The 142,172-nt window shown below is 51.2% G+C and overlaps 1 protein-coding gene across 8 annotated transcripts; it reads left to right on the plus strand.

Moving 5' to 3' along the window:
* Positions 1 to 8,677: 8,677 nt before the first annotated feature.
* Positions 8,678 to 100,403, plus strand: PAX2 (paired box 2). Of its 8 annotated transcripts, none has more exons than XM_032609016.1 (12): positions 18,064 to 18,510; positions 19,610 to 19,720; positions 23,236 to 23,404; positions 24,148 to 24,345; positions 51,811 to 51,896; positions 53,398 to 53,517; positions 59,275 to 59,343; positions 78,282 to 78,457; positions 80,670 to 80,796; positions 95,059 to 95,160; positions 97,434 to 97,520; positions 98,000 to 100,403. In XM_032609016.1, the coding sequence occupies exons 1-12, from the start codon at positions 18,312 to 18,314 to the stop codon at positions 98,074 to 98,076; spliced, it is 1,521 nt and encodes a 506-aa protein (XP_032464907.1). In that variant the 5' UTR covers positions 18,064 to 18,311; the 3' UTR covers positions 98,077 to 100,403. The 8 variants fall into 8 exon arrangements, with proteins under 8 accessions (XP_032464913.1, XP_032464907.1, XP_032464905.1 ...); XM_032609014.1 differs by having other exon boundaries at positions 18,065 to 18,510; positions 98,019 to 100,403; XM_032609022.1 differs by lacking the exons at positions 18,064 to 18,510; positions 59,275 to 59,343 and adding an exon at positions 8,678 to 9,010.
* Positions 100,404 to 142,172: the final 41,769 nt, after the last annotated feature.

Genomic DNA, 142,172 nt, shown 5'->3' on the forward strand with positions numbered 1-142,172 from the left:
CTCTGCAGGAGACAATGGTCCTGTGCATGCAGAGACATCTGGGCCTGGGGTGGGGCATCTATGTATCAGTGGTTACTATACCCCATACTTAATACACCCAATAATTCCATAAGGCAAAATTCTTATCCTTGTTTTATACCTGTGAACACTTAGCACAGGGAGTTCAAGGGATGTGCCCAAGATCACAAAACTGGTATGTTTTGGAACTGAGAAAGAGGGGGTGGGTCTACCTCAGGACCACCTGGCTCCATTTTTCACTCTTGGGTGCTGCCTTCTTTGTCTTGGGGTTAGTGAGAAATTTTCCTCTTCTGTAGTGTGCATGAGGCTGCCTGTAGGGTGCGTGAGACGAGGAGAAATAAGTTGCCTCCAGACATGATACATGGGGTTTCCACTTCTGTAATGGCTAATGGGGAAGAGTTTAGCCAGGGGAGGGGAGGAGTCAGAGTGAGACTGAAGTTACCCAGAGATCTTAAACAGACCTTAATTTATCATCACACACACACACCACACACACACACACACACACACACACACACACCCTCCAATCTGTCCTGAATCCTGACCATCCTGCCTCCATCTCTCACATCTACCCTCTGTTCTCTATCTCTCCTAGACTTTTTCTTCCGGACCTCTTCTCTTCTCTTGCTGAGACTGTTCTCCCAGTTTCTGCAGCTCTCTCTCTACCTCCAGCTCACTGTCTACACTTGCAGAGTGGTCTTTCCCCTCCAAATCAGATCTTTTCTCTTCCTTGCTTAAAATCCTCCAATGAGGGCTTCCCTGGTGGCGCAGTGGTTGAGAGTCCGCCTGCCGATGCAGGGGACACGGGTTCGTGCCCCGGTCCGGGAAGATCCCACATGCCGCGGAGCGGCTGGGGCCCGTGAGCCATGGCCGCTGAGCCTGCGCGTCCGGAGCCTGTGCTCCGCAACGGGAGAGGCCACAACAGTGAGAGGCCCGCGTACCGCAAAAAAAAAAAAAAAAAAAAAAAATCCTCCAATGACATCCCATGGCCTAAAGGAGAAATCAAAACTCCTTAGCAAAAGTGCTCCTTGATCTAGGCCCTGCCTACCTCCCAACATTATTCCCCTTGCCTCAACTCTCACATCCATATTGGCCTCACAGAATCCTTTGCAGTTTCCCAACTAGGTGGGTTGCTGCCCCCTCCCCATGTCTTTGCTCCTGATCTCCTTCTGCCTGGGAATGTTTCGCGCAGGTATCCCTGCATCTAGTGTACACTTCATCATCTTTCAAGACCTCATCCTCTTTATGAAGCATTCTCTGACACTCCCTGGGTCTCAATCACCCTTCCAGTCCATATCTTGACACTTTCTGGAGTTTCTTGGCAAAGCTTTCTTTGCCACCAGATAATATCCTCCTTAAAAGTGGGGCCAGTGTCAGATATACCTCTATAACTGTAATAGGGAAGAACAAATCTGACTCCATATTAGATCTGTTTCTTTTACTTCAACCTTTGTATTCTACTGCTTTTGCTTTGAGTTAAAGAATGTTGCCTATAGCCTGAAATATACAGGATAGCCCATTCTCAAGCTCTGCTCTTTAAGAGTATAACACTTTTCCATTTATACTGAGATTTTTAAAGTTGCAGAACAGAGAATAACGCCTTTCTTGTTGGAAGCTTACAGGGAAATGACCTACATGGAGAGCTGCAAGAACAAAGGATTCCAACACCAAGAAATTTGCAACAACCAGCCACGCCCCTCCCTCACCTGGCCTTTAAAAATGCTTTGCTGAAACACTTTGGGGAGTTCGGGGTTTGGGGGGCGGTATGAGTCACCCTTTCCCCTTGCATGCCCTGCAATTAAACCTTTCTCTGCTCCAAACTCCGACGTTTCAGTATTGTTTGGCCTCGCTGTATGTTGGGCCCATGAACTTTGGTTAGGTAACATAACCCCAGTGTCCGTCACAGAGCAGGCCCAGGCGTACTGAATGACTGACCAGTGCCCTCCCACCTGAGCCAGCTTGGTCACTGCCTCCCTGCCTTCCGCAGCCCAAAGGATTCTGGTCTAGGTATCAGTTTCTCCTGTCTCTGTGCAAAAGTAGGAATTGCCTGAGTTGCCCCTTTTCTTCCTGTAGGTATTTTACCTCCCCATTCCTCTAGTCCAGCTCTGTGGCTGACCAGGCCAGACAAACAAGGCAGGAGGAAGAGCAAAGTGGGTTGCACCACATTGACCCAGAAGTCCCAAAGGTTGGACATTTTCCAGGCGCCTGTCATCCCAGGTTCTGCGTGGGGGCAGGAAAGCCTTCCTCTCCTCAACCTTGGTCCCACGGGCACAGAGGCCTTTTGGGGTCTCAGTCTCCAGCCCAGCATCCTGGGTGCGCCAGAGCACGGGGGCTTGAAATGAGTGAGACCTGGGAGGGAGCGCTCCCACCTTTGTCCACGCAGAGACCTCGTCAGACCCAAGGGGTGATGCTCCTATAACACCCTTGCTCTGCTTTTCCCTCCAGTCCGCATCTCCACTTTTCATTTCTCTCTGCTTCTCTTCTGCACGGCTCCTGTCCCCTCCCCCTCTTCTTTATCTTTTCCCCTTTCCTTCCTCCTCCCCACCCCTCTGGCCTGCGCAGTCCAGTGCCAAGCCTGGCCCCTAGAGCGAGCCGAACCTGCGCCTCTCCTCTCAGTCGCCGCGGGGAGGCGGTTCAGGAAATGCGCCCTCCGCTGGCGTCGGGTCGCGGTTCTCGCTGAGTTACTTTTTCCCTCGCAGCTGTGCCCCAGAGCGCCCGCCTGGGGCGCTAGGAATCTGTAAACGAAAGGATGTTCTCCGAGCCCCTGCTGAAGGGGGGGCGGGGGTGGTGGTGGTGGTGGTGCTTCTAGCTACCGGAAAGCTGAGGGCTCTGCGCTAATCAGCCAAAGCCTGTCCTCCCGGGTTCTTGCCTCCCTTCGCGCTGGGGCAGGAAGTTCCAGCGGCCCAGTGCGCGCCCAAGAAAGAGCCGTGCGCCTTTATTTACCCATCCCCTCCCCGCCATGGAATCCAGGATGACATCCCACACCAAAAGTCCATTGCTTCCAGGGGCAGATACTCCTGCGCGCTTCGCGCCCTTGGAACTTCAACTTGGAGTCTGGTTCTGCGCCGACACGGCCTAGAGCGCGGAGCGCGCAAACTGCGCTCCTCGCCCGGGCCTCCCGGGTCTTCCGCCCTTGAGCGTGAGCCCCGGCCGCCGCGGGGCGCGCTTCCACTGCTGAGCCTCGCGGGGAGTTTTTGTAGATCAACAAAAGAGTTTGCTCTTTTGAGTTTTCTTTTATTTTCTTTATTGTTTTGTCCCCTCCCTTCTTAGTCTCCCTCCTTGCTCTTCTTTCTTCCCTAACCGTCCCTTTTCCCTTTCTTTTCGTTCGCTTTTCTTTCTCACTGTCTCTGACCCGCTTGTCTCCGTCCTTTTTCTGTATCTCCTGCTTCTATTCTGGCCCCCTCTCTGCCTCTGAGTCCCTGTCTTTCTTTGGGTCTCCCTTCCCGGACCCTTCGCTGCCCCCTGCGCTAGGGTTGCGCCATCTTCCTGCATCATTTTTCCTGACTCGGCCGCCTCTTTCTCACTTTTTTCTTTCTCCCGGCGGCCCCAAGTCTTGGCGGACTCGGGTCCGGCTCCCCCGCCGCCGCCGCAGTGATTTATTCGCCTCACCCGGCGGAATCAGGTGCTGAACTGCGCCCCGGAACGAGGGAACAGATTTCTCCCAGGAAGGGTTTTGTGAACTAAACGATGCTAATTACGGGGTGGGGGACGCGCCGCCCGAGGAGGGGAGGCGCTCAGGGCTCAGCGCGCCGGGCGAGGGTAGAGGCCGGGGCCCGGCCGCAGCCCTCCCAGGCCGCCTCCCCTGCGCCTCTTGTCCCAGCATTCGCCTTTCCTGGGAACTTTCCCGTCTGAGTTAACTATTAACCGCCGGCGAGAGGCAATTTTCTTCGGAATTTCAGCGATTTCCTTTTCGCGGTGGAGCAGATTAACATGCAAATGGTGAGATGCTCCGCTTGAGTCTGCCGCGCGGGTGAGGATGCCTCTGCCCCTCCAAGCAGTGTCCCTTCGCGACGGCGGAAAACTACAGCGGAGCCACCCCACTCCCCCGCCCGTGCCTGGGCACAAGCCGTGACCGAGCCACTGCCCGGCCGGTGCCCGGGGTGAAGGTGGAAAAAAGCCGAGCGGCTCGTGCTTGGGGGCGGGGTTGAGGGGGGAAGCTTAACCGGGCACGGCCACCCGAGGATCCCGCGACCACACAGCCTGGTCCCTACTCGGAGCCCAGCACGCGGGGACGCCCTTGTAGGGGTTGGCAAACTCGGGGGAAAGCCCTTTCCCGACTGCAGAACTTCCAGACTGTCCTCAGTTCCTCCCCCTTTGCCACTGCCGAGAACCCCCAACACACACACACCCTGCTCTGGCTTGTGATCGCTGAAAACTTTGTCAAACTTGAGCCGCTGGGCACAGACTCCTCGCCTTTCCTCCTTTTCCTCTTGCCCGTCCGGCTCTTCTTGAAGCAGGACAGGAGGGATTTCTGGGCCTCCGGACTTGGGCGAGGACCGTTTGGGAAAGTCCAGGCCTCGCCTGGATGGGACGTTAGCCCCTGACCGCCCGCCAGGCCGCCGGACACCCAACGCGCTCCACGGCAGAAGGGCTGGTGATTGCCGCGGCCAAGGCTTCGCGAGGCTTGGCAGGGCCCTGGCGGATATAGCCCCGCCGCTGCCCGGGCCGGGCCTTCCGGGGCGCCGGGCCCAGCCCCTCACTACTGCAGGCCGCGCTGGGTTTGGAGACCCCAGTTCAGGGCTGCCTGCCGCTCGCTGAGCCGTCCTCTGCACTCTCAGCCTTCTAGCTTACTTCCCTCCAGCCCTCGCCCCGGGTTTAGCTCTCTCCCCCGCCCGCCTCGCCCGCTCCATCTCTGGCCAGGCTGCCTCTGTCTCTCCCTATCTCTGTGTCTCTGTCTCTCCCTATCTCTGTGTCTCTGTCTCTCTTGTTTGTTTCATCGCGGGGGACACTGATTGCGCCTTATGAAGTTCTAACTGGTTTTGTGTCAGGAAGATCTTTCTCGCTGCTACCCAGCCTGGCGTGACGGATTAAACATCAACTAGTTAAATAAAAATTAATATCAACTGCCTCCTAAACTTCTAATGTCATGTTGTTTATAACTAATGACTGATTAGGGGATAAAACACATCACGGAGACATTCAGCTCTCCTGCCTGGGCTCCGCAGCTGCCCTGTGCCACTCCCCAGCACGGCCCGCCAGCTGCCAGGCCAGGAGGAGGGCGGGGCCTGGAGGGGCTACCTTGTGCTCTTTCTCTCTTTCTTTCTCTTTCCCTTCCTCTGTACATTTCTTTTTTCTCAGTCCCTCTTCTTTTTCCCTTCTTTCTTTCTTCTTCCTTCTTTCTTTCTCCCTTGCATTCTTCTCTGTCCTCTGCTTCTCTGCAAAGAACAGCCCATCAGACTGACTCCGCGTTGTGTGTGTGTGTGTGTGTCTGTCTGTCTGTCTCTCTCTCTCTCTCTGATAGTCTGGCCCCCCACCCCCCCTTTCTCTATGGGAGTCCCTACCTCTCTCTTCCCACTTCTCCACCCTCATTTGCATTCATTCCTCCCGTAGCACAAAGTGTAATGACTAAAATCATCCTTGTGACTGGGCTTCTGACCTGCTACAAAGCAGGAGGCTGCAACCTCTCCCTCAGCACTTTGTGAAAGACTGACACCCCCTCTCCAGTTATTTAGGGGAAAGGGGAGGGAGCTAGAATAAGTGAGGCTGCGTTTTCTGTTTCTCTATTCAATTTGGAAGGGGATGGAGAAAATAAAAGTGATTTTTAAAACTTTCACTTCTCCTCAAGTCCCAGAATCAATTAATACAGGTTTGAGTGCTAAATTTAATTTTCAAGGAAAGAAAAACTACTCTGGTGTCCTTCCTCCAGGGGCTTCAGAACCCTCTTCACACACGTCCACCTTGCCAGCCAGCCCCAGCCTGACCTGAGTGGCCTCCTGCAGGGCCCCTTTCCTAAAGATACTTAAACCAAATCACAATTGTCATCATGACCACAATAAGGCAGGAGAGCGAGTAATCACAGACCTGGCCCCGGTGATTTTTTTTTTTTCCCCCTAGGAAGCCACAACGTTTTAACTTGGTTTGCCCTGGACCACAGGGTCTGACAAGACAATAACAACAGAAAACCTTTTAAAACCAATTTAGCACACGTGAAAATGTAATTCTAATGAAGAATCAATAGGCTGGCGGATCATTTTTCCTGGGACTCCTTGGAGAAAGCTGAGAGAGACTTTCAATCAATGGGGCAGGCAATGAGCAGAAGGGCCCTGAGAGGCAGTGTGGGACAAGGGTGAGGGCTGGGAGACAAAGAGGAGCACAGACTAAGGGAGGAGGCCTGGAGGGAGGCTGAGGTGCAGGGCCTGCCCTTTGACTGGCATCACTTTGCAGGTTTCCAGAGTCCCCAAGGCTCCAAAAGTATCAGAGCCAAGAGCTAAGAAAGCTCCTTCCTCCTCTTGGTCCCACTGGTATTCGACAGGCTGCTTAGCACAATGGCCTCAGCTGCCTTCTCCCCTGGGCCTAGGCCCCAGCCCTGGCACTGCCCCAACCCTGGACCCTGTGTTCAGGTAACCTGTGACAAGCTGGCTCAGGAGCAGCAGGGACACTGAGCTGAGTCTGTGAGTGTCCCCAGTTCAAACCACCTGGTTCCCCAGTGGGTGCCTCCCTGCTATGTGTGTGTGTGGAATGCTGGGTCTCAACTCCTGTTTCTGAAAAACACAGGAAAAAGAGCAATGAATATGTCTGTGGTAGCACTTCACATTTTTATCAATCACTTCCACCCAAGTCTCTCAAGAGAAACCTGTGGGAAGGGCAAGGATTAAAACCACTATTTTAAAGCAGTGGTAACAAAGGCACAAAGAGCCCTGCAGTGGAGGTGTGACTCAGCAGGTCACGCCCCATGTGTGTGGTTCTGAGTAGGTGACAGAGAGGCTAACTATGTGTGTGAACGCCTCACGTGGTGTGTATAAAGGAATAACCACATGAGAATGTGGTGTGTGTGTGTGTGTGTGTGTGTGTGACTAGAGTTTTCATTTATGCACATTGCTCTCCCATCCTTGTCCTTGGGAATGGTGTTCTGTGTATTACAAAAAGCAAAAAACTTTTTTTTACTCTTACATTGGAAAATCATTGTTTGATTTTTAAAAAGAAGTAAGAAAGCAAAGAAACACGAGCAAAGTCTGAGGCTTTAAATCACATATTGTGATCACATAAGACAGTAATTTGGCAATGATTTCCCTGAAAGAGTAGAGATTCATGCTCCTGTGGGAAGATTTTTAAAATTTAAGTTGGGGAAGGGAATTTCCTGGCAGTCCAGTGGTTAGGACTCCAAGCTTTCACTGCCGAGGGCCCTGGTTCAAACCCCTGGTCGGGGAACTAAGATCCTGCAAGATGCACGTGGCCAAAAAGAAATAATTTAAGTTGGGGAACCATGATAAGCGTTTTGCCTCTGGGAGCCTGTGCCTCTCCAGTCCTGAGTTGCACAATTTATCTGAAGGAACTTCAGCTGAAGTGTCTGAGACTCCCAGTGAAGAGCTTCCATTCCTAACCTAAGCTGGCTCAGTAGGCCCTGTGGACCTGGGCATTGACCCTTGCTGTGGTGCCTTGCTGCCTGAGGCCTGGAGGTGTATGGGCAGGAGATGGGGCCAGCCACAGACCCCTGTCTGCACACTGGGGCTTACCCAGTACTTGCCTTGATGGCCTCTCAGTGTTACTCAGCATGCGGGATCAGGGCTGCATGAGAGTAGGAGGCCCAAAACAAGTGAGTGGGAGTGTAAAGTGGGGCAGCTGAGAAAGGGGTACGTGGGGGGGGTAGAAGGGGGAGCAGTTGTGCTTGAGAGGTGTGTGAGTGTGTAAGAAGGAGGAGTACAAGAAGGTGGGTATGAGCAAAGTGGTGTATAAGAGGTTTGAGGGAGAACTTGTGACAAAGGTGTGAGAGGTGTAAATTCCAGATCAGGAGAGCACGATGTGGGACAAAGCTCAAGTGAGCCTTTGATCATGGATGAAAGCGTGAGTGTGTTTGGAGGAGGTGTCAATCTAAGGGTCCAAGAGACTTGGAGTGAGAGGACCAGAATATTGTGAAATGGTGTGGTTCAAATGAGTGGCCTCTCAGCACGGCCAGAGCTGGGGAGGGGTCTGGTAATTCTCCCTTTCCTCAGGGCCTGTGTCTTCTCCTTAAGGCAAGGAAGCCAGGACTTTTTCCTTTTGTTCTGAATTTTTAAAAAAGGAAGGAAGGAAGGAAAGGGAGGGAGGGAGGGAGGAAGGGAGGGAGGGAGGGAGGGAAAGAAGAGAAAAGAAAAGGAAAGAATTTGGAGCAGGAGAGGCTTGTGAGGGATTTAGTGAGCAGTTCCACAATGTATTGGCGATAGGGAATGACTATGTTGCCCAAGAAAGTTGGGGTGCGTCTGTAGGAATCTTGAAACATGGGCTGAGATCCGGGCGTGTGTGTCAGGCTGTGGAGCAAGTGCTGGTGGAGAAAGTAGCAGGGGGCGAGCGCTGAGAGTCGTGGGGAAGGGGAAAACGCACAAAGTTGGGGAGAGCATGAGAGTGAAGACGCCCCTGCTTGTGAAGCTGTCGACTGACGGGAGCGAGTGACAGCGAGGAAGAGGGGGTGGGGTGAGAGGGTGCGCCGGCGTCTAGGCTGGGGATTCGGTCTCTGGGTGCCTGCGGCAGCGCGGCGGCTGCTTGCCTGCGGCGGGCTCGGGGCCGGGGTGCGTGTGCGCGCGTGTGCGCGGGGAGGAGAGCCCGGGGCTCCTGTACGCGTGGCTGTGCCTCAGCGCTGCCGGCTGGGTGAGCGCGGGCGCGAGCGGAACGCACAGCCGAGGCGGCGGGCAGCCGGGTTATCTGAGCCGCTCGGTCTTGGGTGACTGCGCCCAGATCTCGAGGCGGCGGCGGCAAAGGCGAGACGCGCTGTCGGGCCGCGGAGGAGCCGAGAAGCGAAACCCAGGCCCAGACGGCAGCGGCGGGGAGTAAAGCATGGAACAGCTCTCGGGCCGGGCAGGTAAGAGGGAGGAGGACCCGTTGTCGCCACAGGCAAGGGGGGTGCGGGTGACGGAGAGGCATGGGAGCGACCAAGTCGAGGGACCCCACTCCTCTTTCTTTCTGTGCTTGCCTGGCGGCGGGGCTGGGGACTGGGGCTCTATGGCCTCTTCCCACCTCTGAGGCCTCCGGACCTTCCGTCCCAGTGTCCTCTGAATCAACTAAAAACTTTCCACCCAGAAAACGTGAGTTTTACAACTCCTCTTGGTCACTTTGCAGAACCTGGGCTTTGCTCTCTGTTGTGTGTTTAGGACTTTATCTTTCCACTTTCCTTCAGTGTAAAAATATTTTGCCTGACTGCTTCCAGGCTGGGAGTACTGGGAAGGCCTTAGTTTCTAGTGGGGTTGGAGTATGGATGCGTGTGCATGTGTGCTAGTGGGTGGGGACAGGCTGTGTGCACAAGTCTGTGTGCATATGTGTGAGGGCCTTGTGTATTTGAGTATGAACCAAAGTGTAAGCACTGGTGTAGATAATGCAAGTGGAGAGAAGGCTGCTCCCCAAATAAACGACTCAAGGGAGGCCTGGGGCAAGAGGAGGGATGGCAGGCCCCAGGGGACCCGAGTGGGGAGGAGAATCTGAAGCTGCTAAGGGAGTGGAGGGCTCCTCTCTCTCTTTTTTTTCCCTCCACCCCTCCCTCAGGCCTGCCAACTCCACTCCATCTGCCCACTAGGTGTCCTGGTGTAGCACAGGGGTGGGAAGCCAGGGACCCAAGTTTAGTTTTGGATTGCTGGGGAGGGAGAGGGTCGGATCAAGTTTCCAAGAGTTTTTCAAATAATACCACAGAGGTCAAGGACTAACTCCAGGCCCCTTTTGCCTCACTCCTCTCCTTCTCCAAATAGCCTTCCTCCTCTCCCTCCCCCCATCCCCTACCAGCTCAGGCTCTAGTTCTTTCAACTGATAATCCAGTTTCCACCCTCAGCACTGCCCTTCCCGTAGCTTCTTGGCCTAGTCCCTCGGCTGCCTCCATTCCCCCTTGGGGGCCTTGTCCTCACTGGGGAATCTGGGCCTCCAGGAGTGTCAACTGTCACCTCCTGGGCTTTTAGGGATCTGGGCCACCCCTCCACATCAGAGGTTTAAGTAGGGAGATCAATAGCAAACAGTTGTAATGATCTAATTAATTATGGCAAAATTAAAAGCGAGTACAAAATCAATCTCTGATGGTGTTGAAGATGGAATTCAATTGAGAGCCCATCTGTGCACCCCCTCGACCGTATAAATATGCAGCCCAAGGACAGACCTAATGGCTGGGCCTTCCTGGGAACCTCTTTCCCCCTTTCTTCCTCTCCTGCACAGGGCTTCTCTCTCCTCACTCTGCCTGAATCTATTTATTTTGACTCCTGCCGCCTCCTGACCCCACCCCTCCTTCCTTCCCCGTCCTGTCTGCTCAGCCTCCCGACACTCCCACTTTGCCATTTTCCCTCTTGGAAGGCGGCTCTCACTGCTTCGCAGGCCTGAGGTGTGTGAACCTTTTTCCCAGTCTCTGCAAATCTCCCGGAAGATGTAGCCAGGCCCTCTCCCCAGCGCCTCGGGAAAGAGAAGGAAGAGCGGTGGGGGCATCCTTGAGCACCTGTCCAGGCTCTCATCCCAAGTTGCCTGGCGCTCGGGATACTCCACAAGGGACAAGGGCGCTTACCCAGGGGCGCCTGCGCCTACCTGCGTCTGCCCGGGGAGCTGCTCTCCTGGCGCGCTTGGCCGGGCGGCCGGGAAGAGCAGCTGCGCACCGCAATCCGTTTCCTTTCCCTCCTTTCCCCGCTTTTGCGGGGATCAAACGCCCGCCAGCCCAGCTGGAGCTTGGGGAAGTGTGGGGAGGAACTGTGGAACTGGGCAGGGCTGGGTCTGAGAGAAGGAAACCTCCGTTCCCTTCCAAGCCGCCTTCTATCTTTTTTTCACGGCCCCCCCTCCGGCCCCTCGGCCCTCACCTCTTTCTTATACACTTCTGGCCGGGACACAGCTCCCCCGGGGACCCTGCGTGCCCCAGAGGGCCCCCGCGGCCCTTTTATACCCATCCAGCTGGTTCAAAATGACAATGACACGCACGCGCGAACGAGCGTGCGTGCCTTGCGGACGTCCTGGTGCAACCTCCGTAGCCGGGTTTGCGAAGGATGCGGGTTTTATTTAGTCTCGCTGAGCCCGTTCGGGAACAGCGAAGACCAGGAAAAAGCGAGGGAAAGGGAAAGAGAAGAGAATCCGCTACCAGGTCAGTTGTGGTCTTTGGCCATCGACGCCTCTACTCCCAGCACCATAAAAATAAGCCCTTTATTTGATGACCTTCCTTTTACTCCGCTGGCCTGTCCCAGCTGGCTCTCTGCTTCCCTGTCGCTGGTCCCCGGCCTCTCCCTCCTGGGGTCCTGGGCCCACACTGGGTTCCCAGGGATTTTTATGCCCTCGGAGACCCCTCCCTATTCCCTTGTCTTGCTGCCGGGTCCTCAGGGCCTGGGGGAGACACAGCCCTACGCCTCCCCGCCCTCTTTTGCCAGGCCTCTTCACCCCGTTATTAATTGCTGTGTTGACCTGCAGGATTGATTGGCGGCCCCGCTGGAAGAGGCTGGGGAGGCCTTGGCCTCGGTGCAGCCTCGGCTGAGGGCGGAGAGAGGAGGGGGAGGTGTGGATATGGGTCCTGAACTCCTACCTCAGCCCCGCCTGGGACACAGCCTAGACACTCACTCCACCCCGCTCACACACACCTTTACACACCCTCACAACACTCACACACTCACATGATCCCTTCACCAAGAGGCGTTCAGCCCCCAAGGAGACACATCAGAAATTCTCCTTAATCGATTTAGAAATTGAAAGAGGCTTCCTCCCTCCATCATTCATTCTCTTCACTATATTCGTTATCCGCGGGTCTAGACCTCACGACCGGCCTGCTCAGAGAGAGCAGAGCTCAGAGAAAGCAGAGAAAATCTCAGCCTTTTCTCTGTCTGAGATTTACTTTGCATCTCCCCCCACCCACCCCCAGGAACAGTTGCAGAAAGTTAAGAAATAATCCTGGATGCGGGCAACCCTTAAAGTCTCAAACCAAAGCATTTTTTCCAGAAAGAGCCCGTGCCCTGACTCCTGAGAGATTCGGTTAAGCCCTTTTGTTTCAAGTTCGGGGGATGGACGGCTCTGGACCGCGGAAAGTGGAGGGCGGAGGCTTGCAGCAGCGTGGGGCAGGGGTCTAACCCCAAAGCGAAAGCCCTCCCTCCCCCTCTTCCCTAAACCTTGTCGCGCGCGCGCGCACATACACAGACACACACGGCCCCAGAGCCACAGCAACACCCCTCTGCCCAGATCTCAGGCCACAGGCCCTCCGGCCAGCAACCCAAGCGATAGTGAGCCCCCGGGACGTCCCGGCTCCAGGCCGAGGTGGGCGGAGGCGGCAGGAGTAGACGAACCTCGGCCGCTCCCCAGAGAGACCCCTCTTCCTTGGTTCTCTCCCTGTCTCATCAGCCTCTCTCGACACCCCCTCGTGATCTCCTCTCCCCTCCCCCCCGTGATCCCCTCTCCCCTCCACCCCCGTGATCCCCTCTCTCCTCCCCCCCCGTGATCTCCCTCTCCCCTCCCCGCTCCGTGATCCCCTCTCCCCTCCGCTCCGGTCCTTTGTCTCCGACCAATTCGCGGCGCCGAACAGCCTGGCCCCCGCCTGGGCGGCCCTGCCCCTCGCTTCCCTGTTTGGCTGGCGGGGCTCCCCCTGCCTTCCTTACCCGCTCCCGGCTCTGGCGCGTTCTCCGCCTGCTCCTCACGTCCGCACAGCAGCTGGGAGAGGAGGCAGGGAGGGCGGCCGCGCCGCGGACGGATCCGAGAGAGTAGATTTGGTGCTTGCTCGCAACTCCGGGAAAACTCAGCCCGCCCCCTACAACTATTCCTCAGCGACGCAGAGCCGCGCGCCCTCTCCCGCGTTTGGCCCTTTCCTTTCCTTGTACATTGGCGGTGGCTATTTCGCTTCCCCTGGTCTGCCCAGCATCTGAAGTTGCGCTCCCCCCTGCCCTGCACTCCGTTCCGTTTCAGGCTGCCCCATGCTACCGTCTGCCCCCTTCCTCCGCAGCCCCCTTCTTCGAAGTGGCGGTGGAGGGTAGCGCTGGGGACGTTGGAGGCCCGCCGGCACTGTCTCCCTTCACCAGCCAGGTCAAGCTCAGGGCTCAGGGCCCGGCTGAGAAGAGGGTTAATCATTACTCCCACGGACCCTCAGCCTCACTGGGACTCTCTCACCCTTGGGGAGGAAGGGAGGGGGCAGTTAGCCAGGTGGGGACCTTGGCTTGGCCTAAACCAGCCTCTTCGGTCCTTCCAGAGACAAGTGCCTTCTCCGGTCCCACAGCGCCTTTCGCATCCCTTTCTTTTCCTCCTCTCTCCCCTCTTCCACAGCTCCCCTTGGTCAGGCCTCTCCCCACTGTCTCATCTGCGCTCTGGCTTTGGCAGGTTGACTGCAGGTCCTGGGAGGACCAACTTTCTTTGTTTGGAACCGAACTGGACGGGATTTCCTTCCCCAAGTCTCCACCAGCGGGCCAGCTCCTCCCAACGGTTTTGGCCTACTGGCCCAAAGGCGACTGCGCCTGAGGCCACAATTAACCCGGGTGTCGCAGGGGGCGGGGTAATTTTAACTGATTCTCTAGCAGTTGTGGTGGTGCAGTGGGACAAGGGGTGCAAGAAGTGGGAGTGGAAGAGTGGCAGGAAAGAGACAGAGAGCAGAGTGATGAACATGGACAGGGTGTGGTATCGACAATGGAAAGAAAAGAAGTCTGAAAGGGAGGAACACAGAAAGGAAAGCAGTGAGGAATCCTCTAGTTACCTTTATAGGGTAGAAGTTGGATGGAAAAAACTACCCCCTGCCCTGCCTAAGTGCCCAAATCCCTCCCTTCCCTCTTTGTGGATGGTTAGGGGTTCAGAAAGTTAGGCACTTATTCCTTTACTATAGAAATGTTTGGTTTTTAAATGCTTTCCTATTGGCTAGCTCCACGGAGAGGCAAGACAGGTGTAATTATCACTATTTTACAGGTAAGAAAATTGAAGCTCAAAGAGGCAAAGGGACTGTGCATGTGGAAGCTATTACTCCTTCCCTGGGCTTTGGAGTGAGTGGCCCCTTTAGCTGCGCAGAGGTCCATAAGTGTGCGTGGGGGAGGCTGTGTCCAGGAGTACCAGAGCCTCACCGGGCCTCTTGCGCCCCCCTCACCTCCTAGCCTTTTCTCTGTTGGACAGAGCTCTCCACTCCTACTCTATAGATTGCTGGCCCAGTTTCTCCTGGCTTGAACCATTTTTTTCTGCTCCCCAGTCGGGTGGCCCACCGGTGGCAGCCACCTGGCAGGCCCGTGCGGCTAAGAGGCCGCTTTGGTGGCCAAGTGGCTTGCATTGTCCTTTCCCCTCAAAGGAGCTGTGAAGGGCCGGCAGGTCGCTAGGACCGCATGTGAGGAGAAGCCGGGTTAAAGGAGGAGGGGCCGGGGAAGATGAAGGCGCAGCACGTGCGCCCAGCCTCCTCAGGACCAACAGACAGAGCGGGCGGGGCCAGCCGGGAGTTAGGCCCCCGGGCTTCACGCAGGGAGCCCAAATATGGGGAACAAAAGCGGGAAAAGAAGAGTGAGAGCGGGAGGGAGCGAGGGAGGGAGCGAGGAAGCAGAAATTAGGGGGTCTTAGATGAAAAAAAGAAAGTAGCTTTAGGGGGAATGTGCCGTGGAGTGTGAAATTGCAGCCCATGGTGCTCCATATTGTACCAGAAGCTCTTCCAAAAAAAAAAAAAAAAAACCATCCTCCAACGTGACCAGAGGGCTAGGAAGGGGGAGGGGCGGGGAGAGAATGGGGAGGAGGAGGGGAAAGGGCCGGCCGGGCTGGAGCCGGTCAGGGCGAGCTGGAGCGGGGCCAGCGTGCGTGCGCCGGCTGCTTGGGACCTGGTCGCCGAGAGAATGCGCCCCGGGGTGCACTCCGGGACCCTGGGGCGAGTGGGCTGCAGCTGTCCCGGACTTGGATTGTCAGACAAACTTTTTTTTCTTTTTCTTTTTTTCTGGTGGTGGTGACTTCCAAAACTGGGAATAATTCTGAAAAAAAAGCTTGGCTGTAGAGCTGCTGCTCTGCTCTACCCCTCTGCTCCTCCTTCCTCCGTTTCTGCTTTTCTTCCCTTTGGACTTGTTTTTCCCCCCTTGGTTCTAAACAGCTTTCCCCGCCCTGAACTTTAATGCGTTTAATTTGGTCCGCGCTGTGGGGAGCATTTCCTAGGGAGATACATTTAATTTCGGAATTTCTAATCCCCTCCCTCAGAGCCCCGGCCCTGGCTCCCCTTGCCGCTCCCCGGGAGGTGGAAGGAGTGGAAGGAGGAAGGTTGGCCCAGGCCACCAGGGAGGGGCTTGGCTGGGATGTTCTCCGGGCCCCCACCAGGCGCCCCCCCTCCCCCACCCCCTCGCGGCCCAGCCGCCTTCCTCAACTGCTCCAGGTCAGGCGCCTGGGGTCCCAGGTCAGGGCCCTGCCTGCAGAGAGTAGGCAGCCAAGCCTCAGCTTTTCCTCGCCAGGGTAGAAAGCACTGGGCCAGGGAATGGGAAAACGGAAAAGGAGCAGAAGGGTCGGGCAGGGAGAGGCTGCAATCGGGGGCACCGGAAAGGGTTTACCGAGCACTTCATGCACAGCCTGCACAGAAATGCATTTGGGAGCTCAGGGTGCTAGTCGCTCTTGGCTTGCTTGGGGTGACTTTGCGTGTGTATACTGTGGAGGAGGAGAGAGAAGCTCAATGGCGACCAAGGCCTCCCGGACACCTACACCCGACAAAGCACACGGGAGACAACTGGAGAGCCTGGCAGCCGGAGATCGTTAGAGAGGAAGGAGGCAAGGGCGGGGGTGCCCGGCGCCAGGCAAGCCTGGCAGGGAAGGGAGCGGAGAAGGTGAAGGAGCGGAGATCCACAAGGAAGATTTATTGGGCAGATCAGATGCACAGAGGCAGCTAATGAAGCAAATCCCGAGATGGGTATCAGAGCAACTCCCCAAAAGTTTATTTGCCTTTAAATTTCCGCAGCGAGGCGGGCGCCTTGTTTGAAGTGTAAATGCCCCTAGGTTGGGGGGTGGAAGGGCTGCTTTGAAAACACCAGAGAGAAAAGGTTCATTTAGAGGCAGACGGGAAAAGCAACCAACCCTGACAGGTCGGAGCCCGGGTTGTGTTTGGGGTTGGGTTGTTTTCTTTCTTTCTCTTTCTTTTCCTCTTTCCTCTTCTTTCTTCTTTCCTTTTTTCCTTTCTGGCTTTTTTCTCCTCTACTAAGACTATAGGAGAAAAAAGGGAAGAACAGGAAAGGGAGCATCAGAGGGAGAGGCCAGCACCTCTGGAGAGAAATCTGTAGGCCAGCCCTTCAGGCTGGAACCCTGGGAGAAGGCTGAGTCTTGGCTAAAAGGGTTTCTAATCATCGGGGAGTATTGCTCTTTGATTTTCTAGACACTTGAACAGGCTGGAGCCAAGGAGGAAGCTGCCAGGGGCTGGCTTTGTGGGAGGGTGGATGTCCAGCTAATGCAGTGCTGAGGAAAGTGTCCCAGGAGCAGGGGGAGTGGGGTTCTGGAATCTCAGGGGCTACCTGGGAATTGGACTATCATAGAAGTGTCTTTACTCCTCATGGGGTACGTGTGTCGTATAGGTGTGTGAGTGCAACTTCCAGCACACTTTGTGCACTAAGTCCTCTTCTTTACAAGACATGAAAATCCCTCTTTCTTAGTATGTAAAAAATGCCTGTTGTCTGCACCCACACTTCTTCGTAGTATGTGTAACCTAGGGACATGTCTAGCTGATTCTAGAAAAATCTGAGTCTGTGTGTGGAGAGGGGTCCTGCCCACAGTCCAGTTTTTCCAAGAGTTCAGACTCCCTAAGACAACGTCCTAGACCAACATAGGGAGACCTGGAGCAAAGGGCTCCTTCGGTTCTGAGCTCCTCTCAGTAAGGACCCTTCCTCGATGTGGCCCCCTCATCCCAATACTGGGTTAATTACCTCCCTGAAAGAAGCCCAAGGCTGTACCAGCTAATAACACCTGAGAGCCCTTTGCTCCCAGGCCCGGGAGCCTTTTCCTTTAGGCTGCCCGGAACTGTTTTCCTTTTTCGCTCCCCACACCAAGTTAGTGCGTGTTCGTGGGGTTGTGAGGCCAAAGCAAACCCGGGAGCGCCATCTGCAGGTCTCGAGAGGAAGAGACTGACCTTTGGGGCTGGACCCTGCGCCTTCCACCTCCAGCCCGAGGGAACCAGCTTGGCTGCCCAAAGGAAGTGGGGGTGAGGGCTGGGAGGGAGGGGGCAGGGGGGGATTTTTCCTCCCAGAAGTTACTTCGCAGGTGGATTAAGCGGATTGGGCTCCGGAGGATCCAGGAAGGAGAGCAAATGACAGGATCCCAGTGGATCCGGCCTCCTAAAGAGTGGGAAGCTCGGAACCCTGTCGGGCTGAACCTGGCCCGAACCCCACCCGAGGATGAAGGGCGCTCTGAAAACCCAGGTGCAAGAGGCCCTGTAGGCGTTTCCTCCTGCCTGAGTTGAGCGGGTTCGGCCCCCAACCTAGCTGCCGCCTGGGCGCTGGCCAGAGGGACAGCGGCGCGAGTTCGCGGCGCTTCTGCGGGCGCCAGGGTCGGCAGGCAGAGGCTAGAGTCTCCTCGAGTACCGGCAGCAAGAGCGCAGCGCCGGCTTCCCTCAGCCGCCCTTTCGCAGACCCAGAAAGGGGAGGAGGCGGGAGCGAAGGAGGGAGAGTTAAAACATCAGCTGAAGTGCCAAGATGATTTATGAGACGAGGGAAAATATTTCATAAAGATCTCCCGGATATTCTGTACTTAACCAGTTAGGAGACAAAGGGCTTCTCCTGCCTGGTGCGTGCGAGCGGACCTGAGCGAGCGAGGGAGCGAGTGCGGAGGAGGGCTGCGGAGGCTGGACCAGCTGCTCCTGCAGGAGCGGGTCCGGGCAGAGCGCGCTGCGCCTCCTGCGCTTGCTCTGGATCCGCCGAGCTGGCAGCGGGCGGCGCTCAGCCTTGTTCGCAGCCTCTTCTCCCCAGCCGGGGAGAGCGAGCCGAGCCTCGGTCTCCCGCGTCCTCAGCCGTCAGCGGCCAGTCGTTCTGCACTGTCTCCCCAAGCCCCCTCCCCGGCCACCCGAGGATCCAGGAGCCAAGTCCCCGGGCTCTCGCACCGTCCGTTGGGTCCCACTGAGGCAGGTGGGTCCCCGCCGGAGGTCTCGATTCTAAACCGAGCGTTCTGGGCTGTCCAGACCCCGTTAGGCAAGGGGACGAGGGAAGCCCTGCGCGCAGCCGTGCGTGGGACGAGAGAGGAAAAACCGCCGGACACTTTGCCCCGGAATGAGAACTGGGGGTAATGTGGGTGGGGAGTTACCTCAGGAGGGACAGACGAAAGGGAAGGACCAGAGAGAGGAAGGAAGAACCAGGGGGAACGTAAGGGAACTGAGAGCTGAGAGTAGGGGAGATAGGAGTAGGGTTGCGGACCGAGCTCGGGGCCCCGTGGCTCATGCGGGCACTGGCCAGTGGATGGCAGGGCTGGGTGAGTTGGGACTTCGAGCCGGCTTCCGAGCGTGGCGCGTTCTGCGACCCTCTGTCGTTGCCTGAATATTCATTAGACTGGCCGCTCTTTATCCTTATCTAACGTTTATCTTATCGGCGAGTTTCGTTTCTCAATGTAGTTTTAATCCCAGGCTCCCCTGCCCCCTCCCCCTGGCCCGCTCCCCTCCCCTGCCCTCCCCCTCCCTCCCCCTTTCCCCTCCCCCTCCCTCCCCCTCCCCCTTCACCCGCTCCTCCCTCCCTCCCGTTTCCCCCTCCCCTGCCCTCCCCTCGCCGGCACCGGAGTGACAGGCGCGGGGCCCTCCTCGCCGAAGCTCGGGGCTCCGGCGCTGGCGAATCACAGAGTGGTGGAATCTATTGCCTTTGTCTGACAAGTCATCCATCTCCCAGCGCGGGGAGAGGGAGGGGGTCTGGAGGGGGCTTTGCAGCTTTTAGAGAGACACACACCGGGAGCCGAGGCTCCAGTCTCCGGCCGAGTCTTCTCGCAAACGCAACCCACCTGGGGCCAGTCCAGTGCTGCCGGCGTCCCTCGGCTCCCTCCCTTTTTCCCTCCCTCCCGGCCCTTCGGCCGCGGCGGAGCGCGTCAGCCTTTTCCGGGGGCGGGGGCCCGGCTCGAGCTCTCCCCTCCCGAAGGCGCCCGCTCGGACATCCCGAGGATTGCTACTTCTTCGCCAACTTCGCCAACTCACCGGCACTTGGAGCGGCCCGGCTCCCCGCCCGGCGCCCTCGGGCCGCCCCTGCTACTCGGCTACTCCGACTGCCGCCACTGGATGAAAGGGTTCCAGGGGAGCTGAGCGAGCCGTCTCCCCCGCCCAGCCTCAGCCCTGGCCGCAGCTGCCGCGCGCGCCATGCGCCCCCAGGTCCCCCCGGCCCGGCCTGCCAACCCGGGGCCGTTCTGCTGACCGCCCAGCCCCGCGCCCCGACGGTGGGAAGTTCCGGGCGCTGCAGTTGCAAGCTCCGGCAGGCCCGGGAGGAGTCCCCGCGGGGAGCGCAGCGCGGCGCCCCCCCGCCCCCGAGCGCTCCGTCGCAGCCGGGAGCCCGCTCACCCCCCCCCCCCACCGTCCCTCCCTTTTTTCCTCAAGTCCTGAAGTTGAGTTTGAGAGGCGACACGGCGGCGGCGGCCGCGCTGCTCCCGCTCCTCTGTCTCCCCATGGATATGCACTGCAAAGCAGACCCCTTCTCAGCGATGCACCGTGAGTACCGGCGCCCGGCTCCTGCCCCAGCTCGGGGCTCCCCGTCCCTCCCTGTCCCGTCCTGGCGCGGCCCTGGCTCCCCACGCGCTCAGGTCCCATCTTGGAGGCCACCCTGGCTTCTCCTGGTCACCCCTTTCGTTCTTCCTCATTTCCCGGTGTTTCTAAAGCCCCCAGTTTCTCTCCCTTCTGCCCTGTCGCTCATACTTCTTCTCCCTGCCTTCATACCTCCCTAGTGCCCATCACCCTCCTTCCTTCCACCTGCTTTTTCTTAGGTAGTGGATCCACAGCCCCTGACCCTGGCTCCAACCACTCTACTCCCTGGCCACCCTCTTGACTGGAGCTGGGGGACTAATGGACAGGCAGTTTTCAGGGTTTTGTGTTGTGTTGTGTTTTCTTTATCTTCTCTCTTTCTCTCTCTCTGCCTCCCCCTCCTCCCTCCCCTCATCTCTACCTTTCTGGAACTTAGAGTGTGGTGGTCCAGGAGGAGACTCCCAGCAAGGGCAGCCTCAGTGTCAGGACAATCAGGCTGAAGAGTGTGGGGGTGGGGTGCCCCCTTCTGACCCTCAGCTCCCAGCACCTCCTGGCCCTGCCAGCCCAGCCAAGGCTTCTTGTGGGCTGGTTTGAAATACTTCCTTCCTCTTCTTTTTTTTTCCTACCTTCCATCCTACTCCTTCCCCTCTTGTCCTGGAGTTGGGAGTCTGAGATTGGCAGGACGTGGTGGTCATCTTTCTCTGCCTCTCCCTGGGAGATGCTCTAAAAACAAAGAGGGATTCCAAGAAATCGAAGTCTGTGAAAGATCACGTAGAAGAGCCTTCCAGGCGATCCCTGGGTAGAGCAAAGCTCAGCTTCTAGTTCTGGAGGCTCCTTGCTGGGCTCCCACTCCCTGGTAAGGATGGGCCAGCCAGTAACCTGGCCAGGGGATAGGAAAAGAGGGAGAAAAGGAGGGGGGAGAACAAAAGGAAGGCAAATGCCAAAGCTGGGGAGAAAGGAGAGAGAAATCAAAACAAGGGGGAGGAAAGAAGAGCCAGAAAACAGAAAAAAAATGTTACAGGAAAAAGGAGAAGGGGAGAAAAAAATTTAAAACTAGGAAAAGAGAATTATTTTAATGAAATTTGAATTTATCTAATTCTTGTCATATGTCTTTAGCTTGGAAAACAATTCAGAGGTATTTTTTGTTTGTTTTTGTTTTGCCGCCTTCTTTTTTTTAAAGATAAATAGATTCTAAATAGAAAACGTCCCCTCCTCTGTAGGTTAATAATCAAGGATGATTTGTAACTTTTCACAGGGAAACTTTTTAGACCTGGCTTGGATCTGTGCTTGGGACAAGAGAGCCTAGGAGGGAGAGCTGTATTTTTCTCTAAGCATATATTTATTGCATATATATATATATATATATGTATATATGGGTGCTTTAAAAAATACTCCTGTGACAAAATATATTTCCCTAAATAATTTCCAAGCACAGGAAATCCGAGCCAGGGGCCTCCGGCTGCCGCGGGTTTCTGGGAGCCGAGCCTGAAATCCTGACTCCTTTTCGGAGGGAGTGGAACGGGGTACCACGCCGTCTTCGCCCAGCCCGCCGGCCCCCTGGCCCCGCTGCCTCCCCTCTCTTGCCGATTCCGCGGGGGATCTGCCGAGTCCTGGCCGCCCACTGGGTGCCACTTTGAAACCGAAAGGGTAGCAAGGCGAGCCGAAGGTGGTCGGAGGAAGGGAGAGACCGCGGCGCGGGCGGGCTGGCCAGCCAGCAGCGGCAGCCCGAGTCGGCGCCGGCGGCAGTGGTGCATTCCAGGCCCGACTCAGCGCAGGTTCTCGGCCCCAGCCCTGGACTCCCGCCGTGCCCCCTTCCCTTACCCACCCCTTAGATTGGGGTCGAGGGGCCGGGCCCGGAGCCCGAGGAGGCTGAATTATTCATCTTTAATCTGCCCGCAGCTGCCGCCTTTTCATACCGGTAACGCGAGTTCTCCCGGGGCCTAAATTATTGATGGTCGGGTTTGGAGGGAGGGGAGGGGTGAGAAGCGGGGCTAGAGGTAGGGAGCCTAGCATGGATGAGGGGTAGAATAAGAGGCTTCGGCCTCCCCCAACCTCTAGATCAGAGGCCTCTCCCCAGGGGTTTCGCTGGCCCCCATTCTTGGTCCCCCAGAAGGGAACCGGAGAGAAGCGAGTCGGGTGCAGATGTCCCCGCTTTCTCCGAAAGTCGCCTGAGGCTAGCAGGACAGGAACTGCAGGTTGCTGGCCCGGTCAGGTCGGACTCTGCCGCTAGAACTCTCTGCGGTTAGATTGCTCAGTAACTGCGGCTGCAGGTTGATGGCTTTGGGTGCAGGATTTCTAGACTGCTGTCAGCCAGGGAGAATGGGGCGCCAGGCAGCGTCCTCAGGCCTGGCATCCGGCGACCACCTCGGCTCCGAGGTTGGGAGCCTGCACTGGAGTCTGGTTGGAGACCCAGCACCCTCCTCTTGCCCAGGAGAGCAAACGCCGTTGCTGCCCGGTTTCCCGAGTGGCTGCGGAGGTCTAAAAGGTCAGATGGACACGAGCTGGCTCGCGCTGGCTGCACACGGTGCCCCGTGCGCCTTCAGCCCGCCTGGGCTACCTGTACCGTGCGTCCTGAGCGAGGCCATGGGCCCCAAGCCTAGCGCCGCGCGGCAGGCGGACGAACCCAAACAGTCTGCGTTCTGTGGCTGCTACCCCGGCACTTTGCCGCTTTCCACTGCCTCCCCGTCTCCGAGCGCAGCAGATTCTGGGCCCCTGCCTCTTCAGCCTTCCCTCCTCCACTTGGCTTTCTTTGAACTTTAAACACTACAGAGGCGAAGGGGAAATATGGCTCCCCAAATATCTAAAGATAGAAAACATAAAGGAAAGAAAAGCTCCCCATCAGAAAACAAAACAAAACAAAAACACAGGGAAAGAGGCAGGAAAACTCTAACTCCAATTAAAAATAAATACAAGGAAAGAGGTAGGGAGCAAAAGGGGGGATGTCAGGGACTTAGGCCCTCTCTGTGCTTGGAGTTCTTATGTACAGAGTCAACCGGACCCAAACACCCCAGAATCATCCGCCTCCGAGCAGGCTCCTACAACTCCCTCTTGCCTGCGGCTCAGGCGGGATTCCGCACCGCTCCGGTTCCGTCCTCCGCCCGGCCCTTCCTGTCCTCTCTTCCCTACATTCTTTCCTGCTGGTGTTAATTCCCACTGTGCTGTTTTTCTCCCCCTCTTCCCTTTTTTTCCCTCTCTCCCTGCTTCCCCATTCCTTCCCTCACTTTCTCCCCGGTGTAGCACCGGTCTTAGAGCCGTTCTTTCCCAGCCCTCCGCCCAGCATCTGCGCTTCCGCGTTTCTGCAGCTCCGCAGATTCCAGTCCCTAATCCTCTGCATTGTGGTCGGCGGCCTTCGTTCTCCCGCGAGTCCGGGAACATGCCCTTCCGCCCTGCCTTCTCCCTTTGCACGTCCTGGGTCGCGGACCCTGACTAATGGCCGGTCCCTGCTGTGTGTGGGGTGTTGTTTTTTTTTTCTTGTCTCTCCCCAGCAGGGCACGGGGGTGTGAACCAGCTTGGGGGGGTGTTTGTGAATGGCAGGCCCCTGCCCGACGTGGTGAGGCAACGCATCGTGGAGCTGGCCCACCAGGGTGTGCGGCCCTGCGACATCTCCCGGCAGCTGCGGGTCAGCCACGGCTGTGTCAGCAAAATCCTGGGCAGGTGAGGGCCTCGGAGCTGCCCCTGGTAGATGCCCTGTCTCCTTCCCTGTTTGGATAGCCCTGGGTCTCCAGCCGAGGGCTTGGCTAAGTCGAGGTCGCCAGTGGGAGAGGGAGGTTCCTGACTGGGGCTATCTGGAGAGCTGCTCCTTTTGGAGAGGGCACTCAGGTGGTGACTGTGGCCCCAGAAGCGAGGGTGGAGCAGGGCCATCCAGCACCTGCCCCGCTCCAGGGTCCTCACTGGGAGATAGCCTGATTCCAGTCTTCAGAAACGGAAGGACAGCTCTTCCCTTTGGAAGGGAGGGTTGGAGGAATAGGGTGGAAGGTAAAAATGGGTCCCTGAGAAGAGAAAAATCAGCTTGGGGAGGTAGAAGGTTGGTCCTGCTTCCCATAGGGTCCCTGTGCTCTGTGGGAAAGGTCTGGAGGCCTCCAAGTACTGTTCCCCCCGCTCTTCCCAAATGAGGGGCCGGGCTTCCACTCCCAGGGGCATTGATTCCAGCTGCTGTGCGTGCAGCCTTTGGTATGGCCACCTCCAGGGAGGGAGCGCCCCTGGTGTCCCTCCCCTCATCCTCCACTGCGTCCCTGCCCTAGCCAAGTGGACTCTGGAAGCTGGTTCAGACACTCTGGGCCTTTTCCCTCCGTGCCACTGCCTCAGGCAGGAGAGTGGCTCAGCGGCTCCGGCGCCTGCAGCGCCCTGTCCCCGCCACCACCCGCTTCTCGCTGACCCCGCCGGCCTTCCCGGCGCAGGTACTACGAGACCGGCAGCATCAAGCCCGGAGTGATCGGCGGCTCCAAGCCCAAAGTGGCAACACCCAAAGTTGTGGACAAGATTGCTGAATACAAGCGACAGAACCCGACTATGTTCGCCTGGGAGATCCGGGACCGGCTCCTGGCGGAGGGCATCTGTGACAATGACACAGTGCCCAGCGTCTCTTCCATCAACAGGTGAGCAAGCCACGCCGGGCTGCAGGGTGGGGCTCCAGCTCCCAGCTCCGGCCCACCAGGGCTTCCCCCAGCACCGGTCTCTGTTCTTTCTTCGGCCTCTGCCTGCCCTTGCTCCTGCTCCCAGCTCCCAGGTCCTTTGGGCAGGGAGAGGGGACCTGGGAGGCAGAGAGATAGACAGACAGACAAGGCTGTCTCCAGCTCAGGGCTGGGTATTCCCTGCCAGGCTTCTCCCGCTGGCGTCCTGGAAATGAATCCAAGTGTTTGTGGTAATTAAGACTCCAAGATTACGCGCCTCGGTATCTAGAGACAATCACAGCCCACAGCCGAAGCCTTTAAAATGACCAGTGTCTATTCATCGCCTCCAAACAGACTTCCCTTTCTAAAGGCATGCTCCCTTCCGCAGGGGCAGCCGCCTGTCCTGGCTCCCCCGCCATCCCTGCTGACTCCCACAAAGCTGGCCTCCCGGGAGCCCAGGACTTGCTAGCCAGCTCCTCACAAATTTCCGGCCTGTTACCACCAGTATCGAGGCCTGCGGAGCAAACGCCAACCACCAGCCAGCCATTGGCAGGGAGTAGAGGAGCTAGACCTGGAGTGGGATGCCAGGTCAGCAGGGAGAGCTCTGGACCCTGAGACTGAACCTTAGGAGATGCCTCCAACCGCCTAGAGTACCTACGTCCAGGCCTAAGCCTGCACTGATGACAGGCTCAGGCACAGGGGGACAACTCAGGCTGGATTCAGCTCGACATATAGTAGCACAAGATAGTCAGTCTCCCAATCTCTGAGCCACTCCAGTGTGCTCTCTGGGACCCATGCACACTCCATGTATGTACCCCCCGCCCCCGACCAGTGTACACATGTGGCAGGTACAGCACATAACAAGAGCACTTGGACATGGGAACCCAAGATGGCTTTCCCATCACAGAACTGTACAACCTGATGTCAGCAGAGACCCTGTGCAAATTCCGGACAGCCTTGGCCAGCTTTTCTACCCCCCCCCCCCCCCCCCCGCGCATTGTAGGGCAACACTCCAAACGAGAAGAAGGCTGAGGGTTTCATACCCTTGTTTTTCTTTACACTCTTCATAGGCTCATTATCAGGACAACTAATAATTCAGCTGGTGCCTTTTTCTGAAACTGGCATCACGTATCAAGGGTTTTTTTTTTAATATTTTGCAAATGAAATGGAATTATCCCAAATCATGCTGAAAACAGCAGGTAAAATTAGCTGGTAGAATGTACCTTGGCTAAAGAAGATTCCCTCTGCCACACTCGTGCTGTAACGTACTGCGAGGCGACCCCAGAAATTATCCCAGTGTGTGCCATCTGTATTAAAATGGTTATTCAGTTATGAACAGGGTAACATAATACTGATCAGCTAATTATACACCCTCCGAAAATTCTCCAGCTCCCTGGGCCTGGTGGTTTGACATTCAGATACCTTCCAAAGGAGCTGGAGAAATTCTCCTGGTGGTTTGGGAGAGGAATGAGTCTTTTGCATTTCAAAGTGAGAGGAGGAAGCTGGGGAAGCTTTGGGGCTGGGGCAGGAGTGGCGGTGAGGGATGGGAAGGGGCCAAAGCATTGTCTCCTCTCAGCCTCTAGGCTGGCTACTGGTCTTGGGAGTGAGTTGGAAGCGAGTCTTGGGAGGAGAGCAGCCCTGCTGAGGAGCAATGTTGCTGGGACTGGGTGCTGGTGTTCTGGAGAGCATTTGGTAGAAATCTTGTTGCTGTGATAGGATTTGCAAGCCGGTGGAGGAACCCAAGATATGTTCGGTCAAAGGCAATGTGCTTCTCTTGATGTGTGGAGGATTGGAGCAATCAAGGCAGGTGTGGCGGCAGCACCCCTTGCCTAGCACTCTGTCTAGCACCACTTCTCCCCCCCTCTCCCCAACATATACCCCTCACTGGCCGAGATGTTTTGGGAAGCTGGCTTATACAAAAGTTGGGGAATACTCTCATCCTGAAAAGCCACGGAGAGCAGGGGACATGTGACCCCAGGATCAAGCTCCAGAGGCCTTGAGGTGTGCTCACCAGAACTGAGAGAAAGTAGAAGAGTGAGCTGCTAGTGGGATGAGAGTGGGAGAAAGAACGGCTTCAGCTTGACAGCTCTGACAGCAGCAGAATTTGCTCAGCACGGAGCCCTATCACCTGAGGGGCACGGAGGCTACCTTTGGGTGTGGGAAAATAGCCATCTGTGGACAGGTGTTGCTGGAGATGGCAAGGGAGTGGGAGGGGAACGGGGAAGCCACCGGCAGCATGGGCAGCCAGCCCTGGGTCTGCAGCTAGGCTTCCTGGCTTGCTTTGTCAACAAGGCACAGTCAGAGTATTCTTGATTTTGCTTTGGGACAGAATCCTACCGTGACTCATACTTTGAAAAGAATTCTGGGGGCTTCCCAGTGTGCTGCCGAGTCAGGACTGGAGGGATGCATCTGGGCCCGTGCCCTTAGTGTCATCCCTCGAGGTGCTTTGCTCTGAAAGGGAGGGTTTATCTGAGATGCGTTGCTTCAACCCTAAAACCTGCTAAAAGCAGGATTTCTGCTGGCGCTGCTGATGCCAGGAACTTTGTGAAATCTCACTTGCTGTAAGGAAGAGCCTACAGATTTTCCTCTGTGTAGAAAGTGTGACGCATTGGGGACCGGGTGGTTCTTGAGTTTAGCGCTTTACTGTTGGTGAGGTGCCCACTTGTGCTGGGTACTTTATAACCCTCATGGTAAGAATGTGCCCGTGCCGGCCGTTGGCAAGAAAGGAAATCCACACACGCTTATCCACCTGAGCCAAATCATGAGGGTTTTCATCTTCTCCTCCCCAAACAGATGCTGTTGCCACACTTGAAATATACTGTTATGGTTATAAACTAAATTGCTTTTCATGCTTTAAAAGTGGTTTGGGCTTTTTCTGATCCTGTCGCGATAAAGGCTTGGACATCCAGCCCGCATTCTCCATTGGCAAATCCTCACAGAAATATCTCTCCGAGCCAATGGAGTAGGTCAGAGAGGCCTCCCAGCCCCACCCTCACCCCAGAGACCACCGTCAAAAATCCGGAGGGTTGACCAGATTGCTTAGCATGTGGAATTTATTTGAGTGACTCTCAATATTGGGTTACTGATCGCTGAGCGTGGAGTTGCCAGCTCTTCAGCTTGTACACCACTGCCGTAGGGGGCGGGTGTTTATAAACAGGTGACTTGAGATTGAAACCTGGTGTGGGAAATGGCCCGGAGGGGGGAGGAGATGGAGGGAGATCCAAGCTGCTGAAAGGGAAACAGCCACCTAGTTACGTTGCTGAGCAATTGGCTGGGCAGGAAGGATTTTCCTGATTATATGCCAGAGTCTTCAGGTTTGTCTGTTGCTCTGGGCAGGGAATATAGCTCCTTTGAAGGCACAGGCGCAAACTCCAGATACAGTCTAGGGTTACTGAAGATCCCCTGAGGGCACTGTCTTGGACTGAGCTGGCAAGGAGGCCCTGGCTCTCTTAACTTTTTCAGCCTGCCCTATACTCTTTGGGATCAAGGCACTCTCAGCTCCTAGATCCTTGGAGTGGACCCTCCCAGAGTCAATTTTCCCCCGATCACCTGCTACCCACACTCTCCCTTAGCCTGTTGGGCTCTAAGTGAGCATATTTACTCTCCTAGCAGTGGCAGCACTGGCTTCAAGAAGGCGCCAGCCCCAGGGCTGTTGAACAGCTCCGTCTCGTGTCATCTGCAGGTCTTCATTGGAAATCTGGCACTGGGGTGACAGTGGCCTAGCTGTTCATTCAAAGGCCTTTCCAAGTAAGCTGGGAGCCACTCATCCCAGCCAAGGGAATGCTGAAGACATGTTCACGGTGGGGGTCTGTGTCCCTTTCTCAGACACAGGTTCTAGAACATTGCACATTTGACTCTTGGACCTGGCTTGGCACAAAGCTGGCCCAGAGAGGCAGCACTGCCTGCCCATCTCTGTACCCTTGCAGTTGTTTGGTGGTCAGGGCTGTTGGTCTAGTGGCAAAGAGCCAAGGCAAGTCGGTAGGTTAAGAAGAAGACTTCTCCCCACAGAGGAAAGGGAAAAGTAAGGATAGAGAACTTGCTTTCTGTGGCCCTGGGCCTACTGGATCAGGCTGCCTATAGTGGACAGACGTGCCAGTTTCTGTCTGAAAAGCCTTGCTCACCTGTCCTTCCCCAGAGAGCATCTCCTGCTGCAGAGGCTGCCCATCGTTAGAATAACGTGTGAAATAGTCATGACTGCTGGCCTTCTTATTTCTTAAAACGAGCTGGAGTCGTCCCCCTGAAAAGCCATTTTTGCTCCCTTAGTTATTTTAGACTTCTTGGCCAGCAATTGTATCGGTCTGTTTCCCTGCGGCCAGGCTCCGAGTGGGCGGGCAGGCCACAAAATGGCTTTCAGGTGAGAGCAATGGCTGGTTGCCCTGAGTTCTTACCTCCACTGGCAACTCTAGGAAAGAGGAAGGCAGGAGGGGTTGTCCCTAACGAAAGCTCCAGGTGGGTTTTGGAGGGTGATGCAAAGAGGAAACAAGAGGGGAAAACCCTAAATAAATAAATAAAGTGTGACCAACTATTCTGAGAACTCAATAAAACAATCACATCAAATATGAAGAGGCATAAATCTTGTATCTGCACAGGTAACCTACTCAATTGCTTTTATTATCGCTCAGGCTGCCTCCATTTATTACCGTCCACAGTCTGGGCAAAGGAGGTTGCGTGGAGGGTGGTCTCCAGTGCAATCCTACACCCTGAGAGGCAACAATCAGCCCATACAGCCAGGGATTTCGATGGGAGCTCGGGAAGGGCCCATTTGTCTGCATGAAAACCAATCAATAACTCTGTAACCAGAGCCCTTGTCACAGGGAAATGGACAACACAACAGTTCAATACAGGGGCCACGGGGGGAATTAACCAAGTGGAGATGGGGCCAGGCAGGAGCAGCCCCTAGAGAAGGGAAACGGGGTGCCTGGAGAAGAGAATATTGGGGAGGGGGGGAGATGGGGCAATGGCTTTGTGTGCATATTGGCACAAGGTGGGAATTATTGTGCAAAGTAGATCCAGGGGACCAGAGGCACCGTTGGAAGTTGGAGTGGTAGGGAGCAGCTGGGAAGTGGACTTGTTCCAGTACCCATGGGATAGTGTGGTTGTATGTGTGATGGTGTGTGTTGTGGACAAGAATATTATGCTTCCATAGAAAGAATCGCGATAGTAGTAACTGGTGCGGAAGATGAATCAAACCCCCCTACACCAGAGCCTGCACGCTGAAAAGGGGGCTCCCTCTGAGCCCACAAAGGAGCGCCTTAAACCAGGGGCTCCATTGTCTGCCCCCAGCTCCCTAGACCTTCAGCTCCAGCTACTCTGCAACTTTGCCTCTTGAAGTTCAGGTCTGTCCTCGGCCCTTCCTCCTTGCTGCCTGGAGTTGGAATTCTTATATTAAGAGGAAACTGTACGCTGGAAAGAATTCCTTTCTCACGTCCTGTTCCTTAAAAGAATTCAGTAAAGGGTGTGAACATGGCCTGCCACTTCTCTGAATCCCTGCTGTTTCATCTCAGCACCCCCACCCCCAGGTCAGATTCTCGGAGGGCAAGTTTCTTGCATTCAGAGTTCAGATTCATGCAGGGGAAGCTATGCCCAATGCTGCTCACCCAGCCACGTGGGTGAGCCTAGAGAAGAGAGAAGGGGCCCTGATAAATCTGAGGAGTGGGCAACGGTGTCTCACAACCAATGCCCTAATAACAAGTAAAATATTAAACGGGTGGAAAGTTACATCGCTGTGGGTTTATCGGTCTACCACTAAACTACTGGGTTGAAATGTTTTTCTCCTGTTGAGCAAGTTATTTGTTTTGGTACTCTAAAGGTGCAGCTTGAATCTATTCATGATGGTTTGTGGGCACAGAGATTGATATCTTTAGGGTGTGTGGATTTGTGTGTGTTTGTGCCTACCTGCGTCTGCTCTTAGGTAAATGGGCTCTGGGGCCAAGAGGAGGAAAAAGAGGAAGACCTGCAGTCACAGACAGAGGCTGGACACCTTGTCCTTGGGACCATCAGGTCAATCAGTGAGGCAGTCATTGGGCCCTTGGGCAGCAATAATAGGGCTGGGTTGGAGAGTTCTCGTTTCATAATTTGGGGAAATTGGGGCCAGATTTTTCTTTGCACTGTAACAGTCCAGTCTAGTTAGGCCCCAATTAGAGGCTTTGCTGCAGCGATGCTGCCTTGTTGATAGAGAGCTGTGTGGTCCACTGTCCATCTTCATTTCAACACTTGAGTCCCAGCCCCGTTGGCAGAACTAGTTAGGGACCAACTGCATAAGCAGCCAGGAAGATGGCCTTCCTGGTGTACCCCCTTCCTGCAGAGTTCCGGTGCAGTGGCCCACCAAGGGACCTGCGGGTCCCCCAGCAGGAGGCATGTCAGCAGCACTGGGACACGGTCATTGTCAGAGCTCTCCCAACGGCCAGGCCCCAGGCTTAGCCTCCAAATCCTTCCCCAGTAATCCAGGTGCCAGGGAAATAAGGAAGAAGCTGGGTGCAAGGAACACATAACTGGGAACCAGAGAAGGCTTGGACACCAGACCAAGTAGAGCATGATGGCAGAGGCAGAGGCCTGCGGTCTCCTGGGGAGGGCTGGGCATAGGGGAGCTGTTGAGGGTGTAGGAAACCAGAACAGGATGACCTGGGACTGGAAAAGAAGAAGCAAGGCCCTGTGTAGACCTGGGAACTCTCAGGTAGGAGGGGAAGTCATGTAGGAGGGAGACGGGAGAGGCCATGGAGCCAGGCTCGTCTTGTAGTTCATCCTCACCAACCACAAAAATAACTGGACTCTTCCTTTCAGTTTTTGAGAGATAATACAATAAGAAGATATCTTGTGTTTTTCATGCGAGAGAGAGAGAGGCAGAGTCGTTGGCATTCTAGAGAGGTTCGGGTTTGTTGTAGGCTGTAGGGGGAGGAAAGTAGTGCCCCAAAGTCCAGACTGGTGAGAATGTGTTAGTGGAGCTGCCATGTGGCTGCAGGGGGTCATGAGCACAGAGGCCTCCAGGACCCCAGCAGGGAAGGTTAGCAGGAGAACCTACGATGCTGAGACAGAGGTGGTGAGAACTGAACAAACAGGAGCTGGAGTGCACAGGCCCAGCCTAGAGGCACTGAGATTTCGTTTTTTAAAACTCTGTGCTGGGGCTTCCCTGGTGGCGCAGTGGTTGAGAGTCTGCCTGCTGATGCAGGGGACACAGGTTCGTGCCCCAGTCCGGGAAGATCCCACATGCCGCGGAGCCCGTGAGCTCCCACATGGGCCCGTGAGCCATGGCCGCTGAGCCTGCGCATCCGGGGCCTGTGCTCCGCGGCGGGAGAGACCACAGCAGTGAGAGGCCCGCGTACCGCAAAACAAAACAAAAAAACTCTGTGCTGGTTAAATAAAACACATCTCCAGGCCTGATTCAGTTCGTGGGCCAGCGGTCTGCAGCCCCTGGTCTGTGTAACTGCCCATAACTTATCTCTCTGCTTCAGACCAGAGCAGTAATCTCAGTGCAGGTACAGGGGATGTGACATTTCCGGAGCCCCTGAGTCCAGAAGCCCCCGAGGAAGGGAAGTGGGGGTGAGGTGTAACTCCCCACAGCTAGAGGAGGGGAGGGGGAGATGCACATGGAAAGGGAAGGACAAAAGTAAGGATGAGGAGGAAGCATGAGGAAGGAGGTGATGAGGGCGAGAGGTGAAAAGCAGAGCCCTGGGAGCTGGGACGGGCTTGCCTGGGAACGGAGCATGTGAAAAGGTTGCAGGGAACCAGAGCTCTGGGCGGCTGGTACAGCAGGCTGGTGGGGCTGCCTCTCAGAAGGTTATTAAGGAGAAAAGGGGAGGCCAGCCAGGGAGGAGAAAGGTAGCAGAGCAAAGGAAGTGGCACGGGAGGTCAAGTCGCAAGACCTGGAGCCCACGGTCACCCGTACCAGGCAGAGCACCGCAAAGCAGGCCGGCAGTGGATGTGGCGCTGCTGCAGTGCAGTCGCTCAAGCCTGGTGCCTGGCAGAAGGGAGAGTGGGAGAGAGGCCAAGAGGAAGGGAGGGAGGGCCCCGCTTCCTGGGTTTTCCAGGTTAGAGCCCCCTCCACCCAGGAGCCTCTGGCCACTTTGCTCTGGACTCCCTCCTCTGCCTGCCTTCAGCCTGCCATGCACTCCTCTGCAGTGAGCTCCCTCTGCAGCCATCCAGAAACAGAGGAAGCCGGAGGACGTGCCGGGTGGCTCCTGGCAGCTCCTGGCAGGAGGAGGAGAAAGGGCTGTGAGACAGGGCAGCAGGCTGCAAGAGGAATTGTACCCACGTTGTAGGCACAGTCGGGTCAGGAAGTAGAAGGACTCAGAGGACTTGGAGAGGGCAGGAGGGCGAGAAGGGAGAGCAGCAGGGGCCCTGGAGCTTGAACAAATGGGCGTGAGCACTGGGGCTGCTGCCCCTGGTCTACATGCTCCCTTGTGGCCCCAGGGTATTTGCTGGGCTGGTGAAGGAAGCCAAAGGCAACCAGGAGCCTCGTGGACAGCATCTGGCCTGACAGGCCACATAGATGGTCAGGGAGGAGGCCCTCACTCTGCCCTTTATCCTGTGACCTTTGGTTCTAATTCTAGAGGACAAGATGGTGCCCGCTCCTTATGTGTGGTACCGAGAGGGCTTGGTGCCTCTGTGTTGGGAGCCTCCGTGTGGCTGTGTTTTGGGGAGAGTGTGTGGGTTCATGGTATCTGGCTGAGCCTGGCACTCAGGCCCGAGGAAGCTGTCTAAATGGCCCTGGCATTACAGGGAGCTCTTAAAAGTCATCTGTCTTGTCCAGTGAACAACGGCAAACTGGTAGTTGGCCAGAGGGCTGAAGGCATCTTTTGGTCCCAGGATGAAAGCATCTGCCATCACTGGGATGGCCCGCCTGTTTGAGGTGCTAGCAAATGTTATCTGGAAAGCCTGGGGTTGAATGGATGGTCAGCGTCCCAGTGGGTGGATGAGTGGGGGTCCCGTCAGGTGCACAGAGGGTCCCAACTCGTTTAGTCTGGTGCAGGCACATGTGCACTTGCTCTGCTAGAGGTGAGGGTGTAGAGCTGTGTGCAGTGCCGGGGTGGTGCATGTGTGTGACATGCTGCTAGGAAAACTGGCAGCAGCTGTTTGGCTTGTGTCTGCTGAGGTCCTCATAGGGAGTGTGCACTTAGGTAGGGACAAATGTCAAGCTATTTTCTCCTCTTATCATCTGCAGAGTGCATACCTCCCCTCCCTCTCCACATCCCTTATCCTTTCTTTTCTCTCTCTCCTCCTCCTCATTACCCAGGTTAGCTGGTTTGGGTTAGGAGGCCAATTAAGGAAGAGTGAAGAGAATTTAAGATAAGGAAGGCCATCCTTCCTCTAGGGACCAAAAGAGGTATTGTGTTCCCCCCACTCCGCTCTGCTTCCCTGAGGAGCTGACACCAGGACAGGCGGCCTTCCCACGGGCTGGGACTGGGAGAGCCAGAGAAACGGAGGTGTCTCCAGACTTGAGACTTGGGCTCCTTTCCCTGGTCACCACGGGCCTGGGAAGGAAAGTCTAAGAGAGCCCAGGATGAGGGAGAAAAAAGGGTAGAAAAGAGATGGCCAAAGACAGAAGGCGAGAAGCAAGAGCCAGCTGTGGTTGACACCGACCAGCCCCAGATAAAGCCTGGTTTTGGCCACAGAAGTGGACTGGCTGTGTGTGTTGGGAAGGTGGGGGGAGGGGTGTCTTTTTTTTTTTTTTTCTTTAGGGAAGAGGCTCTGAAGTCTTTTAGCCAGTCTGCTGGGCTGACCACTCAGCTCTTTGCAGAGGGTATAGCCCTCCTAGAAATCGTGTTCGCCCTCACTCTCACACCCTCTGACCTCCCATCCCAGCACACATTTGTCTCTTCAAAGCCAAGTTAAAGGGAAGTGAGGGTGGGGGAAGAGGCCCCAGGAAGACAGCTTGGAGGGCAGTGCAGACTCCTCAGGAGATGACCTCCCAGGTTGGGTACAAAAAAAGTTGAGAGAAATTCATTTCATGGCCAGTGGCTGCTTTAAAAAGGCGATTCCAGCATACGAATGTGATAAATGTTAACTGAGCATTAATCGCATTAAAGAGGGCCCTATAAACTTTTCATTTCTAATTAAATTCATCCAGTGATGCTGCCCAAGCGAGTACTCTGGGCCTTTGTTTATGTGGAAAATTAAAATGCAAATACAATGGGATTTATTTCCTGGAGTGGAGTGACGGGCTGGCCCCCTGGCTACTGGTCTCCAGGCCTGTCAGGCCAGGTAACTTCTTCTTTGGAGGTTCTGTCCCTCTTGGGACACATTCTGGTGTGAAAGGAGAGGCCAGAGTTCAAGGTCAAACAGAGTTAGAAATAGAGGGGAAGGTGTGGAAAGAATTGAAAAAAGTAGAAAAAGACAATAGATGGCCCAGAAATAGAGAGAGAGGCATTGTCCTGGCTTCCTACCCTCCTCCTCCAACTCCCACCTCTAGGAGAAGGGACCCCAGACCTTGCTTGTGAGTAATGCCATCACAAGCCTCCCCTGCAGTTCAGGGAAGAAGGGTGGATGTGGGAGGGAGAATTTGGAGAAGCAGCCCTGCCAGGCATATGTGGGCTTGCTCCTCAAAGAACCGAGTGGTCATCAGCACAGAGGACCCAGGGCCTGGATTTATCTCCAGCAGTTTGAGGGTCGGCTGCTGTCCGCATAATGGCTTCACTGGGCTTTTCCTGCCAGTGCCAAGCAGCATTGACACAGGGCAGTGGAGCATAGATGCTCAAACTGAGGACGCTGTGCATGCACGCCCGCACGCACGCAGCCTTCTCGAACGTAGAGAGAGCCAATCGCTCATGAGAATAAACAAATGTCCCTTGCAGGGAGTCCTTTAGTGCCGTGATCCCTCTGATAAAAGTGGTAACTCTAAATGCTATTGAATGGAACGATCTAAAGTTCCTATTTACCAAAATGTAAATTCAGCTGAGTGGAGAGAAAACCTGAGCAAGAAAAATCATTTGGGTTTATCAGTGGAGGAACTGAAAGATCGCTGTGCTGCACTATGGCTAGGGAGGTTGTAAATAGCATTAAAAAGTAGAGAGGGAAAGAAAATGGAGGTAGGAGAGATGATAAAAGGCAGAGCACTAAATCACAAACGGGGGTACATGGACAAAGGCGCAAACCAGATTTATGCCAAGCTTTGCAAAATCTACGGCTTGGACTGACAACGCGTAGACATACTACGCACACAGGCATGAGGCATCCGGAGAGTGGATAAGGCCATGTGGGTATGAAGGTGGATTGACCACAATGTAAGCTGTCTGTGCCTGGTGCTGGGACTGATCCGTCAACTCCTCCACACTGCGATCTGATGGGGTAGGGTTCTGTAGACAGTCAAGGATACAGCCTTATGCGGTTTTTAAAGGTCTTTGAGCACATGAGTCTCTTGTGAGCTGGATCCACGTTCTAATGAATCTCCAAGGCAGCAACCCATTCCCAGAACGGAGTCTGCTTGACTAGTTTTGTCGAATAGCTGCTACCCCTGTCCTCTTTAGTCTGTTTTATTCTGGGTTATTCTTTTCCTCTTTAGTGTTCACTTAGGTCTCTTGGAAATGCATGAGCACTTGCTGACAAACAGGTTAATGACTGTGGCAACTCCCAAACATCTGGATGAAAACCCAAACCTTCAGCCAATCATCTCTAGAGATTATCAATATGATGCCAAATATCTGGGGATTTAGAGATGTCCACATTATTGATTGAATTCCTTACTTTTTATCCAGGCACGAAACCAACTCCTGTTTTCATTTCATTGGTGTTTCATTTCATTGGGAGACACCCGTTTTCAGAGGGAAATATTCTAGGAAACAAAATGTTGTGGTTAGAAAGCATCTTTGATGTATTTGGGTCTCATTTCTGGTTTAAAGGGAGGCTGGGCTTGGCCTGAAAGTCAAGTGGAGAGCTGGTGGTTGGGAGCACTTAGTATCTGAGCAAGCATGGCTGATAGACTCTTTCCCCGGAAATTTGGTTGGGAGGGCAAATCACTTTGTCCAAAGAAAGCTTAAGCTATCCGATAGCCTGGCTTCATAAGGGAACCCACTTTGCTATCTTAAGGAAGTATCAGTGTTCTTAATAGATATGGTCTGTCCTTCATTTATTCTTTCATTCATCCATTCAGAAAACCTTTGCTGAGCACCTACTATGTGCCAGACATAAACCTGTGTGGCATAGAAAACATAAGAAAGTGGGCTCTGGGAAGTGATTGCCAGAGTTTGAATCTAGCTTCCCCACTCACTGGCTATGTGGTTGTGGGTAAATCTCAAATCTTCTCTGGACCTCAGTTTCCTTATTCTGATCTAACATGGGGATAAACATGTAGCTAGAGCTCTGTCATAGGTTCTCATGAAGGTTGAATGAGTTATTCCACATAAACCTGGCAGATATCAAGTGCTCAATAAATGTTTTTTTTTTCTTTTTTTTTTCTTTTTTTTAACATCTTTATTGGGGTATAATTGCTTTACAATGGTGTGTTAGTTTCTGCTTTATACCAAAGTGAATCAGTTATATCAATAAATGTTAGTTATTATTATGGCAGTAGTAATAATCAAGTTATGTGTCTGCCAGTGTAGGTGAGTTCTGGCTTGTGCGTGCATAAACACTGAAATCTTTTAAATAAGAAAGTTCAAGGAGCCAAAAAGATACTCTGTGAACAGAACTGTGTATCATGAATACCAGTGAGAATTATGGTCCACTGTGAGCCCAGCTGGATTTAGGAAGGGGGCCTGCTCTTTGTACTTCCAGAAAAAAAAAAAAAGGAACCTTTATGACTCAGTTACATGACCATTGAACAGAATTAGATAATTGCCCCCTTTGTCCACTTTTTTTGAGAGCCCAGCCTGTGTGTGTGTGTGTGTGTGTGTGTGTGTGTGTGCGTGTGCGTGTGTGCGTGTGTGCATGTATACTTCTTATGACCGCACACTCCTTCTCTGGGATAAGGCTATGATTGCTTGAGGAGCTGAAGGTTGGCATTTTCTGGGTTTCATGGCATCTTCATGCATTGTGGTGCTTTGCATTTTGTAGTTTTTTTAAAAGATAAAATGAAATGGTATTGGGAAAAAAATCCTTATTTGATGGGTTTGAAGTGTTCCTCTGATGCTTAAATGTCATAGAGGGGAGAGGACAGGGAGGTAAACAGAAAGAGGAGGGGAAAAGAGGAGAGAAAATGGAGATAGGGTAAAGGATGAAGAAAGAGGAGAGGAGGAAGTGAGCAAATATTTGACAGATTCAAACCAGATCTGTCTACTGTGGCCCCGCATATCTGGATATTCCAGGCATATTCCATATTTCAGTCTGCAAGCATGGGAGATTGATCGTCATTGCAGTTATTCCATTCCTGAAGGATAAAAGATTTTTTTAAAAATTCAGGAGAAAAATTCACTTCTTCAGTGTAATGGCTCAAAGTAACTGGGCTCTGTGAATTCTCCTATTTAATCTGTGCCCATGAGCAAAGATGAAAATGGACGTTTCCTAAACTGACAGTACATTCTGGTTTACCATCTTTATGGGAAAGCTTGTGGAATAAGGCTGAGGCCCCAAGTTCTCCCTGCCCCTTGGGCCTAGTTATGTAACCAAGTCCAGCCCAATGGACTTCTGTAAGGTCCACACCAAATGCCTTAACATTCACTCCTATTCCTTTCTTATCTCTTCTTTAGTTCTCAATTTAATGCCTATATTCTGTTACTCCTCATTGACACCTATTAGCTGGTAAAGGTCCTGATTTTTAAAATTAGAAAGTAAGTGTTTTTAATGAGTTAAATTTGAATGCTGACAGCTCAATCATCCTTAAATTTTTTTTTTTTTTTTTTTTTTTTGCGGTACGCAGGCCTCTCACTGTTGTGGCCTCTCCCGTTGTGGAGCACAGGCTCCGGACGCGCAGGCCCAGCGGCCATGGCTCACGGGCCCAGGCGCTCCGCGACATGTGGGATCTTCCCGGACTGGGGCACGAACCCGTGTCTACCGCATCGGCAGGCAGACTCTCAACCACTGCGCCACCAGGGAAGCCCAATATATATTTTTTATAATTGCAAATGTATAAGGGCCGCCATCTTTCTTTCTGCCTCTTCATTACCACAGTGCTGGGTATAGCCCTCTGTATGGAGATGGGTAGTGGTGGATTCTTATCAACCCCCAACCCCCCCTCACTGTCCACATGGACAGAAGCCCAAGGAGAAAACTACCCCCTGCCTTCATGCTACCTGACTGCAATTTTTGCACTTCTCTGCTTAAATCACACACATACACACACACAACTTGATTTATCTTACATTTGATTCACATTAACACATGTGGTTATACACACACATAGGCCAATCTTATGGCCACTTTACTTGGTAAGTCCTTACGTTCATAACAATAATAGCTGACAAGTGCTTACTGCAGTAGGAACTGTTATAATTATGTTAAGTATATTAATTGATTTAAGCCTCATAAGCAACCCCATAGGGCTTTATAGGATTGTTTATAGATAGGGTAACTGGAGTACAGAGAAGTTGAATAACTCACTCAGGTCACAGGCTAAGTAGCACAACTAAGATTTGAACTCCTGCAGTACTGGCTCTAAAACCCATGTGCTTTTCCACTGCTCCATACTTCATATCAACTTTGGATCAAAGGAAGTGCAGGAATGTGTGATCTCTTGAGCAACTTTCTATATTTTGAAGTCTCATGCCAGGGAGTACATGTATTTATACGTGTACTTACAAGCTCAGAACAGAGACACTGCACCTAGTAGAAAGTCATGCCTAGTACGAGCTTCTGTACTCTTCCTGGTGTGTGTTTGTGGCCCTGTGAGTACAAGCCACAGCTGAGCCACATCATCTGGGGATGCTGGGAAGGAAGAAGATGCTGATGGCCAGAGCCACAGGGTAGAGTGAACTGGGGATTCTCAGAACTAGAGTTCATGTTATTCCCATTGGGATTGGGGAGCTTAGTCCCATCCATCCTCCCGTAGTCCCCACCAGGGAGCTAGACTTTTGACAGGCATTGGGTTTGGCCCTGGGTCTTAACTCTCCAAATTAGGCAGATATAGGGAGGGTGGCACCAGAACCTGTGTCACTGTGGTAAGGTCAGATCTGTTCCGTAGAGCAGGGGCGGCTTGCTTCCAAGAACAACAGAACTGTGCGAATGGTCATCAAGAAGAGATTTGTCCTCCATCTCTAGAATCCTCCTTCTGGAAAGAAGCAGTGCAAACGACCAAGCCAGAGCAAGTTTAAAAAGCTAAAGGATGGGTCTTCTCACACACAGCCACATCAAGAAAGCAATTACCGAATCATACACCACCACCCAGATCCAACATCATTACTCAACCCACATCACCAAGGAGACACCCATTAACCTAATCTCTGAGACATACATTACGAAAAAGAAAGATGCTGATATGATCAACGAACACAATAATTCAAAGCAGAAACACAGACATTGCCACCAAACAATACTCAAATTCCTCCAACTCAGTGTTACACAAAGTGCAGTCACCTTGATACAATACCACAAAACATCAGGTAACAGACCTTAAGCCAGCTGCCGGAATGTGTCAGCAATACATGGTACCACACAACACAATTCAAGTGCTCCGTCCCACAGGCACACCCATGCCCAAAGGCTGAAATCATGTGGCCACCTGAGCGATAGTAAACACTGGTCAGGCATCCACAGAGATGGAGCCAGCAGTGCAACACCCAGCCCTCCTGCATACCCAGCAGAAAAGGATCACTGCCACAGCCTCCCCAAACCCGGCGCTCTCCTGGTCCCCAGCACAGTGCAGCCTGCCAGAAAGCAGCAGCGCCATCCCATCTCTCCAGCAGGCGGATGTGTCCAGACCATCACCTCCAATAAAGCCTCTGGGCTCTCGTTGCTAGTAAGAGAGTAAACTGTCCCCTGAGCCTGCTTCCTGAGACAGGACAAATCAGCCCTTTCCTGCTGGGGATTTAGTAAGACTTCACCATTACTGAAAATGACAGCGCTCCAGGGATGGAGGGCAAGCGGCGGGGGCGGTGGGGGGGGTGACCTGGGAGGGGGCTCACCAAGATGGGTGCAGGAATTCCCCTTCCTCCACCAAGCACTGCCTTCTGTGGCCATTCCAGAGCTGAAGCCCTCTTGCTGGGTGTTCACTGAGTATCGATTCAGTCTGCAAGCAATTTTAATATTTCTTCAGGGACTTTCCAGCAACAGCACAAGTCATTAATTCACCCTCCCAAATTGCTTATTCAATAGCAGGAACATGGCTCCTGAATAAAGTCCCAGAATTTATGTGACTCGCACGAGTCAGGAGGTCAAACAACTGTTATGGAGCGAAGTTAAAAATCCAAATAAAATATTGACACTTTTTGGGGGAGGGGGAGTAAAGGTATTTAAAATAGGTTTTTGTTGCAATGCCCCCAGGATAAAGAATGGAAGGAGACTAAAGACAAGTTGGAGTTTATAAAATCAATGGAATTTATCGCACATCTACTTGGCATTTAATAATTCTCTCATTTCCACAGTCCCCCACCCCCACCCCATCCTGGCCATAGACAGAGAGATACACAGGTATACAAATGCACATTTATGTACATCAGTATTGGTGCACGGACCAATATAGAAATGCAGGGGCTTCCCTGGTGGCGTAGTGGTTGCGAGTCCGCCTGCCGATGCAGGGGACACGGGTTCGTGCCCCGGTCCGGGAAGATCCCACATGCCACGGAGCGGCTGGGCCCGTGAGCCATGGCCGCTGCCCCTGCGCGTCTGGAGCCTGTGCTCCGCAACGGGAGAGGCCACAGCAGTGAGAGGCCCGCGTACTGCAAAAAAAAAAAAAAAAAAAAAAAAATATATATATATATAGAAATGCAGTTGTGATGTGAGCATCTGAAACACCTCGGGAAGGGAACAGTGATGAGTGAGGAATCATGTATGACTGTGGCTTACAGATTTGAAAGGCATAACTGGGCAGAAATTCACGAGGGGACTTTTGACAAATATATCCAGTATTATAAATCTTGAATTAATGCATTAGAGCAGACATGAATATAAAGATACACTAGTCATAGAAATAGTTTCTAGAAACTGAGAAACACGTCTGTATTCAGTATTGCCACACTATCGTGTACACGATTTGGAAAGTAGATAGATAGATAGATATAGAGAATTTAGAAAATCTATCCCCCAAACCTACCAATGTATATAAAATACAGTGAAACCATAGTCACTCAACCTAAAATTGAGGTTAACACAGACATGATGCTTACCAAATACAGCTATGGCACGTGCACAGGAGAGGGCAGGCATGTTTAGAATCACAGCTACATGCAATCTCTGTTCATTGTCTACATATACATTTGCACAGTTGTCCAGATCATGGATGTGAAAAGACTGAAAGAAAAAAATTGTTTATGCCCAAATAGGTAATAAACACAAAGAAATATTAATATAGAAATTTCCAGAAGAGGTAACATGGTTCAGCCTACAGACATTGGAGCCACAGACCCAAAGTCTGGCTCCAGTGCTATTAAGCACATGACCTTGGACAAGTTGCTTAGCCTCTCTGTTGTCTCCTTAGTAAAATAGAGAACACCCCTATCTGATAGAGTTGTAGTTAGGATTTGGATGAGAAAATGCATTTGTTATAACACCTGTCATAGAATGAATATGAAATAAATGATAGTTATTACTTTTACTATTTTTACATGCAACTCTTCTATTCAGACGCAGTTTCTCATAGATTCTACCATCTGTTCTTGTTACGACTGACTTATTCTACCCAGTGGTTAGCAACATGGGTTCTGGAGTCAGGCTCCTAGGTTTAAATCCTAGTTCTGATACTTAACAGCTGTGTGACCTTAGGCAAGTTACTCAACTTCTCTGAACCTCAGCTTCCACAGGGATAATAGTTTTCATAAGAAGTTGTGAAAAATAAATAATCCATGTAAAGTACTTTGCAGAGTGCCTTGGCACATAGTGAACATATATTAGTTCACTGTGTCCCTTAAGATTGTTATTATTATTAATAGTAATAACATTGACTTGCTATTCAACAAATACTTTTTAAGTACCTATATTATGCCAGGCCCTGTTGCTAGGTGCAGGAAATACAATGGTGAGAAAAATAACCATGACATGTGGACTTGCAGAGCTCAGAGTCCAGGGGAGGACTCACTGTGAATTGAGTAAGCAAGAAAACAGGTTTCAGCTCTGTGCTGGACCGTAAGTGGAAGAGGGGAACAGAGAGAAATAGATTGGAAAACCAGGGCGGAGGCAGATTGGGAAAGATTCTGAAGGCCAGGCTGAGGAATTTTGAATTTATCCTGTAGGTAATAGGAAGCAATTGTAGGCTTTAGCCACATCGCATTCTTTCAGGAACAGACACAGAGAGACGGATGGATTGTTTTTGAATACTGGAGCAAGAAGGTGGGAGGTGGGAAGGGCCAGAGGCAGGGAGGCCAGGCAGCCGCTAGCAGGCCCCAGCCTGGCTGCTGCTGAGGACCCCTTCCCTCCAGGCTCCCTTCTGCTTGCAGAGGGAGATGTACCTGTGGAGGGAAGGGGAGAATGGACAGGGAGGACTTGTCCCAGCAATGAGTCTATAGCAGTACCACTTTCCCCATCATATTAGGCAGTCTTGTAGCCTCTGAACCATGGGGTGGACAGCTGGTAGACCCCAGCTCTAGCCCAGAAGCCCTGACAGATGAGGGCAGGGCTGGTGGCGAGAGGAGCTAGTCCAGTCACGCTCTGGGCTTGGCATGCACCACAGACTGGTTTCCAAATGGTTAGTTAAACACATTGCCCCTTAATTTTTAAACCTATGCATATCTTGAATTTAAATCAATCCATATGCTTACCATTCATCATATAAACCATCGCTATTGCCCCCTTGGGCCAGCCCCATGGCCCATCTAGCCTGGTAAATTGTATCTGGCCTGGGCTCCCAGGGACACGTGGTAGAAGGATTATCATCCTCAGTGCCAGTCTTAGAAGGCTAAACTGATGCAGAAAGTATTCCTGGTATCTAAGGAACCCACTGGAAATCTGTCAGCCTGGAAGGTACCAAAAACTATCTTGAAATTATTTTTATTTGTGGCTTACAGTTTAGTTTCCACAGAGGAACTGAGAGCCTCTTGAATTTTGGTAACTGTGTCAGATAGAGTTAGGGTTAGCAGATGGGGGTTGTGGGTTGATAGAATATGAGGAAGGAACCTTCTGTAACTCACTAAGACATTCTCCCAACCCTCTCAAGGATGGTTTTCTTACCCCCTGGCTTAAGCTAGTTTTCTCAAATATTAGAGAGTTTAAGAGTAATCTGTAGTTTGCTTAACTACAGATTCCTGGGCCCCACTAAAATTTCTAACGCAGAAGGTCTGAAGGGGGCTCCAGGGCTTTGCATGTTAGCATGCACCCCAGGGGATTCTAATGCAAGTGGCTCAAGGACAGTAGTTTTTTTTTTTTAACATCTTTATTGGGGTATAATTGCTTTACAATGGTGTGTTAGTTTCTGCTTTATAACAACGTGAATCAGTTATACATATGTTCCCATATCTCTTCCCTCTTGCGTCTCCCTCCCTCCCACCCTCCCTATCCCACCCCAAGGACAGTAGTTTGAGGACACCTTTCTGTAAACTTTTAGGTAGGACTGTCATCTCTTAGAGCTCAGTTATGACCTCTGAGAAGCAACAAAAGAGACAGAAACTCTTGACATGTTTGGGGGGAACCCTGGTAACCTCGGAACCTGTGTATTCCAGTTATATCCTGCTACCGCCAGAATGGAAGGTCCTGCCCATAGCCTCCCCTCATCGGCAGCCATTCTCACGCACAGAACCCTGCCTGCCATATGGTCAGTTGTCCAAACTGAAACCCATGAGTGGGCGTGGGCAAGCAACTCTAAACTCTGCACAAAACGTAGAGCCGGGGCCTAGGAAAACAGTGCATGTGAATCACTTCCGGGCTGCCAGGGGGAAAGGCTGGGTGGCTGCTGCTTCCTTTCAGTTCCTGTGGGGAGGAGGTGGTAAATTACTGTTCTTTAGTCCTTGGGATGTACAGAGGGGGGATTTCAGTTCCTTAGAGTTCTCAGGAGTAGGGAGAGGTAGGAACCATTTTGGGAAGAAGGAAAATTTTCCTGAATAATCTATGAGACCTCACTTGAGGTTCTGCCGTGAGTCTCCAGCTGTTTTTGTAGCTCTGATTTGCCTCAGGGCAGAGCCAGGGACACCGTGCCTGACTAGGCAGCTCTCAAAGGCCTGAGTTAAAGCAATTACCTGCATTCTTGTGTAAAATATCCTTTGCTGAGGCAAATATCATTTTGTCCTCTTGAATGATCCAGCCTATAATACTCAGGCAGCCGGAAGTCACTGGCAGAGGCACCTCCCACCATCCTCTTGTTTAATGGGCAGTGGGGCCAGCTAGTCTGAAACATTCTCCACCTTGGAGTTCCTTTGATTTACTCAAATCAAGAAAGACTTTCCTGGACTTCCCCGGTGGCTCACTGGTTAAGAATCCGCCTGCCAATGCAGGGGACGCGGGTTTGAGCCCTGGCGGGGGAAGATCCCACATGCCTCGGAGCAACTAAGCCTGTGCACCACGACTACTGAAGGCCGTGTCCCTAGAACCCGTGCCAACACAATGCGAAGCCCAAGCACCGCAATGAAGAGTAGCCCCCCGCTCGCCTCAACTAGAGAAAGCCCTTGTGCAGCAATGAAGACCCAATGCAGCCAAAAGTAAATAAATAAAAAAAAAAACTTTCCCCATACCAGAGATTAAGTATTTTCTGCAAAGACTCTAGAAGTAGGCAATTTAAACTGATTCATACACGTATACAACACATGTATGTTAATACTTGACTTCTTGCCCCAAAGACTCTTTGAGCAAACCGGTGATATGACTGGGCCTGAGGCCAGCCTGCTAGGAAGTAATTCCAAAGTGGAGAAGGCAGTCTGTTCTAGGCAGCTGGACAGGATTTCATGGGGACATGCTTGGAGATCCCACGTGGATATCGCGCTGTCAGCAGCTGGTTCCAGCAGGTGGTATACTCCCATTTTATAGAAGGGAATGCTGAAGCTCAGGGAGCCCCTTATCCTTTGTTTCTCAGAACACAATAGAGCAAGAGAATAGAACCGTAGAATACTGGAGTTTGGATTCTGGGCTTTTGGGTATCTCTCTCCTGGAGGCAGTGTGGTTTCCTGGTTAAGGGTATGGGCCCTAGGATTAGTCTGCCTGAATGCAAACCCCAGATTGTCTGTTTCTCAAATGGGTGACTTTAGGCAATTTATCACATGTTTTATCTGCAAAATGTGTCGTTGGGAGGATTAAATGAACTATTTGTTTGAAGCGCTTAGGACATTGCCTAGCTCATAGTAAGTCCTCAGTAGACAATAGTTTTTTATTACTGGAGCCTCCGCTAAGGAAGCACTGTTTCTAGAAATCCTGACCAGCCTAGGCCTGGAAATGCTGCCACCTGACTCCCTCCAAGGTGAGCTGTCTGAGGTCACCTCAATGCTCGTAGGACCTCTTCTTGTCTCCACCTCAGGGGGAGTTTTTGCACACCATTTATTATCATATAATATAGTGCAATATAATATACATAACATAACATAACATAATATGATGGGTAGGTTAACCTGGAAACCCTGAGGCGGACAGTGGATGGATGGATAGATGAATAGATACATTTGTACTAAGTATACATACATTATATCATTCTATTGATTTGTAAAAAGTTCCCGGTCTGCCTGGCTGTAATGAGATTTTTGAACTTTGCGTGGCGATCAATGAGAGGAATATTATTGGCCTGGAGAATTGATATACCTGCTCTCAGTGGCTTGTTCTGCTCCCAGGCTGCCCCGGCCCCCCAGGTGTACGATTCCAGCAGACACTTAACCTTTTTTACAGTGTCATCAGGCTAAAAGGAATCTAATAGTGACACAGGACTTGTGCTCAGCACTCTGCCACTATTGCTTTCCTGTCACAAATAATTTATAGCCTTCTATTTCCATCCCCGAGCCTGCACCCCAGCCCTGCCTCCCACTTTCCCCCAGCTCCCAGGAATCAATAAGCTCACACAGCCACAGTGGGACTTCAGGGTGCAAAGAGACAGACAGACAAAGGGAAGGGAGACACAGAGAGGGGCAGAGACAGACAAGAAGGGGAGAGAGAGAATGAAACACAGAGGAAGGATGAGAGGAGGAGGAAGGAGAGGAGCGGGGGAGGAAGGGGGGGAAAACCAGAAGAGGAGTGAAGACTCACCCCAGCGCTTTCTTAGAATTGAGAGTGCCTCAGTTTCTTCATGAGTTTAACAAATTGTTAATAGGAGACTCAATACATGCTTTCATGCTGACTCACAGAGCTGACGAGACTGTTTTGATCTCCAGCATGGTGGGGAGCAGAGACCTCTGGGGAATTTAACCAAAGAGGGAGTGACTTCACCTGCCTTGTCATCCTTTACTCTAAAGCTCTGCCACAGCCCCCTGGCATCTCTTAGGTCCTGAGGGAGCTGCTGCTCATACTGTCTATGGATCCTTCCCAGTGCCCCCAGGCAGAGGTCCCCAGTCTGTCTTCCCGAGAGTCTCTGATGCATCTCTTTTGGGGTCAGGTTATGACACCTGCTGCTGCTGTTTCCTGTCTTTTCAGTGCTCTTCCCAGGGTCCCTGAAGCAGCTGCATTGACCAGGCTGGGGCATATGGCCTGAGAGGCCTCCTTATCTGCACCTGGCTCAGCCCCTCCATAGAATGCAGCCAGTCCTGGGGATCACCCATAGGAATAATAATACTAGGAGTTATTATTATAGCTAGCACTTATTGAGCCAAGCATCGTACTAATCATTTTACATGAATTATCCTATTTAATTCTCACAACAGTCCTACAAAACAAATGGTCATGAAGAGCCTAGGGGCAAGACGGGAATAAAGACTGCAGACCTACTAGAGGATGGACTCAAGGATGGGGGAGGGGGAAGGGTAAGCTGGGACGAAGTGAGAGAGTGGCATGGACATATATGCACTACCAGATGTAAAATAGATAGCTAGCGGGAAGCAGCAGCATAGCACAGGGAGATCAGCTCTGTGCTTTGTGACCACCTAGAGGGGTGGGATAGGGAGGGTGGGAGGGAGGGAGATGCAAAAGGGAAGAGATATGGGGATATATGTATATGTATAACTGATTCACTTTGTTATAAAGCAGAAACTAACACCATTTTAAAGCAATTATACTCCAATAAAGATGTTAAAAAAAAAAAGTATCAGAGCTGGGACTCAGACTCAGGCAGACTGAGCCCAGAGCCCATCCCCATCTTGCCTTTGCTCTTCTCATACTCCTGTGAGTGTGAGGTTCTAAGTGCCTGCAAGGCAAAGCCTAGGAGGTTCTCTGGAAAGGTGGAGGTGGGGGGAGAAAGAGTGTCCCTGTCAAGGAAAGCATGCTGGAAGGAGAAGTGGGGAGCAGGCACCCTCGCAGGGCAGTCTTTCTGTGGAAATGGGAAATGGCACCTCCAACCCCTGGTAAATGGGCCCAGGGCTCCTGACTGTAGCCCCGCAAGGATGCATGTGCGGGAACTTGACTCTCCAGGCCAAACCTGTGAGGTGCCGTGGTGGCCACAGATGTGTCTGGCTGTCTTTTGCGGCCAAGAATGAAAAAGAATTAGAGAAAGGGGAGGAGGAACAGGGGGCAATAGGACCAGGCAGTCACACAAAGCAACCTCTTTATCCTTTTAACCCTTAGTGATATTCCTATTAGTCAGTGGGTTTGTGTATGGGACGCAGGAGGGCAATGGGTGACCATAACGTTTCCACAATCCCGGTTCTTAAACTCCCTGAGATCACCGTTGGGGACTGGGGAGCGTCCACCTCCTGGGGGGCATGGACGGACACCAAGAGCATTAGTAACTCACAGCAGGCACCCTGCCCAGCTCCTCTCCCATGCACCACCAAGCCGCTGTCAGGAAGTAGTGATTTTCCATCACTTGCTACCTCAGCTAAAACTGCACCAGCACCCCAGGGGTCAGAGGCTGTGGGTAACAAAGACAGCAGCTCCACAAGGCCGTCCAGTCGTCTGTCTCACCCAGCCTCAGTCTTGGGGTTCCCTCAGTCCAGAGCCCAGAGTCCACCAGCCCTCAAGTCAGAGCCACCCACAGCCCACTGAGATCCCAGAAGCCTTTGGCTGCAATGAATTAGGAGCAGCTGCTCTGAGCTGCTCAGCCTCCTTCTAGACTTTTCGTGTAGACCAGTCTACACTGCCCTTAGCGACTGTCATGTCTTTCTCATGGTGATCATGCTCCAGACCCAGAAGCTTTGGGCCACCTCACCACGTGCCATCTCTCGCTGCCTCGTCCCCGTGGCCGCCATTCCGTTCTCCCCTTGTTCTGTCTTGTCTGGCAATCACCCACTTTCTCTCAGGCAACTCCAGCCTCTCCCTCTTCACCAGTTCTTTCTCCTCAGCCTACAGACTTATCCAGGTCCTTCCTCCCCTGAACAGCCTTCCCTCCACTTAGCTGCCACTTCCATCCTCAGCTTCCACACTTTTCTCTCCTTTCTACACACTTCTGAAGCAATAGTCTACATTCACTGCCTCCCTCTCCTGCTGTCCGCTCACTAACCTCTTTTTATCTGGCTCCTGCCTCAGTTGCTTTGTTGAGGCCACTCTCCCAAGGTCACTAGTGGTCACCAAAATTCCCAAATCTGTGCCTCTTCTTATTCCCAATTCCCTTCAATCTTTATGTCACCATGGTTGCTATGGATTACGTTCTCCTTCTGGAAATGTGCTTCTCTGTTGACTTAGCTAAAACTCCCTGATCCTGGTTCTGCCATTTCCTGTGTGACCAACTCTGACCCTTGTGTAAGGTCAGGTTCTTTTCCTCAGCCTCTGATAGTAGATGTTCTCCAGGGTCTGCTCTTTAGGCCTCTCATCCCAACCAACACTTCCTTCCTTGATAATCTCCTAAATCCATATCTACTCTGCCGGCTGGTGCACGGCCATCCACCTGGACACTCACCTACCTCCTCAAATGCTCACGTCAAGGACCAACCAGTCACCTCCCTGCATCCCTCTTCCTGACAGTGGGACAAACCACCAGCCTTCCAGTTACACAGAACTGGGGTTTTAGAGCCATGGTTGACTCCATTTAGTTGCCAAATCCACCTTACAAATTCTTCCTTCTCTTTTTTTTTTTTTTTTTCTTTTGGCCACGACGCGAGGCTTGTTGGACGTGAGTTCCCCGAGCAGGGATCGATCGAAACTGGGCCCTTGGCAGTGAAAGCATGGAGTCCTACCCACTGGACTGTTAGGGAATTCCCTTTTTTTTTTTTCTTCCTTCTCTTTTCTGAGGCCAGCTACCTATGGCCTTGTGCCTGTCAATTGCTTTACCTGCATCGGTTTGCACATGTCTCCTTTAGTTTAAAAATCACTCATGGCTTGAGATTCTGTAAACCTAGTTCCTATATACTGGGGGAAGTCTGACAAAGTAACAAAAAGCACACATTTTAAATACTGAATTCCAACTCTGCCCTAGCTGGCAATGTGATCTTGAGTAAGCTTTTTTTTTTTTTTTTTTTTTAGTTGTGGCCAATGGAGGCTACTCCTTGTTGTGGTGCCCGGGCCTCTCATTGCGGTGGCTTCTTTTGTTGTGGAGCACAGGCTCTAGGTGCACAGGTTTCAGTAGTTGTGGCACATGGGCCTAGTTGCTCCGCGGCATGTGGGATCTTCCCGGACCAGGGCTTGAACCCGTGTCCCCTGCATTGGCAGGCAGACTCTCAACCACTGCGCCACCAGGGAAACCCTTGAGTAAGCTCTTTAACCTCTGTCAGCTTTGGTTTTCAGTCTGCAAAACAAGGATAATAGTAATGCTTTGGAGGTTGTTGTGAGAATTCACAGTAGTATATATATTTACAGTAATATAAATTGCATATAACGTTGGCATATAATAGATGCTTGATAAGTGGAAAATTGCTAGTATCATCATTACTTCCAAGTTTTCAGCCTTATTTCCTCTTACTCCCTTACATCCCTCCACCGTTCCTGGCCTAGGCATTAGCCCCTAACCCAGCGTGACCACTCGGCTCCTGTGCTCTGCTTCTACCCTCCTCCAGCATCCGCTTCTAATGCCCTCTTCTCCACTTCTTTGTTCATCTTAGAATCATACTGGGTTTTTTTTTACTGGGGAAAGAGACCTTAGAGATTCTGTAGTCTAACCTCTTTACTTTATAGCTGAAGAAACTGAGGCCCAGAAAAGGAGAACGATGAGGCCAAGGCTATGTGGCCACTTAGTGGAAGACTCGGGGCCTCAGCCATGAAGCCCAGTGACTTTTCCACTATCCTCTGTACCTCTGGCTCCTATACATGTGTGTGTATATATATTCAGCCTTACTCTGCTTTGAGGATCTACATCAAGTTCCACCTCCTCAGTGACTTCTTTCCCATTTCCCCCACCTGCAAGGGGGGTGACTTCTCCCCCACATCCTCCTGGCACTTACTGCCTGGCCCCCTCTGGGTTACTTAGCTTTCTCGGGGTGTGTCCCCTCCCTGCCCAACTTCATTCCCGGCCCTGGGAGGCAGTGAGTGTTCCAGTCCACGCACGGCTTGTGACTCACCTGGCTGGTTGTCTCACACTCCTCTCTGCAGGGAGAGCAGCGCCTCCAGAAAAGTGGCTTCCAAGGGCACCTGACTGACCAGTGGGTGGAGGAGAGTGTTCCTTGGTCCTGGCCCTGGGCTTGGTCTTTTGTGTCGCTGAGCCCTGCGTCCTTGGATCACTAACAATCCCCAGCCCTGGGACGTTTGATCTGGATTCCCCCCACTCCACCCCAACGGAGTACGTAGGGAAGGTACTAGGCTTTTCACCTAGTCTGGTAAAGAAGGTGTGATCCAAGTAAGGCCTCTGAGAAGGAGGCCAGCGGGCCAGCGAGCTCGGCAGGGACAGGGCTTTGACAGGTTTGAGAGCCCTACGCGGGCTCAAGGAGCTGCTCAGGGCCTGACACCTGGCAGAGGGACCAGTACTGTGCTGGAGTCCTGGAGATGAAAGGATTACCTGCGACCCGGCCCTTTCCCTGGCTACTTCTCTTTAGCTCAGGAAATGGGGAAATCTCACCCCTTCTCTCAGCTCTGGAGGACTGTGATACGGTCCCAATAGGAAAGCCAGCTCCAGAATGATCTCCAGACTCCTCTTGGGAGGAGATGTGTGTGGTTGAGGAGGGAAGGATGGACAGCAAGTCACCAGGGCAGCCCCCACTCCCAGAAACGGGAAGGATGCCGTGCTCCACTCGCTCTGCTGCCCGATCCTTGCTACCAAACATCAAGGTGCAATTCACGAATCACACAGCAGGACAGAATGCAGACTGTCTCTGCCCAGGGCTGTACGAGGCTGGATCACAGAGCCAACGGGAGGGCAAGCTCCTGCCTTGCAGCAGTCAGAGAGGGCAGGGGTGCAGGGAGCAGATGGGTGAGGAGGGAGCTGAACTCAGGGGAGCGCCTCTGCAGTACTGGGCTGCAGGTGACCAGGGCAGGAGAGGGCACGTGATGTGTGATGCTGTTGTCATGCTGTCGCAGGATCATCCGGACCAAAGTTCAGCAGCCTTTCCACCCAACGCCGGATGGAGCCGGGACCGGAGTGACTGCCCCTGGCCACACCATCGGTAAGAGGGCTCAGGGAAGGGGGGAAGCTGATCCCCCTGAGACCTGGGAAAAGCAGCTCTGCCCGTGGAAAATGCCCACCTGTCTGAGGTCCAAGGGCCGTGCTCTCCCTGGGCTCCTAGAGGCTCGGGATCTTCCTGGGAGACTAGCTCACGAGGACTGCTCTCTGCCTCCTGTGAGCATCTCCTCAGAGCTGCCTTGCCTTTTCAGTCTGTGTGTCTATCTCCCTCCCTCTATTCCCTCTAACTTTCCTTCTCTTTCCCATGCTCCTTCTTCTCCATCTTTTGTTCCCTGTCCCTCTGTCATATCTACTTGCTTACTCCATTTTTTGTTTTTTTAATTTTTAAGATTCTCCTCTTCTCTTCTCCCCTCCTCTGCCTTCTCCTCTCCTCTTCCTTCCTCTCCTGTCTGTCCATATGGCCCTGGACCTGTTCCTCTGTCTCTCTCCCTCCCTCCTTACGACTTCTCTCCTCTGTTTGTCTCTCTCATCCGCTCAGTGACTGTCTGCCCCTCTCCAACCTCCTCGTTTATTGACCCTCGCTCACAGCCTCACAGAGACATGACCCAGGTCCACCAGAACACCTGCTAACAGCCCCCATCCCCCACACACACTATCTTCCCTTTGGCCCAAGGGCGCTTGGTGCTGCTGAAGCCATAGATAAGGTCCGGGGCTTTAGGGGCTGGGATGTGGTTAAACTTCTCCTGCTGCCCCTCTTGGCAGCTGTCCCCTCTCTCTTGACCAGCAGGAAGTAGAAAGCACTGGTCCCAGCCCCCCTGGAGTTGGCAGGAGTGCTGTTTACTAGGCCTGCGTTACAGCATGTGCTGGGAGGGAGGGTTGGGCCAGGCTGTACCTGAGCTGATCACCGCAGAGTGAATGTGTTCACTACTCTGTGCTCTGAAGGAGAAATGAGGAGCTTCTCAAGTGATTTCAAGACCAGGAGCAACTGGGGGAGAGGAGCTCCACACTCCCGGGGAATATCAGGACCATTCTTGTGTCTCTAAGAGACTCAGATAGACCTTAGAAAGCCACACTCTAAATCAGGACTGGGAAAGACTCCGCCCAGGAGACTAGAAACAATGGCCTGGGGTTTGTTTAGAAGGATTTGTCCGGCCTGGGATCAGATAGGATGAGCTGTGCACGGAGGCATCCTAGGAGCTGTGCTCTCTGCACGACCGCTGAGTCGCTTTCTAGGTTGAGTCAGCTTTTGCTGTTGGCTGAACCCACATACTCAGGGAGTGGGTTCAATCTATAGTGAGTGAAATCTCTAGGTCTGCAGAGAAGGCCTGGGGTTGACTGGTCCCCACTCAATCCAGGGTGGACAGCAGTGAATAGCCTAAATTGTATGTAGCAATGTGTTCCCGCTTAAACCTCAGAGGAAGGAGGGGACTATGGGCTCCCCATCCCTCCTCATTTCCTCTGCTTCTCTCTGCCCCCAGCCTTGGGGCTTTGGCCTGCGATCACAACTGCTATCCTGATGGCATTTCCTCCTTACTCTCGTCCAGTTCCCAGTACGGCCTCCCCTCCTGTTTCCAGCACCTCCAATGATCCAGTGGGATCCTACTCCATCAATGGGATCCTGGGGATCCCTCGCTCCAATGGCGAGAAGAGGAAACGTGATGAAGGTAGGGAGGAGGGAAGAGGCTTGGCTTCCCCTGTGCATGCTTTTGTCCTTGGACTCAGAGCTCCGGTTTCGGCCTAGCCTCGCAGCTGCTCTGCTGTGAGATCAGTTTTAGTAGCAAAGCCTGGGTCCCCCACTACCCTGCTGGCTCCTGGAGAGAGGGAGGCAGGCTGCTGCTGGGGCCATCAGTTTCACCATCTGCTCAGCAGCCCCGACTGCCTCACCTTCCGCTGGGATTCATCCCGAACATCCCGGTGGGATGCCAGGAGGGAAGGCACGAGCCATGGACTATGGGAAGGTTTTGGAGGTTGGGGGACAGCTGGTCTCTGACCTGGGGATGAAAGGCCAACCTGACTTGTCCTCCTCTGATCTCAGCCCATCAGGAGGTGGGGGAGTGTTGTCATGCGCAGCTGACCCTTGTGTCCTTTCTCTGTAACACGTGGACCCTGTGCCCATTCAGACCACTTGGGGAGCTGGGCATGGGCCCTCTCTGCTCTTCTCTATGGGAGGAGACATCCCCCAGGCTCCTCTCTGGCCCTTCCCCTCATTCCCTGTAATTCCTCGGGTGCAGCTAGCTGTTAGGCAGGGAGTTAAAGGGTGAGGAGATGAAGAGGAGGAGCAGGGAAAGGAATTCAGAGGAGAGAGTGGTGGAGATGAACTTGGAAGAAGGTGTTCTTCAAATATTATGACATTAAGGGTCCCTTGGTGACCATCTGGTTCTCTTTTTTTTTTTTGCGGTACGCGGGCCTCTCACTGTTGTGGCCTCTCCCGTTGCGGAGCACAGGCTCCGGACGCGCAGGCTCAGCGGCCATGGCTCACGGGCCCAGCCGCTCCGCGGCATGTGGGATCTTTCCGGACCGGGGCGCGAACCCATGTCCCCTGCATCGGCAGGCGGACTCTCAACCACTGCGCCACCAGGGAAGCCCCATCTGGTTCTCTTTTGATGCCTGAGGCCAGGGCGCGGGGCTGGCAGGCCCAGACAAAGGGAGACACCAGTGTCTGGAGCCTGCTTCCTGCCCTGATCTTATGGTCCCTGCTGGGGAGACAGTAACTTCCTGGTCTAGGAAGGGCATATGATTTTAAGGGTATCTCCCATGAAATAGACAGAACCCTCTGAATATGAACATAGGGGGGTGACCAAATATCCCATTAGTCCAGACAGTCCCAATTTATGCCTTTGTCTCTGCGTCTTGGCCAGTCAGCGTCTCCTTTTTCTCTCAAAAATGTCCTGTTTGGACAGTAAATCATGTGGTCATCCCAAGCGCAGACAAGCCCTTGATTGGGGCAGCTCTAGAGGGTAAGGAACAGAGAAAAGAGACAAAGCTGAAATTCCCAAGACCCAGGCTGAGGGAAAAGAGAGTGCGAGAGCCCCAGCCTCCAGCAGAAAGGACAGCATGTAGGAGAGGCCTGGGCCTGGCAAGACAGGGATGACCTGGGGCTGGCCTCCTTCCAGAAGCCCTAATGGCCTCGTTTCACAGGAAAACAGCTTGTCTGGCTCTATTTCTCCTTCTTCCAAAACATCCAAACCCATTTGGCTGCCACGGCCTTTGCCACTCACTAAATTTCATTGTGGTTGTTTTGGCGGCAGCCACTGATGGGCAGGGGGGGTGGCTGCGTGAAAGGGCCTAAGTCTCAGTTCTCTCTGGGGGTTTCCCACACTCAGGGCTTTGCCAAGCTCCCTGGCACTCTGAGTGATCTGGAAGATTCTGCCTCAGAACCTGAGGATTTCTCCTTTAACCACCAGCACCTGTGAGATGACCAGGACCTCCCCTCTTTGTCCTCTCCCCTGTTGGTCTGCGGTTGGGGCCAAGCATGTCTTCTGCTTCCTGGGCTCCTATGGGCCGTGAAAGAAGCTGGGGTTAGAGAGTCACTGGCCTGAGGCTGCGGCCACTGCAGGTGGGGCCCGGCTGGCCCAGAACAGAGTGCTCTCCTCTCTGAGCAATTGATCACATTCATTGTTTCAAGTCAATTCAATTCAGTCACCCTTTCCTGGGCATCGGTCGCAAGAAAGGCTTGGTGCTGTAGGATCCCAGAGCAGAACAAGATATGATTCTTGTCCTTAAGGAGCTTACAGTCTAGTGGGGCATGTAAAACACGTGAGTCCAGAGAGCAGAAAGGCCCATCAGAGATCTAGATATCTGTGTTGTGATGGAGGTCTGGGCTGCAGGCCATGGGAACTCAAAGTGGGGAGACAGTGAACCTCCAGGAAAGGCTGCTCTTCGAGGAGGGGCCTGAGGGATGGACAAGGGGCACGGTTCAAAGACAACGGTAGTTGAAATTCTATCAGACAGACTGAGCCTTGTGACCAGAAGACACTGTGCTGAAAACACAGGGGTGCTTTGGCTGGGATGAAAGGGCCTGAGGGGAAGTCGTGGCAGTAAGGCTGAGCAGAGGGGTTAGGGTCACAGGAGAGCAGGCCAAGACGGGACCCTATAAGGAGTTTGGACTTTTTCCTGCAGACATGAGGAGCCACTGCAAGTGTCTGGGCAGGAAGGGACAAGAGCAGGGCTGGGCTGGGGAAGACCCTCCTCCAGGAGGGTGGTGGTGATGGCAGTGGGGAGACATCTCAGGAAGCAGTTGAATTCTGGGTGAGGGATAATGGCAGCCTCTAAGTTTACTCTGGCTGCTTAAATACTTACCCACAGGCCTAGCCAGTTGGCAAGAAGGATCAGAGACCCTGCTTCTTTTTTGGGGGAGAGGGTTCTTTTGCCTTGACACACCCCTTCTGACCAACCCCAGGCCAGAGGGAGCTGTCCTTCCCCTAGTGGAGGCCAGAGGCTATTAGGGAGGCCAGTATTCCCTGACCACCCCCCTACCCCAAACGCACACCACCACACACACACTTGATCCATCAGACCCAGGTGGAAAGCGGGGGGAAAGGAGAGGCTAGAGCAAAGGCAGACCTTTCACAGCCTATTCCCCCCTTCCCCCATTCTGGGTGCCTCCAAGCAGCCAGGCCCAGTTTGCATTAGGGAGCAGCTCAGATGATTAAGAATAGGGGAGATAATTATGTGTCAAGATGATGTAGCCCAACTCTGCAGTCAGGCCAAGGTAGCACTGCAGCTGGCAGGCCGGCCGCAGGAGGCAGCCTCGGGCATGGGCTGCACAGACACCCAGGTGTATCCTTCAGCCACTGGGCCAGCACCACAGGCAAAAGAGAGAGCTGACTCGGACGATGAGGGATGCTGGGCTGGGAATGGGGATACATGTCAAGGGACTAGACCTTGAGGGAGTGGAGGGGCAGGTCTGTTTCCAGGTGGACCCTGTACCCCTGCCAGGCTGGCTCGATTTTGGCTCCACCCACTGGGGCATCTCCCTAGAAGTGTCATAGCCCAGGGGTGAGCTGTGAGCCTCTCTGTCCTCAAGGAAGCCACTCCCGCTCCTGCCTGTGGGTACGGTTCGGCCTATTCTTCAGCACTAACAATGTAACGGTGGTGGGCATTAGCGAGGACAGTCACTGCAGCGTGCTCTGGCATTATTGGAGACAATCTCAGCAGTAGTTATTGGTGTTCGCAGTGATAATACCCAGAGCATTATTGGCATTGGTACTCAGAATATGGACAGCGTTATTAGTATCTGCAGCAATCAGATCTGTGGGGACATTAGTGAAGGGCCGATCCGCTGTGACTCTGGGGAAAAAGGAAACTGACAGTGACCGTGAGCCTGCTTGAGACGACCTCTCATGCTTTGGCCTTTGGAAGAATGGAAAAATCCCCAGACTTGCCTTTAAGAAATATGCTAGTCAAGAAGATTTGACCTCCCCTCCCCACAGAGTCCAGGAGGTCCCAGAATGAGACAGGTAGACAGACCAGGGATAGATGAGGAAGTTATGTCACAAAGCACCCGGCAGACAGGCTGTCCATCCATCTGAGAAGGTAGATCCCCGTTCAGTACCCTGCTAAAATCTTTCCCTCTTCTTGGCTACAATTATGGGTGGGTATATTAGGGTCCTTTGAAGGAACACCGCTTTCCTGAATGTTGCATGCCCTGGCGTATGTGGCTGCAGGATAGGGACCCTTGTATTCTTTTTAGGCTGAAAGACCTAAGTCCTTTACCTTCACCCAGTTGCTTTTGGCTGTGGCCTAAAGCATTGCCGTCCATCAGTGTTGTTGAAGGCCAGAGCAATTACATAACTTGTCCAGAAATCTGAATGAAGTCATATGTGTGAATCTTTTGATCTGTGTGAGGGGAGGTGTGTTGGTATCATCCTTTGATGTGTGGGATTGCAGGGGGCCGCGATTCTGCCTTCCATTAATTAGGTGCACAATGAATTGTGCAGTCGAGTGGTGCCAGGCCGGTGCAGTTGTACGTTTGCAGGCAGGGCAGACTGCACGGCTGCAAACAGCCGAGACCTGTCACTGCCTTTAATAGCTCCCTTCTGCTTTGGATGAAGCCGTAACTTCAAGAAGTGGTTTATTTCCTTAGTTAGTTTCTCCCCAAAAGTCCCCCAGTGTGTTGCTCAGGTTTGACTTGGAGCAAATGAGGGGATTAGGCTGTGGGAAGGAGCAGCACCTGCTCTGTCTAGGAGCCTGGGCTTCAGGCAAGAGAAGGCTGCAAAGACCCCCACGCAGAAGAAGGATTCGGGGTGGAGGCCAGCAGGCAGTCCCGGGAGCGCAGCAGGGATGGGCAGTGTGGCTCAGTGGGGAAGGGGTCAGGAGGGAGGGCGGCGCAGCTGGGTTTGAGTCCTAGTGCCTTGGGCAAGTCACTTAACCTTCATCAGCTCAGTCTTCTCCTCTGTGAAACGGAGACAGTGACGGTACTTACTTCACAGGGATGTGGGGAGCACTACACGAGATCATGGAGATGGAGTTGAGCCGACTCCATCTTGGAAGATGGCTCGCTGTGTGCCTGGGGAGGAAGGCATAATTGGCAGGTTTATGTTTCAAGGGGAAATGAAGTTGTGTCAGAAAGAAACTTTTTTGGGTACAGCCTCTCTCATCTTGGTACAGCTCCTTTTAAGTAGGGCAGCCTAGGGAAGCTGTTGCTGGGATAAACCGACCTAGATGGGACCAGGGCGGTGGGGGAAAGATATGAGCCTCCCCTGTGTGACTGGGAGGACCTCTGTCCATCTTTGCTTGCTCATCTGCTCTGCGTTTATCCACTTGGTCCGGATGTCATCTCTTATTAGCCTCCACAGGCATTTTAGATGTGGGTAAATAAATATGGGACCCCTTCTTCTCTAACATGGAGGCATCCCTCCCTCTATCCATTGCTGTGTATTTCTGCTCCCACATACAAATTTATTTACTTACCTTGGGAAATGTATGTTTGTTTTGTGGCCACGTGTGCTTTTTTATATGAGTTATGCAAATGTGGGTATTGTGTGTTCTCTACTTTTCTGAAATCGTTGGGTGAAAGGGGATGCAGAACTGCATTGGGAAGGCATGCAGTTTTCTGGGTAGTGTATGCACTCAAAGAGATGTTCCAAGGTGAGCAGGTGCATGTCCATGTCCCTGTCAGCAGCTCCAGGGAGCTGGGAGAGCTCTAAGCCAGGCCTGGGTGTGCTAAGGCTGCATGGTCTTGAGGCACAGGTTCGCGTATGGAATTTTGCCCAAAGGGCCCTGTAGGCATCACCCTGCATTCTGTTGGCAAAAGGATGGGCTGTTCTGATCCTGCCTCCATGGGTGGACTGGCCCCCAAGGCAAGGGAGACTGAGACTGGGAACCTGGTCTCCCAACCTCAGGGTTTTTCCCCCCCGCACCCGGTCTTCAACCTGCCTGTCTTTCGCGATCTCTCAGTGTCTGTCTCTTATTTGCTCTAGTCGAGGTATACACTGATCCTGCCCACATTAGAGGAGGTGGAGGTTTGCATCTGGTCTGGACTTTAAGAGGTATGGGGGCCAGAGGGAACATGGTGCGGGGACCAGGGGAAAGAGCCGGGGGTAGCCATTAGAGAGTCTTCAGAGAGTGGGTTCCTAAGGGCCAGAGTGCAGAATAGGAGGAGGTGGCCCAGGATTCCACTGGGAAACCAAGAGGCTAACAACAGAGTCTCAGGGCCTGGCTCACTTCCGCCTTGGGCTACTGCTGGGTTTGGGGGCTGAGGCCCTGTGGCCTGGAGGGTCAGGCCCTCAGTGGATGGGGGACACTTTTTCCAGCCCTTGGAAAAACAAAGAGCAGATCGGGTTGTAAAACAAAAGCAAAGGAGACCTGGAAACACCTGACAGCCCTAATTCATCACGGCCCAAGTTTTTTCCTGTGTTCCCATTATATTTGTTTGTAAAAGTGGAAATCAATTTTGAAGGTAATTTTCTGGAAAGAATGGAAGGGAGGTGGGAGGGCCGGATAAGGCAGAGATGGTAAAAGGAAAAATTTAGGCCAGGCACAGCCCAGGGGCAGCTCTTGGCAAGGTGAAAGAAAATTGCATATTCAATCTCCATCCATGAATCTCCCTCACTGCTGCCCGCCTCCTGCTTGAAAACAATGAAGGCTTTTTCCCAACGCTGGGCAGGGCCTCGGTATCAGCCTCACTTTAACTTCAGGGTCATTAATTCCCTGATTATTGAAGGAGAAGAGAGGGTTGCAGCATCAATTCCAAAGGCACCCCCCCCATGTGATCAGGCCCTGGTTGGGGTGGGGTGGGGGGCAGCCAGGGTGAGGTGAGGTGTTGCTTCAGAAGAGCAGAGGGGTGGGAGGGAGGAAGTGGGGAGCCAACTGGACTGGGGGGAAGGAAGCCAGGAGGAGGGGAGAAGAAGGCAGTCATTACTGCATACCTCTGTTGTGTTGTTGTTGCAAATTAAAAGTAGCATGTTCCACTCCGCAGCTATCTTTGGAGAGGGAGGGGCACCGAGGGAGGTGGGGGATCTTATCATTGCTTCTTCAGCAGACCAGCCGTGGTGTCACCGTGTGAGGTGACATTTGAATTTACAGTTCCGCTGAGAAAAGCCATTAATTCACAAATTAACATTTCTCCCTCTCCCTCTCTCTTTAACACTCTCTCCCTCTCTCACATGGATGTGCAAGCAATTGAAAAGACAAAGGAAATAGCCTTAAGGAAGAGACTTTACTGCTAGTCTGTCTGTGCTGAGATTGCTCCCCCTGCTTCCAGATAGATAAACCAATTACCTGAGCAGCTCTGCTCCTGGCCGCCCGAGATCACCTCCTTTTGTAGGCTGCCTCCATGGCTGGATTACACTCGGTGTATCTCATTAATGTAAACCAGGCATGCCCTGGTCACCGGGCTCTCTTCCCTGCTCTCTTTCTGGAGGGGCAGCGGGAGGAGTGCTGGTGTCAGAAAAGGCAGGCAAGGAGGACCCTGGGAAAGAGGAGAGGCCGCTGCTGGCCAGCTGCCAGGCGCTGGGACTCTGGGTGCTCAAGGCCCGGACCTTTGGTCCTGGAGGAGGCTGCTGGGGGGAATCTGCAGGTGAGCGCTCCTTGGCAGGTTTGCATGGGTGGACATTTAGAGGCAGAGGCAGCAGCCGGAGCCTGACTCTCTGGGGCCCACAGCGCCTGTTCTCTGTGGCCTTTTGGTCCAGAGGCTGGGGGCTGGCAGAAGCAGAGAGGGATCTGAGCGCTCCCTGCATGGGAAATGCTTAGGGAAGTTTTGCTGAGTCCACATCATTTTAGTGGGATAGGATGCAGCCTGAAGGAGCTGGGAGGGGTGCAGAGGAGGGCCCAGAGGCAAGGTGAGGTTGCACTATGTTAGGTAAACAAAAGGAGGTTGTACTGATTCCTTAACCTAAACCCAGCACTTGGGAGCAGTTATGTCTGTTTGCCACTCAGTCCCTACACACACACTCCCAGCCATCCAACTCCTTTCTTAGAGAAGACCCATCCAGGAGCGTGGACCCGGGGTGCTGTGCTCTCAGACCTCTGGAGTGAGCTTGCATCGTGGGCAGAATGTCGCAGAGCCATTTTTGCTTTTACTCTCCTCCAGGCCCCGGCCAGGCACTGCATGAGGACAGTATATTGGCAGAGGGAAGCCAAGTGGAGTTTGAGTTTCTGTAAGGAAAGTACCTCTGCGGTTATTGCTAGAATTATATTATTTTACAAACATTACATACTACCAAGCACAGGTCACAGACTCTGAACCTAAGGAGGCAGGTTCTATGAAAGTCCAGAAACAAAATCTGCATGGAGGTAGTCATCTGTCTAGACAAGCAACAAAGCTCAACCTATGTTCATTTTCCAACAAATATTCAAACCCTGGCTACTGTCCACTCCAGCCCAAGAGCAAACTAAGTTTTAAAGGTCAGTATTTGCTAAGACACACAAACCCCCAAAATCCACTGCTGAACACACATTCATTGTTATGAGTATATCTTCCTAGTAACATGGGAAATTAGACCGTTCATACCTGAGGGGGGAATTTTTCTATCTTAGTTGGATCGCATATTTTAGCCTAACTCTCAGGGTAATGTTGGCTCCGAGCCTGTTGAACACCAACCATGTCATTATATAGAGTTAGGTTTAAAGGTTTTATTGAGACCTTTGCCTTGCGCCCTGTGCACACTCGGACTTACTTTCTTCTGTAGAGAGATGGCAGGGTTTAGCCATGGCTGTGTGTAGCTGACATAGGTGTGTGAATTTGTACCTAAATCCCTGCGTTTATATCAGAGACTGCAGCCACGTCATTAACCACGTTAGTTTCCCAGCCAGTTCATGCTGTTGTGGGTAAAGAGTTATATTTGGTTGTCTGAGGAAGGATGTTGAGATTTAGCGCAGAAGAGTATATTTTTTTCGTAAAGTGCCAAAAAGTCAGAATGGATGGGTTGACCCCGCTCCCCAGGAGAGGAGGTGCAGACTTGCGGTGGAGGGGCTGTGTGTGACCCTCCACCACTGGAAATTGGGGTGGGAATAGCAATAACTTTCTCAGCAGAGGCCTCGGGTCCTCCCCACTCCCGCATCTGTGCGCTCCTCTGCACGTGTATGCACACCCACTGTGTCAGAACACATCTTCAACCCCTTGTCTTCCGCTTGGCAACTACCTTCCAGCCCTGCAGGTAGGTGTCATCCTCCTTCCCCCACAGGCAAGGGCAACAAGAGAGAAATCCGGGCAGGGGCCTGGAGGACCCCTCAGAAAAAGGGTCGGGGAGAAGGTAAGCTGGAGAGACCCAGGAGTGCCACCTGCCAGAGGAATGGGTCCCAGCAGCCTCCCGACCATTGCTGGCTGCACAAGAGGGGCCCCAGAGCCCAGGGAAGGGCCCCTCCCTTGCTTGCCTTCCTCAGGGCCCCGGTGGCCGGCAGGGGGGACCCTCCCCATTCTCCCCCGTGGGGGTGGAAGGGCCAGGAGGGTTGGGGGAGGGCTGGGAGACGGATCACGAGCCTCAGAGCCGAGTAGTTGCAGCACAGCCAGTAATTCAAACCATCCTGACCCTTCGGTGAACTCAAACCTGCTGACCTTGACAGCACCAGACAAGGGAGGCCTCACAGACCTCAACCTGCATGGAGGCCTCGCCTTCTCTCCCTCCCTTCCTTGGAGCCCGTATCCCAGCCTCCAGGTGGCTCCTCATTTGGCCATCCGAGCGAAATGTCAGCATCCCTCCCTCCCTGAGGTGCCCGCCGGCCTGCCTCAAAGCACCCTTTGTGCTCATCTCCGCTGGAGACAAGCGTGTGGACATCTCACGGGGGTCTTTCCAGGGCTGGGCTGAGGCTTCCTCCTTCAGACAGAGCTTTTACACCTTGCCCACCCGTCCTCCTCCTGCCCAGGCTTCATCTTTTTCAAGAGCTATAGTGTGTGTCTCTGTGTGTGTGTGTGTGTGTGTGTGTGTGTGTGTGTGTGTGTGTGTGTGTGTGTATGTGTGGTGTCCGGGTGCACACAAGGGCAGGGATAAAATGTGATCGAGACAGAGCAGACACGGGGAGGGAAGAAAAGCAGGAGGAAAGCAGCCCCAGGAACCTGCATTAAAGTAAATGCAGTTTATGAAGTTTATGCTCTCCTCCTGGGGAGAGCTGGAGTCCATCCAACAGCCTCTTGGAGCCTGCCAGACAGCTCCCGAAACAGAAAGTGCAGGCAGGAGTGCGAGCAAGCCGGTGGCAGAGGGAGAGATGCACGGACACACACACACACACACACACACACACACACACACACACACACACACACAATCTCTCTGTCTCTCTCTCTCTGTCACTGGCTCACACAGATCTCCCGAGGCCCCAACAGACTGCAAAGCCTGGGGTGGAGGGATGCACGGACACACACACACACACACACACACACACACACACACACACACACACACAGAGTCTCTCTGTCTCTGTCTCTCTCTCTCTGTCACTGGCTCACACAGATCTCCCGAGGCCCCAGCAGACTCTGCAAAGCCTGGGGTGGAGGGATGCAGATGAGTGTTTGGTAGAAGGGACCCTGGGAGCCTCCCTTCCCTCTTACCTCCCCACCCGCATCTCCATCTCCTTTGCAGTGTGGACCACTGGGGCAACCAGCTTGTGGAAGCTGCTCTGGGAAAAGGGCAGTGCAGGTGGTCTTGAGGTCTAGGAAGGAAAAGGGACCAGAATGTGGTCTCCCAAGAACCTGCCTTTTTCCTGATGCTGGGGATCCATTTTTGTCTGGCACCTTGGTCTAGACCAATCAGGTACCCCACAGCTACTGAAGACAGTCCTTCAGAAGAAATTTAAGGAGTCTCTTAAGGAAAAACAATCAGAGACAGTATTTTTTCTGGGAATTCAGAGGAACTAAATAGTTGACCAGGTTAGGATATGGGAGCTCTCAGATGGACTTACAAGCAAGGCGGAGTAACTGCCTTTCTAGACTCTTCCGCATGTGCCCCAGCACTTGGGTTCATGTGTGTGTTCACTAATAATATGTAAGTGGGCCAGAATCCTTGACTTCAGACAAAAGGAGAGTGTGAAGAAAGATGACTGGAAAGGGAAATATATAGCAAAGCCTTCTCTCTGCCCAGGCCAAGGTGGCAACATCCATCTCCTGCCCCGGTGCTTCCATGAAATGCCTGAGCTGGGGACGGGCAGTGGGGAGAAGCCTACCTCCCACCTTTTCCTGAGAACTCCGTGTCCCTATTCAGGTTCTTCCAGGAGCTGGGACCGAGCAGGAAAACAGAGGTAGAGTCATCTGAAGGCAGAGAGTCAAGCAGGAGAGGGTACAAGGGAAGGGGAAGGATGGCTGGAAATTGATTGTGGAGGATGCTCTGGGAAGCCAGGAGACACAAGGCATGGAGGGAGGCAGAAACTGCCCAGGGATGGCTTTTGCCTTTTCTCTCCTCTTTTCTCTCTTCCTCCCTCCTTCCTTCCCTCCCTCCCCCTCCTCATCCCTCCCCTCTTCCCTCCACACATCTTTATTGGTTCCAGTAATAGCGTTGATTTGCATGTCAGGCAAAGCTTTGCTACACACACAAAAAGAAAACCCCAGCCGTGGCGGTGTGGCAGTGTCAGCTCTCGCTGTTGTTCGACAGTGTAAAATTAAATTAATAAAGCCCCCAACACAGGAAAACATAACAGGAAATTAATGGCCTTTACTGTCGCTCTGATGCAGTCATTTGCAACCCTGCTTTCCGCACCAAAGACTTCATAAATGCAAGCAGTTTCTCTAAACAAGCATACTTAGAGCGGCCTGGTATGTAATTTTTCGCCTTGCTTGTGTCCTTTGAGCTAACAAAGGCCCCTTCCCTCCTGGCTCCAGAGAGGTTTCTAACTCGTTCTGGCCCCAGCTGGAGCCCGGCCCCAGGCAGAAGGCCGCAGCCCCTCCTGAGAGCCCAGACAGGGCTGAAGGAGGACTCAGGTCCCCCTCAGACAGACCCTCAGCCAGCCCTCCTTCCCCACCAGCGGCCAGTGCGCCCAGAGCCCCAGCCTCTGCCTGCAGGCCAGCAGGAAGGCTCAGCGTGTGCTCTCAGCCAGGAAGGTTGATCACCCTGGGGAATTCACCCAAACCCACCCAATGCTCACCCCTCCCCTTCCTCTGTGCAGCGGTCCTCTCTCCCCACTACCTGTTTGCTCCCCTTCCGCCATCTGTCCCTTCGCCGTCCTTCTACTTCTTCACGTAGGGGTCACAGCCACCACGCTGTCAGCAGTAGGTGCCCATGACCCACTTTTCTACAGGTAACTGGGGGCTAACTTATTCAAAACGGGTATAGTGACAGTGTGGATATAATTCTCTGGGGTTCTAGGTCTGCCCCATTTCTCCCTCTTCTGCCTCTGGTTGGTTAGAAAATATGAGGGCCCTAAATGATCATTCAGCCCATCTCTCTGTCCTTGGGCTGATTTCCCATAAACCATTTCAGAGAGCTGAGAGTCTGGTTTTGCTTCAGTGTGTAAACAGGTGGGATATTGAGAAAACTTACACTGACCTCTCTGGGGATCTTTGTGGGCCCAAGTTCCCACTGTGTTAGGATGTGTAAGAGGAGCAAATAACCAGGTTGTGGATCTCATGGAACTTACAGTCTATGAAGAGGTAAGGCTGTCCCAAACCAGACAATAAGCTGTTAATTGAAGGCTGAACCATGTGGCTGAGTGTTCAGTAGGAATCCAGGCAAGTGGCTAGAAGAGCAGGCAGGAGATGGGACTTGAAGCTGGAATTGGCTGAGATTTGGAGAGGCTGTCTCCAGGGCTATCTCACCTATGGAGGGAGGCCAGTGGCTGGGCTAAGACTGGTGACAAGAGAGTCAGATTCTTAAAGGTCATCTGGTTTTATCTGCCACTCACATGGAACTCTCCCGTCTAGCAGTTCTGTTTGACAGGTCACAGCCCCTGGACATAGCCCCTGGACATAGGACATAGATGGACAGTTGTCATTGTTAGCAGTACTGCCTTTATACTGAGTCAGTGTGGTGTTGAGGGAAGAGGATGGGACTTGGAATCCCGATGTCTGGATTGGGCTCCATCTCCTCTCCTTGCTTGCCTTGGGACCTTTGGCTGATTACATAATCTCTCCGAATCTGTTTCCTCATCTTTAAAATAAGATAACAACATTTGCCACATAGAGTGGTGGTAAAGATCTCCACGCAACAGCCCCTCTTTTCTCCCTCCCTCCCTCCCTTCCATTCATTCCACCTGATTTACTGAGCACCTAACACCGGGCTGAGCCCTGAGTGGATTTCAGTTTCTCACATGGTGTGGTCCCTATGCTTGTGGAAGGCCCTTCACCATCCTGGTTACCCATCTCTGAATTCATTCTTGACAGCTAAAGTCCTTCTTAAATGAACACTAAACTCTAGAGACAGTCTAGCCAAAGCCAAGTACAGTAGAACGCTTGCCATTCTCCACCTGGAGATTCTACATCCATAATGTAGCTTAAGATTACATTCGATTTTTTAGCAGCCGTGTCAGACTCAAACTCATATTGAGTTCGTGGTCAACTAAAACCTTGAGATCTTTTTCACATCAATTGCTATCAAGCCAGGTCTACCCCATTCTACACTTGTGTAATTGATTTTTTTTAAACTTAAACATAGGGCATTCCATTTATCCCTATTGAATTTCATCTTGTTGGTTTGGGCTCTTAATTCCACCCAATTAAGATCATAAGGATGTCTTCTATGTCATCATCCAAGTAGTTTTTTTTTCTTGTTTGTCCGACATCTCCTACTCATTTTTTTAATTTATTTTTATTTATTTTACTTTATTTTTTATTTTTAATATCTGGCTGCATTGGGTCTTAGTTGCAGCACGCAGGATCTTCTTAGTTGCATGGGGGATCTTTCATTTCCAAGCGCGGATCTCCGTTGCGGTGTGTGGGCTTCTCTCTAGTTGTGGCACACAGACTCCAGGGCACGTGGGCTCTGTAGTTGAGGCACACGGGCTCAGTAGTTGGGACCCGCGGGCTTAGTTGCCCTGCGGCATGAGGGATCTTAGTTCCCCGACTAGGGATCAAACCCATGTCCCCTGCATTGGAAGGTGGATTCTTTACCACCAGACCACCAGGGAAGTCCCCCAAGTGGTTTTTTTAAAGAGTTATTTTCCTTTAAAATAAAGGAAAGCCACATGGCCCACCAGTGGAGACATCCCTCCTGGGTGCTTTAGGGACCATTGAGCCCAACAGCCATCAGCCATTTCACTGTCCTTCCATCTTGTCCATAAAGTTAGGAAGACTCTCTGTGAAATTCTCTGTTACCATTCACTATACCCACAGTGTTTCCTTAATCAATCAATTTTAAAAATCCAATATAAGTTGATGAGAAAATTAAATGTCTGCTATGGATAAAGCATAGCAGGGCTGATCTACAAAGGTAAATAGGAAGGACACAGTCCCTGACCTCAAGAAGCTTCTAATCTAGTAGGGAGATAGATGTGCACACCATTACACAAGCAGAATGTGATAGATCTATGATCAAGGTATAAAGTGCTATGATAAATGTAAAGAAGTGGGGGGCAGTTGCTTCCCATCAGGGCAATTGAGGAAGTCTTTGTAGGGATGGCATTTGATCTAAGCACTGATAACTAGTTAATGTGCTACCACTTATTCTTGGGGAGTGCATGCAGACTCCACAGTATTACCATTTTCTTTTCTAATGCCCACAAATTAAGGGCATGATAATTTCTTCTAAAAGATTTCCAGACCCTAATATTAAATGTATTAGACTGTTGTTTGCATAAGCTTACCTTTCTCCCCTTTTCACGATGGCATTGGTTTTGTCACTGTGTTGCCCTTTCATTGTGACCACTCAAAGATTATCAACAAAAACTTTAGGATGCTATCTACCTCCCCCCAGCCACCACCCTGCCTCACCTGAGTTCTGATATATGAATTATCTGGGCCTGGGAGAGGTAACTCAATTGAAATGGTTAAGAGGTACCTGCCTGGCCTCCTCCTGACCTGGGCAACTCCTCCTGGTCCCATTTTGAAGATCCTTTTCTTTGATGGAGAAGACCACGTCAAACCAGGGGTTGAGAAGTTCTGCCTTCTCTCTCAGCATTGCATCCTTTCCTGAGCACTGAGCTTAAGCTAGCCTTCCTTTTTGTTCTTTCTCCAGACATAGCTACCAAGGCCCTTTTTTGTTGTTTCAGCTTGTTCTGAGCTTTTGTCTTCCTGACAGGCTCCTGCTACTCTCATATCCATCCCTGGTTATGGTCCCCTCCTTCCATCTGTTGTGTGTGTCCTTTATAAGAGGAAAAAAAATAACTTTTGTCTGATAATAAGTGTAATGTATGCTCATTGTAAAAATATTTGGAGGATACAGTAAATTAAAAAAAAAATCACCCATAATCTCATCACCAAGAGAATTTTGGTGATGAGATTTAGAATTTTGGCATATTCTTTACAGTCTTTTTTTTCCCTGTGTATACATAATTAAATATATATATAATTTTTATCAAAATTGGAATTATACTGTATATACAGCTTGTGTCTCGCTTTTTTCACTTAACATTATATAGGACCATTTTCACATATCATTAATATTCTTTGAAAACATGATTTTTTAATGGCTGCATAATGTTCCACTGTTTCCTGTACATGTCCTTTTAAAATCCAGGCTCATCATATTTTAAAGCTTATTCATGTGCAACAACAATGATTTCCCTTAAAGACCCTCTCTTTCCACCCTTCCCCCACTCCCACTCCCACTCCCTTTACTTTGTCAGGTTGATTATTTGAGCTTGTAGCAGCAGAATTTCATTTTTAGAGCATCCTGTCCTCATGGAATTATATTCCCTTCTAGAATCTCTTGCCGTGGGATCACACAACCATTCTTTCCCTCAACACATAGCAGTTTGCTTTTCTCAAGTCAGATTCTGTGCAATGCCCCCTCCTTTTGCTTCTGTCACCTCTAGACATGGGTGCTTTCTCCCCAGATCCCCAACAGTTCCCTTTTATCAGTTTTTTCTTTCTTGGTCAGAATTAAGCAGCCTGGGGTAGCGGAAAAGGGCATGAGTCTGAGAAACCTCTGTATCCTAATGATGACTAGCTGTGTGACATGGGGAAATTACTCAACCTTTCTGAGCATCTTTTTTCTTTTTAAATCTCTAAGAGGGGACGGATTAAATTATCTCCATGATACTTTCTAGCTATAAAATGTGATAACACTGAATCCAGAGTGGCAATGTCCTACACTGCTTCTTTTTCCTTCTAAAAGGTAAACTGCAAGGCAAGTAAAGAATGGATCAATCTTTGCTTTTGGAATTCTATGCAACATATCAGCCAACATTTTTTGCCACCTACTATGTGTCAGGCCCTGGGCTAAGTTTACATACATGAAAAAGATGGGTCCCTGCCTTTAAAATAGTCACAGTTTAGTGAAGAAAACAAACATTAAAAAATAACGACGTAGGAATTCCCTGGCGGTCCAGTGGTTAGGACCCTGTGCTCTCACAAGCCGCGCCATGTGGCCAAAAAAATAATGATAGTAATAACTACAATACATACTGATTCTAGACTTGGCTTTGCCACTTATTGGCTGGAATAAGTACTTCGGGGCGAGTTACATAGCCTGTGTAGCCCTTGGTTTCTCCAGATTATGAGCTTAACTGCCCGAGGCATATTGTCTGGGTTTGCTTCTGAATGCTGCATCACGTGTTAGCTCTGTAACCTCAGGAAAGTTCCTGAACCTCTTCACTTCCATTTCTTCGCCTACAAAATAAATGGGGATAATAATAGGAGCTTCCTGCTTAAGTTCTGGTGAAAATTAAACGAGTCAATATATGTAAAATCCTTAGATGAGTGCCCAATATATAGTAAGCACTTAACATGAGCTACTGTTACTGTAAGGATTGAATCAGTGGATTATGTTAGGCATAGTGTCTGGTACCATTATAGGAGCTGGATCGATTTTAGTTATTATTATTATTTCTACAGCAGCGGTTTGGATAGATGTCTACTGGAACACAGAGAAAAGAGAAGTGAACACTGCTGAGGTAGGAGCTGGCAACCCTCTGGTGTTCATCTGAGGAAACTCAGTCCAGAAAAGCTCGAGGGACTAGGCCAAGGTCACATAGCACGTGAGGGACAAAACTAGGATTTCAACCCAGGAGATGATACTCCTAGTTCAGTGTCACATTAGGGCCACTAGTGTAGTTAGTGTCCCCAGAGGCACATGGGTGTAGATGGGCCCAGTAAGACTGAGGTCAGGCAGGCAGGTAGCCATGCCCCTGCCTTCCACCCTATCGTGAACTCATGGAGTGTTTAGAAGCAGGGCTTGGTCAGGTTTAGCAGGTTCTCCGGGGCTGGAAGGCTGGGCAGAAGCTGGTCTTGCTCAGAGCCAAAGCTTCGGGCCAGGTTTCCAAGGACTTCTTCATGCCCTCCTCTTGAGCGTGGCTTGGGGTGACTGGCCAGGGCAGTCCCACGGATCGTCTGGTATAAGGACAGGAGACCATGGGGAATGTCATCGCACCTCCTTGGACAGACAATGTTTGCATCAGCTTCTTCCCAGCTCATGGCTCCCCCATTTCCTCCTCCCTCCTCCTTCTCCTGTCTCCTGCCCTTCTCTCCTCACCCCTCATGCTCCTTCCTTTTCCTTTCTCCTTCCCACTCCCCTCTGCCCCCTCCCCTCCCCGTTTTGTTAATCCTCGCTCTTCTCCCGGTCCGGAAAGCAGCCCCATTCCTCAGCATCCCCGACCTCTCTCCGTTCTCAATCAGATAGGAGGCCAGGGTGGCAGCCCAGACCTCGCGGTCCTGCGCCACCGTGGGGGTGGGGCCGGAGCGGCACAGGCAGGCTGCCCTGAATGACAAGCGGGGATATTGATCGCATTCTGAACTCAGCCCAGCCGATAGAAGGTAATTAATGACTCCATTTGCCTCAGCACTGAGGAGAACAATTGAGTTTGAAACTGCAACAACTGGCAGCTGGGGAGACTGGGGGCGGCCTGGGAGTGAACCCCTCAGAGGAGGAAGGTGGCGTTAGAGGAGCTAAGACAGGGAGAGGGGGCAGAGGCCACTGGTCAGACTGGGATGCAGCAAAGAGCTCCCACCCGGATCAGCGCCCCGACCCCTCCTGCTCCCCGAAGCCCCCTAGAGGCTGAGGTCCATCACCTACTGTCCCCACTTCCTCCACACATTTCTCTTTTCTTCCTATATCACTTTTTCAGGTCATTTTTGGTCTACAGGTGAAGTGAGACTGACTTTCCCTGGGATTGCTCCTTGTTAGCTGTGTGAAGCACTCACGTGTTTTTCACTCTCCCTCGGCTTGTTTCTTCTTTTGTAACATTGGATTAATGGTAGCTCTTCTGCAAGTGTTACGTGGGAATTAGAGATAATGTGTAATAAAGAACCTGGAGCCTGCCTAGTACATAGTTAGTGCTCAGTACATGACAGTGATGATGATCTTTGACAGGGAAGGCAATTTTGATAGAGTGGAGAGGGCTTTGGAGTCAGACGTTCCTGAGTTCAAATCCAGCCTTTGCCTACTTTCTAGTTGGATGATGTTGAACAAATAATTTTGCCTCTCATCTGAAAGATAAGAATGATAGTAAATACCTCATAAAAGTGAATGGATTTAATGAGTGTAGGTGGAAGCCCTAATATTGTCAGTTTCCCCATAGATTGGGTAGATGTGTGTATTTGGGCTTAGAAAACTGAAGTTAATATAGTTCTTTGCTATACTTGAAAGGAATTTCTCTCAAATGCCTAATTCCTACTTCTTGGGGTTTGGTGGGCAGCCCCTATTCATTCCACTTTGATTTTGATGAGCCTTGGTGCTTTCTGACCAAGGAAATGGCATTATTTCATTCTCTCTATTACCATCACCCCCACCTACCTTTTGGTCAGCACATGAGAATTTCTCTTGTCCCTTGTAGGGACTGCTTTGGAGACTCAGGTACAGTGTCAACACACAAGGAAGACGGAACACTTCTGTTTTGTCCCTTGTCTCTAGCCCTCATCCCTAATACGTGGTGTTCAGTGCCTGTCCCCCTCCCCAAGCTGCTGAGACCTCACCGGCCAGCCCTATTCATGATTGGCCAGCAAGAGGGCTCTGGCCTGGGGTCAGAGGCGTGGGAGGTAGGGCTCTGCTCCGGGGTGGCCCAGGAATGGATGGGGAGTGACAAGGTTAAGTGAATGAGGAAATCACATCTTTTTGTTGAGGAGTAAAAGCCGTTTTTATTAATGATTCTAGAAGTGGTATGTGCTTCCTGTACAAGGCCTGGATCATACAGAAAAACTTAGATGAGAAGAAAAGAATTTGCTCATGATCAGGGAGTAATCACTGTTACCCTGTGGGTGGCTCTCCTTCCAGCCAAGGTGATCTTTGGTTTTACAATTCTCTTCTTTTGCACGGAGATCAGGGCCCCACCGCTGGATCCCAGGCTCTGCACATGGGCTGGGCAGGCAGCTGCTGCTCCTCATTGGGGCTCAGGCCACAACTGTCCACGGGCATCTTCCCTGTGCCAGGCTCCCTGGTAGATATGCCCGTGACCTAGCCACTTACCCTCATTTATGCTGCACTTCATTTACTCTGAGCCTCAGTTTCCTCACCAGTAAAAAGGGGATTATAATCCCTAGCTACCTTGAGAGTAGTTAAAAGCCCAAATAACATAAGGTCTATGAAAGCTTTTGTTAACTGTAAGCAAATATGCAGTGGTCAGAGGAGAAGACAATATGAACCTTTGGTCCCTTTGAGAGAATAATCTACGTCAAAGTTTTAACTCAGCAGTTTGTTTAATTTAATTAATGTATTTATATCTTGCTTCATTCCGAAAAGGACTTCGGGTAGCTCACTCTCCTTCAGAGATGCTACAGCTCATGCCATAGTGGACAAAGCACCTGAAATGGGCTCCAGTTCTGAGGGTCCTACCACTCAGTTGTGTGACCTTGGACTGGTCACCTCCCCTCCCCCACCTCACCACCCACCCTGCTAGTTTTCATTACCTTAAAATGAGGAGTTTGGACCAGGTGTCCCCTCATCATTCTCGGCAGTCTGGGCTCAGCCAGCTCAGGGGCCATAGGCGGTAGCCTCAGTGTAGGGAGGGTACAAAGTAGAAAAGGGGGGATGCTGGGAGGGATACAGTGTCCTGGTTGGGGCCGAGTGGCCCTCAACTGGGTCCCCTGGGATTGGCACCCGGGCAGCAGAGTGAAATGATGTGGAGAGCAGGCTCTGGAGTCAAACAGACCTGAATTCAAATCCCAACTGTCATTTACCAGCTGCGTGGCCTTGCATAAGCTACTTAACCTCTCTTTGCCTCAGTTTCCTTATCTTTAAAATAGGTATCACAGCACCTACCTCACAGGGTTGTTGGGAGGGTTAAGTGGCATGCAACAAGCTCACGGTACTGTGAGCTGCTAATGGTTGGTGGCTGGGCAGGGGACAACAGAACAGGACCGAATCCTCCACATATGGGACCAACGAGCACAGGGTATCTTCCTTGCTCTGGGAAGTCTTACTAAACCTTCGCAGCCACATTTTCCAACCTCAATCTGAAAATGTGGCCTGAGAGTGGGAAAGAATATTGGAAATCAGAACTGCTCCAGAAAGTCCAGGACATGCGGCATCATACTCCAGCCCTCCTCTTGGAGCCCTGACAAGGTAGGGGCTGGTTTTCCCATCAAGGTGAAGGCTGAGGGCCTGCTCTGTCATTTAGGAAAGGCCTTCCCTGGAACCAAGAATGAGCAGACAGACCCACTTTATCCTACTCTTTGCGACCAGGGCCGTGGTGTGGTGAGTCCAACATAGGGGCCATCTCTGGGCCCAGTTCTCAAGCAGCCTCTGCCAGCTGCCTTGGATGGCAGTTCTGCAGCTCCAAGGTTAAGTTTCACTCTTAACTGGCAACACGGTGTGCTCTGTCCTTGGGTGGAAGTACCACAGGTGGGCAGGAAGGTGTTGGTGAGAGTGGGAAGGGCCTCTGGGGACCAGAGTCAATGCTGTTGGAAGCTAACGAGCAGTGGGGCAGGTGAAGAAGGGGCATGAGTCTACCCAGGGGCCTGTCGTGGGTCTTCCCATATCCTCTGACAGCTAAGGATGTGTGGGACTTGCCTGACGTGTAACTGGGTATCCTGGGAGGCTAAGCCAGCCAGGTGGCTGGTCCAGAGGCCTTCTGCCAGTAGTCTGGCTTTGAATGCCACCCGGGAGAGCCTCGTTCATTCATTCATTCATTCACTCATTCATCCATTGAGTATCAAGTCTGTGCCCAGCTCCATGCCTGGCACTGGACCTACAGAGATGCACCGGTCATGGTTCCTGCCCACAGGGAACTCCCAGCCTGGCTCCTTGGCACAAGGGGGTGGGTGCTATCTAATTACTTTCCTTGCTACTCACTCTGCAGCCCAGATCAGGAGTTGTTTCTGCCTCTTCCTCCATGTTAGCCCAGCTCTGCCAGAGAGCCCTTCAGTGCCTGGGCCTGGCAGTGTCTCATAGCCCAGCTCCATCCCTCTCCCTTGCTGCTACCGCTGAGACTCTACCTTGGGAAGCACCCCCCCCCCCCCCCCCCCCCCGAGCCCTCTCTCTCCATCTCCTGAGTAGGTCCCTGCAAGTGGGTGGTACTGACAACAGCTTCGTTTTCTCTTCCTTTTCAATTCTCTTCTTCCATGTTCTTTTTTCTTTTTTGCTCTTCCTCTACTCTCTTCTTCTTTCCTCCTCCAACCTCTACCCTCCAATCCCACCCCCATCCAGGCCCCGGGCTACCGTCCTCACTGGATACACAGGCTTCCGGGAAAGCAGAACCAGCAGGGTTATTCCTGTAGCAAGGGCCCTCAGCCCAGCCTGTGCTTCCTGAGGCGTCTGGTGTAGGAAGCTTCTCCCCTTTCTTCCTCTCTCCCTTTCTGCCCTGCCTCTGCCTCTGGGCTTCCTTCTTCCCTGAGCTTCTCCTCCTTTGACCTCTGAGCCCAGGCTTCTCCCGGTCTCCTTCCCTTACTCCCTTCCCGCCCTTCCTCCTTGCCTTCACTCCTCCCTTCCTTCTCTAGCTGAGGGAAGGGCACCACCCTGGCCTCTGGGGAGAGCCTGGGAGAGCCTGTGGGCCCTCTGGCTGATTTGGGGGCCACTGCCTCCCTGTCCCCCACCAGTAATGCCACTGCCGTCTCCCTGCCCCTGTGGCTGTCCTCCCTGTTCCCCAGAACTTTCTTTGTGCTCCTTCGCCATTCATCATGACTGCTGCCTTTCCTACCTCCCTATCACCTTCCTTCTCCTTTGAGGAGTTTCCTCAAGCCTCCTGCAGCCTCCCTTGGCGATTCTCTCCTGCTTGCATCAGACTAGTTTGCTTTTCTGCTCCTCTAGCACCTTCTGTCTCTTCCTTGCCCCACCCCCCTTCCCTCTCCTCTTCCTCCCTTTCCCCGGACCCTCGGCCACCTCTTCCAGTAGCAGCCATCCTTTTGCCTTTCCTTCCTCCCTCCCCCTTTCCATCGCTGCCTCTGTAACCTGTTTTATCACCAGGGCCTGAGTATACAAAAAATAAATAAATAAATAAAAAGGTCAGTGAGTGGAGGGAGCAGCAATAACCCCTAAAACAGTACTATCAGTGGAACATGATTGATCAATTGAATTCCATAGCGGCTGAAAAATGCGGGATTAAGTAGTGTATTATACGCACAATGAGTTGAGGCATGATGTTCATTTCAAGTTCATTTCGCCGGCCTCTGCCACCAGATCAGGCAATCAATAGGGGCAGCAGATATCATATATCACCTCTCTGCGGGCTGGGGAGAGAGCACCATAATCTCTCGCAAATTTAGAGTGACAGATTTGTCAAGATCTGAAGAGCCCCTGAATAAATGAAGGAAAAGAGACTCCTCCAGCCAGTGACCTGAGGACAAAGCTTCAGTTCAGCCCCTACACACACACACACACACACACACACACACACACACACACACACGGGCTGGGCCAAGCCACACACAGGCATATACACAAATTTACACAGAGGCATAGTATGAGTCTCACCACACATACGCACACACCCATGCACATAACATGTGAGCCCATGTTCGCAGACAAATGCACTTTACTTGCCGGGACTCATTGGTGACACTGCAGTAACCACACACAAAGACACTTGCTGTCTCCCTCTTCTCTGACAGAAGTGCTTCCCAAAAAGGTAGGAGGACTCCAGCAAGAGAGAATTACACACAACAAAACATGCAAATAGCCCCAAGGGGTAGCATTAAGATGATGGTACATCCTTGAGAGAGAAGCAGGCACAGAAGAAACATGGGGGGACGTGGGCTCACACTCCCCATGCAGTCACACACGTACACACGCACCTTTTCAGAAAGGTTCCTGGACTGTCACACATTCCCAGACGCTTATCTATCTGGATGTTTATTCGTGTAGAAATGCACATATACAGAAAATACACAAAAGGGAAAAATAAATATGTCACACCCTAACTCATATAGAGAGATGCACACACTGCCTCTAAGACAGAAAATCATTCCAGAAGCTTACACAGAAAAAAACACAACCACCAAGTTTTGTGGCCTTAGGAACATAGGGAACATAGAAATATCATCAAGGCTGTCCCTGTGTCTGTCTGTCCACCTCAGATATGATCCTGGTCTCCATTCTCTCTCTCTCTCTCTCTCTCTCTCTCCCCCTCTCTCTGTCACACACACACACACACACACACACACACACACACACACACCCTTTCTTTGCTCTCCCACCCCCTCCAGGATCGAGTGAAGACAGGAAGTCCCATTAGGAAAGCAGACCCCCTTGCTCCATCTGGGAGGCCAGCAAGAGAGGATGGCTGCAGGTTGAGGTTAATCAATACGTAATATTTTCTATGCTTTCCTGAATGATACTGTACGGTGTTACTGTATATAATGCAATATTGATTATATCATATCGTATAATCACCTATAAACTGATATATATAACAGTCCCAGAGGAACACCCTGGGGCCTACAGCATGGACTGGCCCCAGGCCCAAGGCTCCCCAGCTGGTCTTGGGCTAGGGAAGCCAAGGAGTGGCCAAGCTGTGGCTGGGAGGACCCAGCTTTGAGCCCAGGAAGTTGCAGGGTGTGGGGTCAGGGAGTGTAGGCACAGCAGGTACTTGGCCCGCTGTGGACTCTGAAAACCCCAGTGGACCGGGATAGAGGGCAGGTCCAGGGAGGGAAGGGTAGCAGAGTGGTGGGAGGCCTGGGGAGAGCAGTACACAGACAGGACTGGCCTACAGCCCCAGGGAGCGGGCGCTTTGTGGCACCACCGTGGCTTTTCATACATGGGGCGAGTCTCAGCTTCCTGTAGAGACTGCAGGAGGAACCAGGCGGCCAAGGAGCTGGCCTCTGGCGGAGCCTCGCCAGAGTCCAGGTCAGGGACAAGCTGAGGAGGGTGGCCCGGGCACAGCAGCATCTACAGGGACCCCAGTCTTCAGTCTCTGCCCAAGTTGCATTTCATGACTCACGTGCCACTTGCTGTCTGCTCCAGTCTCAGGCCTGGCCCAACGCAAGCAGAGTGCCTCAGCTGGGCCCTGAGTCCCTCCTCCCTCAGTGGTGAAGTTAATTACTTCACCCAGTCTCCATGTTACACTCAGCCTCGGAGATTTGATGATTTTCCACTCTTGGAGTCAGTGGAACTGAAATTCATCTCAGAGCCGAGTTCAATTCTCCACAGGCTGGGTAATGCTGGCCCAAGACACCCAGCTCCTTCCCCAGGCCAATCCAGGCCAGGGGGGGGACAGAAGGGGCTCAGGGGAGACGTGCCCTGGGGAGATGGCCCCTGGGAATCCCTCTGGCTCCACCGCCTCTGCCTAGTCCTTCCCACGCCCCCGAGTTGTGACAGCTTCCCTTTCTCTTCCCAGGACATTCAGGGGCTCTGGCTCTCTCAGCCAGGTCTCTGAGGCATGGCCAGCCCCTGGGCCAGCCCCTCCCAGCCTGAAAACTGGGGAAAAGGGGTCCCAGCAGGGGTGCAAAGCCCTGGGGGCCGAGCCAGGTGCCCGTCACCTTTGCCCACTGTGTGCCTCTGCTGACCTGCACTCATGCCCCGAGTGTCCCTGTGTCCTCCAGATGTGTCTGAGGGCTCAGTCCCCAATGGAGATTCCCAGAGTGGCGTGGACAGTTTGCGGAAGCACTTGCGAGCTGACACCTTCACCCAGCAGCAGCTAGAAGCTTTGGATCGGGTCTTTGAGCGTCCTTCCTACCCTGACGTCTTCCAGGCATCAGAGCACATCAAATCAGAGCAGGTGAGGAAGGAGCTTTCTGCTTGCAGAAGTGGAAAGGGACTGGGCAGAGCAAGGCCTCTGGAGGACGTGCACACGTGGGTCAGCCACACGCACACCCAGCGTCGTGTGTGCTGCCTTTGGGTGCGCTGTGTGAACACGCTCACGCAGGGACATTAGAGCAGAGCTAAGAAAATCGTCTTAGTATATGGTAGTTAGAAAGGGTGAGTTCTGGGCGTGAGTATGGCTGTAGGTAAATCTTAATCCCATTTCAGTTTCAGTTCTATCCTGTTTCCCTGTCTGTAGAATGAAGGGCTTGGACAGATGATCTGACAGGTCGTTTCCAGCCCTGCCATTCTGTGCTTCTGGCATAGAGCACTCAGGAACGTCCCTTGCCTAAATGCCCCTAGGGTCCTACAGAAAGTCTGAGTAAGCCTGGGGCGTCAGGAGGTGAGCCCGCTGTGCCTGCCTCCTGACAGCCTACCCCTCAGACCCAATACTTCCCACAGATGAAGAGCAACCCAGAACACACAGCATGGGATGCAGCCCACAACACACCAGCACATCACACAGCATAGAAACACATCTCCTAACTGCTCCCATTCACCTGTGTGCACGTGTTCACAGACCACCGCCACCCACCTGCTTGCTGCCCCCCCGCCGCCCAGCCCACAGGACTCATAGCACAGCCCATCAGCCAGTAGGTGTGCACGCCCCACAGACCACCAGCTCAGCGCACTTCCACACCCGCCTCCACGCACACACCAGGACAGCCCCCTGTGCACACACTCCGACGCGTGAGCACACACCCATCCCCCCCCACACACTAAAGCCCAGGCCAGGCCCACAGCCTCAGCACAGCACAGCCTGCCATGTGTGCACACTCGGGCACACACCCGCACGCACACGCACCAGCGCAACCACACAGACTGCACAGCGCGGTTCCACTCTAGGACTCCAACAGCTCCCAGCCATTCGCCTTTCTCCCCCGCCCGTCCTTTTATCCCGTAAGCTGTTTGTCTTCATAAAACAAAAATCAAAAGTCTTTTTAAGGTGCCCTGAGCCATAAACCAACAAAGGAGGAGCCGGCAGAGGCGGGCGGCTTGGTGCACCCTCCCCGAGTCCCCGGCTGTATTACAATGAATAACCTTTATTTACTTTCATTAGACTATTAAACACCAGCACAGTCATTTTTCCCCCTGAAACTCGGAGCAGGGCCCATAAAGCAAATCCGAAGCCTAATTGAGTTCATTTTAATTTCTCTCCGATCACAGCGAATTACTCTGGTGATAAATCAGGGGGCAGCTTCACCCCCAGTAGAAGGCCTAATTTGCAGCTAATTACAAAACTGATTTCTACAGGAAGATCAATACGAGAAGGAATTGGAAATGACGAGGCAATCCTGTCCAGCCAGGGAGGGGAGGGGGCCCTCTGGGGGGGCCAGGAAGCGGAAGGGAAAAAAAACGGACCCGAAAGAGCAGAAAATCAGTTTTAATTTAACGTAATATTAATCAGAGCAACTTTTCCTGCTTCGTGCGGGCTCCTGGTCAGCCCAGCTCTGGGGTCTGGCTTGGCGGTGGCTGCAATAAAAAGGCAATTACCCGAGTGTTTCAGGCAGGACACCCTTTCAGAGTCAATGACTGGCCCCCTCCCACCCTTCTGTTAGCCATGTGGACTCTCCCCCTCCCCAATTTCATACCCCAGTGCACAGGCAGAGAGCGAGGGGCCCGTGAGGCAGTCTTTGTTTGTTTTTTAAAAAGGGGCTCCAGCACCCGGTCAGCCAGCCCAGCAGTGCCAGGCTCGAGGCCCCACTAGGCCCTTCCCCCAGCTACTGCCTCTGCCATCATGTCAGGGTTCGCCCCTCCTCCCCAAGATTCCCTACCCCTGGGGGACCTTAAAACACCGCTTGCCTCTCAGCAGGGGGATTCCCACTGCTAAACCCCGCCTTTGGGGCTTCTTAGACAAGAGATGCTACAGAGATGTAAAGGGTGCTGGGATACCCACCGAGAATGTACAGGCTGCACCTCAGCTTCCCAGAGTCAGGTCTGCCCCCACCCACACACAACTCTCCATCATCCATCGAGCCCGCCCCTCCCACACTCCCCGCCCTCTGCCTGGCCATCTCCTTCCACCCCATCTGGGAGGGCTCCCCGTTCCTCCTCCCCATCTGCACACCAAGCCCTCTCTCCGCATGTGTACGTCAATAGTGAGCTGTCTCTTTTCTCTCTCCTCCCAGGGGAACGAGTACTCCCTCCCAGCCCTGACCCCTGGGCTTGATGAAGTCAAGTCGAGTCTATCTGCATCCACCAACCCCGAGCTGGGCAGCAACGTGTCGGGCACGCAGACATACCCCGTTGTGACCGGTAAGGGGGCTTCCAGGAGGGTGGGACACTGCTTTCAGTGGGGGGCACCTCAACCCATGCCATCTGGGGCCCAGCGTGACAAGCGGGCTCCCTGCCATGATCTCTGTAGAGAGAGTAAGTCTCCAGAAACCAGGGTGCTTCCTGAACAGATGTGTGCAGATGTGGGAGGAAAAAAACGTGGTCAGGGTCTCTGTACGCTCCAGCCTGGAAATGTCAAAGCCAGGAAGGGCTAGGGCTGGTTCTTTCTGCCCATCCTGTTGCCTCTTCCGTTGCCTTTTTTCTTGCCTCCACCAAGGTGGCCGGAACTGTGAGCCTCTTGTTAGGATGTGTGCAGGAGAATGAGGGCAAATAGGCCGGGCTGGCAGGAGTGGAGCATGAGTGCCCAGTGTCGAGTCTCCACACTCCTGTGTCCCCGAGGCTCCTGGGGGACCTGCTTTCCTCTCCTCTGGGCAGCCTGGTGTGCCAAAGCTGTGGCTTTGGGCTTCAGAGCGTGGCATCTGGCCATGTGGTTATAGGTAAGCTCAATTATTTCAGCCTTTCTCCAGCTTCCCAGAGAAGTCACTAAGACCAAGGCTTGATTTCAAGGCCAGGCAGGGTCCGGCCTGTCCCTCAGTCAAAATGCAGGGGAAGGGGGCACCCAATCCAGGTGCTGGCATGGATGAGGGAGGAGCAGCAGAGGCAGCTAGAGGGGAAGAAGGCCGAGGTGCAGTGCAGTGTAGAACCCAGGTGATGAAGCTCCAGGCCACAGAGCTGAGGGCTGTGGAAGGCGGCTGGCACTACAGAAGGGTTTCCGGGCCAGGAAAGTGCCCAAGTGGGAGAGACACACATTGAGGTGTTATTAAAATTCACCTAATTATTCTGGAGACACTAAAGCCAATGTGCCATTTGTTCCTTGGGAGAAAGAATGATTGAGAAGGGTCTTGGTAGTGATTGAGAGACACTGAGGTGTTACCTGCCGACAAGGCGAGCGGAGGCGGCCTGGGGACCTGGCAGCAGCCAGCGTCACCAAAGACAGGGAGCGGGCATGGCCCCACTGGAGGACAGCGCACTGGTTCTGACTTGGAGCTGTTCTGAGCACGGCTCAGGTCTGAGATGGGCTGCGAGTGGCCACCTGGCCTCCACCTGGGGGGCTTGGGAGAGCCCTGTTGTTAGCTTTCCCAGATTCTCCCTAAGGGGTGTCCTGGTACAGCTGTTTCCGGCCTGGACAGAGTCGAGCTCTTTGGCTCAGCAATCAGAGGTTGAGTTCTGGAAGTGTCGGAGACCTAGATGGGCTTTTGGGAGTGACAACATAAGCTGGGTCAGGATACAGCCTATGATCAACTGGCCCTCGGCAAGAACCCTCCATAGCCCGGTTCGGAAGCTCTCTGAGCTGTGGGTATTCTGACCCAAGAAAGAGTGATGGTCCAGGCCAGGCCATGTTTCTCCTGATCTGCTGAGAGTCACACTGGTCACCTCCCAAAAGTGGCCCACCCTAGGCAGCAGCAAAACAGAGCCCAGGAGACTCTTCTCTAACCCCAGCTGTGCTTCCCTGGGCCCAGGGCCACAGTCTAGAAGGCAGAGGCTTCCTGGGGTGGAGAGAAGGATCTTTGGGGTAGGGTTCCTGCAGCAGGAGAACTCAGGCTGGTGCAGGAAAGTGCCTCCACCTTGAGCATCCCCCGCCCGCCTCCCCCCCCATGGCCCTGGAACGGTCCCAGCTCAGCCTGGGAACATCTCCGGCTGATCCATCTGGATCCAAGTGTGAGAAAAGTTCATTTCAGACCCAGCTTGACATTCCCAGGTGGCAAGTTAGCACTAACATCTCAATCTGTATGCGACATTTCAATCAAGCCAGGAGTAACAAAAGCAGAACCATTAACATTCGGAGCTGTTCACCAGTGGTAATGACAGGGAAACTTGCTCAGAAACTGGAAATTACCAAAAAGAGAGAAGTGTGTGGAGAAGTGGGGGAGGGGTGGGGGGAGGGGGGGGGGAATGATTTTTCTACACTTAGGCCAAGATCCAATGTTTGGATTAATGGTGCCATTACCCGAGAAAGGGCTACAGATTATGCTCATTCTTAAAATGTTTTCGCTGGCAATTAAATGGCTGCAGTTATTGATCTTTGTTGATTTTACGTCCTCCTAATTTGCATAATCTATTAAAGATGAATGATTCATGATGTGTTTATTATGGGGATGAACAGAATTTGCTGGAGGTACTGTCAAGGTGAGAAACAGGGCAGTGCCCAGAGACTTCATGGATCATATCAGGAATGGGTCCAGCACATTAGCCTTTGGGCCAGGAGTTTGCGGGTAGCGGTGAGCAGTGATGTAGAGAGCAGACCAGAGAGGTGGATTTCAGGTGAGATTTTCTAGAAAGATGTTGGCACCTAGAACTGGGCTCCAAGAATAGCTGGGATATGGGAGGGGCTTTTGGTGTATTTGTAAAAATTGCCCTCCAAGATTCTTTAAGAGCTTATTTGGTTGGAGAGTATGAAGGGCTTTGGTGGAGGAGGAAAAGGGGAGGCACTTTCCGGCAGGTGATTCTGGCCAGGTATGTGCTACAGGTGAGAGAGCAGGAGGGCATCCTGTGGCCACAGCCTGGCTTGAGTGTGCCAAGGTGTTCAAGGAGCCCTCTTCATCCCCCACATCCTAAACCCCCAGCTCATCTTCTTCCCCAGGGACAGGCAGCTGAGGCTGCAAACCTTTGGGAATGAGTCCTGAGGAAACCAGCCCAGGAAGCCCTAGCCCAACCTGAAGAGCCGACCTTATTGATATTCCTGCCACCTTCTGGCACTGGAGGCTGATTTCAAACTTCACCAGCCACTTGATACAGCTGTTCCACAAGGTCAGGACTGAGAGGAGAGAGGAGCCTGGACTATTGTGTAGAGGGGAGAGTGGGGCCCAGTGGGCCAGGACACAGCTAATCACTTTGCAGGCAAGGGTGGCTGCCAGAGGCCAGGGCTTGGCCCAAAAGCCTCCCCTCCCCACCTTCTCTCACGGAACCAAGGAGAGAGACTGATTTTTCTGAGTAGTGTTTGCAAGTTCTGCCGAGATTTTAATTTCACTGCATCACAACTCAGCAAGCTGCCAAGTCAAGCTGGTTATTTAAATTTATCACCCTTTCCCTTCCGCCGCTGGGCTGCTCTAGCTCAGCAGCATCTCTTCTCTCCAGCCCACTGCTCTAGGCTGCTGGTCTGGAACAGAGCCGAGTCTCTCCTAAGTGATAAGGAAAAGGGGACCAACTAGATGAGAGAGTGGGTGGGGGGCACTCTGGCCCCAGGATGCCTCAGGTTGTCTGGCTGTGGCTGGTACCTTCTACCTCCTTCTTACCCTTCCAAAGGACCCCACAGTGGGCTGCCATCAACCCCTCAGTGGTCCCGCAGGCCTCTGGGTCAGGGCCTCTTCAGTGAGGACTCTGACTCCAACTGTGTGCTGGTGCCTTCAAGTCGCCTGTCACTGGTAGAAAAGAGCCCCCCTTCCCCATAGCCTCCTCACCTTGACTCCTCCCTTCCTGTGCCTGGCCAGCTCTGCAGCCATAGAGGGGACCTTGGCAGTGATGTTGATCTGGGAGAATAAGATGAATACTAGTTTCAGGAGTCCCAAAGTCACTTGGAGATGCTTCTGAGAATTCTGAGAGTCCCTTCACCTGGAGAAAATCCACCCTGATAATGAGAGCGGGTTCCCTGCCCCGGAGCCCAAATGGAACGAGACAGTGCTGGAGGAAGTCGGGGATGGTACAGCGGTTCTCCATGCTCACTCTAGAAGCCGAGGGATGCACCAGGCCCCAGAGCTGCTGCACCAAGTGAGCAGGCTTCACTGGCCTCTGGTGAGGCTCACTGCCGAGCACTGGGAGAGCTTTGTGCAAGTATAGTCCTCGCCATCCTCATTTTAGTCCCGGAGGGGTTACAGAGGAATGAGATTGATATCTAGAAACAAGGCAGGCTAAACTCACCAAAACGCAGCTGGATAAACATAACAATGAGAATTCTACCACACAACCAAACCTCACCATCTTGTGCAAGAAATAGAGGGAGACCCAAAGCCAGAGCAGACTGAGAGGCTGCTGGCATCACACTGGAGGCAGACCCTAACTGGGGGAGGCTGGGGTTGTAACACACCAGACAGAAAAGATGACCTTGGGCCCCAAAGAAGCAGGAAACTAGAAGTCAGCATTCCCCTGAGTAAGCCAGGGATGGAGCAGGACAACGCTATCTATGCATGGGAAACACACAAACTCATCCCAGGGGCTCAGGAAAGCAAGGGAGGGAAAATAACGTCTCCACGAGAAATGGAGACCCCCAAGCCTGACCCTGAGTCCAAATTTATACCATGAGGATGTGGCAGGAACCCCCAGCTAAGAACTTACATAAAAACGTGGCTAGGATAGTAACCCACTTGGAAACCCCAGCAGGAACAAGGGCAAACCTTCCTTGCAGAGACATTCTACAATCCAGGGCACATGGGACTCCCACAGGAAAAAAAAAAAATCCATCACTAAAGATGAGCTCACTATAAAAAAGTACACACCTCATATGAATACAAACTGTCATGAGGGAGAGTTAGCAGAAGCAATATACAGGACAGTTAATACCCCTAAGAACTAGAGATAATAGAACAATCCAAAAACAACTATAGTGTAAGCATGTTTAACATTCTAAAAAAGATAAAAAAGAAGTATGTTTTGTGTTAATCACAGATCTTGATCCCACATCCCCTTCCCCACCACTGCTCAGCAAATTGTCAGATAATGGAGATCTTAAAGGGCAGAGAAGGCACCTATAGCACATTGTTTTGGGACTCGGAGGCGTGGAAAGAGAGGAGCCCCAGGCAGCCCCAAAAGTAGAGCCTCTCCCCTGCTTATCCAAGTTCCCAGACTGCTAAGTCTCAGCAGAGAGTCTTCCCTTTTCTTTGGAAAAATGTCTGAACATTGGAGCACTGTAACAGGGACAGTCCATTCCTCCCTCATGGGGGAAAAAAAAAGCCTTGTCAGCTTCCCCATCCTGGTGGGGAGAAGGTGGTTTTATTCAAGAGCTTGGGAGAAACTTCTCTTGATGCCCGGAGACTGCAGCTCTGCCGGAATCTGTAGCTAAGATCCGGGAGGAGATGTGGATGTGTCCTAAGAGGGGAGTGCCCACGGTGGGGAGAGAGAGCAGGAGACGGGGGTCTCCTGGAAGTTGGCAAATTTGAGCAGAGGTGGAGGAGGCCAGTAAGGCAAAGTTCAAAGAAAAGCAGGGGCTGGCCCCCGGGGCCTAGAGAGAGTCGTATGGGCTCGGCTTCTGAGAAAGGGCTGCAGACTCTTAGAAGTTCAGACTCCTTACCCACATCTAGGATGGTTAGTGAAGTGGCCTTTTAGCAGACAGAGGTGTGGACCCTGGGAAACCCTCCTCCTCCTGCTCTAGGAGTCCTGAGGACTTCTAGGAAGTGCCTCTTTCCTGTAGTTAACAACCCCCTTCCAATGCACTGCATTTCCCTCCATAAAACAAACAGCTTAGCCCTTGGCCAGCCTCTTGGGGGAGGAGAGGGCAATAAAGGCTGAGAAATGTTTCTGAAGGAGGCTGGGAGTCTCCTAGCCTTGTCTGTCAGCTCAAAGCCCCTGATTAGCTGAGGAATTTAGGGCACAGACATCAGAGTTCCTCGCCAACCTTGAAAGGAGAGGGCTAGGGCAACTCCAGACACACGGCAAGTCGGAGAGCCTGTCGCTGTGGAGGCCAAACCAAGCCAGAGGGCTTCTCCTCAGCCGAGAAGGCCCACTGGGAAGAGGCTAGCCTCCTCCAAACATCCCTGAGGCCTCCAGCCACATCCCCCAGGACCTCCAGCCCCCAGACCTCAGCTCTGATTTAATTATAGGGGCATTTCCATAGCAATGAGACATTGACAGATAATGTGGGTGCCCTGGGTCTGCAGCCTAGGGAGTCACTGGATCAGGGCTCTTTCCCTTCCTTCTTTATCCAGTCCACCCCTAGAGGGAAAAGATATTGCAAAGAAAAGACATTAATTTACTCTAGGACTGGGGGAGTCAGGTCAAATTTGAATAGAACAAAAGCTGTGCCACCACAATCTCCAGCCCCAATTCCACACCCATGTCTGTGCCCACCAGCCATCCCAGCAGTGACGGGCTTCCCTCCCCAGCAGGGTGCCTTGGGCAGAAGCACGTGAGGCTGCTAATGGAGCTACAGAGGGAAGGAGAGGCATGAGGAGCAGGAGGAAGGTATGAAGGGTACCCGGGCATCTTAGCAAAGATGTAGTTCTGTGGTCTTCTAAGCTGAGCTCAGCTTTGACCCATTACCTTGGGCCTTACCTCTTGACTCCTTCCTTCATTTCCTCCCTCTGTCCATGAGACCCAAAGGCTGAGCACGCCAAATGGACTGTGCTTGGCCCCCCACGGCATGGTCTCACTAATTCATTTAGAGATCAAGGAGAGAGGACAGTTTGAATTTGAATCAAAATATTTTTGAGAAATCAACGAGCTTTATTTCAAATGCATGTAGTAGCCAACTACAAAAAAGTGTTGCCTAGTAGAAAGCACTGGGCACTGTTTTCACGGATGGCTGGGTTATAGGGAAACTTTCTGCTGCTGTAGATATTTAGAGGTGCCTGGGGTGTCCCAAAGGAGAGTTCTCCAAAGGGGGGGTCCCCCAGTACTAAGCCTGTTTACTCCATTATTCGGCACTTTCTAAGAAGAAAAGGTTGGCTACGTAAAAGTGAAGTCAGCCAACCCAACCTTTTCTGGATGACCAGAAACCCTAAAGAGGGGTGTCCCAGTGAATGTTACAGGTATGTATTGGGACCAAGGGCTCAGAAATGTCCTGGTGGCCTCAGAGTCACCTAGGTAAGACCTAAAAGCCTGTTTCCCCCGGAGAGCCAACCATCCGCAAGGTGACAGGTAGACCTCCCACCCTCCTCAGGGTGATCAGAGTCCTTCCTTCCCCTGCTCAGGACAAACAAGCCAGCACTTTTTCAACCCTGAGCTTTGGGAGGCAAAAGCCCTGCCACTATTGTTACTTCAGAGAGGGCTTTGCATGCCTTCAGCCTGGAATGCTCCCCTCTCCTTCTCGGGGGCCCGCTGAGCTGGCGGGCAGGGCGGAGGAAATCCTGTGGCAGGCTCGGAAAGTAGCCTGATGCTCCGGCAGCTTAAGTGGCCGTTTTCCTTGGGATTAGGGTTTCACTTACACAGAGCGCCTGAAAAACGCTGCGCTTTCGGAAGGATTAGAGCTGACAATTCAGTGCTCTCAGAGAACAAAATAAAGCCGGAGAGGAACTGGGAGACCTGGAGTATCGGGAGACTGTGCAAACAGGCTTAACCTCTGCCCACCCAGCACGAGGGGCTCTGAGCCCATCAGTGAGCCTGGGCCCAGCCTCCAGAGTGCCAGCACCTGCCCAACTCCAGTCTTCCTCTGCCACTTTCTAGTGGAGCCAGAGAGGGTAGCCTGGGGAAGTGAACCACGGAGAGGGCTGGGATGTCTTCCTCTCTCTCCAAGCCTGTTTCCTTCTCTGTAAAATGAGAGGGAGTAGATGAGAGGATAGTCAAATTCCCTTTCAGCCCTGAGAATGTGATTCTCCCCAGCACTCCCTATCCTTATCCCACTCTCCTGAGGCTGCAGCTCCATCCATGGTCCAGCTGAGTTAGAAGGAGCGCCTCTTGTGGGGCCCTAGCCCAGCAGGCTACCGTGGCCCACGAAGGGCTGCGTGCTGGGAGAAGGGGTAGGAACAGCATGACTGGTTGTATCCAGTTGGTTGGCTGTCGAGGTGTAGACCTTACTGAGCCCACATAGATCTGGGCAGCATCCCTGCCTAGGACACACCGGGGACTAAAGGTCCAGCTGTGGGTGGGAAGTGAGATCGGCTGGGAGTGCAGCCGCCCTGAGCTGCAAGCACAGCCCCGTCTGCCGGAGCCCAGGGCAGGCCAGCCTCGGGATGCAGAGCTATGGGGCCAAGACAGAGCCTGGGGCTGGGGACCCTCATACAGGCACCTCTGCCCCCCCAGGAGAAAACTTCCGGAGAATTTGGAAACCCGGGAAATAAGGAATAAAATGAAATATGTGGAAAGCTCTTGCCCTCTCCTTTCAAAGCATCTTTTACAGATTTAAAGTTTGTTACTTTGATGTATTCTGTGTAACTTGGATTGGTCATAAAGGGATCATAATTGGTGTAGTACATGTAAATGTACAGTATATTTAGGCAGTAATTACAAATTTAATAACTGTATTCTTGGAAGTATTATAAATGTTTGTGTCAAATTCAGGCACAGACTGCCAACCTTGAAGCAATCTAATGTCTTCATTTTCACGACCTTATGAGAAGCAGACACAACTTGAGGTTAGGATAGTAAAACAAGAGTTATGTTTTTCGGCCTTAGGGTCCTCCATAGTGTCAAGTGGATAGCAAAAGTGCTCATTTTCAGAGAAAGATACTGAGGGAAAGCATCTCTAAACTGATTGAATATAACTTTTACTGTATAAATCTGTGTCTAATAAGTCTGTTGTCCGGCCATCACTGAACTAAAGCATCTCTGCTGCTTTGGCAGCTTCCTTTTTATTATTTCCTTGGTCTCCTGGATGCTGACATTTGCCTTACTTGAGATAAGCCTCCCTACCCATCACATGTTATTTGACTGTTCTTTGTATGATCTGGTTTGTTGGTCCAATTCAAATAGTTTCAAACAAATCAGTGTCTTTCTTACACCAAAAAACAAAGTTTCTTTGGTCTTTTTTAAGCACTGTTTATTAATCTTTGTGTCATGAATACTTTTGAGAACATGATAAAAGCCATCTAGATATTACATATATGTATCTGTAACATCACATGTATAGTTTTATATGGACTCCCTGAAGCACATCCATGACATCCTACAAGATCGGTGAACCCCAGTTTAAAAGCCTTGCTGTAGAAAATGGAAGAACCTGAAACATGCAAGAAACAAGAAGCAACAAGATGTTGTGTTATAGGAAGGATTTGCTTAGCATAATCCCAGGTTACTTTCCTGGACCGAATACCTATCTTCTGGGTCTACATTATTTGAGAATGTCATTCTAGAATCCATTCCCAAGTATACGGCTTGTTCTGTAGTCCAGGTCCTGTCATCTACTGGCTGTGAAATCTTGGATATAATACTTAACCCCTCCGAGTTTCAGTTTCTCATCCGTAAAATGGGGATTTAAAACAGAGCAACATCATAGGTTGATATGGGGATTAAGTGAGATAATATATGGAAAATATTTAGGACAGTGCCTAGCCTGATAGTAGGTGCTCAGTGAATGCTAGCTAGTCTAGGTGCAAGTAGAAACACAACTCTGCCCTTGGATCCTAAGACCTGAAAAAATAGCATAAATTATCCGGTGACTAAAATTTTCTTAATAAAGTCTTTCACTTTGCTTTTCTCTGTACTTGTAAAAGGAACTGCACTTAGATTCTCCGAAACAGTTGATTTGATCTGGCCCGTTTGGTAAGGAATGTCTGACAAAAGTGCACTGTCTGATTCAGATGTAGTGATTGCTGTAGAAATTGGCTTTAGAATCTTCAGGGACTTCTGCAGCTGAACTGAGAAGACATCCTCATCCAATACAGTACTTCTAACACTTCTGGGTGCTTTAGATTCTCAACTACTCCTGTTTCTTGAAGAGCCTCTTTGTTTTTCAGAAAACTCTCCAAAGAGATTGATACTCCACCCCATGGGATTTTACTACAGACTTTCAGTGTCAATATTTTATTCTTTGTGTCCTGTTTTTCTTGCCTCATCCTAATGACAGCAGTGACAATATGAGATTTTGCTTGTCAGATGACTTCTTTTTCCTTTTCTTTGGCTCTTTTGGGGAGTATCTGACTTCATGTTATCATTAAAAGACAGTGTGGTACAGACCTAGCTTCACACGTTGGCTCTGTCAGTTACTAGCTCTGTAGCCATAGGAAAGTCACGATGCCTCTCTGTGCCCCCATTTTCTCAACTTGAAAACAAGGAAGTGAGACTGATCATCTCGAAGGCTCTTCCATCTTTAAAACTTTGTAATCTTAGGAAACAATTATCCAACAGGAAATGCCCATCCTCTTGTAGTATGTGCGTTTTTATCCATGTGTAATTCTTGGTGCTGCTTTCATGTTCCTAGCATTGTCAGTGAGCAAAGCAAATGCTTTACTGCTTCCTATCGTCTGTCAGATGACATATTTCATAACTGATGTATTCTGATCTGAAGCTATTTTTCTCCTCTTTCTGCACTTTTACCTGTTTGCTTGAAGGAGGTGGCTGTGCTGTCATACAGTTTTAGAGTCTGTCTCTGCTCCTCTTGGTCCACCCATCGGTAGTAATGCAACGCCCAGTACTCTGTCGATTCTTCCTTGCACAGATTCCATTACCCATTCATATTCACTCACTAAAAGAAGTTTGCTCGCAGAATGCTGCTGGGCAAATGGTATGACAGTCTTAGTAATTTGAAAACTTCCTGCAGTGTGTGCTTTCTATTATTGACAATGGTGTTCCAGAAGAATATATGGCTCTGGCAAGAGTTTGGTCAATGTGTTCCTGTTCTTCAGGTGTCACCTGTGTGCTGATGAAGCCATTGAGGGTGCTTTGTATGCAGTGGCTTATACCTTTGTTGGCTCAGGGGTCCTGAACGGGCACCTCTTGGTAGTGATGCTGTACTGATGTTACAGAATCCAGTGATACTGTAATGATGTTACAGAATCCACAGCAGCAGAATCACAGCCGTGTGCTTGCATGCTTTTTCCTCATCATACGTCTCTTCTCTCACACTTAAAAAAATGCTTGAATAGCACTTCCCAGATTCAGTTTTTAAAATAGAATTTGGAAATGTGTCTCTCAATCAACAGTTCTGTGTCTTTCAGCAGGCCAAAGTTTCTATCTGCTGGAAGTTGGACCATTTGCAAGAGAAAGATCCAGTGGAAATAAACACTGCAAAAGGGGTGCCTCCAGGTAGCTGGAAACACCTTTCTAGTCATCCCACATTTCCTCTTCTCTCCTGAAGCTAAGTAAGGGATTGTGTGACACAACCTTAGAGTACAAGGAATTTGTGTGTGAAAAGCTGAGGGAGCTATGCAGCTGAAAATCAGAATTCAGATGCATTTCAGTTCCTGTTTATTGAGAAAGAAGCATCCTTCTCTTCCTGACTGCTTTGTGGACATTAGGATCACAAGACCAAGAATTGGATTTCTGTATTTTTCTATTCAAAACTTCTACATCCTCACTAACTCTCCTCTGTCTTAGGCCTTTTTTTTTTTTAAATATATTTTATTTATTTATTTTTGGCCGCATTGGGTCTTTGTTGCTGTGCGCGGGCTTTCTCTAGTTGCGGCGAGCAGGGGCTACTCTTCGTTGCAGTGCGCGGGCCTCTCATTGCAGTGGCTTCTCTTGTTGCAGAGCACCGGCTCTAGGCGCGCAGGCTTCAGCAGTTGTAGCATGTGGGCTCAGTAGTTGTGGCTCACGGGCTTTAGAGCACAGGCTTAGTAGTTGTGGCGCACAGGCTCAGTTTCTCCTTGGCATGTGGGATCTTCCCTGACCAGGGCTCGAACCTGTGTCCACTGCATTGGCAGGCAGATTCTTAACCACTGCGCCACCAGGGAAGGCCCTGTCTTAGGCCTTTTTTGACAACGAAATGCCATATTATTAATCTCTCTAGGAATTGATAGATGTTGCTGACTTGTCCACTTGAAGTCCTCTCCACTGAGAGATGGTCAGGAGGATTGTACATTTAGTTGACAATAGAAGTCAATGAAAGAAAACCCACACAGAGCAAACACAGATTCTCTCTGCTATCTCTCTGGGAGTTCAAAATGATCTCTTGTTTAACAGTTCTACCCTGTTGTTTGTTCTTGAGTTTTAAAATATAAGATATTAGCTATATTAATAAGTAGAGAGAAAATCATTCTGTTGCATGATAAAGCTGAGTCACATCCTGTGAGTCCCTCGCTTTCATCATCCTGTATAAATCTTTCATCATCTTATAAAAATTCACGATCCATTTGTTCAAATTATTTGTAGAAAAAAAGCAGATTCAAACATTTACATTTTGCCCAGCTTTTACCTCTTCAAAGGACACCAACATATATGAAACAGAAAACAATACAACCCACCTGGAATTGGCTATTAAGTCCAATAGAGTGATAGAGAATTAGTCAATACGTTTTTATTGAGCATCTACCGTATTCTCAACTGTATTACAGAGCAGAAGACAGGGCCTGCCCTCCATTTGATTATGATCTGTTTGAGGAGGAAAACAACAGGGCTGATGTTTCATGAACTGTAGTGACGTGGTAAACCATGGAGCACAGACACTATAGAAGTTTAGAAGAGAGAAACTTCTCCGATGGGTAGAATAGTAGGGGTTTTAAGCCTTGAGCTTATAAGGGAAAGAAAGGGAAACTATAGCAAGAAGAAGAAAATGAGGTGGCAAAAGCAGAGATTTCACAGCATCCAAGCCAGTGAAAACAGTCACACTAAACCAGAAGGGGTGAGAATCAGAGCTGAGAAAACTGGGTGGGGAAGAGTACCTGGGAGGCTTTGAACGCCTGGCAGAGTGCAGACTGCCTGAGAGACACCCAAACTCTAGACTACAGAGAATCCATGATGGCTCTTACAAGGGAAGTGATGTGATGAAAGCAGTGTTTCATGAGGGCTAGCCAAGCAGCCATGTGAGGCATAGACTGAAGGAGAAGAATGTGGAGGCAGGGAATACAAGCAAAAAAACTGTTGTGGCAGACCAAGGGCAGGTGCTTAGGCGCTGAGCTGTGGAGGTGGTGGAGGAAATGAAGGTGGGACAGAGGTAACAGATATTGCTAAGGAGAATTGACAACACCCAGCGACTGACTTCAAAGCTGGGCGTGCTATGTCAAGAACGACTCCAGAGGTTTTGGTCTGATGGTCTTCAAGTAGGTCAGTAGAACTGACTGAGGGGAAGGTGATCTCTTTTATTCCTGTCAGGGTTGAGGTGACAGTGGGACAGCTAATGAAAAGGTTCACAGGCAGCTGGGAATGCAAAAGCCTGAGCTGCATCCCTGTCTACTTAGGGAAGGATGAATCATTCAGATGTGTTAAGGTAGTGGTGAGGAAACTCACACGTTTCAGGAAAGTTGGAGGTGAGGTCGACTTTAAGGGGAGAGTGGCAAGGAGAGAGAGAAACGCTTTGGAATAGCCATCGGGAGGATGAGGTCTAGGGCAACTGATGAAAAGAAAGTGGGCCAGAGATGCCTAGTTCTTGCCTTCCTTCAGCCACACCTCTTCCCAGGGTTGGACAGAGGCACTAGAGTGGGAGAGTGGCACTGGCTGACGAGGAGTGTAAGGGAAATATGGAGAGGAGAAAGGGGACCCAGGACCCAGGAAAGGATGAAGTAGTCTCTAGGGCATGGAAGTATGGGAGAGGACAAATTTATTGTCATTAGAGATTGGAGCATGCTAAATTGCAAAGAAGGCGGTGACCGCTTCATGGCGATGGAGGGGGCAGGCAAGGAAGGGGGGCCGTTCAGGTACAGCTGTGTTCCAGAGATATCTGTGGACCATGGGTATCTCCCTAAGATTGGCTCGCTTTGCCTTCACTCCAGGATACTAGGAAAGCCCTTCCTCCCACTCTCCACACTCTAGCTAATAGACACCTCCAGGGACAGAAGTCTAGCAGCTAGTGGGGAGAGCAGGCTTTGCTCATTGGAACTTGATCTGATCCATTTGCACTGTTAGCTCAAAGCTCCTGATTTGCTTCAGGGATGGTTTTCTATCATTTAAATGCCATGAACACTGACAGCAAAATAGCCCACTGGCTGGTCCCCCACTCTTCACACCTGCCAGGCCCAGCACCTGCAGCTTCACTTGGAGAGGACAAGGAATACCCATCAGCTCCTATACAAGTGCTGGTGGGGTGTCCTCCAAGCCTGAAGGAAAGATGGGGTGTTAAAGAGGGGAGAGGTGAGCAAGATGATAGAGGTCCATTTGGCTACTGGATAGACCACAGCTGAATATCTCACTGGGAAGGAGGAGTAAAACCAGGTCATCTCCCTCCCTTCTCCATCTGGGTTTGGGCTACAAAGAGACACAAGCAAAGGCAAACACACATGCACAGAGAGACACACAAAGAGCTACACAGAGCAGAGGTGCATACACACAGCTGATCATAGGACATTTAGGTAAGCTTAGATACATGTAAGGGCACACCTGGACCTTCTCATTCAGGTGTGCCCCTACATGTCTGCACTCAGTGCTTTCTTTTCCATGGAGTACCCTTGTGTGAGCAGAGGCAGGCCCCTCTCTTCCAGGCCTCACCCCTTCCCCTTTGTGTTTTTCCAGGTCGTGACATGGCGAGCACCACTCTGCCTGGTTACCCCCCTCACGTGCCCCCCACTGGCCAGGGAAGCTACCCCACCTCCACCCTGGCAGGAATGGTGCCTGGTAGGTGACAATGCTGCAGCTGCCTGATTTAGTGGGAGTAGCTAAACTGTGGGTGAGCTGCTGAGTGGTCTGTAGTCTGAGACTGGGGCTGGGGGAGACCCAACATCTCCTCCCCTGCAAACCACTGCTGTTCTATCCCTCTCTCTCCCTAGAGGCTGCAGCCGGGGTCCCTCATCCTCCCTCATGAGTAATCCAGGGAGGGAACTTGCAGAAGTGCTTGCAGTAGTGTGTGCACCCTTCTGTACGTCCTGGCCCCTCCGCAGTGCCCACCTACCCCAGTCTGTGCCCAGGAGCACGCAGCCTCAGCTCCACACTCAGTGCCCCAGCCCACCCCCAGCCAGCTGACACTGCTTGGAAGAGTCTGCCCTGGTTTCCATGGAAACTTGGAGCCAAGAACCATTTCCAGGGGCATGTCTGTCACTCAGACAAAGCCACCCTGGTCCACACCAACCCACAGGGAAGACCAGTGTGGAGAGCCGACCCCACCCCAGGGAGAGAAGGGAGTTATTCCCTAAGGAAAGAGGAACAGAAGACAGACTGTGGCAGGAACCAGAGAGACTGGCTTCAGAGAGAGACAAGCTGGAGCACCTCCACATCTCCTGAGAGGAGCCCTGGGCCCTCATTGCTCCTGGGGGCTCTGACCCGTCCCCATCTGAGAGGAGCTGGGTTTGGGCTGTGTGGATCAGAGAGACAGAGGCCATATTTGGGGTCTGGTGACTGCAGCTGGAGGTTGTGCTCCCCCCAACCCCTCACCCCAGATTGGGAGCTGGGCTTGAAGCCAAAGAGAGTTGAAGTTCCTATTCACAGAAGCACCAAAAAACTCTTGTCTTAAAGAGGATGAGACTCACTGGGCCTGCTTCCTGTCCTGCTGGCTGCCCTCTGTGTGCCCCTTCCCTGAAGCTCAGCTCTCATGTGGGGGAGGATAGAGTAGGGTGACTGGCCCCATTCCTGGACTGTTCATTCAGGGACAGCCCCTGGGTAAGCAGAGGTGGATGTAGGGGGCTGGCCAAGAGGGAGATTGCTGCTGGGTGTTGTAGAATAGGGGATGAAGGGAGTTAGAGGAACTGGGTAAGGAGAGCTGCTGGTGTGGGTGAGGGTATCCCTGCCCAGATTTGGGGTAGGGCGAATGAAAGTGTTGGGTGTCAGGAGATTCTTCAGGGAAGGTTCCAGCAGTGAGCAGGTGGAGGCTGGAGGAGGTCTTAGAGAGGCGGGGGTGAGGGAGGGGGGAGTCTGCAAGGGGATGGGGATGAGGGGAGCCTCAGAGAGCTCATGGTGGCAAGGGGGGAGTCGTTAAACAGAATCTAGTGCTGATGAGGAAATTACACTTGTTTCATTAGCGATGGGGAAGGAGATAGCTCAGTTCCTCTTGGTCACAGTTGAGCTCAGAAGCTCATTATCCTGCTGCACGCATGCTTTCCCTCCTCGTCAATAAACAGGCTTTCCAGTGGCTGCATCCCCCACCCCCACCCCAGCTCCCTCTCCGAGAGGGGCCCCTTCTCCTCTACTTAACCCGCGGTTAGGGATCACTGTAAACAGTCTGGGGTCATCACACAGGAGAAAGGGCGAGGGGGAAACCCGGAGGCCTGGCCTTTCTCCCGCGAAGGGAGGGAAGCAGCTTCCGACGGCTCCCAGCCCACGGGGCCCTCCGCTCACCGCTTGAGAACCGGCGGGCAGTCCACCTGCCTCCCGCCGCCTCCTGCCCCTGCTGCGTGGCCCACCTATCAAATCTCTAGAGGGAAAGGAGGGAGGGGGGTGTTTCCCAGCAGAGCCCCCACCCCTTGTACTGGCACCATGCTGAGATGCCATTCTCAGGACTTTCTGGGACAAAGTGTCCCGAGGGCTTGTCTTCGCCACCCTCCCCCGCTTCCACCCTATGGGGCTGTGGCTCCTAGAACCAGAGTTTCCACTAAAGAGAACCTGGCCCCCAACGCAGCGGCGTAGGCGCTCCTGGACCCGGAACAAACCCTTCCTGGGTGGCCCGGAGCGCCTCCGCGGGGGGAGCCACAGGCGGGCACCAACCTGCAGTTACCTCCACGCCGGTGTGCGAGGCGGGTCGGTGCTTTTGCGCGCACACGCATACACACACCCCATGGGCTCCCCCCATTTGGACCAGGTGGATTGTTCCGCCTCCACCCTGCCGTCCGCCCGCAGTGGGCATTACCCTGCCCGCTGCACCTGAACCTCGGAGAGACGGGGGAGGCCGCTGGCTGGGCACGTCGGGTCCGATCTGGCGTTGCGCCGTGTCTGATTCCCACTCCCTCGCCCTCCCGCAGGGAGCGAGTTCTCCGGGAACCCGTACAGCCATCCCCAGTACACGGCCTACAACGAGGCTTGGAGATTCAGCAACCCCGCCTTACTAAGTGAGTACGCCACCTGGCTGGCCGGCGGCTCAGCGCTTCCGTCCGCCCGCCGGCCAGCTCGGCAGTGCTTCCGGACGCGGGTCCAACTCCCCGCGACCCGCCCTTTGGGTGCCCAGCCGGGCAGGCTCGTTAGCGCAGCACTGAGGCCCCGGGATCCTTAGAGGACGCCTGCGCCTCCCGCCCCTTCCTAACTCTCCCCTCCGCTCCCTTCCCCGTCGCTGGAAGGCTCTGCGCCGCCCCCACCCTCGGGCCCCCTGAAGGTCCGCAGTCGGGCGGCGGCCGACACCGATCGGGTCCCTCTCCCACCCGGTGAATGCAGCTCTCCTGGGGGCAACCAGCCCCGCAGCCCAGCCAATGCCTCCCTGCCCGGACCCTGCTAGACCCCAGCCCGGGGAGGTCTTTGCTTTGCTTTTCTTTCCTTTTTCGTTCTCCTGTTTGTCCTCTCACCCAGCCCATTCTTCTCCTGTGTTAACTTCCAGGTTCCCCTTATTATTATAGTGCCGCCCCCCGGGGCTCCGCCCCTGCCGCTGCTGCCGCTGCCTATGACCGCCACTAGTTACCGCGGAGACCACATCAAGCTTCAGGCCGACAGCTTTGGCCTCCACATCGTCCCCGTCTGACCGCCCACCCCGGAGGGAGGGAGGATCGACGCGACAAGAAGCCTCCCGGCCACCGCCCCAGACCCACCCCATCCCAGGACCCCTACAGCCCTTCACTTCACCCCGTCGAAGGCCGGACAGGACGGGTGGAGCCGCGGGCGGGACCCTCAGGCCCGGGCCCGCCGCCCCCAATCCCGCCCGCCGCCCCTCCCCGCCTGGCTGGACTGCGCGGCGTAGCGAGGAGGGTCCGACCCAGCTCATCCCCGCCTCGCCCGAGCCGACCCGGGAGCCGACCAGCCACACCGCCGGACTCTGGCCGGGCCCGCCGCTGCGCGGGGGACACGTTTCTGTGACACACAATCAGCGCGGACTGCAGCGCGGCCCAGCCCCGAGCAGCCCGCCTCGGACGCTCCGGCGCCGGGAGGCTTCGCTGGGCAAAGGAAATTAAGAACAAAACGATGTTCTGCAGAAGGGGGAAGAGCCTCCTGCCAAGTCCTCGGGAAAAAGTCCGCACCCCGGCGCCAACCGGACTGCCCCCACCTGTGCCCTGCCCAGAAGGTGGAATGGAATGGGGGCGTGAGGGCCGGGCTCTAGGGACGGGGACGGGGACGGGGGGGGGGGGCGCTGGGTTGTCAAGGTGTTTCCAAGGTTGTGACCCAAGGCACGCAGGCCTCAGCAGCCCGCACCCACGGAGCCCGACTCTTGGCTCTTCCTTACTCCACCTGAATTGCCCAGTTCCCCAGGGCCCAGGCATCTCCTACTAGTGACCAGACTCTCAGCCCCGCCTTGCCCCTACCTCAGCGTCTCTTCCATCTGCCGACCTCGCACTTCCCCCTCCTGCCCATCCTTTTCCCAGACCCCGATGCTCTGCATCTCTCCTCCCTAACTCGCTGCCTCGCCGGAGGCTCTTCCGTGCCTGCCTCAGGACCAGTTAACGCAGGCCGCGGCACTGGTCTTCCCCGAGCGGTTGCTTGATGCCCCCCCACTCTCCCGACACAGACTCTCAATCTGCAGGTGGTGGGAGCAGGGTCTGAGCTGGCGTATGAGCTGCGCGGGGTGGGAGGTGGGGGGCTGCCCACTCCACCCCCTCCCACCCACCTCCAGCCTCCTCCTCTGGCAGGAAATGAACAGGGCCGCAAAAAGTCTACATTTATTTAATATGATGGTCTTTGCAAAAGAGGAAAACAAAAACGAAAACCCAACAGGCTGCTGCTTCGTAGAAAGACGGTGTGTGTCGTGTGAAGGCGAACCCCTGTGTATATAACCCCACCCCGTCCAGTCCACCCCGCCCCGCCGGGTAGAGTCCCAGTTGCCCGCCCGTCCTGCCTGTAGATACGCCCCGCTGTCTGTGCTGTGAGAGTCGCCGCTCTCTGGGGGGGAGGGGGGGACACGGCTACACGCCCACTAAAGCACAGCACGTCCTGGGGGAGGGGTTTTTTTTCTGTTACAAAAAATTATGAAAGAAAAGAAATCTCTATGCAAAATGACGAACATGGTCCTGTGGACTCCTCTCGCCTGTTTTGTTGGCTATTTCTCTGTAATTCCCTGTTTTCCGCTCTCTCCTCTGCATCTCTCCCCTCTCCATCTCTCTTCTCTGCTTCTCTCTCCCTGACTCTGTCTCTCTCAGTCTTCGTCTCTCTTGTCTCTCTCCCTCCCTCGGCCTCTCTCCCCAGTCCTGCCCTGGCTGACTTGCCCCCTGAGACTAGATCAGAGGTGGCAGCTCCAGCCCCCAGGCTTGCCCTTCGAGGCCGTGCCCCGCGCGCCCTGGGGCGCCGGCGGCCAGGCCGCCCTGCCCCGTAGTTGCTCTCTCGGTAGCGGCGATGCGCCCTGCATGTCTCCTCACCCGTGGATCGTGACGACTCGAAATAACAGAAACAAAGTCAATAAAAGTGAATAAATAAATAAATAAATATCCTTGAACAAATCCGAAAAGGCTTGGAGTCCTCGCCCAGATCTCTCTTCCCTTGGAGGCTTTTTTTTTTGAAAAGGAAAACGAGAGAAGAGAATAGTGAAGGGATGTGCCGGTGCCCAGCCAGGCTCCAGTGGCCCGAGCCGGGCAGCAAGGGAGCCGAGGTTCAAACTCCGAGGCCCGTCCCATTCCAGTCCCTGTGGGGCTGGCGCGACAGGGGACCCAGACCCAGGACCCAGCCGAACCCTCGAAAGATCCCCTGATGGCTCTGGTCTCCTTGGCCACTTTCAGCGCGTCGGTTCGTTTTGATTCTTTTCCTTTTTTTTTTTTTGCACATAACAAATAATAATAATAATAAAATTTTGTATGTCACTCCCCATGGCTCCAGGTTTGTCTCTACCTGTCTCTGGGACAGGCCTTCCCTCACACTGGTCGATCTCAAATAAACCCTCAATAATCCTCCCAAGGGCACTTCCATTGCGACCACCCTGCCACCCCTTTGCTGAGACCCTCCTCCCATCCCTTTGCGGACCCTCTCATCGGCAGCCGAAAGCCGGCAATGGCCCAGACGAGTCTGCCTCCCCCCCGACCCCCTCTTCGGGGCGAGGAGTTTTCGCTTTGCAAAACTTGAGACTACCTTCGAGTGAGTGATTTGGTCTCCCTACCTCTCCAACCACACCCAAACTTAGGGTGCAGGCTCTCAGAATGCGACGTCGGAGGTCCTCTCCGCATGGGTGGGGGGTTGTCTGCTGTCCTGTCTCCTTCCTCCGTGCCTCAATTTTTATCCCCCAGGCCGCACAGATACCACAGACGCTTGCCACCAGTTTCCTCGCTGCTCATTTATTTCCGGGCCGGGACAGCGTCCAGCCCCGCAGAGACCGGGGAAGAACCAGAGGGCTCAAGTGACCTCGCGCACCCCCTGATTCTGGTGGAGTCCCGGCCTGGGCGAGCAGCTGCTAGGATTGGTGCAGTCCGGGTGTATCTTGAGGGCATACAGGTGCCTATATTGTGGGTCGGTTGGTTGGTCGCTGGCTCCCATTTCTGTTGGTCTGCGTGGGTCTACATGTCCCTGTGTGAGTCTGAGGGTGGGGAAGTGGGAGAACTGTTGGTTTTCTCAGACACCCTTACTGTTCTTGTGCCCGGGTGTCCAGTGAAGGATGAGTGTCTGTCCCTGGGTCTCTCTGTTCCTGTTTGGGGGAGAAATGGAGTGATTGTCCAGGCTGCTTCTGAGATACTTGGAAGGGGTTTGCTCTCCATCCCTTCAGCAACCTCCCAGTTCCAGCCCTCCCACAAAGGCCACGGCCTCCACCTGTTCTCCGCCCTAAGATACTTTCCTTCTCTGCCCCTGGGAAACCTTCCCAGCTCAGCTTCCATCTCTGTCTCCTCCCACTCGAAAGCCTCTTGAAGCTCTGAGCTGCCAGGGGTGGCTGGGCAGCTGCAAGCAGAGCCTAGAGGCAGACCTGGGAATGACCTTTCCCATTGGCTGCGGGCAGTGTCTCCCAGGCACCTCCTTTCCATCATGATTCCAACAGGCCTGTCTTTCCCCAAGCCTATTTGCCCAGCCTACTCACATCATGACACTGTGGGACCCCCAACAAATCAGCAAGCCCTTAATCAAGTCCATCCCCTTCCTTCTCCCTCCCCACTTGTGTCTCCTCCCTATTCCCATCTTAGCAAATGACAGTCCCACCTTCCATCCTGCCCAGTGCTGCTCCTTTTAATCACCAGGCTCTTAGAAGAGTGGTCTTCAAACTTTGATCATACACCCTGTCAGTAAAAAGAAGTCAGTGTGTACTTGCAATGTAAGTATAGTTACTTGTTTACAAATTCCATAAATGTACTACTAGACCAACATACTATGAATCTTATAAGACATAAAATAGAAAAAGGATGAGATTGGAATACATAGAAATTGCAGTGTTCTCTTCTCATGCATAAATAATCTTGTTCCCCCTGAAAGATGTGCACCCCACTTCAGAGAGCCTGCTCAGAACCCGTGGAAATCCAGTATGGCAGAACTCCTGATTATTGCCTGGTGCTCAGCGAGTGAATCCCTGGAGGTCCTCAGGGCACTGGGTTGGCCCAGTCAATGCTGTGCTCAACACGTAAAGCAGGCTATCTGGCCCCCACTGCCCGGCTTTGCCTCCAGGTGCCCCCAGAATGGGAGCCCTGGCCTGCTCAAATCATCAGTTTGGGAGCCAGGGCCTCTTACCTGGGTCCCACCAGAACTTCTTACCTTCTATTCTATTTCTGGTCTCCTTCATACCAAATTGGACAGCGAGGATCCGCTGTTAACAGTAACCACCACTGCCCAGCTTTCATGCTGTGTCGCTCCTAGGGTGCTGATTTCTGCTTGGAATCAGCCTGAGGGCCCCCAAAACATGTTCTACAATCTTTGACCAGTTGCCTGTTCTAACTGCAGTCCCATTTACCCATCCCAAACACAAACAGGGCCTATTCTCCAGCCTCGTTGTTCCTCAGAACTCACCTAATTCTGACTCTGCTAGCCCTGTCCCCCCACCCTACTCCCACAGAGTTCCCAGCTGAGGGTCACCAAGTATGACAGTTAGAAACTGTCCTGGGTTGAGGGAACGGCAGGAGCAAAGACATGGAGGCATGGAAATATACCAGACAAAATGTGGCTGGAGGGCTTCCCTGGTGGCGCAGTGGTTGAAAGCCCGCCTGCCAATGTAGGGGACACGGGTTCGTGCCCCGGTCCGGGAAGATCCCGCATTCCGCGGAGCGGCTGGGCCCGTGAGCCATGGCCGCTGAGCCTGCGCGTCCGGAGCCTGTGCTCCGCAACGGGAGAGGCCACAACAGTGAGAGGCCCGCGTACCGCAAAAGAAAAAAACAAATGTGACTGAAGTATAAGCTGCCTGGTGAAAGACAGAGGGGGTTGGGAGAGGTGACAGGAGATGAAGCTTAAAGGTAGTTGAGAGCCAGGACACTAGAAATGTCCAAATGGTATCCATCACTTGACAGCTACTTTAAGGAAGCTGCCCCACTCACATCCCTTCCTGCCCATGTATCCACCAATAACTCTGTTACTAGAATTGGACTCATGCACAAATCCAAGCTAAGCCAATTAGTCCCCCTCTCTCAGGACACAGAACTAGGAAGTACAGAGAGAAAGAGGCCATTTACCATGAAAGTCAAAGCCCAAGGGAGGCCCTGAGGGGATTCCCCCGTCTTCTTCATCTCAGTCAAGGACAACTCTATTCTACCAGTCACTCAAGCCAAAACCCCAAATCTTCCCTGACTCCTCCTGTCTCTCCCATCACATATCTGATCCACCAGCAAAACCAGACAGTTCTACCTTTAAAAGATCCAGAATTTGACCACTTCTGGTGATCTGCACTCTACCATCCCAGTTCAAGCCAGTAAAATCCTTCACCTCGATTTGCAAAAAAAGTTCTAATTGGCCTTCCTGTTTCCATCTTTGCCCCACCTACCCCAGCCAACTCTCTCCCCATCAGCGGAGTGATTCTCCAAAATGTAAAGTGAAGCATGTTCCTCCTCTGCTCAGAGCCCCCCAGAGGCTCCCTTTCTCCATCAGAGTCAGAATGCTAAAACTGATCTATAAGGTCCTACGTGTTCTGAGTGTTCCCTGTCGCCCCACCTCCACCCCTACAACGCCCCCCCAGCTCACTGTGCTCTGAGCCTGTTGCCCTCTGTGCCGCGCTTCGCCTACACCAAGCGTGAGCCTTCTCAAGACGTTTGCTTTTTTTTTTTTTTTTGGCCACGCCACGTGACGTGTGGGATCTTAGTTCCTTGACCAGGGAACAAACCCGTGCCCCCTGCAGAGGAAGCGCGGAGTTCCAACCACTGGACCACCGGGGAATTCTCAAGACATTTGCTCTTTTTTTTTTTGAGGTTTTTGGTTTTTTAAAATTTATTTGGTTGCTCCGGCTCCTTAGTTGTGGCATGCGAACTCTTAGTTGCAGCATGCATATGGGATCTAGTTCCCTGACCAGGGACTGAACCCGGGCCCCCCTGCATTGGGAGCGTGGAGTCTTAACCACCGCACCACCAGGGAAGTCCCAAGACATTTGCTCTTTTTTTTTTTTAAGAAAGAGCATCCAATATTTTTATTTTTTTAATAAATTATTTTATTTATTTTTGGCTGCGTTGGGTCTTCGTTGCTGTGCGTGGGCTTTCTCTACTTGTGGCGAGCAGGGGCTACTCTTCATCGTGGTGCGTGGGCTTCTCGTTGCAGTGGCTTCTCTTGTTGCGCAGCATGGGCTCTAGGCGCATGGGCTTCAGTAGCTGTGGTGTGTGGGCTCAGTAGCTGTGGTGCACGGGCTTGGTTGCTCTGCAGCATGTGGGATCTTCCTGGACCAGGGCTCGAACACGTGTCCCCTGCATTGGCAGGCGGATTCTTAACAACTACACCACCAGGGATGCCCAAGACATTTGCTCTTGATGTGCCTTTTCCCCCTAGCAGCCCCATGACTGGCTCCCCCACTTCCTTAAGGTCTCCGCACGCCCCCCTTCCATTTGAAACTGTCCCTCCCCCATCCTGTGTAGTTCTTATGGGACTGTCAATCAGAATGCCCCATCAGCTCCTGACCATAGATGTGGGCCTGAGACCTATGTCTGGCCAATGGGGACCCCATATCCCGGTTCAAAGCACATAGATTTCAAGTTATGAAGAGTCCTCTTAGAAGGCTTTTTACTGGGGACTGGAAGAGAGAGGGCCTCTTCTTCCTTTGGTCTGTGAGCTGCAACGATAGGGCTTTGGACCCCTAGGGACAGCTTCCCACCATGTGGAGAGTCCCTGCCTGAGAGCTCAGTGCAGTCACATTCAGAGTCAAGCAGGGACACGCAGAGCTGAGAGGGAGACAGAAGGAGAGCTCTGGCGATATCATTTGAGCCTCTGGAGCCAGCTAGGCCTAAAGCAAGACCACTTTGGGACTTCCAGCGTTGTAAGCCAGTACCTTCTCCTTTTTTTTCACTTAAGCAAATGTGTTGAGTGTCTACCAATTGTAACCCAAAAGTTCTGACTTAAACAGTTCTGGGGGACATGGATGCCCTCTTAAGAATTTTAATTTTTTTTCTATGGGCAAGGAGAGTCATGGAAAGTTTTTGAGCAAGAGAGAGTGGCGTAATAGACCCGCATTTCTGGAGGAGCTCTCTGTCTGCAATGTGAGGAGTGGGGTGCAAGGAGAGACAGTGGGTATGGGGAGACCTGTACGAGCCCACTACAATGGTCCAGGCAAGAGCTGATGGGGCCCATGCTAAGGATTAGCTCAGGGAGGACACTGACTTGGAGACACAACAAGGTTAGAATTTTAAGTAAAAGAAGAAAAGTACAGAACAGTGGACACACTGTGTGAGAAAGAGGGAAAATAAGGATTTTATCACATTTGCTTATATATACATAAACATTGAAAAGATTAATAATCTAATAAAAAATTGTTATCTCTGAACAGGGAACAGTGTGGATGGGGACTAGGCAAGGGTGAGATTTCTGTGAGTACACTTTCTTAATGTAGTTTTGAGCTTAAAAAATTTAAATTAAAAAAAAAGTAAAGAGACAACCAGCTCCTTGACACAGATAAGCATAATTGTTTGATGAATAAGCTAGATTTTGCTTTTTTTGTTGCATGACTGAGGGAAAGACCATTGGCTTTGGTGAATAGGGGCCACCTGGTGACCAGAAAGCTAGTGCTTTCCGAAGGTGGAGGGAGAGCTGCAGGGGGAGGGGTGGCTGAGAACTGGGGAAGTAGACGGAGGCAGAGTGTAAACAATTCTTTAGAAAAGTTTGGAAGGGAAGGGAACACAAGAAGGGTCAGGAGATGCTGCGGTCAGTGAGATCAAGGGAGGGTCCTTTCAGGCTAAGGCTATGTGCGCGGGCCTGCGGCTGAGCAGAGGGTGGAGACTGGGCGGGGGGAAGAGGGGTTGTTCAGAGATGGACCGAGGGGCTTATGGAAAGAGGCCTGAAAGAATGGGGTGGAGGCATAGGGGTGAGGGATGGGGAGAAGCCGAGAATTCTGCGGGGAGAGGCAGATCATGAGGGGTTAGGAGCTCCTATCGCTGCTCAGAGAGAGTGCAGGAGACCCAGTTGCTATCTGCTGAGATAGGGCCAGAGACAGTTGCTATCTGCTGGGCCCTGCCTTGTGGAGGGTAAAGAGTTTTGGAAGAATCTTTCTGGGAGATTTAGAAGGTAGTCTGTCAGGACAGAAGGAGCACTTTGCCAGGCTGCAGCAGGGAGAGCACACATGGGTGGTAGACCCTTGCCTTGATCCAGGGCTCCCCTTACCCTGGCTGGCTCCATCTCTCAGGACTCAGGGTTCAGGGCCCGAGATTACACTGCTCTCCCCTCTCCCATCCCGCTCCTCCATGTGGCCTCCCTACTTGATTGAACCCCAGCAGCACCTTGGGCCCATTCCCATGGTCTGATCTTTGTGACTGTCCATCCCCAAGTGCCCAGGCTCAGCCTCAATTTCCTGGTAGAAGAGGCCTGTAGAAGAGCCAACCCCTCCCTAAGGAATTCTCAGCCCCCAGGTGCAACCTAGAAGCAGAGCAAAAAAGCATGTGTGTATGGAGGCATCTCCAAGCCGAAAGCAGAAGGGACCCAGAAGTTGGCTCACAAGATCACTGTGTGACCTTCAACAAGCCCCTCCCTCTATCCATGCCTCAGTTTCCTCGTGTGTAAAACCAGATGGTGTGTAAAACCAGCCTCTAGGACTCCTTCCCACTTTGACATTCTAAGCTTCTACAGTGGTATATGGTAGGTGGCCTGGCAATCTCTGTGGCCCAGAGAAGTTCAAGAAAGCTCTGTGGAAGTGGGGTGGATACATTCAGATGGGGAAGGGGACGGGGGACTTTTTAAGCTAGAAAAGGGGGCATGGATTTATTAATTTGTTGCCATTTCTCCCACCTGGGAGTCAGTACTTCCTTTTTGCTATCTCTCTTCCCAGTATCTGCCCAGAGATCTCTAGGAGAATGGTGGGGACCACTGAGGGTGCAGGGTAGGGGACTATGGGAGGGAGACAAAGGAAGCAGTTATTTGGGGCCAACTACATTTCCTGCCTCCTCCCAACACCCTCGCCTGCCCAAACCATTCCAGTACCCTAATTAGCCAGTCCCTTAGGCCCCTGTTAGCCAGGCCGGCTGAGCGCCCAACTCCCTGGGGACCAGCCCCCTTACCCCCCCAGACTAATCAGTCCCTTTGCTCCTTGAGTGCACGAACATGCACACACACGTGCATGCATATACACACACACACACACAGACACACACTCCCTTATTCTCTCCCAGAGCCCCAGGCTCCATTCCAGCCTCCAGAGGGTTAAGGTAGGGTGGTGCTGAATTCCCCCAATGAAGATACCCTATCTGAGATGATTGAAGGATCGGGAAGAAGTCAGATAAAGTTTGGAGGGTCCTCTCCAATTTAGTGTTTTCTCTCAAACTTGTGGGATCAAGGATGTGTATCAAAGCATGCAGCCATGATTGGGGGTGCTCTATGGCACCCCAAACCCTTGGGCTGGCAATTCTCAGGTCCCTATCTATGGTCAATACTCACCCCAACCCACACAGCCTCCTCCCCTTCATCTCAGCCCCCCCGATTCATCTCTCCACCCCCCTACCCCCCGACACCCGCACTGTCAGCCCAAACACATGATAAATTGCCCTGTCAACAGAATTCATTCAGGGACCAATTAATTCCACAGAAATGAACCAGGAGCCATCAGTTGCTGAAAAACTCAGTGCAGGGAGCAGAGGGAGGGGGTGCAGGCGGGGGGTGGGCGGCAGAGGAGGGGACGGGGAGGCTGGGGAAGTTAGTCTGACAGAAATTGGTCATTTAATGCTTAAGTGCACGCTAGACAGCCCTGTCATCGCCCGCGGCCCCCGTGCGGGATTAATTATCGGAGGAGGAGAGGGCAGCCCAGCCCAGCCCAGCCGTCTGTCACCAACCAAGGCTAGAGTCACCTAGGACTTGGCCACTCTACGTCCACTTCCAAGTCTCCAGGCGTCCTGCTCCCTCAGCTTCCAGGTGCCCCCAGATCCCAGCCCTAGGCCCAACCTCATGTCTTAGACCCTCAGCCGCATTTAGTCAAGGCCTTGCCATCAGCTGTCTTAATCAGGAAGGCTTCTTTGGCCCCTTGACTGTGTTAGGCCCCACAACTCCCTGTGCCCCCCATCATTACCCTCAACCATCTTGGGTGACTCTTTGTGCAGAGTCCAAGGCATGATTTTCCCAACCGTTGATCCTAATCTGAGGGAATGGCACCATTTCCCACTCAACTACTTAAGTCAGAATCCCACAAGTCATCTTTGACCCTTCCCTCTCCCTCATCCCACTCAGCCAGTCAGAATCCAAGTCCTGTCAGTTCAACCTCCCGGAAACATAGCAAATCTGGGCCACCTGCTTCTAGCTCCCCCACACCACCATCAGCGACTCTGCCTGCTCTCCTGATTTAGGCTCTTTCTTGTAGCTAATGTTATCTTTTACAATGCAAATAATATCCTGATGTACCCCACCACACTCATACACATACACACTAACTTCCGGTTTAACACTCTTTGCTGGACCCCCATGGGCCTGCAGGGGGTCAAGTCCAAACTCCTGACTCACAAGCCACAAAGCCCCGACCTCTGCCACTAGCCCAGCCTTGCCTCCAGCACGCTTCCCCTGCTCTCTCTGCTCCAGCCCCACTGACCTTCCCCTCCTGCCTTTGCACACGCTGTTCTTCTCAAAGCCTGAAAAATTCTACCTTGCCACACCCACTACTCACTTGACTAACTCCTATTCATCCTTGAGATTTCAGATTAAATGTCACTCCCTCCAAGAAGCCTTCCCTGAACCCATGAGGTGCTTTTACAGCTCCCAAACTTCCCCACTCATCAACATGTCACCGTACTTGTGCATTGTCTCTCTTTCCACCAAATGTTAAGTTTCACAAGAATGGAGTCCGTGTCTTTATCCTTCGAGTCTGGAACTTAATGGATACCAGAAAATACTTGGTGAATAAATAAATGAGTGAATAAAGGCCTAATCTTGTCTTGACTCTATCCCTGGCGTGACTCTGGGGTCAAGATCCCCAGAGTCAGATCTCTCCTGGCAGCCCAAGACATGCTGGGGTGGCTGGGAAGATAAGAAACCCTCAGAGAACACTCAGTCAACCCGTGAGCCCATCAGACTGACTTAAGCCAGCTGTGCTGGGTGGGTTCAGATGAGGCTGCAGACAGTTGGAGGTTAGAATGGTAGAGAGAATGACTGGAAGGACTTGCTAGAAGAGCAAAGCCCAGGATCTGGAAGAAGCATGCTCTGTGCAGCGAGTTGGCCGCATGCAAAACATGGGGCTGACCAGTGGAGGAGAGGGAGAAACGGTTGGAGAGCGAACTTTCCAAAACTGATTTTGATATATTTACCTAAGTTTGAACTGACAGGACGAGGATACTGATCGGATGAAAAGGATGAAGGAAAGGGAGACCAGTTTGTGAAGGGCAATGAGTGCCAGGCTAAGTTTGGCCTTTCTCCTGCCCTTGATGAGGAAGGGGGTCACTGGTTGCTTCTTAAGACGGCCAGATGCAAAGTTTTGTTTGCAAAGGTAATTCTGGATGCCAGACAGAGTGGTTGAAGGGAAAGGTTAAGGCAAGGAGAACTTTAGGAGGCTGGTACAGTTATGAGAAATGAGGAAGAGAGATTGACCTGTGGAAGGAAGGTTTGTGATGGAGAAGTCTCCCATGAGGGACAGAGGGGGATGAGGTGAACTGAGTGGGTTCCATCAAGCTGCCCAAGAAGGTCTAGTGACAGCCTCACCGGGATGGCATATCTGGACCTGGCTGCCAGTTGGACCTGAAGGTGAAGAAGAGAGATAGGGCAAAGATGACTGCTTCCAAGAAGCCGGGTGGCTGATTGGGCTATCAGCAGAGGTAAGAAGAGAGGCCACCTTGGGACTAGAAACAATGAGCATGACTTTGTATGCTGAGTAACATGCGTGGGCATGATGTCCAATAGACAGAATTATAGGGAGCGAATTGGCTTTGGGGTGTAGAACTGGGAGATATACTTTCCTGCTCTCACTCTCCTATCCTCCAAATTTGTATTTTAGTTTGGATGAGCCAATGTAATTTTGTGACAAAGTAATAGTATAATACTGAAACAAAGTGGTTCTACAATAATATAATGCAGTAAAGATGTGTCACCAGGTATAAGTGATAGGGTAGGGCTGTAATGGTGTAATCCAGAAACAGGATAACCATACAATAATTTACTAATATCAACCAGGAAATGATGGGTCGATTTACTGGTTAACGAATGGGGCTATATTGTGGTAATGCGGTAACCCTGTAATCAGGGGCACCTCAGGGCTGAAATGACTGTAAAAACCCTGCAACCAAGCAATGGAACGACCAACTTACAGTGTAATCATGTTAACTCAGTAACAGTGTACTAATACAGTGACGTCAGAATGGTGATGATGTCACACAATAATAAAGCCTCAAGGACAGTGGAAGGGAAGAGGAAGGAACACTTATCCTGAGCCCAAGGCCCTGAGAATGGAGGGAGAGAGCTCTTTCTAAGTTTGAAAAGAAGCTTCCTCAGGAAACAGCAGAGGTCTGGAAGCAGCTTCTGCAGGGATGATGCAGCCTGGGACAAGAAAGGGCTGAGTCAAGAAGGGAAGTTGGGGAAGCAAGAAACAGTGGTCCCTGTCAGGCTTTGCAGGCCAGGACACAGCTCTCTGAGGCTGGCCAGAATGCAGGGGCCCAGGCTGGGGTCCGAAGGACGCAGCCTTTAACTGCAGAGTAGTATCTGAGCAGCCCTGACAGCATTCAGTGCTCTGAGTACTCACGTGGCCCAAGTGGTATCTGCTTCTTCTGAAACTAAAGGGATGATAAATCACATTCAGTAATTGTAAGATTCTTGGAATCATCAAGTTGACAAAAATACAAAAGAAAACTCAGAGCTAATAATAGCATGATTGAAAATAACTCACATTTATCCAACCTTTAGTATGGACTAGGCACTGAGCTCAGTGTTCTTCCTGCATTATCCACAATAACCCTATTAAGAAGGTTTTATTATTTCTATTTTACAGATAAAGATAATGAGACCAAGACATATTAACATATTTGCCCAAAGTCACACAGCAAGTAACAAGTAGAGGTGGAATTCAAACCCAGGTCCATTTCCCTTTTAAAGTACATCCATACCTTGACATTGGGTATCTGCTTTAAGAAGTGCATGCCCTCAGGTAAGAAGCAAAACAGGGAGCAGGCTGAGTCACAACATAAACATGTAACATATTCCTAGACATAAGTTTTATTAAAAGACCAATATTAAGGTGGATAAAAAGGTGTATAATAGGCAAACATTTATCTAAGAAAGGAGGAATATGAATGCATATACTTTTTAACTTACATTTTACAAAATGGAAAGATAAACAAAAAAGTTTTTTTAAGTTCATCTATTGAAGAAGGGAGGAAACAAAATGGAGAGGACAGGGTAGAAGGTTGATATCACTGATATCTCATATTGCAGATTTGACTTTAGAACCATGTAAATATTTTACATAATGTCACAACAAAATTAAGTAAATAAATAAGCAATCCCCAAAGAAGCAAAAGCAAAATAAAAACAAATGAACCTAACTCTCTATTGAGCTGGTATCATAACCACATAGAGAGAAATTATTCCAAGTAATTTTAAACCTAGTAGTTGACTATATATACATTGCCTAGTGGGGCATACACCGATAAAGCAAATAAGTAATGATATTTATATTCTTGGAGTTTTTTTGATGTGGGAGAAACAAACAAAACCAGATGGAAGATCAAGGAAGACAAGTAAAATCCCTATAGTCCTGGATTTAATTGGATGTATTCGTAGTAGCTCTTGATGCATTCTACCTTTTAAAAAATTCATTTCCTGGCTCTGTGCACTGAAAAGGACAAGAAACTGACCAACTCGGTAGCAGTAAGCACCTCTAGTTCCCAGATCGTGGTCTTTAAACACCACTTTGGGCTAAAAGGAACCAGGACTCTTTGGGGAAATGGAAGATGTCAAGTCTGAAACAGGAAATATACAAGATGATCCTGGAAATCTTGTCATAACAGAAAGCAAGGAATCTATTAAAGACTACAAGGGTCATGTCAAAAGGATCTAGGTGCCAATTAGAGGTTCCCACTGACCAATGATGAGATAATTGAGCATCAATGAGAATAATAGCTGCAACTGATTGAAACTCATCAAATATATCTAAATCATTAGTACATAATTATACTTAAAAGAAAAACCTTTTTGATCTTCTTTAGAGGAGAGAGGGAACTAACTCATTATTTGGAAAACTGATAAATAAAAAGAATCAAGCATTTCTACTGCCTTTCTTATAAGAACTGTACCTCAGGAAAATCAAATAGTGGGTGAAGGGACATTTCTCTTTATAGAAGTCTTCCAACTAATAAATGAATAAGGAATGGATAGAATTAGAATATCACCATTTTGCAACACCTAATGGAATAATAGATCTGGGCAATGATCATCAATGGCTGTTAATTTCATGAAAAGAGTAACGACAGACAACTATGTGTCTCGATGAAAATACAAAGAAACAAAAAACAAAACGAAAAATCCTTAAAAGTAGTATTTCCAAAAAAAATCAAACCTGAATTTGATCAAGCCTTTAGATGTAACTACCATTTTACAGAAAATACTATAAACAAAGAACTGGGGCTTCCCTGGTGGCGCAGTGGTTGAGAGTCCGCCTGCCGATGCAGGGGACGCGGGTTCGTGCCCCGGTCCGGGAGGATCCCACATGCCGTGGAATGGCTGGGCCCATGAGCCATGGCCGCTGAGCCTGCGCGTCCGGAGCCTGTGCTCCGCAACGGGAGAGGCCACAGCAGTGAGAGGCCCGCATACCGCAAAAAAAACAAAAAACAAAGAAACCACAAGGATGTAATCTGATCCAAGCTCTTGCTTGTATAGTTTCCACAGATTGTGAGAAACTTTAGTGCAAATAATCAGCTTCTTCAATGAAGAAATTGCAAAGGGGAAAAGAGACTTAAGAAACATATCAACTAACTGCAATATAATTGAATCCTGCAAATAATTAAAAAGAAGAGGAGGAGCAGGAAGAGAAGTTATGAGGTAACTAAGGAAATGTAAATACCACACTAATTGCACATTATGAAATCTTTTAGCTGTGCTAGTGATATTATGATCATTTTAAAAAGTGATTTTATTTTAGAAATGTAAACTTAAATATTTATAGATTATATGATATGACGTCTGGGATTTGCTATAAAATAATCTGGGGGTTGGAGTGGTTGGGAACTATATAAAATAAGACTGGCTAGTAATTGATAATTGTTAGAGTTGGGTTTATAGTAGCATATTTTTATATATGTTCGAAATTTTCAACAATAAAAATTTTAAACCATTGTTATATTAAAATGAACTAGTTAAATTTGGGGATCGCCATCACCCCCACCTTGACTTTCAGAAATTCAATTGCTTAGCTGTCCAGGATGGAGACAGAGACCAGCCCAAAAGAAAATACCTCCAGATTCTGGCAGTTGGGTCTTCCACGAAAGTCTGGGTCCCCACCTTACCACTTTTCAGTGATATCTACTAATCAACAGATCCCAAACGTGCACTCAGAGTTTCCAGTCTTTTACTTCTTTACTTTTGTGTGTTGATGGGCTGGAAAGGATACTAATGGTTTAAAATAAGCTTCTAACATGAAAAATAAAGGACAGAATTAACTACCACAAGAAAAAAAACTTGAAAGAACCAAAGCCAATTCAGGGAAGAGAAGAAAACTAAAAACAATCTCGCCCCCAAAAAAACTACGATTAATAGCCTCAGAAAGGAAAAGAAACTCATATCTATGAAGCAAAAATAGTGTATTTTTAAGGTACATTCAGAGAAGAATAATAATTTTTAAACTCCTAGAAACTAATACATATGTATATGTGCATATATGAATATGTGTATATGTATTGATATAAATATGATATCAAAAGTAAAAATATTTAATAGAAGGTTTTCAAGGTAAAGTTGAGAAAATATCCACAAAGTAAAATGAATGATAGCCTCAGAGATAAAATTAGAAAAGAAAAAAATAGGAAAAATAAGAGGATAGATACAGTATAGAGATACAGTATAAAGTATAAACATCTGACTAATGGAAGTCTCCAAAAAAGAGGACAAAGAAAATGAAGGTGGTCCAGCAGTTAGGACTCTGCACTTCCGCTGCCAAGGGCTCAGGTTCAATCCCTGGTCAGGGAACTAAGATTCCACAAGCCAGGTGACGTGACCAGAAAAAAAAGAAAAGAAAAGGAAGATGAGAAAATTATTTTAAAAATAATTCCATAAATTTTCCCAAATTGAAGGGCATGAATTTCTAGATTGAAATGGACTATCAAATACCCAGCAAAAAGGATTTACAAATTCCCACATCAAAACACATAATCATAAAATTTTAGAACACCAAAGGATAAAGAGAAGCTTCCAGAAAGAGAGAAAGAGGGGAAATACAACAATTTGGAAATAACATTGGCAGTAAACTTCTCAACAGCAACAATGCAACTATTAAAGTAGCAATACCTTCAAAATTCTTAGGAAAAAAATGATTTCAAGTTTAGAATTCTATACTCAGCCAAAATATCAATCAACTGTGAGATTAAAATAAAGTATTTTTCAAACTTTCAAATATCCCCAAATTTCCCATGCATTCTTCTTTTAAAAATTACTGGATAATGTTCTTCATCAAAAATGAATGACTAAACCAAGAAAGAAGAATACTCGGGACTCAGTAAGCAAAAGCTGTAACACAGGAGAAGAGTGAGGGGAATTCCCAAAATGATGGAGAAGGAAAAACTCTGTAATGATAGGTGTACAACATATCCATGGAGTAACCAGTACAGATAGGAACTAGAACAGGTGTACCACATACAGTTGTGTAAATTGTTCACTGACAAAAGATGTCTCATTTGGGGGCCATAAATGAGAACCAAAGTCCATCTTGCACTTTGCTTGCCAAGCCACATTTGTGATGAAGTGCTGCATCAAACCTGAGGAAGAATACACTCTTACTAATTGATCTTCACAAAGATAGCACTATTCTGTAATTTGTCATCCCAGGAAGCTCCTTTTTACAATCCATCTGTCTAGAAGGGGTGCCTTTTTAAAAAATTTACTTGAAAGGGACATTTGTGTTAGTGATGGCTCTGAATGGAAAAACTGTAGGTCCAAAAAGGATGCCACCAATAAAAATATGGTATCAATAGATTACAAAATATGCTTGACAAAAATAAAATGTTTTATATTTCTGCTGGGAATTTGGACATGAATTAGGAATAAGTAACTAGGAAACTTAGCAAACAACTGGTGGGGGAGGGGGTGGGGAGGACCTGAGGCTATTTTTTTTTAATCTATTTATTTATTTATTTATTTTTGGCTGTGCTGGGTCTTCGTTTCTGTGGGGGGGCTTTCTCTAGTTGCTGCGAGTGGGGGCCACTCTTCATCACGGTGCGCGGGCCTCTCGCTGTCACGGCCTCTCTTGTTGCGGAGCACAAGCTCCAGATGCGCAGGCTCAGTAGTTGTGGCTCACGGGCCCAGCTGCTCCGCGGCACGTGGGATCTTCCCAGACCAGGGCTCGAACCTGTGTCCCCTGCATTGGCAGGCAGACTCTCAACCACTGTGCCACCAGGGAAGCCCCCGAAGCTATTATTAACTCCAGAAAAATCAAAAAGTTATGCAAGAAATAAAATGTAATGAAAGTCACAACATGACTCAGCTGTTTAAAAAGAAGAAAGAAAAGAAATATTTACACATTTATATGCATAAACACAAAATATTGATTTTACTCCAAATTGTGATTAAGTATATTGAGAGAATGAACAAAGATAAAATGAATATAGATGGTGGTATAAGAGAGCCCAATTCTCATCTTCCATAATAGACTGTCAATAAAAGTATCTAAAAAATGAAAAGTCAAAAAAGCAAGATAAACATGATATTTTAATAGAAATAGGGAAGCAAATATCAGAAGATGTAGCTAAACAATTTTAAAATGGTAGCCTATGGGGAGCTAATAGGGGAAAGCTATAACCTTGCATTAGTTTAATTTCTGAGTTACATAACTAACTATCTTTCATGGAAATTTCAAAGATACATGAAAATAGAAGAGTACAATGAATTCCCATATTCTAATCATTCAGAGCTAGCCAATACCAAGATTTTGCTACATTTGCTTCATGTAAGCATATTAGTTTAAATTTTTTAAATTAACAAATGTTTAGAACACACACAACAAATTAATAATATGGTTACCTCTGAAGCACATGACTGACATAGGGGATGGAAGGTAATGAGAAAAGGGAGAACTCTTTTTTATTTTAAACAGTTATATATATATATATATATATATTTTTGCGGTACACGGGCCTCTCATTGTTGTGGCCTCTCCCGTTGCGGAGCACAGGCTCCGGACGCGCAGGCTCAGCGGCCATGGCTCACTGGCCCAGCCGCTCCGCGGCATGTGGGATCTTCCCGGACCGGGGCACGAACCCGCGTCCCCTGCATCGGCAGGCGGACTCTCAACCACTGCGCCACCAGGGAAGCCCTAAACAGTTATATTTTTAATTTTATCTTATAAATTCTTACGCCATGCACTGTTCATTTAATCCTCATAACAGTCTGAGGTGGATACTAGTATTGTCCCCATTTGACAGAAAAGAGCTGGCTATCATTTGAATTTTTTTCAATGAGAAGATATTACTTTTTAAATAATAATTTTAAAAAATAATAGGCCATAGAAATCTAGTCCCCTTCTCATATGACAGCGATTTGGCTATTAGTATTCTTTTTTTTTCTTTTCTAGTACAAAAAGTCCCAGTTCTTCCAATGATGCCTCAAAAGTAGAATTATTATACATTGCAGTTGTTAATAACACTTTCTTGTTTTTTAAATATTTATTTATTTGGTTGCACCCAGTCTTAGTTGTGGCACTCGGGCTCCTTAGTTGTGGCATGTGAACTCTTAGTTGCGGCATGTGAACTCAGTTGTGGCATGTGGAATCTTAGTTGTGGCACGCATGTGGGATCTAGTTCCCTGACCAGGGATCGAACCCGGGCCCCCTGCATTGGGAGCGTGAAGTCTTAACCATTGCGCCACCAGGGAAGTCCCAATGACAATTTCTTTTACTCTCAAATGTATCCCAGTGACCATATTTTATGGTCACTCTACTCATAGCTGTCACATAAACTCTGTCTTTTTCAAGTGATTCATTTCTAAACCAGGGCTCCCAGCCCTATATTTGTGCCTCTGACCTTTTTAACCTGCCTGTAAGACTCCACATCCACCCTCCTCCAAATATTATTTGTTCATGTAGGATACTTGTTCCAACTTGTCAAGATCATTTCTAATCACAATTCTGTCATCCAGTCTATTAGTGATCCTGCTCCTCTTTGTGGAAGTGTGATGAGCTGGGCTCCTACATCTTCATTTGAGCCACTGATAGAAACATCACATGACCAGGGCTGAGTCACAGATTCAAAGACCTCCTACTGGGAAGATATAAACCCTACCCTCATCACACCTCTTTGGGTACAGTGAGTCACCAGTTATGAGTCCTCCAGGCAGGGTCACCATCAGCTCACATTTCTTCATTGAATCCACAAGGATAATATGACAAAATGTTGGAAGCAAAAAACAGTATCTTCAGCATTCCCCTAAACTCCTCATTCAGTGTCCTTATCAACAGAAGAAGCATGATATTCTGCTCTTTGGCATGTGTTCTTAAAGAGCTCATGCTGGCTTGCCAAAAGGTAGACCTGTTTTCCTTGTTAGGCATTGCTGCACCCCGTATATAATAATCATTTCTAGAATTTTGCCAAGAATCAGTATCAATCTTGACAATCTTTAATTTCCAAATCCACTGTCTACTTCTCGCTGAGTATATTGGTAGTACTTGTCCATTTCCATCCCATAGCACCTCTCTGATCCTCCATGATTCCCCAAAGATCACTGAAAGCAGATTCCTGATCACATGTGATTTTGACACCTTTCTGGACCTGGATCTTTTTATCAAAATTTTTTCCTACTATTTCTGATTTGAAGTCATTCTTCTCAACACTCTAGAAAGAAGGAAAAAGGATAGGTAGCAGCTCTTTTCTCTGTATTTGGTTAACATCATACATGACCTTCTACCCCAAAGGTTGTTCTGAGTATTAAACACATTTTTAAAAATTTGTTTACTTATTTATTCATTCATTAATTCATCCATCCATCCATTCATTCATTTTTAATCACACAAGTAATACATACTTATTAAAATGCAAATATTACAGATAAAGATAAAGCTATCATTGATCAGTTCTAATTCTAGTCCATTCTGTTTTTTATAATCATTTTGTATATTTCTTATTTTTATTTTATTTTTATTTTTATTTTGGGAAAGACATTTTATTTTAAATATAGCAGTATGTACATGTCAATCCCAAACTCCCAGTCTATCCCTCCCGCCACCCTTCCCTCCTGGGAATCATAAGTTCGTTCTCTAAGTCTGTGAGTCTGTTTCTGTTCTGTAAATAAGTTCATTTGTATCTTTCCTTTTAGATTCTGAATATAAGCAATATCATATGATATTTGTCTTTCTCTGACTGTCTCACTTAGTATGATAATCTCCAGGTCCATCCATGCTGCTGCAAATGGCATTATTTTCATTCTTTTCAACAGCTGAGTAATATTCCATTGTATATATGTACCACACCTCCTTTATCCATTCATCTGTTGATGGACATTTAGGTTGCTTCCATGTCTTGGCTATTGTAAACATTGCTGCAATGAACATCGGGGTGCATGTATCCTTTCAAACCATGTTTTTCTCCGGATATATGCCCAAAAGCGGGATTGCCAGATCATATGGTAGCTCTAGTTTTAGGGGGTTTTTTTTGGTTTTTTCTTTAAAGAAGATGTTGCGGGTAGGAGTTTATTAATTAATTAATTAATTTTTGCTGCGTTGGGTCTTCGTTTCTGTGCGAGGGCTTTCTCCAGTTGTGGCAAGCGGGGGCCACTCTTCGTCGCGGTGCGCGGGCCTCTCACTATCTCGGCCTCTCTTGTTGCGGAGCACAGGCTCCAGACGCGCAGGCTCAGTAGTTGTGGCTCATGGGCCCAGCTGCTCCGCTGCATGTGGGATCCTCCCAGACCAGGGCTCGAACCCGTGTCCCCTGCATTAGCAGGCAGACTCTCAACCACTGCGCCACCAGGGAAGCCCCTAGTTTTAGTTTTTTAAGGAACCTCCATACTGTTCTCCCTAGTGGCTGTACCAGTTTACATTCCCACCAACAGTGTAGGAGAGTTCCCTTTTCTCCACACCCTCTCTAGCATTTACTGTTTGCTGATTTTTTGATGATGGCCATTCTGACTGCTGTGAGGTGATATCTCATTGTAGTTGTTTTTTTTTTTTTTTTTTTTTTTTTTTTGCCGTATGCGGGCCTCTCACTGTTGTGGCCTCTCCCGTTGCAGAGCACAGGCTCTGGGTGTGCAGGCCCAGCGGCCATGACTCACGGGCCCAGCCGCTCTGCAGCATGTGGGATCTTCCCGGACCGGGGCACGAACCCATGCCCCCTGCATGGCAGGCGGACTCTGAACCACTGCACCACCAGGGAAGCCCCCTCATTTTATTTTTTGTACTTTTGATTTGCATTTCTCTAATAATTAGCAATGTTAAACATCTTTTCATGTGCCTCTTGGCCATCTGTATGTCTTCTTTGGAGAAATGTCTCTTTAGGTCTCTGCCCATTCTTTATTGTTATTAGCTTGGTGTATATTCCTCTATGCATTTACACACATATATGTACATAAAGAACATATACTTTGGTTTTCTTGTTTAACTATGTTGGCATATCCTGTAGAACATATTCCCCATTAACATTTTCCTGGCAGAACATCTCTAGGCTTTTAGTACGCAAACTTTATAGAACACGTGTATCTCACAATAATGTTTCTCAGTTGTTGCTTATATAGGGAAAATATATACAGTATTTGCATCCCCAAAGCTCAATATGGCATTCTAAACATAATGATGGGTGGGAAAAATCCCAAATTACATTTCAAATAGAATTGGTAAGGTGTCAGAATCACATGACATTTTGAAAAGTGTCAACAAAGAGAATGTGAGTCTGGAGTGTGGCTGACGCTGAGAGGCCTTATTATTGCTAACAAAGCAACCGTTCATTACAGCCTTGGTTGTTGTTTGGTAACCAGGAAGCAATATTCTGAGCATTTTACATCCTAACGTAATACTATGTTAATTCTATATAGGCATTTACTGGGACTTAGTTACATTTTAGGAAATCTGTTGAGAGATTCAAGTTGACCCATAACCTGTTACAATTTTTCCCATTTTAAATAATGGAAAACAGGCTCCTAGTTAGTATTTTCACAAAGAATGTTTGATTTGAATAAATGGATTTCTGATTTAAGAGGGAAAATGCCTGTCCATCAACAGGCAAAGGGATAAACAAAATGTGGTATATCCATACAATGGAATATCACTCGGTCATAGAAAGGAATGAAGTTCTGATATATGGTACAATGTGGATGAATCTTGAAAACGTCATGCTCAGTGAAAGAAGCCAAATACAAAAAGACAAATATTGTATGATTTCTTCTATATAAAATATAGGCAAATTCATAGAGACAGAATAAAGTAGACTAGAGGTTACCAGGAGCTTATGAGAGGGGAATGTGGAGTTATTGTTTAACAGGTACAGAGTTTCTGTTTGGGATGATGAGAAAATCTTAAAAATAAATAGTGGTGATGGTTGCATAACATTGTGAGTATAATTAATGCCACTGAATTGTACACTTTAAAATGGTTAAATAGTGAATTATGTTATACATATTTTCACCACAATAAAAAAGGAAAAGTATATATTTTTAAAACTTTTCAGCACCAAGATTCTTATTTATATTGAGTCCTGCAACATATGGAGAAATTCAGGGAGAATCTTGTTTAAACTTTTTATTTTCCTTGAAAAACAAAGAGGTATGATGCCTTTATACACAAATGACAAATATTTTGTTCTGTAACTTGCTGTTCTCATTCAAAAATATACCTGATGAGCTCCCGTGTCAGTACTTGGCAATGCCTCCCTCTGTGGTTGTCTATAGGATAGATATACAAAGGGGTTATTATCAACCTCTGCTCTTTTCAAGCTCTAACCTTTTGGGTGCTTCTCACAGTGTGTTGCCAATCTGGTGTCCCTCTCCCTGGTCACTCTTCCTTCTTTCCATGCTGTATGCAAGGCCTTATCAATCTGACCTCATTAGATACATTCCAAGGCAGTCACATTTGTATTCTCCCATACTTCTCTTGGATACATGTTCAGGGATGTTCCTTACATTATTGTTTATAAAAACAGAAAGCATGCAAGTGTCCATCAATAACAGAGTATTCAATAAAGCTGTCCTTTATTATCCTTTATAGTAGACTACTATGCAACCGTTAACGACATTGGTATAGATTATAGAACTATAGTTATTGTCATGAATATGTATTAGGGTTTTTTAATTTTTACTTATTTAATTTATTTATTTTTGGTTGTGTTGGGTCTTCTTCACTGTGCATGGGCTTTTCTCTAGTTGCAGCGAGCGGGGGCTACTCTTTCTTGCAGTGTGCAGGCTTCTCATTGTGGTGGCTTCTCTTGTTGCAGAGCACGGGCTCTAGGCACATGGGCTTCAGTAGTTGTGGCACATGGGCTCAGTAGTTGTGGCTCGCGGGCTCTAGAGCGCAGGCTCAGTAGTTGTGGTGCATGGGCTTAGTTGCTCCGGGGCATGTGGGATCTTCCCGGACCAGGGATCGCACCCATGTGCTCTGCATTGGCAGGCGGATTCTTAATCACTGCACCACCAAGGAAGTCCCTGAATATGTATTGTTAAGTGAAAAAATGTTTCCAAAACAATATTATATAATACCATTTTGTTTAAAAAATTGATTATATGCGTAAAAATAAAGTCCGGAAGGCTATACACCAAAATGTTAACAGTAGTAATCTGGGTGATAGGATGACAGATGATGTTTTATTTTGCATATCTGAATTGTCTAGGTTTTCTTCAATTAACATTCATAACTTACGTAATGAGGGGAAAAAGCTTTTTTAAAAAAAGTCAGGATTGACATCCCAGACTCTGGTAACTGTACAGAGCTATCCTGGAGCAGAAATAACAATCCTCACACTCTCCTCTCTTTCCTCTCTTTCTCCCTGAGAGCCTCAGTCTCCAGTCTAAGGAAGACCGGGGCTGGGGGTGGGGGGGGGGAGGGGAAAGGGGTGGGGGCTCCCACTCACAGGCACAGGGCTGAGCTTCAGCCGGGGGCTTTGTCTCTGTCGTTGTATTTAATCCTCACAACAGCTGAGGGGGGTAGATATTACTCACCCTATTTTACAGATGAAAACCTGAGGCTCTGAAATGATAATCACCTTCAACCATGCAGCTAATAAATGACTAAGGCAAAATTCAAAGCCAGGTCTTCCTGACCACAGAGCCTTCCTCCTTTCATGAGTTCCAGTGGCATCCATTTCTACAGATTTATCTAAACTTTGCTTTTCCTGACAGCTTATTATCAACTTACGGTTTATGGCTCTTTTAATCAAGGAGCAGGTCTCTTCCCCAAACTTTCCAAACAACCCTGCACAGCACTCCCAGAGCAAATCCCACTCTTTAGTCTTTAATGCCATCTGTAAGCTCACTGCTCACATCTCTTCTTCATTCTTCCTTCCAGAAGCAGAAGAAATGAAAACTCATTCCCCACACAGCCCAGGGTACCCAGGTTTCTTTAGGGTCTAAGACCCTAAAGACCCTCTAGGACCACTAAGTTCTATGGAAACCATCTGAGAGTCTGAACGTGTCGGGGCAGGGTTCTGCCAGACCTCAGATGCAAACCCCAGAAGGTCCTCCGGATCGCTGTCAGGGAACTTTCAGTACGTCACTCACCACCTACTCTGAGGGAAATTTCCAAGATTCTTACCGCTTTGTTTCTGAGTTTCCTTACGTGAGACAACCTGGCACACTTCCTCTCTTAGCACCTGTTCAGTGATGGTGGTGTGGGCTGTCTCCTCCTCGTTGGCTATTTCACCCTGGCTTTGCCTCCCTTTCAGAATCTTTTCATTACCAAGTTTTTCCTTCCTTCCTTGTTCCTAGGAAGAAGGAGTGCGGCGAGATGGCCTTTTAACCTTTTTGCCTTCTCCTTTAGTAGAGACACCAGTTTACATTTCCAGCCCCCACAGCTCATGACAGCCTCAGTCAGGGAAACACAAGCTCTTGTCTCTCCCACTTCCCTGGTCTGGTGGCCACTTCAGCTTCATGGTCCTGGGAGTCAGTCATTCCTGAGAATCAGCCTAGAGTTCCCGCGTTCCCGGTATTAAATCCTTTTCCTGCAACTGAACTCCTTAAGGTACATAAGCAATAGTAATAACTTCCCCTTCTTAGGTCTATAAGCCTGATGCCAGGCGAAAGGCTAACCATCTGGTACCTCATCTAATTTACATAGCAATCATGCAAATTAGATATTATTTCCCCAATTTGTATGTGAAGAAATCGAGGACCAGAGAGGTTGCCCAAGTGCCCATAACCAGTAAGTGGCTGAACCTTGGCTCAAAACTAGGTCTGCAAACCCCAGAGACTGTGCTCCAAACCTCTACGCCATACTGCTTCTCCCATGGTTCCCTGTGAAAGGGACACAGGACTACAGAATGGACAATGTCCTCAACAGACTTTGTGGAAGATGCAGAGATGTTTTACAAACCATAAGCCATGGTTTATAATGACTTTGCATCAACTATTCTCTTCTCTCTCTCTCTGTCTGCCGTCTCCTTCCCTCACTCCACCCGTCCAAGCCTCCACATAAGTTTACCTTCTCTTGATCCTGCCTCCCCCCAGGCTAGGACCCCACGGTCTCCTTTCCCATCATCACCACTCATTCTGGAAGAGTCCCCTCACTTGCTACTTTCCTCGCCCAGCTCCAGCCCTCTCCACCCTGTCACCTGGCCTCCGTCCCCACTACCCCAGGCTAACTGTTCCAGCCAAGTCTTTTTTTTTTTTTAATCTCATATTGATTTCTAATTTTTTCCAGTTTTTTTTTTTTTTTGGCTGTGTTGGGTCTTCACTGCTGAGTTCAGGCTTTCTCTAGTTGCGGCGAGAGGGGGCTACTCTTCATTGCGGTGTGCAGGCTTCTCATTGCGGTGGCTTCTCCTGTTGCGGAGCATGGGCTCTAGGGGCGCGGGCTTCAGTAGTTGTGGCTCACTGCCAGCCAAGGTCTTTATGTCCTCCCGTTGCAAACCATGAGGCTCTCTTTGAGGCCCCTTCCTGCCTGAAATCCCTGCAGCAGGTCACACTGCTGCCCACCCCCACCTGCTTGAACTGCTCTTCTCCCTCGGCTTCCGGCGACACTCTCCTGGTTTCTTCCAGCCTTTCTGATGGTGATTCTCAGCCTTAATCACTGGCTCCTCTAACTCCACCTGACCCTCACATGCCGGTGCTTTCCGCTGTCCTACCCTTAGCCCTCAGCCCAGACCCCTCCTCAGGCACCGTGGCCCTTCCCACAGCTGTAAAGGCCACAGAGACACACTGACAGCTCCTAACCTGTTATCTTCAGCTCGGATCACTGTCCCCCAGTTTAGGCCCACATGTCCATCTGCCTATTGGACACCTCCCCTGCAACCCCAACTCGATGTGTTTAAACTAAATAGTGCGATCTGTTCCCCCACAAACACACACACACACACATACACACATATTTGTGGGTGGTAGGAGAAATGTGATGTTTTATTTTGCACACCTGAATTTTCCAGTTTTCCTTCAGTTAACATCCATAACCCATATAATGAGGGAAAACAGCTTTAAAAAAAGAAAAAGTCAAGGTTGACTTCCCAGACTCTGGTAATCGTACAGAGATATTTTGGAGCACAAATAACATTCCTCACACGCTTTCTTCTCTCTTTTTCCCTGAGAGTTTCGGTCTCCATTATAAGGAAGAGGGAGGGGAGGGGAGGCGCCCCTGTTCACAGGCACAGGGCTGAGACTGAGCCGGGGGTGGGTGTGGGGGGCGCTTGTCTCTGTCATGTTTACTCCTCACAATGACTGAGGGGGGTAGATGTTATTATGCCCGTTTTACAGATGAAAAACCGAGGCTCTGCAATGATAAGCAATCGCCTTCAGTTACACAGCTAATAAATAACTTCAGCAAACTTCAAAGCCAAACCTGCCCGAAGCACGCTTGCTTGCTTGCTCTCTTTCCCCACCTCCACACACACATCCTTTCTCTTTAGAAGTACCCCGGAGCTCTTGGTTAAAATTTTCCACCAAATCTCCCTCTCCTCTCCACCCCTTCACATCAAAGGCCTGGTGGCAGAGGCCAGAAGGTGGGTGCCTGGGGGCAGTAACACACGCTAAAGTTCCTAACACTTCACACAGTCGCATCACCTTCGTTTCTGTCAGAAGAGTCCTTTATTCTCGCAGTGACTCTACACTGAGCACCCTTTATGTCTCAGACAGAGAGCTAGACACTGGAGATTCTGTGATAAACAGGGCAAATGTGGTTCTTGCCTTCATGGGGTTTGTACTCTGGTTGGGAAGTGCGTCACTGACAGTGCATGGGTACTAAACAGAGAACATTCGTGCACAGTAACAAGCAGGGTAGGCTCACCGAGAAGCAGTAGTCAAAATGGAGAAAGGGGGCTTCCCTGGTGGCGCAGTGGTTGAGAGTCCACCTGCCGATGCAGGGGACACGGGTTCGTGCCCCGGTCCGGGAAGAGCCCACGTGCCGCGGAGCGGCTGGGCCCGTGAGCCATGGACACTGAGCCTGCGTGTCCGGAGCCCGTGCTCCGCAGCAGGAGAAGCCGCAACGGTGAGAGGCGTGTGTACCACAAAAAAAAAAAAAAAAAGGAGAAAGGAAAGGAAAAAGTAGATGGGTGTAAGGTTGAAAAGAAATTTCTAGAGCTTGCTCCCATGACTCCACCGTTGGCCCTCCTATTCTCTGTTTTTGTTAATGACCTCCAAGCTCATCAGATTATCAGAAGATATAAAGCTCGTTAAATGGTAGAGGAAAAAATTAGGGCCTCACAGACAGCTTGGAATAATGAATCAAAATTAACATAATGTAATTTAAGGGATAAATGTGAAGTCCTGGATTTGTGTTACGAATTGATGGCCCCAGTGCATCGAGACAGTCAGGGTTTGTCAGCGGCTCATGTGAGAAAAAGCAGGGAGTTGTTGTTGCCCTGAGTTTAATGTGGGTTCTCAAAGCCACTACTAAATTCAAAGCAACTACTAAAAAGCTAGGACATAGGTATGCGCAGCCCTGACGGAGTCCAGCAGAGGCAGGAAAGACACTCCCACCATCCTCAGGGCTGCTCTGAGAGGGCCCTCCACCCACCGGGACTCTCGCACAGACTACAGGTGTCGATAAAGACAGGCTGCATCCCTGCACTATCACATGTCAGGGCTGACCACTTGCTCCATTCCCTCATTTACAGAGTAGCCAACTGAGGCCCAGAGGGGGAAGGGGCTCAGTGGGGTCAGCAAGTTTGCATCAGAACCAGGACAACCCTTGACTATCTTGAAAGAATGAATGAATGAATGAATGACGTACATGGATGAGGATAAAGTACATGGAGGGGCAGCAGATGAGATCAGGAACATCCATTTCATCTTCTTTGAGGCATCAAAGAGGAGTTAATCAAAGTGATAAGTCTTCCCTGATACACAGATTTCTTTGTGCTGAATACATGAATGCACGTGGATATGCCCACACCATGCCCTAAGATTCTGCCGTGACCTCCCACTATGCTTTCCTCCCTACTCTAGGCCAGTGCTAGAGGCAAGAGGAAAGGCACTGCTTGCCCTTGTCTAGCTCCCTGGGTTTTCTTTCCTCTTCCGAAGGCCCCTCCTTCAGGAAGCCCTCCTGAATTGAGGAGGCAGTGGGGCCGGCCTCCCGCCCAGTCAGAGAGCCCTGCCAGCTATAGCAGCCTCTGTTCAAGGCAGTTATCCTAAATTATCCTAAGGGGGCAGGAGCCTAGAGAAGCCCCCATCTTGTACCTTTGCACCCTCTGTCTCCCCGTACGCTTCTGTGCCTCGGGCCCCTCATCCTCTCACCCTCGCCAGGGACCCATCCTCAGACCCATGTCTCCCTCAGACCCCAGACCCCCAGTTCCCCTTCCCTCCTCCTATCCCCTCCCCCGAGATCCTCTGTCATTGTCTCTGGAAAGTGAGGCTTGTGCATCATCATTAATGGGCTAAACAGCTGGGTCAGCGAGGCAGGTAGCAGTAAACGCAGCAATTACGGCCGCGCCTCCATCCGAGCTCCTTCGCTCCCAATCCATCTCCCCTCATCACCAGGCGGTGCTGAGCCGGCCCTGGCTTCATTACATTAATCAGGTTAATTCCAAGTTAGAGCCCACATTCTAATCAAAAGGCAGTCAACAGGGGTGGGGTGCCAGGGGAAGAGGGAAGAGCTGTCCTCCCAAGGAATGGGGGTTGACAAGAGGCCCAGGCCTGGACACCTGACAGCCTGCCTCGAGGGCCCCATCCCTTCCTGATGCTGCTCCCATTCCATGTCTGGACCTTGCTCCTGAGACCTCTTTTCCATCCTGGATTCAAGCCAGGGCTGAGGCTCTGGGTATATAATTAGAGGCTAAGAAGAGTCTCTTTCCTTGTCTCTTTAAACAGGCCAACCACGCTTTCATGGACCTTTGGCAAGGTTATACACTGACAACTCTAAGAGGGCAGCATATTCATGTTGAAGTCTAGGCAAATGACGCCCTTAGAGTTGCTCAATGTACGACCTGCACAACAGTACAGGGTGGCCCTACAGGCTACCTCCTGAGAATCCAAGGGACTAGGAAAGGTGGGGGAGAGTGGAGGAGGAAGAGTGGAGGTCACAGAGCCACACTGGAACTCAAAGAGCTCGTTAAGAGGAAACAGATCAACAGACCTCCACCACCAGCAACAGTTTCATCAACTCCAACTCATTGGCATGTTCCCAATGTTCTGTCCTCATCCTCTGCTAGGTAACCTCATCCACTTCCACAGCTTCGAATATCACTACATTGATGAAGACCCCCAACCTCCAATCTTCCCTACCCTGGCTTCATATTTCACATGGGTTGCTCCATGTGGAAGCCCTTCCAGTCACACAAAGATCATGGTTAAAATAGCTCAGAAGCTTCTCTCCCAAATTTACTTCTCTTCTCTTTCTCAATGAATTCCTCCCTATCCGGCCCAAGCTAGAAATCTTGGAAATCATTTGAGAGTCCTCTTGCTTGGACCCTTTATTGGTTTTGTATTGCTGCTGTAACAAATTACCACAAACTCACCTTAAAACAACACAGATTTATTATCTTTCAGTTATGGAGGTCGGAAGTCTAAAAGGAGTCTCACTGCATTCAAACCAAGGTGTTGGCAAAGCTACATTCTTTCTTGGAGGCTGTAGGGGAGAACCTGTGTCCTTGCCTTTTCCATCTTCTGGAGGCTGCCTACATTCCTTGGCTCATAGCCCCTTTCCCCATCTTCAAAACCAGTAGCATAGCTACTCTCTGACTCTGACCTTCCTCCCTCCCCTTTCACTTATAAAGGCCCTTGTGAGTACACTGGGCCACCCAGATAATCTCCTGGACATGATCATCAACCTTAATTCCATCTGCAATCTTAATTCCCCCTTGCCATGTAACACAACATATTCACCGGTTCCTGGGATTAGGATATGGATATCGAGGGGCCATTATTCTGCCTACCACAAACCCCAAATGCCTTATCTTCAAATCCTATTAATTTGATGCCTCTAAGATGATCCTTCCATCAGTTCCTACCTACATTCTTCATCTCTGATTATCTGGACATTGCAATCATCTCACTGGTATATCTACCTCTAACCTCTCCCTCTTCAATCCATCTCCCAAGTAACTGTCAGAATAAAGCAGATGCTTTTATTGCTCTGAGCAACTCCTCCCCTCAGCCCACTTCTGATTTCAGTGCCGCTTGCCTAAGAAAGGGAATGCAATGGCCCGGGGGGCAACCTTCAACCAGTCAGTCAGTAGATAAATGCCCAGCTTTCCATCCTTTAGAGGGACAATTCTGAAGTACATTCTACATGATTACTGAGAGAGTCCAGGATTGAGCACCAGTTGCCCACAGTGGCCACTAGCTTTCTTCTCCCAAGTAAACTACCTTCACCCAAGTCTTTGTCTCAAGCTCTGACTTGGGGGGGGGGAATCTCTAGATATGGAGAGATATCTCTAAAATAAAAATCTGATCAAGTCATCTGCCTTATTAAAGACAGTCAAAAACACCTGCCCTCAGATTAAACTACTAACCCATAAATTGGTATTCAAAACCCTATATACTCCCACTCACTTCTCCATTCTCATCGTCTTCTACATCCATCCACTCATCCTATATGCCTGCCATGCCAGATTCCATCACAAACTTTCACATCCCCAAGGTTTCACTCACACTGAGAGCTCTGAGTGCTAAATCCTGCCCCGGACACCTCCACGTGGATGTCTCATAGCAAAGCTCAAACTCAACGTTTCCAAAACTGAACTCGACTTCTCATCAACATTCTCCTCTCTTTCCTAACTTTGTCTCAGTTTTCCTCTGTTTTGTCTGATTCTTCATCGTACTTCCCTGGTTCTTTTTCTTCCTCCCGTCCCATATATGTGAGTGATGTCCAGGATTTTGTCCTTGACCCTCTTCTTTTCTTGATCTCCACACTTACTCTGGCCAGTCTCATGCATTCCTATGGCATTGTTTGCTACCCACACATGCTGATGGTTCTTTTCTTTTTGTCTCCAGGCCAGACCTCTCTGTTGAGCTTTCAGACTCATATCCAGCTGCCTGCTGGATACCTCAACCTGGATAACCAATCTCTTTTCTTTTTGTCTCCAGGCCAGACCTCTCTGTTGAGCTTTCAGACTCATATCCAGCTGCCTGCTGGATACCTCAACCTGGATAACCAATCTCATCTTAAACTCTACAAGTTCAAGACCCTTTCTCCCAACTTGCTCTTCCTCCAATATCTCCCTTTATGGAATCACCTACTACCAAGATGCTCATAAACTTTCAGTACTTTCTGCCCTATCCCCCTCCCCAGATTCTGCCCATTCCACCTAATCTATTCTCTCTTCCCTCTTCCCTCAGACCCTCACAATCTCTCCCCTGGATTTTGCAATTGTTGTAACTGGTTTCCTTGCCTCTGGCCCTTGTCTTCTCCAATCCATCCTCCACACAGCAGTCAAAGAAGCCTTTCTAACACACAAACCTGGCAGGGTTATTTCCCACTCAGTACCATATGGGTAAAGTCCACATTTCTTAGCAGGGCCCCAAATCCTTCTTGCTCTGGGGTCTGCCCTCCTGGGAGGCGCGCCTTCCCATACACAGCACATACTATTCCCTCTGGTTGAATGCCCTTCCTACATCACAATCCCATCAATTCCTTCTCTACTTGGAAACTTTCTTATCTTTAAGCCACCTCTTCTGGGAGGCCTTCCAGAACAGTGCTCCCAGAGCAATCCGTGCAGCAGTGTCCTATGACATTTATTTACGTGTCTGTCTCCTCTATTGGACTATGAATCCTTGAAGGCAGGGACCCTACCTTAGTTATCTTTGCCCCACAGCACTGCGTCTGGCTCTAAGTAGGAGTTCATTCAGTGCTTGCTGATGAAATGAACTAATAGATGTGCAGCTTACACACAGATCAGTTCTTACCTGCAGAGTGACACACATGTAGTCACTATTCATTGTTACGCAGCAGACGCAATCATCTCCGTTCACACTGTTGTTTTCATGTACAAGGAGTCTTCAACAGTCCGTCACCCACCTCTGCTGTCACTTACCTACAGCCAAATACCAACATTCACCCACATTCCCACCTCCACGTCGACCAAGTCACTCACAGTCGCAAACACTCCCACATGGTCGTACACACAAAATCACAGAGAGCCACACATACACAGCCACACACACAATTCCAAACACCTCGAGGGCACACTTCATCTCCAATTGTGAGCAAATGCTGTTGATTTTCATTCATCTGCAGACTCTGTATTTGCCAGTCTCTCTGGCTCCCCCTCTCCCTCTTCCCCACTCTCTCTCTTTCTGCTCGGAGGCAGGTGAGCGCATCAATTTTCTCCTCGTCTGTGGCAGTTAAATTAAATGGAATCGGCCTGATTGCTGAAAATCAAAGGGAAGGCTGATAAAGCAATTAAATCCCTCTAATTCCTCGTCCTGAAAGGTGCAGCAGCTCTGAAGCTAATTAACTTCATAATGAAAATCCTTCTTCACCCTTTTAGGCTCTTCTCCCCGGGTCTCCTCTCCTCTTCTTCTCTCCTTCTGGGGAGAAGCTGGTTACTGAGGAAGAGCTGGATCAGCAGCATTAAAAGTCAGAACTCTGGAGAGGTCTCAGGGAGCTCTTTCCTGTGTTCCCAAATCCATCTCCCTCAACACCCAGCCCCCTTTCTCTGACACCCAGTTGCCTGCTCACCTCTCAGCATGGCATTACTGTCATCCATCTGGAACGCACTCAGCACTACACCAGCACCATCCCACCCTCCAGCACCCACCCCACCTCAACACCAGCTCTACATCAACAGCCACCCCATCTCTAGCACCCACCCATTCCACCTCTAACACTCAGCCCCTCCTCCAATACTCCGTTCTACCCCCAAAACAGCCTGACCCCTGCACCCAGCCCCACCTCCCCATCAGCCCTACTCCAACACCCAGCCCTACCTCAACACCTAGCTCTATCTGCACATCAGCCCTCCCTTCAGCAGTCCTGTCTCTAATACCAGCCCTACTCAACACCCAGCCCCACCTCCAACTCCAGCCCTAGCTTAACACCAGCCCACTTCCAACATGCACAGCCTATAATTCTGAGCATCTATACTAGGCACTGGCGCTATAAAGATGAACCAAAAAAGCAAGCCCTCCCTTAAAGTATCTCCTTATCTAGAGGTAGAGACAGACAAGCAAATAGACAGTGACCATATGAGCTAATGAGATCTTCCTAAATAGAGGCCCATGACAGGGGCTCTAAGGGGGCTCTGGCAGAGAGAGAGAGCTCCCCGTTGGGAGACACTTGAGCTGGGTCACCGAGTTAGCGGGGCTGGCTGGATGAAAGAGGGAGGTGGTGTCAGGAGAAAGAGCGTGTTCAAGGCTTGTAGGTGGGGGACAGCATGGGCTGACCAGGGGTTGGGTGTTAGTTTGGGAAGATAGCCGCTGGGGCATCTGGGAGGTTGGGCTGGGGATGAGGCTGGGTAACTGGGCAGAGACCAGGTCACAAAGGGCTTTGGAGTCTCATTGTCTTTCAACGTCAGGAGCTGAAGGAGGGTTTACACGCCAGCTAGAACTGGAGTCTGTTGGACTTGTCTTCCACTACCCCACATGTGGAAGCAGGGCAGATGCAGCGAGCCTGGCTGCCTCACACACACATGTGTCCATGGGCACACTGTCAGGGAGCAGGCCTGGAGAACTGGGACCACAGGAGACATCCAGTCAAAGCTTATCTAAGAAGAAAATGGAGCAAGTGTACTGGATGGCCTTCCAGGATTTGAGGGAGACAAGAGAACCCCGGTTCCTTGGCTGCCACACTTCTAGCCCTGCAATGCTGGCACCTTCCTCTCTTCTTCCTCTGGGAAGTTCATCCACTCTCATGGCTTCAGATACCACCTCTCCATTGATGGCTAAGGGCCCCACAAGGGAAGGGCACAACCTGTCTCATTCACCACTACATCCCCAGCCCAATCTATCACAGACATTCAATAAATATTTGTTGATTAATACATAGAAATGAACAGTGACTTCCAAATTTACGCCCCCAGGCTCTAGACCTTTGTATTTCACTGCCAACTGAACATTTCCACGGGGATATTTCCATCCCACGCACTCAGCTCCTCCCCCTCTCCCACCCCAATCCTGCTCTTCTTCTGAGTTTCCCATCTTGATGAATGGTACCGGCAGCCACACTAGGGACCAAACCAAAGGCCTGGGCTTCATTCTCGGCTCCTCCCTGGTCTCCCACGCCTACCCTCACTGAACCAGTCTCCAATCCTATTCATTCTGCCATCCCTATGATCTCCCCTCCTTCCTCCCCCACTGTAATACCCCAGTCATGACTTCTCATTGTCTCTCTTGGACTACTGCACTGATTTCCTAACGGGTCTCCCTGCTTCAAGCCTCAGCCACCTTCAATCCATCCTCCAGAATAATTGTCCTAACGTGGAAAATAGGATCACACCAGTCACCTGCTCTCTACTCTCCAGGGTGGCTCCTCGTTGTGTATCAAACAAGGGCCAGCCCCCTCAGCCAGCCTACAGGACCCTACCTCTCACAACTACCAAACTTCACGGATTTATGCCAGGGTGCCGCAACTCATGCCCCCCCACCCCCGCCTGGAATGCCCTTCTGCAATACCACCCCCAGTTTCCCCATCACCACCCATCATTCACTTGGTAAAACTCCACTCATTGCTCAAGACACTCCACAATTTTCTCTAGAGGCTCTATTTTGTTTTTGTTTCCCTTTGAGCTTTCCTGTGCTTTCTCAGCATTCTGCACTAAGCAAGTGGTATTTTTGTAAGGAGAAAACGTTTTGAATGCAACTAAGAGCCCCCTTCCCTGTAATGGTTTCTCCGCAGGCTTCCACACCCACCCCATAGAATTTTGAGCCTTCTTTGGGCCTCACTGGGCCCTCTCTCCTACCCGCTGGAACACCAGCACCCTGATCTGTTTGCACACCTGCCTCCCTCAAGGGCCTCCCTATGAGCACCTTACTCATGGTGGCTGGCACAATGCTTGGCAGATCAAATGTGCCCTGTGATTGTTGAATGAATGAACGACCGAATGGCCTGAGAAGGAGTTGAGGGTTTGGTCCAACCACAGCGTTCTGCGGGGAGTAAGGGTGTTGGAGGCATTTGATCTCAGAGACATGAAGAGCAGCCAGCCTGCCCCCACTGGCCTTAGGGACCTGTCAGAGACCTAAGCACCAAGCACTGCTACCAGCCAGGACCCCTGACTCCTTGCCATGAAGGGGACGTGTGGTCACAGAACTTCCCAAATGGAGAGGACCATCCTGGGGCCCTCGGCCCCAGCCCCAGCCCAGCCTGATCTCCACATTCAGAGACCCCCAGAGGCAGTGGCCAGAGGCACAAGGAGAGAAAGGTGGCAGGCAGAGAGGGGCAGGAATGTGGAAGAAAGGCAGAGACAGGCCAAGTGGCAGAGGGAGGGTGGTCCTTATGAAGACACAGGAGGAAAGGAACAAAGACAGACAGCAGCAGAGACACAGGAAGGGCAGATGGGCAGCCAGACCCCAAGCACAGTCCAGGAGCCCTGGGCACACAAAGCCAAGAGCGGCATTGGGGAACAGGCTCCCAGGGAAGAGGGAGAAGAGAGCGGGCTCCCAATGCCCCCTGCAGGTGCCGCCCCCATCTTAAGCCGTCTCCCCGCCCCCATTCCCGAGCCAGCGGGTGGGCGGCACCCAGCAGGAGGCAGATGAGGCTGAGACGTTCGTGAGTGATGGGCGCTGATTTGGGCCCAGATTCGTGGCGCTTGGGGGGCCTGGCGCAGCTCCGAGACTGGGAGTGGGGTGGACTGGGCCAACATGGGCCTGACCGGCCTTCAGTCTGGAGAAGTGCTTGGCTCTCTTCTCTGAGCCCCAGCTGGAGTCCAGATGACCAAGGACTCCTGCACAGAGGAGCCTCTGTGCAGGGGCCCGACTTCTGTGTGCAGAGTACAAGGTGGGTCCCTGAAGGGGTGGTCACAATGGAGCGGGGAGTAGGGGTGTCTGTTGGTAGCCCTCTGTGTACACGTGCACGCATGCGTGTGCGCACACACGCACACATGCTCACACCATTCCCCAGCCCAGCATTCACACTCACAGCCAACCACTGTGATGTGGCTGGATGGACAAACTCAACAACACTGTTTGAGCGCCTAGTATGTGCCACAGCCTGTCTGAACCATTCACACACTCAGGCACACCCCACACAACTCTCAGCCCCACAGCCTCATGGAGCAATCCCACACACACACTCATCCTCCTACAGTCACCCGCTATCCCTCCCACGCACCCTCAGTCACTCATACGTCCACAAGTCACAATCCCAGGCCCACCGAAAATGTAATACACCCCATTCACTGTCATACTCTTACCCTATCACAGACGGCCACCAACACCCATTCATCCCTCTCCCAGTGGCTCAGAGTGAAAGTCAGGCAATCCGCACAGGCATAATTCATCACACAAGGTGTCTCACTGTCTCCCAGACCCCTCACACGTACCATAAGCAGGCAGGCACATGTGGGCACACATACATGCACACACATTACTCAGTTTGGCAAAAGCGATGGGAATATCCCCAGAGATTGGGAGCTGGGTTTCTGGGTCTTGGTTTTGAAGAGAAGAAAAGACAGTCACAGGCTCCTGGGCTCATGGAGGCAGATGTGTGGCCACAACCTTAGAGAGTCCAGTGAGGTCAGCCATGGGGTCCAGGTCACTTCGGGCCAGTCCCCTCCGTCCCAGCTGACTCAAGGGCCGGCCCACACTGTCTCCAGACAGACTCCTCCACCCGGCCAGGGTCCAGCCCTACAGTCACCCCTCCTGTCAGCTCATTCTCCTTCCATCTGCATCCCTTCTCCTCCCCCCTTCTCACCCCCCAATCCCCGCCCCCCCAGCCTCGGTGATAAAAGAGCCAGATTGGAGCGGGTGCCACGCAGCTTCACTCCCCACCATATGGGCCCAAAAGCCAAATCGTCAGCTAAGCGATTAAATCAAGTATGTCGAACAAAATGTTATGAACTGACATTATGGGTATATAATTTTATGCCATTTGTTGCCATCTGTTTATCTAAACAGCCCCCGTTCCACACAGACATACAGACTCACACCTTCCCTCCTTCCCCCCACCCCCCGTCAGGATTCCACTCCCCCCCGCACCAACCTGAGCCAAGGGTCAGGGACAAGAAGACGTGTGCCCGGAAGTGGAGAGCTAGGGACTCCAGGGCTCTTGGGGATGGCAGAGGAAGGGTTTGGACCACCCACTGGCCTGGGAAGGGGCAAGGCCCTTGGGATGCAAGAAGTGAGCGAGTCAGGAGTCCTGGGCGTAAAGAGTGTGGCTAAGGCCCGAGTACAGGAGCCATGGACCAGGGCCAGGGGAGCCTCACTGGCAAGCCTCCAGCCTGGCACGTGGCACGTGTGAGTGAGTGTGTGTGCAGGGGCGGGCACGAGAGCAGCAGCTGTGCACATCAGCGGCTGTGGGAGCTTCCTCTCCCTCTGCCTCCTGTCTGCCCTGGGGCCTGAGGCTCTCAGAGCCTTGCGGGGAGGGCTGGCTCTTCTTGGGACCAGAGGCCCAGACCAGGGGTCCAGAGGCTTAGGTTGGAGTTAGTCATGTCTCCTCCTCAGCGTGAGGCTACCGGCAGGTGCCCCATTCAAGTCCAGAGGCTGGGGACCCCCCCTCCTCATACCTCTCCAGCCCCAAACAGCTTCAGAGTCTGGAAGGGCCCCTTAATACCAGGCCTGTGGCCTCTGTGAGCTTAAGCATGAGCTCCCAGTCACAAACACTTAGCCCTCCTACCCGCTTCTGCCTCCCTGCTGCCTGGCCCCCAACCTGGGTCTGTCTATGGCCCTCCCACCACCTCTGCTCACCTCTGCCTCAGTGCTCTGTGTGTCTCTCTTACTTCTGTGTTAGTTTTTGTCCCTCTCATCTCTTAGTCTCTTCTGTCTGCCTCTGGCTCTGTTTTAGTCTCTGACTCCCTTGGAGGTGCAAGTTTGAGCCTCAGTGATGTCCAGCCAGAGGGGTGTGGCTCCAGAGAGGGGTGCAGGCCAGAGGGGTGAGGAGCTGGGCAGAGACAGAGCAGGACAAAACATTAGACCCCAGGAACTCCCACGGTGGACAGTTGGGTGATCCTGGGGCATTGAAAGCCTCGTGGCAATTCAGGGAGTTGGAAGGAGAGTAGCCTGAGGGTCATGAAGTGTGAGGAAGGCGAGGGCAGCCTCATGTCCCCTATAAGGCTGACGTGGAGGGGTGAAAGGAGGCCCCACTGAAGGCTTCATGGGACAGAGGGTGGGGAACCTCTCCCAGGGATTATTGAAACACTACCCTAAACCCACACCCACCTACACACAGAGGCAGGTCACATCCACACCTGCTCACAGACACATGTGACCACACACATGCAAACAGGGTCACGATGACACTTCCTATATACACATCTCAAGGTCACTCTCACACAGGCCCTCACAACCAGGGACAGGGTTGCTAGCAAAACAGTAATTCCGCAGCCACTGAGCCCCAAGCCAGGCATTCCAAGGCCCCGCCTCTTCCAGGGGATGTGTGTACAAGGGGTATCCTCAGCCTGGGGTCACCATCCACTGCTCCACACAGCAACCCTGCAGCCTCCTGGCAGCGCTCCAGGTCCCTGACCCTATTGCAAGAGGAGATGGAGCCCCACAGAGAAGAGTTGAGGCGAGCAACAGAAACCCAAGTCCCAGAGAAAGAAACAGCCAGAAAGATTGAAGAGAAGACTGAAGCTGAGACACAGACAGAGAAGAAGAAGACACAGAGAGAGTCAGAGACTCCGGTCAAAGGACAGAAAGAGAAAGACAAAGAGAAGAAAGAGCCTTGAAGACCCACCGGGAGAGAGTGGGACAGCCCGGAAAGCGAGGGGACGCCGCAGGCGGGCGGGAGGGGGCGCCCGGGCCGCGGAAAGCCGCGAAGGCGCAGGCGGCGGCGGCGGCTGAGGATGGAAAAGCTCATTTTGCTGGTAATTTACTCTCCTGCTTTTGGGCTGCTCCGCCTGCCGCTGCCGCCCGCCCGGGCTGCCTGTTCCAATATTAGATATAAACAAGTAAACTGTGTAATGGATCACATTAAGCAGGCCTTGCGTCTTGAGGCAGGATTTAATTTGCATGGCAGATTAGCTTGTCTTCCCAGCAAGGCACCCCGGGGCACCCCGAGCTGTAATAGGATCCCGCCTCTTAGAGCCCATTAAGGCAATTGAGAGCGCCTCCTAATCTGCCTCCCCGCCCTGCATCAAAATCCCCTCCTGCCGGCCAGGGAGGGACTTGTGTTGGCCGGACCCCCATCTTCCAACTCCCAGCTCAGGCCCCACCTCGCCCTTAAAACCGCAGCCCCAAATCCCAGGCTTGCCCCCTTCTCCACGTCTTGCCTCAGCACCCAACCTCAAACTTTCCCTCTGCCCACCCCCAACTCTGCTTCAGAGCCCACCAGCTGCCCTGAACCCACTTTTCCTATTCCTCCAAAGTCTCCCCAGACTCCAGGCCAGTGCTCTGGCCCCAACTTTCTCTATTCCCCACATGGCTCCCCTAAACCCTCAACCAATCAGTCCGGCTTCTCAGCTGAGATCAGGGATTAGAATATGTTCCATCCTTTTCTTCAGGTTTTCATGTATCAATAACAGCTATTCATCAAGCTTCCTGTATCCTTAACAATATTGTTGCCAGGATGGGAATCAGCAGGACCCAGAATCTGTGTGAAGATTGATATTCAAGTCACAGTTTGGTTCCACACTGAGGGTGGGACAAGTGGTTATGATGACCCTCATTCGTGGGGTGCTTTAAAGTTTTTATGTGTTATAGTGGTCAGGTCATTAAACCTCATAGGAACCCTTTTATTTTCTTTAATTTTTAAAAAATAAATTTATTTATGGCTGCACTGGGTCTTCGTTGCTGCACACGGGCTTTCTCTAGTTGCAGCGAGTGGGGGCTAGCTCGTGGTGGCTTCTCTTGTTGCGGAGCACGGGCTCTAGGTGCGCGGGCTTCAGCAGTTGTGGTGCAGGGGCTCAGTTGCTCTGTGGCATGTGGGATCCTCCTGGACCAGGGCTTGAACCCATGTCTGCTGCCCTGACAGGAGGACTCCCAACCACTGTGCCACCAGGGAAGTCCATAGGAACCCTTTTAAATCAGCCTAATTTTAAGATGAGGAAACTGAGACTCAGGAGGGGAAATGACTTGCCCAAAGCCACACAGCTAGTAGGTATCAGCTCTAGGGCTCAACACAGGTCTTCCTGACCCCCAGTGCAGCAGTCTTTCTGATCTACCACAGTGCTGGGATCAACACCGGGGTCCAGAGAGGGTCAGGGCAGTCTTGGGGTTAAGGACCACAGCAGGGTGTGTATCAGGATTAGGACAGCCTTGAATTTCCATCCCCTGCCCCACCGCTGGACTGGGATGGGTGGAGCCCATGCCCCGGCTCAGTTTCCCCACTCATTTAAGAGGAGGTGCTTCTGCAGTGGACTTACTGGATGCTTGTTAAGAAGACAAAACAACCAAAGGCGAGTATCATGAGAAAGTAGAGAAATTAGTGTTAGACAGAGACAAGGACTTTCAGTGTGTGGGCACATCAAGCTGGGTTCCCTCCGCATTGGAGAGACCCTGAGCTGGATCCTGTTGGGCCGGGGAGGGGGACTGTGGAGCCTGCAAGCAGGGCGACAGGACTGGGGTGGGTGGGTATGGGGCCAGGCTGGTGGAGAAGGGTCAGTTCAGCCCTGCTTAGCTCACAAAGGGTCCTTGTTGTGGGTAATGGGACTCCCCTGGCAGCTTTATTTGCTGTCAGTGGCTTTTATTAAAGTCTCCAGTTTCAGACCCTCCAACCTCGAGCCATTGTGTATGCTCCCCCAGGGCCCTGCCCCCAGCCCCTGGCTAGGCTGACTCTGAAGGGCCCCCTTGCCCTGTCTCCTGGGCCCCAGGCCCCCCAGCCGCCAGCCTCTCACCTCTACCTCCCAGCAAGAGGGCAGAGAGGCTACGCATTCAAGGGGGAATGTCTCGGCCTTGGCCCTCAGCACCCAAACAGACCCTAATCTCCCAGATGTTGTGACTGGTGCCAGGGGGTGGGGCCATGAGTCAGCCTGGGCAGTATTCACAGAGTGGCACACACGTGTGCACATATATGTGTACCCATGTGTGTCCTGGAGGGGTGTGCACCCATCTTTTCCCTCAGCTTGTCTCTGCACACACACACACACACACACACACACAGACACTCTAGGAGTGTGTACTGTCTAGGGATTGAGGGGGAGGGGGCTACAGTTTGATTTCATAAGCAGTTAGGGACACCCGCTGCCCCCATCAGGTACCATGTCACACTCAGGGTTGAGAGGATGGGGAAGTGTCTCCCAGCCCAGACTGTCACCTGGGGTATTGGCTCCCCACTCCCTTCTCTCCTTCTATACAGGGGAGAGTGTTTGCCAGTGGAAGGAAGGGGGCAGACAGAGGTAGGCTGGGCATTGACCCTAGATAGGGAGGAGACTGTCAAAGGCACTGAACATCAGCACAGAGTTTAACCTCACTTCACCCAGATCCAGACTCTTCCTTTCTTGCCCAGAGCCCCAGCCCTGAACTCACAGCCTAGAACCCAAGCAGCTGAGGACTGGTCCTCACACACTTCCTTCCCGGAGGACACATTTGGGGTTGGGGCGTGGAGAGACCCAGGCCAGGCCCTTTAGGATGATCCCCCTGAAGGCAGAAGTCTGGAGTGAAAATGGGCACTTGATCTCAGGAAATCCTTGCTGAGCAGGGAGAAACAGAAGAGGAGTAGAGGAGGAGCTAGAGAGCCAAGAGGGGGGCTAGAGGGGCCTCAGATCTCACACATGGGCTTCTGTCCCATGCCCCGCCCCACCCCTCGTGGAGGAAGAGGGAAGAGGTGGTGATTCCCCTCCATTACCCATGAACGTGAGAGCTGAGACCAGCATAAGTGCACAACCAGTGACTGTGTCTGGGTGCAAAGGGGCATTTTGGGCCACAGGAGTCTGTTTGGACGTGGGTGTACATGGATGTTGGGTCCAATATTTGGAATCAGCAAGGGTATCAATTTGTGTGTGTGTGTCTTTCCTGGGGGTGTCTACTCTGAGGGGTGGGGTGCGGATGGCGCAGCTCAGTGGGTTTATGTGAGAAGAGAGTGTCTATGTTTGGAAGTGACTACAAGTACTTGTTATGGGATGTTTGTCCTGCGTATGTTCTCATGTATAAGAGAGAGGGCGATCCAGGGGGTTCACAGCCCTCCCCGGGATCTTCAGAGCTCCTGGCTCGGCCTGTGTCAGGCCATTTGGGGAGCTCCCATGCTTTATGGTGCGCGGGTGAAAAATGGAAATGCTAATAAGTAGTCGTTAAGTTGTCTTGCAAAAATGTTAAATGATAAATTGGGTAATGTTATTGTTGAAATGAAATATGTAAAATAAATGAGTTATTTATTTCTAATAAATATTTTGTTTACGATGTATTTGTAGGGGTGTTAATTATTTTCCCCCGCAATCGGGGCAACGTATAAATTCTAATAAAGTGCAGGCCGTGGTGAAGGCAGCCGTGATGGTGGTGGCTCCTCCGGGCCGGGCAGCTGTAGGACCTTGGCCCTTGATGGATGCTCGAGTCACAAGCGATTGTTCTCTCTGCTGTTGCCGGCTCCCCAGTGTGGCCAGCTTTCTTTCTTAAAAAAAAAAAAAAAGAAAAGAGAGTTGAGGAGGAAAACAAATAGGCCAGAGTCCCCACGATGAGATGATTAAACACCCCTAGGCCAGGGCTTGCTTCTTAGGTAGCTGCACAGGCTCCGGGCATGCACAGCGCTGCTGGAACCAGCTTCAGGGAAGGAGAAATAAATACGTAAGCAAACCAAGCGTCGAAGAAATGACATCCCCCAGACCCATCAGCAGCTCTGAGCACTCAGTCCAGGCTAGGCGTCCTCAGCCATTCCCACTCTCTCCTCTCCCAGCTGGAGGATCCGCAGGGAGGCAGGCGCCCCCTCCCCCCATTTCCACCTGTTTCCATCCCTGCCCGACCAAGACTTCCTCCTTCCTCCTGTCAAGAGAAGGTTCCCTTTCCCCCTGACCCTGACTCATCTCTCTCTGTTGCTTTCCCTCCCCCTTCCCATGCAGGGACCTCCAGGACTATCTATGGCCCCTCCAAGGGAACCCTAGCTGAGCCCCCTCAGGATCCATCAGACCAGAAATTCAGCGAGTCTCTGGCCCAGCCCCTGAGGCTGGATGGCAGGGGGCAGGGGGCTACAGTCCCCTTCAGAACAGGCTGCCTCCCCCCAGGGCGTTATCTCCCCATGGGTAATAAAACTGCTGAGGCAGGACGGCCTGGTGGGCAGGGACAGGGGACACAAGCACGGGATGCAGGGCCGT

Source organism: Phocoena sinus, chromosome 16, assembly GCF_008692025.1.
Source record: "Phocoena sinus isolate mPhoSin1 chromosome 16, mPhoSin1.pri, whole genome shotgun sequence".
Classification (NCBI taxonomy): Eukaryota; Metazoa; Chordata; class Mammalia; order Artiodactyla; family Phocoenidae; genus Phocoena; species Phocoena sinus.

What these genes read in the sequence shown, in the direction of transcription:
- PAX2 (XM_032609014.1), top strand. Translation starts at nt 18,312, where the DNA reads ATGAGAACTGGGGGTAATGTGGGTGGGGAGTTACCTCAGGAGGGACAG. An exon ending in CCAGTGGATGGCAGGGCTGG is followed by an intron (nt 18,511 to 19,609) that starts GTGAGTTGGGAC and finishes TTTTTCCTCAAG; the next exon opens with TCCTGAAGTTGAGTTTGAGA. An exon ending in TCTGGTCTGGACTTTAAGAG is followed by an intron (nt 59,344 to 78,281) that starts GTATGGGGGCCA and finishes TGTGTCCTCCAG; the next exon opens with ATGTGTCTGAGGGCTCAGTC.